We start from the raw sequence: 113,920 nt of genomic DNA, 5'->3' as shown, positions 1-113,920 counted from the left end.
ACTCGGATGCAGACGCGTGCAATGTGCATGGGTCCGAACTCCGAATCACGAAAGGTATGCATGATCTCAGTGGATCTAGGAATCCTGATTGCTCTGTTCCGTCGTTTCCCTGGACTCAGGATACTCAAGTTGTCCTCAGCCCGTAATGTATTCGAGCATAGTCCCCTGTACTGCGTTCTATATTAGTTTATGCTTCGTCTGTTTCGTGATTCCTTCTTGGAGCCGTGCAGTCTCTCGCCGCTTCTTGATCATCCCTGGGAGCCGGGATGGGTAGCGGGTACAGCTAATCCCTGACCACCTGTAGCGCCGTCGAGGTTCGGCGTGGGAAGGAGGGGAGAGGGCTGGATGGGACCGGTTCCCCTTCGCGAGGTGACGAGGAAGGGTGACGGCTCTGTCCCGTGGAGCGCTGACCCCGCAGCCGATGTGACACGTTATAGCTTGTAAGTTTGGACGCATTAGTTTCCAAGCTTTTGTCAGCCTTGGGGACCGTAAGTATGCCTCGAAGCAATATATCCATTGGTCACCGCAGGAATTGGAAGTCGTGGTAGCGGTGCGTTGACACTGACTCCGGACTACTTCTCCGGGTTCCTGTTCAATTTGAACTGAAAATAATTCTTTCCGGAGCTGACGAATTAAAGGGACCCTCCCATCTTTGAAAAAGCTAATGTATTGTCATAAAAGCGATGTCCTCGGGTTCAGAAAGATCAAAAATGAATATTTACCAATTTTCACCGAAAAGTATTCACTGGTTTTCAAGATAATATGTTTTTAATTTTGTTTACTTTTTGGGATCTCCGTTGTTCCTAGCGACTACATTTGGAAGCAATAATATGACATCCTTTTAGTGCGGCAGACGTTGCGCGGAAAGCAGCATATACCATCACGTGTTAACGATGGTAAAGTATAAGAGTTAAAATCGGTAGATCTCCGCTGACGTCACAAATTTAACCCTATTCCGGGCGGGCTCTGAAAGGTTCGATTCTGGGCGGGGGGGGCCTTTTCGGCCCACTTCAGATCTAAAAAACAACACATCGCAGCGACAAACGGCAAACGGCGTTTGATAGGTCGTTTAAAGATCTACAGCTTTTACATAAAACATTTTCAGGTCAGGTCAATATTGAGGTCACCAGAGGTCATCAACGATAAAATGTTTTGGAATTAGTTACCTATATAACTTTTAAACTAAGAAACAAAGAGACATAAAATCAATATATTTTTGTTGCTCTCATCGAGGCGATGCGAATTAAAGGAAGACTGCCACCTTCAAAAAGTTTTCTCAGATCGGCCTATGATTTATTCCCTGAACAAAACAAAATTTTAGAATTCACCTGACAAAGTATCATCACGTGAATCGCGAAAAAATGTCGATTATCATACAATTATCAATCGGTTAATGTCTAGCGACAATGTTTACACATCACTAGACTTCAAGGTCATAAGATTATTACATTTTATTTGAAAAAGTAAGGTATTTTATGATTTACTAATATATGATTTCATAAGAAATTGGCCATGTTTAATTTATTTTGCGTTTAAGTTCGTAAAACATTTAAAAATCATGGCTCATTTGGAATGGGTCTGGCCCATGTTAAACCTCATTTACCACATGCCGAGATATCCCTTTAACATTAGCACGTGCATTTGGGAAATGGCTTCGGCCCGCCTCGGCTAATGTTGAAGGTATTTGGGAAACGATTCGGCCCTAGGGCTTTTTGATTTTCCCAGACAAAATTTTACTGAATATTCTGAGCGGAAGAACCAATTTCAAAGAAGATAATTACGGATTGTGTGTTCACTAACAGCAACAGCAAAAGTAAGTGACTGCGTATTTACTTACTTTTGCTGTCAACGTAATTTAACTAAACAAGGTTATCGTTCCAATGCCGATGTATTTATTGCTGCAGAACATGGTCGGAATAATCATTATTTCTACATAATGCACGCAAAAAACGAACAATTTAACGTGAAGCATCTTAACGTGCCACATTGAAACATTTGATATTGTTCCAGCTGGGATCCAAGACGCGTTTGTTTCAGCGTTCACCCAATTTTCAGTTTTCCTCACGGTTTCCTCACTCCTGCTGGACTCCATATCTTTATTCTAACTTCTGGCGCTTCACCATCTTCATCCTCAGCTTTTTCAAACCCTAAATAAGAAGGAAGTAGGAATTTCATCTTTCATGCTCAACGCAGCCCAATAATGAAAAACACAAAAAAAAAATCACGGTGACTATAAATATGAACATAGTACTAATATAATACTAACACAATATTAAGATTAAAGTGCAAAATATCAAATGAATATGATATCAACTGTTGCGCCGGTACGGCATGTGGTAAATCTCTTCCCAACCTTGGGCTGTGAAAATGCAGTTTTTTGGTTTTTGCCTCGGTTTTTTGCTACGGACCTCGTGCCTACCGGCACTCGGTCCTCCGCACAAAAACCTCTGTGAATAAAACGCATTTTCCCAGCCCCGGTCGGGAATATATATTCCCACACTTTTTTGGAAAAAATGAACTACTGCATATATAAGTTTAACTTTTATTTTGACACTCCAAAATTCTTCTCTGATCTCGAAACAATCAAAGTTTTGACATATATTTACCAAAAGATAAGAAAATTAATGTTTCAAAGTTATCGATAATCAGTAGAGATGTCGGTTTTCTTGGACTAAAAAAATGGCATCAAACTGAACTTTGGTCTCCGATTTCTCGCAAACGGGTTCGAATTTCGGAAAACCGACTTCAGTCTGGGACATAGGTGGCTCAGCTCTAGTGAAAACCGTTTTGTGGAAAAAAGGTGGCAGTCTACCTTTAAGTATGCGATGACCTTCACAGGTCAATTTGAAATTTGATCCCAGGTCAAGGTCAGGTCAACATCAATGAGATTGTGGGGTATGGTCATGCTGCTACCAAACGACGCGCCTTGACCAGGCGAGCAGTTTGGTACAACTTACAAGTCTTAACCCGCGCCCTGCTGGGGGGGGGGGGTGTTTGAACACCCCCCCTTGTGGTTTTTCGCGAATATCTCAAAAACGGCGGCGCGGAGCGCCGCCGTTTTTGGTATACCTTATCATACATCAATTCTACACATGTTGTGAAAATTTCAGACCAAGGTCATTCAAGGTCAGGTCACCAGGTCACTTGAAGTGACCTCACCTCATAAAAAGTTTCAATGTCTGTCATAGCTACACCGAGTGACCGATCGCTTTGAAACTTTCAGCGTTTGATAAGAGTAACAGTATCTATAAAATGTATATCTAGGAATTTTGATATCGGTGACCTAAGGTCAGGTCAATTTTGCGACCTCCCCATTATAAGTCAATGGGAGAAAATTGAAATGCGCCTCTTTTGGACGAAAGACATTATAGACACTCCCAAACACTGAATTACAAATGGTTTAGACACACTGAACATGAAAATGGTGTCCGTGACCCTTGTTTATGCCCTGAGGTCATCTCAGGTCACGAATTGTATCTAACAGTTTTTCGCAAATAACTTTTAATAGAGGCATGCTAGAGCGATGAAAACGCCTTAGATGTGTTCAGCTCGACGATACGGATCGACTGATATGCAACATGACCCTTTCCGGTCAGGTCATGACCTTGACCTGAGGTCAAATTTTCAAGTTGACCTTTCAAGGTCAAGTTATAGTTCATTCGATGCGTCTTGACGAGAGGAACACGATGCCGGTAAAAGTAAGCTCGTACAAGGCTTGGGTCAAAAGTTATTGCCGAAAAACTGTTTCCGAAAAAATCGGCTATTTTTGCAGTTTTTGCCCCCTGCAGGCAAAACCGTTGACGTTAGGTCAAATCTGAGAGAATTACTCAGAAAGGGCGTTAATAGGGCTATCGAATGCGCTTTTCCGCGGCGCTGTAGCTCTATTGGTTCCCGAGTTATGCGTTGGCTTCTTGGAAATTTTCGATATTCGACCTGGAAATCGGCGAAATTTTGCCTTCAATGACCTCTGGTGACCTGACCTTTGACCTGACCAAAAAATTGACCGAAGTGATTTCGTCATTATTTTTGACGCTCTTTCGAACGCCGCCTTCCGCGTATCGCTACGTGGCCCAGGAGCCGAGTTACAAGGGGGGGGTGTTCAAACACCCCCCCCCCCCCAGCAGGGCGTGGAAATCCAGGACCCCCAGCCGGGCGCGGGTTAAGCACCATCATGTCGTGATTTATTGATAGAAAAACGATTTATGACGTCACATGACCTCAGATGAACTTTTCCGGTGCCCCTGTCAATTAGCGGCACCAGGATCATCACCGATGAGATAATTTTCCATAATATTGAAAGAATTGGGTGGTTTTGACTCGTTTACACGAAGCAGGAGGCGTTTCAATATTTTCCCATACATAGGTTTGCAATGTAAAAGTCACGAGTCTGGCCTGACCTCAGGTCACAGATATAAAAATTCTGAGATAAATAAATTGCACATACTGGTACCCTAACTAGAACCTGAAGAGAAGAAATTAATCCGTCAAAAACTCTAGCTCTGGCGTGATTGCAAACTTTTCTGAGGTGAGGTCACCAAACCGCCTGTGGTGACCTGACCTGACCTGACCCGGCAACTTTTTTTGTCAACATGTGCGCAATGAATGTTCAGAAAAAGTCACCGAGTATGAGCTTTCAGTCTTGCGGCGTTTGGCAATGGTAGAAGAAAAACCTGAAGGGCCCGCCCGGAATAGGGTTAACCCCTAGCCCTGGCAGGGCATTTTTCATAACACGGCCTGGCAGGGGGGGGGGGTTGATGCGACCCCCCTCGCGATTGGCTCCTATGGCACCTAGAATCACCAAATTTGGTAGGTAGGTGAGCCCCTAGAGTTCTCGCCCCTGTGCAAATTTGGTTGCTCTAGGTCAATATTTAGGGGGGTTTGGGGGGTATAAATGTAAAAATTTTGCTAAAAACAGGTCAAAAGTTTTTCGCTTAAACTTTTGAACCAATTAAGATAGAAAAAAAGAAAAGCACCAGTGGACTCAGCACGTCAAGGCGCGTCGAATGATATACTTTGTTGTTTGCTTAACCCGCGCCCCGTAGGGCTACCGGCGGACCCTACCACCCGTAGGGGGGGGGGGGCGTTTCGGCCCCCCCTAAGATCTCGGAAAGTTACCGGCCGAGTTTCAAAATTCAAACGGCGTTCGATAGCCCCACCCGGGAACTACCTTGTGACCAAATTTCATTGACCTAGGTCAAACCGATGACGTCACAGGTCAGGTCAAAGGTCAGATTTTCACCGTTCACAGGCATTTCAAGAAATGTGTTGTGAAATCGAGTTAATTGGTAATTTATTGAAAACCATCGATGGTACATTGTTCGTCAAACACATACTTTGCTATCTGAGGTCACTGATACCAGGTCAGGTCACAGCGAGGTCAGGTCACCGGGGTCACAATATGAAAGTGTCGTGTGATACATGTTTTATGGTCCATTTTACATGACAAATGCGATTATGTGGGTTAGGCAGCCTTTGGGACCAGCCTAGGTCACGTTTTGGTGAAGGTCAGGTCAAGGTCAGGTCAAATAAGGTCAAATTTCAAAGTTGATATTTTTGCATAAAATGGGTATCTATTCGATGCAGCTCGTCACGGGGAGTCTAATGGTGGTCTTTGTTTTGCTCTACGAGGTCTAAAACTGCCAAAAATTGAGCTTGAAAATTTGACGTCATCAATTTTGAACAGTTATTTCGCTATAACTTGGCAAAAAAACGAGGTATCGATCTGAAATTCGGTATGTAGATAGAAGACGGTAGGTACTATCACATATATTCCGGTTTTTTTGAAACTCAAAAAACTTTTTGGATTTTTTGGCTAATATATAAAAAATGTTTTTTTTAATTTTTGGGGTTCAAAACTCAAAAATTTCAAAAATCCGAGATAAAAGTATTGTAGCCCTGTCAATTCTACACCTTTTATGTCTTGATCATTTTTCTGTATCTTCAAAGCTGTAGGCCTGACAGGTCTTTTCGCGAAGGTCTTTATTCGGTCGAAAATGACAGAACATGACGTCATTCTGACGTCATTTGTGGCCAACCTATCATAGCCTCTGGAAAAAGTTTTGGTCACAATGTGTAAAATTGATGCCCAGAGGGGTCCTGAAAGTTTGGTGGCGATATCTGAAGCGGTTTAGGAGATATCGACCGAAAAGGACAGGGGGGGGGGCCGTTTCGGCCCCCCCTACGGGTCGCGGGGTACTTAAAGTTTTTCTTAATTTTTAAGTAAACTTTAATTAACTAATGAAGTTCAAGTTAACCAAATTGCATCATATCGCATATCTTATTATATCATCATATTATATCATCATATCGCATCATATTATAGTAGCGAATACTTCAGAAGATGGATAGTGGGCCAAATATCCTAAATTTGTCATGCTGCATGGAAAGTAGTGTTGCTGAGAAAAGGGGGTTTTGTTCCAGATTACTGTGGATGCAGAATACATTGTCTGCACCCACTGCAGAATTATTGTTGGTGCAACTGCGCCCACTGCACCCATGGTTCCTTTCCTACACTTATGGGCCCATCGATAGCGCTTCGGCGATACCTATCGCCTAGAGGCTGCAATGGGGCCCTTAGAGTACGGTGTCAGACCCCCCAGAGGCCGGCGTTGGACCCAAGGGTCAGCAAAGGGCCTCAAAGGCCCCAGGTAGGGCCCCAGAGGCTGATGTGGGCCTTCAGAGGCAAGTGCGTGACGCCCAAAGGTAAGGCTTGAGCCCCCCCCCCCCCCCCAGAAAACATAATAGGGCTATCAAAGGCCGGTGTGGGACCTTTAGAGGCTGGTTTGGGCCCTTAGGGGCCAGTTTAGGGCCCTCAGAGAGACCAGTACAGGGCCTGCAAAGGGCAGTTTGAGACCATCAGAGACTGAATTGGGCACCCAAAGGCTAATGTGGGTCCTTACAGGCCAGCATGGAGCCCTCAGAGGTTACCGTGGGGCTCTAAAAGACCGACATGGGCCGGCGTTGGACCCTAGAGGCCAGTAGAGGGCCGTCAAAGGCCAAGATGGGCCCTCAGAGACCGATGCGGGCCCTTAGAGGCCGACATCGGGTCTTCAGAATCCAGTGTGGGGGGCCCTCAGAGGCTAATGTGAGCCCTTACAGGCCAGCATGGGGCCCTCAAAGGTCAGAATAGGACCCTAAAAGACCGGCATGGGCCGGTGTTGGACCCCAGAGGCCAGCGGAGGGTCCTCAAAGGCCAAGATGGGCCCTCAGACGCCGATGCGGGCCCTGAGCGGCCGGCATCGGGTCTTCAGAAGCCCGTGCGGGGCCCTCAGAGACTAAGATGGGTCCTTACAGGCCAGCACGGGCTCTCAGAGGTCAGTGTGGGGCCCTAAAAGACCGGCATGGGCCGGCGTTAGACCCCAGAGACCAACAGAAGGCCCTCAAAGGCCAAGATGGGCCCTCATAAGCCGATGCTGACCCTTAGCGGCCGGCATCGGGTCTTATGAATCCAGTGGGGGGGGGGGGCCTCAGAGGCTAATGTGAGCCCTTACAGGCCAGCATGGGGCCCTCAATGGTCAGAATGGGACCCTAAAAGACTGGCATTGGCCTGCGTTGGACCCCAGAGGCCAGCAGACGGCCCTCAAAAGCCAAGATGGGCCCTCAGAGGATGATGCGGGCCCTTAGATGCCGGCATCGGGTCTTCAGAATACAGTGCGGGGCCCACAGAGGCTAATGTGTGTCCTTACAGACCAGCATGGGGCCCTCAGAGGTCAGTGTGGGGCCCTAAAAGACCGGCATGGGCCGGCGTTCGTTGAACCCCAGAGGCCAGCGAAGGGCCCTCAAAGGCCAAGATGGGCCCTCAGACGCTGATGCGGGCCCTGAGCGGCCGGCATTGGGTCTTCAGAATCCAGTGCGGGGCCCTCAGAGGCTAATGTGGGTCCTTACAGGCCAGCATGGGGCCCTCATAGGTCAGTGTGGGGCCCTAAAGGCTGAAACAGACTCTTTCCGCGTTCAGGAAATCGCATGCGAGAGCCTATTCAAATACATTATAATTCTTCCCGGCTCCCGCATCAATCGCATCCGGGAGGTGCGTGCGATTGATGCGAGCGTGCTTCCATGTATTTGAATAGGCTCTCGCATGCGATTTCCTGACTGCGGAAAGAGTCTGTTTCAGGCATAAAAGGCCGGCATGGGCCGGCGTTGGACACCAGAGACCAGCGGAGGGCCATCAAAGGCCAAGATGGGCCCCCAGAGGCCGATGCGGGCTCTTAGAGGCCGGCATCGGGTCTTCAGAATCCAGTGCGGGGGCCCTCAGAGGCTTACAGGCAAGCATGGGGCCCTCAGACGTCAGTGTGGGGCCCTAAAAGGCCGGCATGGGCCGGCGTTGGACACCAGAGACCAGCGGAGGGCCCTCAAAGGCCAAGATGGGCCCCCAGAGGCCGATGCGGACTCTTAGAGGCCGGCATCTGGTCTTCAAGAATCCAGTGTCTCAGAGACACTTAAAGTCTAGTCTTGGGACTCGAGAGACAGAAATGAGGCCACCAGAGGCCGGTGTGAGGCTCTCAGACGCCGGTTGGGCCCCTGAGGCCGGTTTAGGGGCCCTCAAAGGCCAGTGGAGGGCCCTCAGAGGTCAATGTGGGTCCTCAGCGGTCAATGTAGACGCTTGACCGCCACTGAAGGGCCCTCAGAGGTCAGTGTAGGACCCTCAAAGACTGGTATGGGAGCTGTTTATAGCTGGCGTGGGTTTCTCGAGCCTCGTGACAATCGAATACGGGCCAGGGCCCCATACGGCCATGGGGGCCCGTCGGTTGTTTGGGGGGGCCAAATGATATGATGGCCCCCCCTTATTTGGCTTTGGGGGGGCCATGGCCCTGATGCCCCCCCCCCCGTGCGACCGCCACTGCAACTGACTTGTGCACGGCACCCTACTAACCAGTCCCTAACTGTGTACCAAATTTGAGCGCAATCGGTCGAGCCGTTCTCGAGATCTGGAAACGACCCCTGCTCGTGCGCACGTGCAGCAGCACCCCAACTCCGGCACATGGATATGCATTGCCTAGTGGGTGCCTACCTACATGCCAACTTTCAGCGCAATCGGCCAAGTAGTTACCGAGATATTGCAACAATTACAAAACTGACACCTCTTCGTTTTGCACGTGGCACGTGCATAAGGGGTCACCCAAATGCATCGGGAATAGTCCAATACTTGGTAGAAGGAATGAAGCTACCCTACAAAAATTACCGCATGTAAATCGGTCAAGTGGTTGCTGAGATATAAGCCTCGCAAAAGCCTCCGCACGGCCGGCCGGCCGGCCGGCCGGCCACTCATACTCAGAAATTTCCGTTAATCTAAGGAAAGACTACGCTCGCTTCGCTCGCTCCGTAATTATCAGGTACCCTATACATATGCAATATACATACAGTCATTGCAGCCACGTCACAAACTCACAATAAACTCGAGAATAGAGGACAGACAAACACGCTCGCTCAGTCATGGGCGGACGTGGCAGTGCACTACAGCCACTCGTCTATGGCTGAGTAAAACAGTAGGGTTTAAACGTCATTTTCAGCGCTCCCCGCTTACGCAACCTAAATGTGAGATATTGGCAGCAAGGTACTGATTATAGTAAAATGATATAACTTTACATACCAATGTGTTTTGTCTTTTATCTGACATTGATCGTAGCTCAGATTTTGTGGTAAAAAGGTTATATTCTACATTTGAACAGTACCTACATAGTTATAACAGTATCCTGTGCCTGTATAACAGGAATATAAAGTCAACTTTTTCATGAACAGTGCCGTTCTATATACCTACTGCAATGGTAACGATTTAAGAAATAAAAAGAACAGATAGTTGTCATGCGTAAAGGACCTAACTATGTACATAGATAGGCATAAAAAATAATGCCTTTCCTTAGATATTGTATGTGTTTCATCTAGGGCTGTAGTTCTGAGCATTTTATGGTTTAAACAGCAGTCCGTGTACTTCAGTCAAGGACGTAATGGGAACTCAAAACTTCTTCGCCATTATACTATGCCATTACAACTTGAGAAAGCGAAAATAAAAGAGGGCATATATGTACATAGCGAAAACGAAAAAATCGACACCTTTTGAACACGTCGATCAGGGGTGCCAATGAATATTGAATAGTGTGCACCGTGTGTTTTCAGTGTCAGCGTCCAGCAATGTGTGCTTTGTGTTTTACATCTAGATGTTTCTTTGTAGAGAGGTTACTGCTCCATTATCTGGACGTGTATATTTTTGAAAGCTTCATAAAGTTGTGTGACAATTGTACATTTAATGTGGCGCACTGATGCCCTTATACAAGGGCCTATACGATTTTGACCACGAATCAAACGACATCTCGATGTTGTGTATTACTGTTTTTTAGTGTTTTTACGTGACTTGGCTGAAGAAGGGAGCCGAAGTGCTCTTGAAGGTTTCCATTCAAAAATAAAGCTGGTGTCAAAAGAACGTTTTATGCACAGCAGTGTTTCGAGCATGATTGGCCTTGTGCTTGTGCAAACTGTTATTAACCCTCGCCTTCCTAGAGAGTGGGGATGGAACACCTCCCCCCCCCCCGCTGCGGTTTGGTTTTTAGCTGAGCGCGCCGCTGCCGTTTCTGGCACACGTTATCATGCATCTTTTCTGCATATGTTGTGAAAATATCAGACCTATAGCCTGACAAACCTAAGAGAGAACGGAGCTAAAGCGCCTCGAAACACGCAACACGTGCACTGGACATTGAAGATAGCCTACGTGCAGGGTATATGCCTACGTGTGCTTAAATTTGAGAGAATTTTTCTCGGACGTACTGGAAGCTAGGTACTGTGGAATCCGCTTAATAAATCCAATAAATCCACGGATAATAAATCCAGCCGCTTATTGTGGCTGCTTGAGCTGTTCACGGATTTTCGCCATAGATACCCGTAGTAAATAAATCCGCTTAATAAATCCACGTACTCCGCTTAATAAAGCCACTTGGGAGTTTCGAAGTCCGCAGCGAAATCTCCCCATTCAAAATGTGGCATCCAACCCGCTCAAAAAGAACCCCACTGGAGCAGCGGTCTGCAGCAGTTGGACTTCCCACGACAGAAGGGAGTTCAGGGATATCAAGAGCGCCATCACCAAGCACCTCAGAGAAATGTTCCCGGCAAAGCAGGCACCCTCAACTGTTCGAGTCTGTTTCGTTGGCATAGCAGGCATGACGGGGATTGATCGCGGATGGACATGTCGACTTAATCGCTGTGACGGCTTTGCAGTGTGCGCGTCACTTTCAGGGGCTCCACTATGGTCGCAGCTTTGGGGGATGTCCATGTCCAACCCTAAAACGGTCGCCTTTATACATTAGACTGCACCCCACTGATGTGGTGGAGCCCGTGGCCACTTTTATTAGTATAAGTAAGACAATGAGGAATGTTAGCCTGTACGCTTGTATTGCAGGGGAACGGAACGTGCAGCTGCGATACATGCTTTTTGATAATAAAAAATAGCTGACTCCGGTAATAAGGCCACCGCTTAACAAATCCAAAACACCTTGTCACCAAGGTGGATTTATTTAGCGGATTCCACTGTATTTATACAGACACGTGCATCAATAACCGTTGCACTTTAAATTCGCTCTTTCTTAGCTTTGTCAGACTATAGGTCACTCAAGGTCACTGACTCGCTGTGAACCAGTACGATAGCTCCGAGCCAGACGGCATGGGTGTTGACTGTTGAGATGCTCGGGTCGGTTCCAACTTCTCGCTGGCATACCGTGTGCCTGGGTCCCGGCCGGCCAGTCGGCTCCCCTGTACCGGGCCGAAGGGAACAAAGAGACGCCGCCGCCGCCGCCGCGGACAGCCGTCGCAGAGGGTCGCCGGCTGACCGCGCTAAGCCATGCATCACCCGCTGTCACTCACCGCCGTTCACCGTCAGCTGGGGAGACCGCGTGGGGAGGCCAGTGGCGAGGGGTCGAGGAATTGCTCGTGTTTGGGCGACACGATAAGCTCCATCACGAGACACCGTACGTGTCACGGCATGGTGGCATTTCATTGAAAGATGAACATGCCTGATAGGTAGGTTTCAGTTATAAGCAACTTAGTTGCAATAAGAAATGTGAAACAATATTCCTGCACACTGGCGGATCCAGTCTTGCGTTTTTTTTTGGGGGGGGGGGGCAACTCATGCAAGGAACCAAGCCTAGGGTACCCCTAAATCCTGTTTTCCTCGTCGGATTTAGGCCACTTATTTTTCGTCACATCCCTAAAACGATAAAAAAATTCAACTAAAAGAAAAAATATAGAAATGGTAGCCCACCCGACCAGTAGCGGCGGAACACCTTCAATTAAAGGGGGAGGGGCTGCCGAATTTTGGTCCCATTCTTTCCATGCAACGCCCATAGGGCTAATGTTCAGATGCCAAAATCAAAGGGATGGCACGGTGCCCCGGTGCCCTCCCCGTTCCGCCGCCTATGTACCCGACCCGTGCCTTTACATATATTGCTTTGAAAACACTTCAAATTGATTTTGTCGACCAGTTATCCCGCTACAGGTCGGTGCTTGGCGCAGCCTTCGCGGGCTGGGAGGTGTCGGTTGGAACTTGGACCCCCTGCCGTTCGGCCCCTGATCTAGCTAGAGCCCACGGAAAAAAAACAAGAGCGTTGCCCGTGAGTGACGAGAAGAAGGCGATGATACCCGAGTTTAAGGTCCTTGGTCATTGGTTAACCTTCTAGGGCGGTGTTTCACGGTCGCGCTGCCAGCCGCTGCCAGCGCATTCCGCGAGCTAAGGTCAACCTTCGGTAGTGTTGTAAGTTAGGCTTGTTGATGTCTCCATGCAAACCAAAAGCGCTAACAGCGCTGGCAGTGGCTGGCAGCGTGCCGTGAAACGCCGCCCAGGTCAGGCCACAGACCCAAAAGACGGTAAAATCAGGACCTGTCAGATGAACCTCCTAAAGTAAGGCTGTAATAGTTTTTTTTGGGGGGTGCTGATCACGAATTTCAGGTTAGTTTGGATCATAGATGATGTCTTCATGCATTTAGGCCAGGTCGGGTCAAGTCAGGTCAGGTCAACCAGTAGGGGTACTTACGGGCGTCCGTATAGCAGGTGTCCACTACCACCGGCAGCTACGTAACATGATACGAAGGCAGCTACGTAACATGATAACACACAATGATACGAAGGCATCAAAGCTTCTTCGTAAATGTTTAAATTGTTGTAAAATAGGTACTAAATTTAAAATCAGCTAGACGAAACCATCCTAGAAACGCGTTAAACTCGAAAAAGCACCAAGGTCATCAAAAGGTCCATGACCTGACTTGACCCTAAGGTGACATTGACACCTACCACAATGGATAGGAGTGGGACCAACATCATTTCACATGTTTGAGCGTTTGAAACCACCAAAAAACTGCAAACGCAGTTAGCCCAGACTGACTTGACATGCGCCGTGAGCTCCTCGAGGCTGGAACAGCGCTTCGCTTCGACGAGCCTCGATTTAAATATTCCCAACACATTTTTATGAAATTTGGATCCGATGAGTTGCTTGGGATGTGATCTTGCCACAGACGCCTATCACAGTCTCCTGGCACTGCTTTTAAGCTTTGCTTGACCTGTGCACTGGTGCAATGTCTTGCTTGAAGATGGGCCTACGACCTCCCGGGTGCCATTTTCTCCTCCAAAAATGTGTTCATACTTGCGGTTCGAGTTAAGCTAGAAGGCTGAAACTCCTCTTAGATCTTCTTGGAGAAGCATTCTGCGTCCCAATACTGTTTCTGGAGTATCAATCGCAACCTGATCAGCGTCTGGTCGCATATTACCCCACATTTCCTTGACGCTGGCCTTCTGCATAGGAATAAGGCGGGATGACACGAAGGCCATTTCCGTCGCCCATATGGGACCGTTTTGGGGTTTGAACGGGTGTTTTATCTCGAACACGGACTAGGTAGCCCAGATGACCACATTGATGTCATCGGCCCTCCGGCCTCCAGTGTTTTTAGCCTCAGGCATAACGAATCACATGTTTGGCCATTTTAAGACATTTTCAACTGTTTTGCGTCCCCCATTAAGTTTAAGCCCAGGTGACCGTGAGTCATTTACCCCGAAATAATACTCTTAAACAGCTGGTAATCCATTCTGAAAAGCCTGCTTACCAACTTTCTAACGCTAAGACTTTTTTGACGGCCACTTTGGCCCCACACAGTTTTGACCACGTGGATCACTCCTGAGAGCTGACAAAAAAGAGCATAAACTTGCAGCGATTGACTGCCGACAAATCATCTGCGTCACTTGTTGACTGTGCGTTCAGTTAGCGACAGACATTGGCTACAGACTGGATGGCCTCAATCACCCTCAACCGTCGCGAATAGCCCACGTGCGGACTAAATACCGAGACGTACCCGTATCGGAAACCTCTATGTTCCGGCGTAAGCCGTCTCCACAGGAAGTGAACTCTCTAGCAAAAAAATAACAATATTTTGTCTAGACGAATTAGTTACCGTGGAGCGTATTCACAGTTGCCATGGCAACCCCAAAAGCTCAGTTACAAAATAAATTAAGCATGATTTTAAATACGAGAGTCTCTAAAGGAAAAAAAAAATAGGTGAGAAGGAACTTATGGGACACCTGTACGCCGAATCGCGATTCCGGCCAAACATGGTCTCGGAAAAGAGGTCACAGGTCAAAGGTCATTTGGGTCAGGGTCATGAAATTTTCAGGGTAGGTGTAAAATTGATCAATGCGAGGGTACTGAAAGTTTCGTCGCGATCGGCCGCTTTTTACGCGAGTTATTCGCTAAAAACCTTAGGGGGGGTTGCATCAACCCCCGCCTGTGCCGGCGAGGGTTAAGGTCCTAGGTCAACCGGTGACCTCTGAGGTCAGGTCAAGTGCCTCAAGTTACGGTTCAGTTTTTGGTGAATAACTTCGTTCAGGTCAGCGCCCCCAGGTCACGAAGTTGGTCGAAAGAGGTCATGTCGCATATTATTCGATTTTGCAGGTCTTCCTGAGTCGCTAGCTGGTGGCTTTCCCGACTCGCTAGCTCAATTTGATCGGGAGTTATTGACGAAAAACTAATATGACCTTGATGACGTCATAAAGACGTCACGCAAGGTCAACATTGCAAAAGTGACGCATCTAAACTTGCAAGGATTGCATCAAATCACGATTCTGTGTGCTTGAGATAGTTGGAGATCGTTCCCGGCGCCAGAATAGCAGTTTTTATTTTTCCCCATTGACTTTTAATGGTGAGGTCACGAAAATGACCTGACCTCATATGACCTTTGGGAAAAATCCGAGATACACAAGTTATGAGACTCGTAATGGATACTAGATCCTGCAAGTTTCATTCCCCTGTGACATCTCCTCTGGCAGTGAGGGCGTTGCGAAGTTGCGACATCTGGAGACCGTGCAGAGGTTCACTTATGACGTCATAGGTCAGTGACCTGACCTTACCCAAAAATGCGATTGGTGTTAAAGAATCCGGCTTGAATCAAAGATTAGGTATGCCAAGTTTCAGCTCTATATCTCTAGTGTGTTCGGAGCTATCGCGAAAAAAAACCTATGGGGAGGGGGCGGCACGGACAAAACTTTAGTTGGCACTTGTCAACCTTGTATAACTCCTGAGGTTCTGTTACTCACAGCTTTCGGCCGTCTCGCGGTAACCGCGCACGGGCAGCGCCGGTGACCTAAAATAAAAAATGGCCCTCATTTTCGCTGTGGCAGGCTGAGGCAGCTGAACTATACATTTTCTGAAAGGTAATTAATTAGTAAACACCATAAAGATAAAAGAAGAGCGGGACCTAGCGGGACTTTTTATATCGGCATTCCAGAATATCTATAACAACAAAATTAACTTTTGAAAAACATCTAAGGAAACTTAACATGTGAAGCGTATTTATATATTCCGTTATAAGTTTTTCTTTCCATCGTGAAACCCATGGTCTTAACTATCAGGCTAGACCCCGAAAATATTGATGAAGCCGTCTAATATATTTTTTCTTAAATTAGCTGCTACTTTTCTCCGTGCGAAAAGGGGTCTACGATGCTTGTCAAGGAACTTTGTGTTTGGGCTGATGTGGCGTGGACGCTGTACACCATGGACGAAAAATATTTGCAGATTCGTGGTCCATGGACATTTCTGAACTATGTGATACATTTTAACTAAATTTGGGAAAGGTCGGCAAATCCACCAATGTCGCGCCAATTCCGGCGGTGGTCCCATCGTGGCACTGGGGTGAAGGTTAACCCGGCAGGCGGTGGGCCTACCAGCCACCTTCCACGCGGTGGGGGGGGGGGGGCACTTTTTTGCCCCCCCCCCCCGTATCTCCGAAACTACTGGACGGATCCGAAAAATTCAAACGGCGTTCGATAGCCCTGTCAAATTTGTCGAAGGAAACCAAATTTCATTGACCTCGGGGTCACCGATGACGTCACAGGTCAGGTCAAAGATAAAATGTTTCACCGTTCACAGGGCTTCTAGGGAAAGCGCTTATAACACCGAGTAAAACGCATTTTGTCGAAAATCAGCGATAAGGCGTCAGTTGTCTAGTACATATGTTGCTATTAGAGGTCACTGGTCATACCAGGTCAGGTCACAGGTCAGGTCACCAAAGGTCACCAAGGGTCACCACATGAGCCCAACTTTACTAAGGTTATGTGATGCATGTTTTATGGCCAGTTTTTCATTTCCAACTCAATGGTGTTGGTTATAAGACCATCAGGTACGGTTTAGGTCACTTTCTGGTGGAGGTCAGGTCAAGGTCAGGTCAAAAAAGGTCAAATTTTAAAGTTGATATTTTTGCATAAAATAGGTATCGATTCGATGCAGCTCGTCACGGGGAGTCTAATGGTGGTCTTTGTTTTGCGCTACGAGGTCTAGAATTGCTAAAAATTGAGTTTGAAAATTTGACGTCATCAATTTTGAACAGTTTTTTTCGCTATAACTTGGCCAAAAAACAAGGTATCGATCTCAAATTTCGTATGTGGATAGAAAGCGGTAGGGACTATCACATATATTCCGTTTTTTTTCGAAATTCAAAAAACTTTTTGGATTTTTTGGCTATTATATTCAAAAAATCTATTTTTTAATTTTTGGGGGTCAAAATCCAAAAAATTCGAAAAACCGAAATAGCAGTTTTGTAGCCCTTTTAATTCCACACCTTTTATGTCTAAAACATTTTTCTGTATCTCTAAAGCTGTAGGCCTGACAGCTCTTCCCGCGAAACCTTTTTTTGGGTCGAAAATGGCGAAAATGACGTCACACTTACGTCATTAGCGGCCAACCTATCATAGCCTTTGGAAAAATTTTTGGTCAAAAAAATTTTGAAAAAATTTCGCCTCCCCCCATTGGTTGTTGCATATGGCTTCTTTTCTCGTGAACTTGCACGTGCGAAATTTCGAGGGGGTACCTCCAACTGACTTGTGCACGGCACCCTGCTAACCGGTCTCTAGCGATGTGCCAAATTTGAGCACAATCGGCCCAGCCGTTCTCGAGATCTGGAAGCGGCACCCTACACGTGCGCACGTGCAAAATGGGTCCCAACTGACTTGTGCACGGCACCCTACTAACTGGTCCCTAACCGTGTATCAAATTTCAGCGCAATCGGTCCAGCCGTTCTCGAGATCTGGAAACGACCCCTGCACGTGCGCACGTGCAGCAGCACCCCAACTCTGGCACATGGATATGCATTGCCTAGTGGGTGCCTACCTACATGCCAACTTGCAGCGCAATCGGCCCAGTAGTTACCGAGATATTGCAACAATTAAAAAAGTGACACCTCTTCGTTTTGCACGTGGCACGTGCATAAGGGGTCACCCACATGCATCGAGAATCGTCCAATACTTGGTAGAAGGAATGAAGCTACCCTACAAAAATTACCGCATGTAAATCGGTCATGTGGTTGCTGAGATATAAGCGTCGCAGAAGCGTGACCACGGCCGGCCGGCCGGCCGGCCGCTCATACTCAGAAATTTCCGTTATTCTACGTACCAGTATGTTCAATAAGTAACAAAAAGACGTATATTGAGGCACAGAGCAGCATATTTTAATAAATCCTGGATTTATTAAAATATGCTGCTCTGTGCCTCAATATACGTCTTTTTGTTAATCTTTACCAGAGCAATGAACAGTAATATCAATATTCAATAAGTAAGTTCCGTTTTGATATAACTCGTTTATTTTTGGGCACATCTCAACCAAACATGGCTCACGGCTCGACGAACTCGCCCTGCAGGCGAAAGCATCGCTCCCATCGCTTGGCCAGGTCCCGGATGGCCGCACGAAAGCTTTGAGTGAGGGTCTTTTCGCCATACTGGTAAACAGCAGACCCGAGTGCAGACCACGAACCGAGCCTCCGGCCCCGGAGATTTTTCTTCATGTCTGCGAACAGCCAATAGTCACTGCGTGCAACGTCTGGAGAGTAGGGATGGTGTTAGAGTACCTCGATGCCCTCTGCCTGCAGGGCATCCCTCACCACGAGGGCACGGTGAGGAGGCGCGCAATCCTGGTGGAGGATGAACCGACCACGGGCCTTCTCGGGGCGGCAACTGGCGATTACTGGCAGGAGAGGGTCTCTAATGATCCTGGCGTAGGCTTATGTATAGGCTTTCTGTTATGGCCTGGACAGTAATCTTTCTGTTGGCCATCACCATCTCCTCCACTTTGGCGACGTCAGTAGCTGTGACCATCGTCCTCAGCCTGCCTGCACGTGCCAGGTCGCGCACGCTCTCCCTCCCCTCCCCACACTTTTTCTTCCGCTTCCGAACTGCGGAATCACTAAGAGCATGGCTCCCGTACACATTCACGAAGTTGGCGTGGATGTTAGCCGCCGGCTAGCCCTGGACAGCTAGGAATCGTATCACTGAACGTTGATCCTCTCGGGGTGGCCGATGCCATTTCTAAAGCAGTCTAAAAAATGGTGTTATTTGATCTGCTCCATATCGTCACAGAAATAGAATAAGAAGCTGAAAATGCGGTCACTTCGACATAAAGGTCTGAATTCTAATCTCTGAAAAAATCACGTGCGTAGACCGCGTGAATTTTATATAATTGCTCTCCGGAACTTACTTATTGAACGCACCTAGTAAGACTCCGCTCGCTTCGCTCGCTCCGTAATCACTTTATATAACCTTTGTTATTTAACAGATTTAGGTATAATTAGAATGTATAGTATATCGCTTATGAGATATTTCCTTCTTTTTCATATATGTTAAATGTTTTATCATAGAATGTCACGTGCTATTTATCTATTTTACTATCTGTATTCTGTGACATGTCCTTGTCTGCCAAAGACGAATCGCCCTAAATGATGCGACCGATACCCCCGAACCCGATTACGATACGCTGACGAAGCTTTGTAATACAATTCGAAAGCTCCGACCCGAACGATTTCTTGTGGAGTAAATGTCCTCATTCAATTATTATATATCAGGATAGTATAAATCAAGTTATATGGCCGAATTATGTTGTATGGCGTAGGGATGTTACGCGTAATTTGATGGGCTTACCCGTTCTGCATATATATTCACAACTTTACGGGCCGCTGACGCCCCCTCCCCTCCTCCATCCTTGTCCCGGCGAGCGGTACGCCGGGAGAACTTACACGTGCATGGGGCCAGCCCGTTTTCCTCCCTCTTTAAACCTTACCTCATTTGCCTTCCGACCGAGCCACCGTCTGTCCCTTCACATTCCGATCCTAATTAGGGTCACCGCACCTGCCTGACGGACTGTCAACCACCCAGCGGGCGGTCGGTCCTGACGGGTCGGTGCTTACACGCAGAATATCGATATCATTGTACGAGAGAAATATTGATTCAAAATGTTTTTGATTCTTGTATATGTGCTGTAAATAAATGTTTCGATCTTAAAAAGCAACTACCCTCCGTAAATCACCCGGTCCTGTCAAGTCGGTGGGGTGTCATGGTCCTGACGAGTGAGCACTTACAAGTAGGTGTGTGTGTGTGTGTGTGTGTGTGTGTGTGTGTGTGTGTGTGTGTGTGTGTGTGTGTGTGTGTGTGTGTGTGTGTGTGTGTGTGTGTGTGTGTGTGTGTGTGTGTGTGTGTGTGTGTGTGTGTGTGTGTGTGTGTGTGTGTGTGTGTGTGTGTGGGTGGGTGGGTGTGTGTGTGTGTGTGTGTGTGTTTTTTTTTTTTTTGGCGAGTCGATAAAAGTGGTTTTGGACACTGGATGAGTTTTTAGGGGTGTGGTGAGGGGGGATGTAATTCCACAGACCTTCTGTCAGATTCACTAATGCAGTAGGTCTGTGCGGTGTTTAGTTATCGGAGCATTCTTTGAAAGTCGTGAATAGGGCCACCGAGTACCTAAAGCCGTGATATTCCCCCACAAAAACTTCTTTTAAATAACCGGGGATAGGTACATGAGCAGAGTAAATGCTATTACGAACGCCTATCACAATGCTGAGCGAATAGGAAAATCCATAGATGGAGAATTGTGCCGCGTTACGGGTGCTCGGGCGCAGCCAATCCACCGTTACCCCAGCGGTGACCTTGACCCGCATCGTCTGTCTCGGCTCCAAAGCCAAACCGGCGTGGAATTGGGAGCGTTCGAGCACTCATGGTCCAGCGCAATTCTCCACCTAAATCCATTCCTGATACACATTTGCTTGCTCATAGTCATGTAACCCCGGTAAATTCACCCAACTTTCATATTGGTCGCTCCATAGACAGATGGCCACAGAGATCAACTTAAAAGGCCACTGTTGCATTCATTTAGTGGAGATCATTAAAGAGCCGTGACAGGCCACAAGTCGCGTGACATCATACGTGTAACGACCAATGACGTCGGCCTGCAAAACCCAATGGAAGCGGCTAGCAGCGTGCAATAAAACAGGGCGCTGCTTTCTAAATGTCTGTCGTGCGCCATAAATGAATATATTCTTTGTAGCCTGGCAACTCAGTATCTTTTTTTAACTATTGTACTAGTATTTCATAATTTCATAATTTTATAATTGTGCTTACGCTTTATGTTGATATTAGTGATAAATCCTTAGATAAAGTAAATCGATGTGATATTTAATAGAAAAATAGCAAACTAACGCACCATTCATTCGAAAGCTGGGGAACCTACTAAAAAGAACTACTAAAATTCCTGAGGAACTTAAGGATCAAATGGGGATTAAATAGATGCCTGCTATTCCGTCGTGAAAACGGCCAATGGCCAATGGCCGTTTTCACGACGGAATAGCAGGCATCTATTTAATCCCCATTTAATCCTTTAGTTCCTCAGGAATTTTAGTAGTTCTTTTTAGTAGGTTCCCCAGCTTTCGAATGAATGGTGCGTTAGTTTGCTATTTTTCTATTAAATATCACATCGATTTACTTTATCTAAGGATTTATCACTAATATCAACATAAAGCGTAAGCACAATTATAAAATTATGAAATTATGAAATACTAGTACAATAGTTAAAAAAAGATACTGAGTTGCCAGGCTACAAAGAATATATTCATTTATGGCGCACGACAGACATTTAGAAAGCAGCGCCCTGTTTTATTGCACGCTGCTAGCCGCTTCCATTGGGTTTTGCAGGCCGACGTCATTGGTCGTTACACGTATGATGTCACGCGACTTGTGGCCTGTCACGGCTCTTTAATGATCTCCACTAAATGAATGCAACAGTGGCCTTTTAAGTTGATCTCTGTGGCCATCTGTCTATGGAGCGACCAATATGAAAGTTGGGTGAATTTACCGGGGTTACATGACTATGAGCAAGCAAATGTGTATCAGGAATGGATTTAGGTGGAGAATTGCGCTGGACCATGAGTGCTCGAACGCTCCCAATTCCACGCCGGTTTGGCTTTGGAGCCGAGACAGACGATGCGGGTCAAGGTCACCGCTGGGGTAACGGTGGATTGGCTGCGCCCGAGCACCCGTAACGCGGCACAATTCTCCATCTATGGATTTTCCTATTCGCTCAGCATTGTGATAGGCGTTCGTAATAGCATTTACTCTGCTCATGTACCTATCCCCGGTTATTTAAAAGAAGTTTTTGTGGGGGAATATCACGGCTTTAGGTACTCGGTGGCCCTATTCACGACTTTCAAAGAATGCTCCGATAACTAAACACCGCACAGACCTACTGCATTAGTGAATCTGACAGAAGGTCTGTGGAATTACATCCCCCCTCACCACACCCCTAAAAACTCATCCAGTGTCCAAAACCACTTTAATCGACTCGCAAAAAAAAAACACACACACATACACACACAAAGCATGGGGCATGTCAGCTCTCAGTTCATTTATCATTGTCTTTACCATGGTTCAATTGCATTGCGCGATTTAAAGCACGTGAGTGCCTATATAGTATATATGTAGAAAATAATATCTACAGCAAAACATCCAAAATTACAAAGGCTACAATGCTTAAAAAGTAGGTTCATCAAGGAAGCCCATTTTTACTTGCGTTGTGTTCCCAACCATGCGATTCCAACGCGGGCTATTCGCAACGTCTGTTAAGGCACGTTAACAACTGACAAGCCGCCACCGCTGCCACTTATTCATAGATGGTTGATATCGCAGCTTGGGCGTCAGCAGCGCGGCCCACAACGCGTCGGCGCCAGCGCACGCAGCTGTTGGCACTCGGCAGCCGGTGTTGCGACTTAACGGCCGGCCGGCCCCATGAAGGAGAAGCTCTTGGTGAAGCTTTGTGATCGCCTCATAGCCGCCTTGGATGTCATCTTTCTTGGCAGATCCATCCGTTCAGATGGTGCGGTGCAGTCTGGATAAAGGACGAAGTCCAACGCCGCTAACCCCGCGACCGCCACCCCACAACGTGGCCGCAGACCGAACGGGCGTGAGGGCCGTAAGGGCCACCCCGCCATCCGGTAGGTGGCTGAGCAGCCGGGCGCAGCGGCGCCTGGGCGGCGGCCGCGCTGAGATGAAGTCCCAAACCGCCATGTCGCCATCACCGCCATCACCATTGCTGCAGCTGTTCCCAACCGCCTCAATCGCCGCCGTTTTGCCAGCAGTCGCGCCGTGGAATGGCAGAAGCTCCAGAGAAGCCTCCAGCGCCCCTCTCCGCACGTGTGCAGGTGCACTGCGGCCGCCGCCGGGTCCGACGTCCAGGCAGAACATGATATTTCCATGCTGCTCCGACGGTGGGCTGGTCTTGTTTGGGCGTTCCTCCACTGTGACGTCGGTCACGCCTGCCCCGGCCGCGAGTTACCTAAGTGTGGAACTACCCAGCGCCGAGCCGGCCGGATGACGTCACACCACGACCAGTGCCGGCGCGGCGGCAGACTGGCCGAGATTGGCATGGTCTTAACTTGGCGGAGAGGCATCGGACGCCAAACTTCTGGTGTAGCTAGTTAATCACATTTAATTTTAGCGCATGGTGTTTCTTCCATGTGTATGAGCTATCACGTCCTTCAAATACCTGATGTGTAGGTGAGCGTACCTGCATTTAGTGTGTGCTATGCTATGTGGATTGAAAATTGGGGCACATCAGACACGCTGCGCAACGGATTCTGGTACCTATTGCCTGGCTGATTCTGGCTTTGTGTCTTCGCGCAAACTATTGAAAGGGAGGACAATTTTTAAAGGTTGTTACTCAAACGTTTAAAAATAATCAACTGCGTATTGAATTTCTGGCGAGTGGTGGTGGAACTTTCTGTTCACAAATGAGTACCTACCTAGTACCTACCTACCTGCAGTGGCAAATAACTGGGACCTGGGTCGCGGTCAATTAGCCATTAGGCATGGTTCACGAAGTTCTTAAACCTTTATTTGACTTAAGTATGCAACATTTGCGTCTTTTCGCGTTGTAGTATCGGTTAGCAAATGAGAAAATCTGCATCTTCTCGACAGCCCTCTACTCTAGGTATTCAAGAAACCTTTCCATATTGCATCATTCCAGAAAATAATTTTCAAACATTGGTATCCTCCCCACAAAAAAACTGACTCAGTTTCCTTCGGCTCCAATGCGCCGCTCGCCCAGGGAGGCGGGAATGTTATATTCTCGGCGGTCCAGTCTGCACTCTGCAGCACACTCAAACTTGGCGGACTCCCAGCGCATGACTGAACGATTCGTATTGTTGTGAGTGACTGTGACGACAGCAAATGAATTCACTGGTGGTTTCGGAATAATTAACAGGCGGCGCAGCCCAGTGCCTCTTGATTTTGAAATGAATTATACAGTGGCGAATGCACTATTGCAGAGAAGAAAATAGAAATGGACTGAGCAGATGCCCATTGCCCAACCACGCTGTATTATCAACTTACCATCACGCTTTACATTTTCATTAGGTAATCATGGAAACAAACGACTTGCGACCCTTCCGCCTTACATGACTCGGTAGAATACCCCTGAGTCGGCTAAACTACACTGCATCTCTTCAAAGCCTAAGCATTTTACAATTTACCACTCAGCTATGCACAAGCACAGGCGTATAATTTACTGCTCAACTCCTTTTCCTCATCATCTTTTTGGCACCGTCAATCCCCATCTGCGCTATCCACTGTCGAGCGAATAAAGCGGCCGTCTCCAGTTCTCCGGCAGGGGCTTCCAAACTCAAGCGAACTCGCCGAAGTTTCGCCATTCAATGCGCAGGATCTGTACATTTGAGTTTGAGAGCCTCTGGATGGGCTCGGCGCGCCTGGGCTACGCCGTTGGTCCGGCCAAGTACGTGAGTGACGTCATGCTATGAGCGTCATCCCTCGACCAAAGTCACCAATCAGAGCCCTATAATTCACGTACAGTTCCACACTTAGGTAACTCGCGCCCCGGCCAGGGCGCAGAGGCCGACGTGTCACCATCCGGTTGCAGTCCTCAGTCGGGTCGCAACGTGTACCTCTTCCGCAGCGTGGAGCGCGCTCCCGCTGGGCAGCGATACAGCCAAAAGTAGCATAGCATGCGGGCGGCCAGCGCTGCGCCGGACAGCGGACCCATGCCGGGGGTATGCCGGTCTCGGCCATTAGCGGGGTCGTCGGGGCCGAGGCTGTACATACAGCTGGTGACCGCGTGAGCCGCCAATCGAAGCTCACGGCTTATAAGCTCGACGCGGGCATCACAGGCCGTCCCGATGGGAGCTTCACGACGCCGCCGCGAACTCCAGCGCGGCTCGCAGCGCGAAGACCAGTACGGACGGCCGGGGCAAACGGCGTGCGAGAGTCGCAGGCGACGTTCTGCGGACAGAAAGGGTTGGGCATAAGCTGGTCGGCAGGACACTCTTGAGCCGAGCCTTTGATGTAATTACAGATGATCCAGAAGCATGCACAAAAATTCATGACACACTATTCTCATTTATGTATTTGCTACATATGATATGATATACCAGCTCATGATCAGTGACGCATTCTGGGCAATATGTTCTAAAGTGAAGTAACTGAAGTTACAGCTTAAAAGCTTAAAAAAACAGCTTAAAAAAACACACACACACACATTCGATAGCTTATGAGAATAACATGCCTTGTGTGCTTAATGCAGGAAAATATTTTTTCCACTTTTTTAGAAACAGCAAAAGAGTTGTCAACAAGCCATGTCAACTATCTAAACAATTTTTATGGAAACTGCTCTAGCTAGCTTAAAGTTCCACAACGTTTCCGGAGCACTGTACCCAAACTCAGTTCATGTTACAAGAAAAAACAGTAATAATGCCTCCTAATTTTGAATGAAATATAGGTATGAGTAATTTGATTTGGAAAGCAACAAATTTCCGCACATCATTTTAGCAAAATTACTATTTTCTTCAGCCATCAGGTTACACAAAACTATAGTAAACTTTATGATCTAGTTTACACAAAACCAAAGCCCCGATTTTAACAAATGTAGATAAAATTTAAACAATTTAAAAAAAAAAAATGTATCGTGGAGAAAATGAAAAGTGTAGATTTGTAAAGCCGGGATATTTCAATTTCACGGATTAGGCACTTAAAGAAATATCTTCACCTTTCTTTGAGCCACCAGCCTTCACCCAAGTTTTACACGAATGTAGTGAAGCAGACAATGTGGCAACTCAAAATTGTGATGGTTTGAGATAATTATGACGGTAAAAGAAAAAGCAACACAAGGTTCCTTACCCTTGTTTTTTTCACATGGGTTCAGATGAGGCTTCAACTGTTGCCGACCTGAGGAGCTATAGGGACTTGAGCTTTCCAAAACTCAATTTCTAAAGGCACTGAGCAGTGTTTGGCTTTCACACGAATGCGATAGTAAGTTATATGAAGTTGACAAAGCAAGCAAAGCAAAGCATGATGCCCCGCGCGTCCGCCCGCGACCACGCCCCGCGTCCGACTCCCGACCGCCGCGTGACCCGAGGCGCCCGGCGGTCACGTGACCTACCGGCCGGGACTGCAAACAGCCTTCACCACCATTCTTGTATGACGTCATATCCTACTGAGGTGCTGATTGGTCGGAATTAGATACCTGAAGGTAATTATCTGCCGTAGTTATTTTTGTTTCATTGTTTTGCGTGTTTTCTTATATGAAATGTAATTAAAAAATTTGTCATATTTTAATCACCATTAAAACATAACTGAATAGGTATAAAAGAGAACTCGATATATACTTCCCTTGTTTTTAAGAATTCCGGAATTAGATACCCGAGGGAGCAAAGAGGGAGCAAGTTGCCACGCTGATTTAATACCTCATAGTCGAAAGGTGGGCTACTAGAACCAAAAATTGCTGTGTTTGTAAATAAATAAGTGATTTGAGGGCAAAAAATGCCCGGATTTAAACTTCTAAAATTATTTTGAACATAAAATATTTCAGTTTGAGGGATGTTAAGGCCTCTAAGGGTAGGTACTTTTTAGGTATCAAATAAGTTCCTCTGCGAAAGTTCCGTCGTGAAAACGGCCAATATGAAGATATTTGCTGTAAAAGAAATTAGGTGCAGATTTGATCAAATCAGGTGCATTCGCCGGATAGCCCGTCGTGAAAACTGCTATTATGCTCTAAGGCAGTATTATTGGATAGTGCCTATGTAAGGTACTATTATCTAAATTAGGTAAGGCACTATTATTTAAAGATAATTGTACCTTTATTTCTAGCTGCCGCCCAACAGCTAGAATTTAACACCCGAAAGCGACTACCTAAACCCAGTCATTTGTGTTACACAAAGAGCCATAGACGGCCGCGGCATAAGCCATCATTAGCGCCTTTTGCTCGAATGCATCTGCATGCAATCAATGGGCGATCTATATATGGCGGTTCTGGAGCCAGCTCTCCGTTTCGAATCGGTCTCGGCCACACGCGACGGGGCCGTCTCACGCTAAACGCGGCGAGCGTTTCTCAATATCAGTCGGACGACCCACGCTCACTGGGTTGGTGAGAATGATCCCCATTCCGGGAAACTGCTCATCGCCAGCCGAGCCGGCGGGATGGGCTCAGTTCAGAGCGAGGGGAGACGGGATGAGTGATGTCCTCCCATCGGGCCGTCGGACGTAGAAAATGCTCGGCTCGCAATATTCAACCGTCACAGGTGAGCTTACTGCGCTTTCTGTACATTTTGCTTAGGCTTGAACACTGCAAAGTCATTGAAGTCTGCTTCCTTTATGTCATGTTGTTTCAGTTGCTTCCTTTCCCTTACACTTAACAATACCTTGTTCGGCGTTGAAGAAAGCGGTTTGTCGTTTCGCTGTCCTTATAGGTCCGTTCGACTGTCATGCGCACTACACGCAGTGAGCACCCCGGCGCCACACTGTAACGGAACTTGGACGCAGACGGATTGTGACTGCAGCCTGCTCGGTACTTGCACGCTCAGCACGACGTCCAGCCACAGTGCTGCAGCTGCAAAACAGACCTGCATTGTGCACAAATTCACAATGCATAGGCACCATACACTTTACCTGTTGCAGCGGAAAGTCACCTTGACCGTAGAGATATTGTATAATACAGGCATGGATATAAGACCTCTATAGCCGTGACAGGTCAAATCACTCTGATCAGCACTCGTATTTTGGCTTTCACGACATATGATAGCATTGTATGATACCTATAACTGCTGATTTGAAAAGTGTCCACGCCAATTACCACATTCCTGTCTGAATTGGCAAAGTTGACATGGTAAAAATGTTGTGAAAATATTTTGTATTTGCTGTCAGTTTGCAGCATAAAAAGTTCAGCTACCGATATGAGCTCACATTCACGGCAGTTTTGCCAGATTGCCTCTGCAGTTGGTGACTATTATATCCAGCATTGCCGGAGATGAGACATCCATTCAGTGCTGGCACTATGTAGTCACAAACCACTGATGCTGGTGACTGAAGCAGCTGAAATAAGCATAATCTTCTTATGTAAATACATATAATGTATATAACTGCAGATTCCTGGGTGCATCAACACGCCATTCGTTGGGAAAACGCGACCTCATGTTTGTGCTATAGAGTGGTTTGTAATGTTGCTGTAACATTATTTATAGACCTTAGCATAGATAACATGAACTACCTAACTACCGAACTAGATAACATGGTAGTTCATGTTATCTATGACCTTAGTTATATAAGGCTTTGCCATTTTTATTTAATGGTTACAAGCTTTACCTGTAATTTTTGACTATTATTTGTGTTAAAGTTATTTTTGGAGTAGGTGTTGTGATCAAGTCTAATAATTTTTTGACAACGTTGATGCAATATTCAGATAAATAAAGCTTAGGTCCTTTGGAACCATGAACAAATAGGTAGCCCCCAAGCAGCGAAAAGCGAACAAAGTGTACACGCGAGTACATAGGATAATAGCTCATCTGTAAGTGAGCCTGTGTTTTTTATGTTACTCTCACTTAAACCCGCGCCCCAGTGGCGGTCTCAGCCAGCTTCGCCCTAGTGGGGGGGGGGGCATATGTTACCACCCACCTCTAACTCAAAAACTAAGAGGGCTAGACAGACGCGGTAAAAAGCAGTCGATAGCTCTCAATGCGTACGTTCGAAAGTATTTCAATCATTTTTTACCTTAGAGCAATATTGGGGTCACCAGAGGTCATCAAAGGTCAAAATTTGCCAATTGTCATTATATTTTTCAGAAAACATGCCACTATCTCAGGAACTATGGTAGCTAGAAATGTATGTATGTATGTATGTATGTATGTATTTATTTGAACGCCCACAGGTATGACACCCATTTACAGACGCAGTCCGATACTAAAACCTATAAATACATGTGCTCATGGGTTGTCAAATATAGGTACGTATAGTCATGTCAGAGAGATTAAGAAGGCTCTAAGAGACTTCATAAAAGTTCCTCGACTGGCGAATAGGTCCACAGATGCCACATGTTCGTACATGCCGTTCACTTGTCTCGGTAAGCGACAAAACATTCCGGCCCTTATCGTTTCCACCCTTGCGGTGGGTTCGTGCAGTATCGCCCGTCCTCGAGTCCGCCTACATGGAACACACAATCCAAACATCCCAACAATATCGGTGGACCTAATGCGACCAGAGAACACCGAATGAAGAAAAGTGAGATCGCGCTGCACCAACCTTGCCCGAATACAACTCACACCAAAATGAGACAGAAGCTGATGGTAATCGAGAGACTGAGAGGGCCGTGTGGAATGAGTTGCCAGCCAGATGAGCATCTTATGCTGGATACGTTCCAGACGCTGTATATGTGTTTTTGAGGCCCCAGCCCATACTATGCTACCGAATTCTATCACAGAGCGAACGTGGGCATTAAAAGCAGTGATAAGAGGCTCAGGTCGAAACCGTCTCCCCCTCGCAGCACGAGAGGTCTGCAGCGAGCGCAAGTACACGCCAAGCGCCCGGTTCGCACTCCCGACGACGCCGTCGACGTGAGGCCCAAAAGTTAATTTTGAGTCCATGAGCACACCCAGATCGCGCATCACAGATACACGATCTAAGGTGATCCCATGGATGGAGTAGTCGAAATGGACTGGTTTAGTGCGGAGAGTGAATGTAATCTGTTTACATTTTGTGGGATTCAATTGCAGCTTCCAAGTAGTTGACCATGTACAGAATTTATGTATATCGTTTTGAAGGGCGACAGCGTCATCAAGCGTGCGAACCGGGCGGAGCAGTTTCATGTCATCAGCATACATGAGGCACGACGAGTTCAGGTAAGATGGTAAATCGTTGCAGAATAAAATAAACAAGATCGGCCCACATATGCTGCCTTCCGGCACGCCCGACCCAACACGGGCCCAGCCAGACGTCTTCCCGTTGACCACCACTCGCTGCTCTCTCCCACAGAGGTAAGACTCGAACCACCGCAGGGCAGAACCGGAAAGATGATAGGAGTGACGAAGTTTGTGCAGGAGAAGAGAATGGTTAACGCTGGTAAAGGCAGAGGAGTAATCGGTGTAAATAACATCAGTCTGATGGCCCGAGGCGATAGCGTCCCACAACTGCTTGACGAGGCAGGTCAGGTTGGTCTCACAGGAGCGTCCGGCCAGGAACCCGTGCTGAGCCGGAGACAACACAGGGGCCACGTGCACAAGTAACTGGTCACACACTACTCGCTCGAGAATTTTGGAGCAAATTGACAAAAGTGACACAGGGCGGTAATTGGCCGGGTCTTTCCTGTCACCTTTCTTAAAAATCGGCACCACATTAGCCCGTTTCCAGACCAAGGGGAACTTTCCCTGGGCAAAAGACAAAGTACAGAGCTTGGTTAATGGCACTGAAAATTCGTCTGCACACTCTGATAAAATTCGTGCACTAAGACCGTCCGGCCCGCATGCCTTGTGTACGTCTAATGATAAAAGAATACCGCGCACCGTCTCATGCATCACAGTAAAACGATCGAGATTGTCAATGTCATACGATACACAGTCGGGGAATACATGCACACGCGGGTCAGAAAATTTGGCAGCGAATGACCGGCTAAAACATTCGGCACGCTCAGTGTCGTCAGTCACGATGCGACCGTCACATTTCAAGGCCGGTACACCACGCCCCGCGGACTTGATGGACTTAAGAAGCGACCAAAAACGTTTCGAGTTACTTTTAAAATCGTCCACTAAGTGTAAAATATACTGCCTGTACTTCGACGAGACGATACTTTTGAAGCGCGCCCTGCGATCGGAAAAAAGTGCTAAATTGTCCGCTGTGGGCGCCCTTTTCTTCTGGCGGAAAAACGCATGGAAAAGCAATCGATAGCTTTTGAACTCTTCTTTTGAAAAGGTCAGGATCAATATTGACCTCAGGTCAACGGTTTAGCCTCCAGAGAGCAAAAACTCCCAAAATAGCTGTTTTTACGAAATGTGTTTTTCGACAATTACTTTCGACTACAAAAAGCCACGACATTTCTATTGCCAGAATCGTGTTCCCCTCGCCGAGACGCGTCGAATGAACTATAATTTGACCTTGAAAGGTCAACTTGAAAATTTGACCTCAGGTCAAGGTCATGACCTGACCGGAAAAGGTCAAGTTGCATATCAGTCGATGCGTCTCAACGAGACAAACACAATGAGACCATCCCCAGCGTTCTATCCCTTTCCAATCGCGAGTTATTGGCAAAAGACTGTGTGTAGCCTCAAATGACCTCGGATGACCTTTCTAGAGGCTATCAGCAAAAATGACACCTTGGTTATCACGAGTGGACTAAACCATTGGGATTCTGAAATAGTTGGACTGTTCCTATGCGTACACACGGATCTAGAGGCATTTTCATTTTTCTCCATTGACTTGTAATGGAAAGGTCGGGCCACTGCCCTGACCTTAGGTCACGGATATAAAAAATCCGAGATATACAAATTGTAGGCGCCCATAACAGCATGCAATCCACCAAGTTTAAAACCTTCCTGACAAACACTGCAGGCTGGACATTATTGCAAACTTTTTTTTAGGCTTGGTCAGTTAACTTGACCTGGTGACCTGACCTGACATGACCTGGGGTCAAAAATTTCACACATTGTCCAAAATTGATGTACCAAAAGCTACCCCAAGCGGCGCGGCGCTACGCTCCGCGTTTTTTTTATTCACACGCAAAAAACGCGACAGGGTGGTAACATATGCCCCCCCCCCCCCACTGGGGCGAAGGTTAAATGAACCCTTGCAGGCAGCAAATTAAACTTGTTAACCACCGTTAATCACCGATTTGGCGGACGCGTTAGGTGGTGCGTCGCTTTTCACTCAAGCCCTTCCATAGTTGCCTCACATTTTCCCCTGAAAACTTTCCAGTGCGTTTGCCACGGCCGACTCCTCTAACATAATTTACTGCAAAAAGGTTTTGGAGACGTTCTTCCGCGTCGTTCGGCGCGTGGTAAACACACTGCTGCCCCGGTCAGGGTGGGGAACTGGTGGAGGTGACCGTCCCGCCCCGCCCCGCCCCACCGAAAGAGTCTGGGGGAGAGGGAGAGGACGAGAGGGGCGCCTCGTCGGCTGCTGGCTGCCGGCGGCCAGCCCGACATGAATGAACCCTTCGCTCAATGGAGCCCGGGCGCCGACCAGCGGCCATTGGCTACCGACGGTCGGTGCGACTGCTGGGTCTTTATCACTCGCCCACGCCAGTAAATCAGACCTCCGCCGTTTGACATCAATTTAAGTTTCGACTGACCATTTCATAAGCGCAATCAAAGACCAGACCTTGCAATCCAAGCGTAGTGTAGTCCAGAACACAAGAGGACGTGGCATCATTATCAATTCTGTCTCACAACATTTTTATGGCGTCACTAAAACAACACCATTGTCTCCTATGTCTCGTCTGGCTAAATTTGCAACGAGGCCTCTTTCCCGGACAATGCTTTCAGAGTGGTGGGCGGGAGCGGTGTATGCGTCTCGGGGCGGGTCTGACAGGTCCGCCTAAACATCGGCTGGCGCGGCGCTGATAGCACGACAGCGGCGATGGACGGCCTTATAGAGCCTGCCGTAACTGGTTCACCCACCTCCGGTGCATAGCTGATGGAAACACCACTGCTACAGGCTCATTGCGCACACCCAGACACACAGACACACACGCACACAGACACACACAGCCTGCAGCGCACACATGTACGATAAACAGCTATTCACGACCTCCTTCCACTCATAATCCATGGACGATCTCATTCATCTCTTCTTCTCGACTTCACTTTGCTGTGTATCTCAAGCGGAACGTTCCAGCGCCGCATTTGGTCAGTCGTCCTCTCCAACACCTTATTCGGTCGGAGAGGGAGAGCACTGGCTGACACACCGGCTAATCTGGTGCACTCGCACGAGCTGCTATCTGTAATCTCCCTCTAGCCACGCTGTCCTGTTCCTCTTCATCCCGGCGCCGCGCCTGTCCCCGGGGGCTTTAGCATCACTTCCAACCGTCCACCGTGCGCCTCCGCGCCCCTCCGCGGCCCGCAGCGGGTGCTCTGTGGGGAGACGAGATCGAGACGGGCGTGGGCGGGTCAGCGGGTCTCGAGGCCGGCCGGCGGGGCGTGCACGGCTCCGATACCGGTCTCCAGTCGGAGTCAACAGGTCCAACTGTGCAGTGACGCCCCTCCCCGGCCGTGTCGGCAGGAACTGCAGCTGCAGAAGCGGCGCTGTGGCGGTTTCTCGCAACAAAGGACAGAGGCTGGGAGAGCTAGCCGTTCTGTGAACAACAGACGACGGAGAGGTGCCGGCAGCCCAGACCGGGAAACTGACCCAGGAGGCAGCTGAACAGTGGCCAGCCGTCGGCAGAGGACGCAGCCCAGCCATGGCTGACGTGGAACATCCCAGACGGATGAGCAAAGGTGAGCTGGGAGTGCTTTTAGACTGTCGACAGCTTTTGTTTGCTTAGACCGATGAGAAAGTAGCCCATTTATTTATATCTATCGCAGGAACAGATGAATAACCGCAATCATATCAAGTGCCCCGCAAATGCTGATGATTACCACTGTCTTGTATAAGAAAGATTAGATAAACATCCTCCTTTATCTGTTATTTTTAAAGATATGTTAGTGGTTTCCTTTGTTCAAAGGTTTGTTTAATGAGTATTCATCATGTTATCCAACCAATATGTAAAAATTATGCCCGACAATGCTGCCCACCTATGCATTCCCCGGACGGAAGGATCTTTTAACAGTTCTGGTTCGGCCCCTTCCGACAGAGCACATTCTGACCACGGACACGGACAGTTTCCAAGTGGGCGACCGTGTCTGGGTGGGCGGCACGGTTCCTGGCCGGATCGCCTACATCGGCCAGACCAAGCACGCCACGGAGGACGTGGCCGGCGTGGTGCTCGACAAGCCGGTCGGTGAGTGACGCCGCCCTGGGAGCTCAGAACCGGGCTCTCTGATCTCTGTCTCTGGCATGTGTCCGTTCACTCCGACAATACGTAGCCCGTGCATGCCATCTCGCGGCTCGCACATTTTTATTCTGACCTTCCTGAGAATTGAGATAACTCGCGCACGCGCCCTCAACTATTTGATCTTTTTCCACGTACCCTTTACTTTCTTGCTTCCTTGCTTTACCTCCTTTTTCTTGCTTCAAGTTATTGCTCACATCAATTATATGTCCGTTCGGTGCTAACTGCTAACACACAGCAATTGTGGTCCTGGACACTGGTATCACCTTCATTCATATATTTTTCTTCTGGGATCGCTGCCACATGTCCCCCCACCCCAGGGACCGGTGCCAAATGCCCCTCCCAACCCCAGGGACCGGCGTCATACGTCCCTCTCAACCCCAGGGACCGTGCCCCGGGTCTCATCTGCACCCTGACCGCCCGCAGGCATCTCCACTGCCCGTCATCTCGCCCCTCCTCGCTCCCATCTGTCTCCATGGCTCCGGTGGCCACACACTCCGGGAACAGAGCCACTAATTGCCGGTGCTGGTACTGGACATGCCATTACCGACCGACCGCCTGCAGCGAGAGACGCGCTCCGCACGCTGGCTCGTTTATTCAGAAGTTTCCTCACACGGCTGATCGAATGTTCTGACTTCTGCATTTTGTTGATGAGTTACGTGGAAGGTCAAAGGGTTTGCGAACATAATGCCACTGTATAGGTACATGAGGTTATGTAGTTTCATCAGAGATCACTTGTAATTTCTTTGATATTTGAGTCTCGATGAATGATCGAATTGACGCTCAAATATACTTGGCTAAGAAAAGGCTAAGAAAAACTGCTTTTCATTGAATTCGACGTCATCATCTATGATATTGATTACGTTTAAGATTTTACATTTATTTCTGCTTACCAGAATGAAAAACTTAATTTGCAGCAGTCTCCATTGTTTTGAAAAGTTTTATTAAGAGATGTTTTGCAATAAATGGGCTGCAATTTATTGCTTCACGGTTACACGGTTTATTACATTTTTGTTTACATGTGGTGGGCGGCTGGTTGGCCGGAAGATGATTGAAGGGGTTGGCGGCTAATATCGCCCCGAGCTATTTTTCTACCACCCCATCGCTTTGCCGAACACCCTGAATCGGTCACTGTCGTTGCCATGCATGGGTCGATTCGATCAGTGCTGGGGCCGACCTAGCAACAGAACACCAGGACTATAAGGCACCTCTGCAGGAGACGCAGTCCTCAATTTATGGGGAAACCTGCGCCCTGTGTCATTATTGAAAACAGGTACGATAGTGGGACGGTCATACGGTCATGCAGTGTTCTATGCAAAGTCGATTGCAAACCCGCACTGACTACTTTGGCTCGGTAGTCAAACCGTTACAACTAACTACGGTAACGCAATACAGTTAATAGTTGTGTAATCGAAATGTGAACTACAAGTAAATAAGACTGACACATGCTTAACCCTCGCCGACACAAGCCATTTTGAGTCCTTCGACGGCACAAGGGGGGAGGGGGTTGGTACGACCCCCTTCGCGTTTGGCCCCTGATAGAGCTAAAGCTTCGCGGAAAAAGAACGAGCGAGTTGCCCGTCACGAGAGGCAGCCAATGATACCCAATTTTAAGGTCCTAGGTCATCGGTTGACCTTCCAGGTCAGGTCAATGACCAAAAAATCGGGAATATCGGGAGCTGTTAGAAAGTCGTAAAGTGTGGCTGCTAAGGGGTTTCCGGGGTGCTGATCACGGATATCGTGTTAGTTTTGATCACAGATGATGTCGTGAAGCGTTTAGACCAGGTCGGGTCAGGTCAGGTCAGGTCAACCGGTAGGGGTCGTGACGGGTATTCGTAGTGCCTGTCATCCGCCTCTGACAGCTTCGTAACATGTTACGAAGGCACCAAAACTACTTCGTAAATGTTCAAATGGCTGCTAAATTCGAATTCAACTCCAAAAACTAGTCTTGAAACACGTAAAACTCGAAAAAGTGAACCGAGGTCACCAAAGGTCAATGGTCTGACATGACCTTCAGGTGACCTTGAAACCCACCCTAATGCATGGGAGCAACATCAAATCACATGTTTGAACGTTTGAAACCACGAAAAGCCGACATACGCGGTACGCCGAATCGCGATGCCGGCCAAACATGGTCTCGGAAAAGAGGTCACAGGTCAAAGGTCATTTAGGTCAGGGTCATGAAGTTTTTAGGGTAGTGTAAAATTGATCAATGTGAGGGTACTGAAAGTTTCGTCGCGATCGTTTCGTCGCGATCGCCCGCTTTTTACGCGAGTTATTCGCGGAAAACCTTAGGGGGGGTTGCATCAACTGTGCCGGCGAGGGTTAAGTTTACATAATTCAACTTCTAAGCAACCGAACCTATCCATGGCTTAGGCATAACTAAAGTATTTAGCTTTATCAGTAGTCAGTGGCCAGTGCATACACTGAAAACTTTTTTACCATTTCCTGAAGGGTAAACCCGCCATAGCATGGTAGCTTGACACACAGACGTTTTTTACCACCTTCCAGATGGTAAATTTTACTCTTTCATGAAGAGTAAACTCGCCAGGGAGGGGTAACATGACACACAGACGTTTTTTACCATCTTCTGAATGGTTACCTCTTTTGATTTACTCTTGTCTAGAGTGTAACATTTTTTGGGTTACACTCTTTGAAAGGGTAAATCTTAAACGGAGCCCTTTTCTAGGGAGTAACGCATCATCTAATCTGTGCTTTACCCTCCTACAGAGAGTATATTCTTCTGGCCTACCCTTTGTCACATGGTAATGTTTACTCTTTCCTTTAGTGTAAACCCCCCAGAGGATGGTAACAGACTCACAGACGCTTGCTTCAGAAGCTTCACGAAGCTTCTGAACGTCCGGATTTGCTCACCAACTAAAAAAAAACATGCTTCAAGAGCAACAATGTATATTTGGCTTCCGTACAAACAATACGAGGGGCACACCAGCAATGAACATTGTGAGACTCTCCACTTATGCATACGAATCTATACGAAGCCTTCAGCAATGCACAAGCGGTAAATAAACACCACGATACAACTTGAATGCACTTTGAATGTGAATACAAGACATTCAGCGCCCTCATATTGGATAAGGCACAGCGCACAATATTTGAAGAGAGCGACGGCGTTCCTGGGTGGTCGCCCGTCTGCGTGAGATAATGAGACTGGATCACTACAGTGCAAGGCTTTTTCAAAGTCACCAACAAAATGCATAAACTTGTAGCATCACAACAAAATTAATGTACGTACTCACAACCTAGGCCACGTGGCCGTGCACGGGGTCCTGTTAACCAGGTCAAATTAACACCACTCAACGGCATGCAATGCTCTAGCACATCGGTACTTACAATAAAATGTCCACAGAGGCTCTATAGGCGATGAACAACACGCAAGCACAATCACCAACGGCCACGCCGCGCGGCACCGACACTGCTCACATCCGCTCTCGGAGACCAACGGCCGAAAACTGACAGATGCGCGCGGCCTTCAAACCGCAAACGGCCGATCTCGTTTCTGATTGGCTGAGTGATTCCATTTCAAATATCATCTTCACGAGGGTAAACAAGATCCACGCATGAAACGACTATCTGTACACGAGTCACGATACCCAGAAGGAAAGAGTTTTCGTGATGTTCTGGATCGCGAGAGTAATATTGATATTTACATGGTAATAATACTCTTCGCTGGCGAATAAGTTCATATTAACTACGTACCGTTACTATGCACATAATGGTAGCAAAGAGTTACCCTTTCAAGATACTCTTATCTTGCTGGTTTGATGAAAATGAATCCTCCAGGAGGTAGTAAAAAAGTTTTGAGTGTATACATATTGCATATATCCAAGGCTCATTTCCCATGCCTAACATTTGGATGATTGGTTGCGTTCATTTCCAACTCGAATTGGTCAACAGCTTCTCTCCCTTGCACTGAAAAATGTCTCACGTTGAGCTTCATTATTATTTTCCGATCAACATGTGGCTTTATTTGACGTAAAGGGAAGGCCCAGTCCACACCGATTCATATGGAAAACGTTCTTCAAGAAACCCAATCTAAATGTTCGACCAAGTACGTAGGTTGGCCTATACTTGGTACCAGCTGTTACTTGAAAGAGCACAGTGCATGACAATGACTTCTATATTGATGTTTTGCTTGCAACCTCCTATTAAGATGTGTACTGCAGCATTCAGTCATGTCCGAAAAGTCATGCTATTCTCGTTTTCTTCTTAGTGATGTTTCTGATGCTAGACATCGGAAAACCCAACGGATCTATGCATGCAACTCTGCCTGCTTTAAACGTTGTCTAACCTCTCTTTCCCCAGCACCCTACACTCTCTATTCGTCTCTTTCTCTGCCTCCCAATTGTCTCTGCTCCTTCTCGCGTCGCCTGACCATTTATCTGTCCGGCCGTTTTCCAGGCTGACAGGATCATTCATTCTGGCATTGTATGGGTCCTTGACATTGTCTCTCTGGGAGCTGCGACCGCTCTTGACCGCGGTACCTTCTGGCGTGGTGGGCCATTGTGGGCGCCTCTCGGCCGGTTCCAATCAGGCGCTCGTCTGCCGGCCCTATCCCCGGGCGGCACTCCATTACTGGCGGACCGACTCCATTGTCGTGTGCCGCGGCCGGCCGGCAGCGCAGATAACCGGCCGCCCAGCCCCCACCCCCGGCCCCAGCCCCCGCCCCCGCCCGCGGCGCCGTATGGTGTTTGTCAACATCAGGCGGCCCTCGATCACAGCAGCGCGCTGCCGGGCGTGCGTCCGTCAGCGGCCGAGACCAGAACGGTTCGTCAGCGACCGGGACCAGAACGGTCCGTCAGCGGCCGGGACCAGGACGGTCCGTCAGCGGCGGCCGACGCTCTGTCATCAGCGACCGTCAGACACCGGTGGTGCCCTGACCGATCCGCCGCGCCGTCCGCCGACCGTGTAATCGCCGACTCTTGCGTTAGTGGTGTTTGCATGTGTTTTTATTTTGCTTGTGAGCTTTGCTTCTTTACTGTTCCTTCTTTCTCTTGTTCTCTTATTACTTGTTTCCACATTACGCATGTGTTAGCTGAATACTTGTGTGCTTGCGTGGTCCGCTGCGGCTTTGTAGAAGGTTGTGTAACGTTTGCTGGCAAAACAAGGGATTTTCTCCTCTTACTTAGCACCAATCTCTATTTCGTCAAGTCGGTGCCAACTGCCAACTGCCGAAACCGGTTAACTGCGCCGGTAAAGCCGACTGTAGTTTTTATGTGTGTATAATAGAGGCTGATGCATCGTTTAAATTGCGTTGACGTAAACATGTAAAATACTAGTTACTCCAACAACGATTGCAGCACTACGCAGCCATCGCTTCTGGAAGGATGATGGACTGCGTCATCATTTCAATTTCATTGTCGTCACACCGTCATTGGCAATTTTCAGGCAGCTGGCTAAAAATGGACAACAGCATCAGCCTCAGCTGGAGGCAGCATATGACAGCATTTGTTATTAAAATATCTTGTACAGCCGACTGACTGTCGGAGAGCTTTCACCATGTGAATACTGACTAAGGCATTCACATTCCGACTGTTCGCTACAGAAGTTCGTTAATCGTTAGCTCCTCCTCCATAGAACTAACAAGCCAGCTCATATGATGATCTCATCTCATCTACTGTTAGATGTACTGATACGGCTCAGCTGAAATCATTTTTCAAGCTTCTGGATTCAGGGACAGATAATGCAAGCTCCAATACCTATTTGTCTCAAAAAGCATGCTAGTGTCGCTGCAAATGGGAGATAGTCATGTTCTCGTGACGGAAGCATTGTTCCCTATGAGGGTAATATGGGCTATATCTCAAAATTGCAATGTGAGAGCCGTGGGACTGAGACCATCGGCAGTCGGCACCAATCAGTATTTTTACTGAAGCGTCCTGCCATTTTCCTCTGATTTTGTGCGATACATATTGGCGGATATACCGGCCGCTAGTAATGTAGCGGCCGGTGTTTCCACGCCGATTGACCTGTGACCTCTGTCATCCGCAGGGAAGAATGACGGCACGCTCGGCGGCCACCACTACTTCATGTGCGAGCCCAAGCACGGCGTGTTCTCCAAGCTGACCAACCTGACGCGCGAGTGCATTGGCACGCCGCCTCCCGACTACGAGGAGCCGCCGCCGCCGGCCGGCTCCGGCTCGCGGCGCAACTCGCGCAGCTCGCCGGCGCGCCACGTGCCGGCCGCCGGCCGCAGCTCCCCGGCGCGCCACGTGCCGACACACGGCGGCTCACCGGCCCGCCACGTGCCCTCCATACACGTGACCGGCGGCAGTCCCGCGCACAGGAGACGCTTCTCCGAGCAAATAGGTAAGTCGCTACCGGACACATGGGCCAACTCTTCGCGGCGGCGGATTTTTAACAAACGTTGGGGATTTACAAAGAAATATGGATATTTTAAGACGTTTATATCCTCCTTCCAAATAAGAGAAGCGGACGTTTATTAGGTGATCTTATTACCTTCCAATCATCGTCCCTGCTCAGCCAAGGATGTGAGCATGTTTATTGCTCTCCGATCGAGGTTGAGGCGTGCTCTACCGATTCCATCAAGGCACTGTGCAGTGCAGAGCACCGCTTTATTGACTCGGAAACCTGGTCGCTTGATTACGGTCCAATACGTAGCACGGCAGCCGAGCGCGCGACGGCAGGGCCTCAAGCACGGACAATGACACTCTCATCCACCGGCCATCGTCCGGCTGCTGCTGGCGAGCACGGCTGCTCCACGGCTCATACAGCGGCTCAGCGCGCTTTCCGCCGTCGAGAGGGGATGAGCTGTGATTAGCCAGGGAGATACCGGGCTGACCGAGCTGCCGTGGGCTCTCTCTGTGTCCGTCAGAGAAGTCACTCCGCTAAGGTCGGAGTTGAGAAACCAGCCAACTGAGAGGGGATAAGACGACGTAATATTAACCCTCGCATGTGTGCGGCATTTGCCAGCTTCTAATGTGTAGGGGGGGGGGTCGGTTGGACCCCTCTTGCCGTTTGGCCCCTGATTAAGCCCGTGACGAGAGGAAGCCGATGATACCCAATTTTAAGGTCCTAGGGGCTAGGTCATTGGTTGACCTTCCAGGTCAGATCAATGACCCAAAGTCGGGAAAATCGGGACATGTTAGAAAGTCGTAAAGTGTGGCTGCTAAGGGGTTTTTCGGGGTGCTGATCACGAATATGGTGTTAGTTTTGATATCACAGATGATGTCTTTAAGCATTTAGACCAGGTCGGGTCAGGTCAGGTCAGGTCAACCAGTAGGGGTCGTGACGGGTATTCGTAGCACGTGTCAACCGCCTCTGGCAGCTTCGTAACATGTTACGAAGGCACCAAAACTACTTCGTAAATGTTAAAATAGTTTCTATAAATTCGAATTCAGCTCCAAAAACTAGCCTAGAAACATGTATAGCACGAAGAAGTGAACCGAGGTCACCAAAGGTCAATGACCTGACCTGACCTTCAGGTGACCTTGACATCCACCCAAATGCATGGAAGTAATATCCAATCACATGTTTGAACGTTTGGAACCACGAGAAGCTTGCAAAGGCGCGACTTATGTAAGCCGACATACGCCGAATCGCGATTCCGGCCAAACATGGGTTTGAGAAATAGGTCACAGGTCAAAGGTCACTTGGGTCAGGGTCATGAAATTTTAAGAGTGCGTGTAAAATTGATCAACTCGAGGGTACTGAGAGTTTCGTTGCCATCGGCCGCTTTTTACGCGAGTTATTTGCGAAAAACCATGGGGTCCATCCGACCCCGCCACCCTACATATGCGAGGGTTAAGAAAGAGGTTGGAGAAGAGAGAGAGAGAGGGAGAGAGAGAGAGAGAGGGAGAGAGAGAGAGAGAGAGAGAGAGAGAGAGAGAGAGAGAGAGAGAGAGAGAGAGAGAGAGAGAGAGAGAGAGAGAGAGAGAGAGAGAGAGAGAGAGAGAGAGAGAGAGAGAGAGAGAGAGAGAGAGATGAAAAATCCGTTATGAAGAGGAGCAAATATGGCAAATAGCAAACAATCCAACTGAGTAAAATAAGGCAAGACAAGGACCAGGTCCAGGGAGCCGCATCTGCAGCCAGATGGAGAGTTAGGTTTTATGTTCAGATGCTGAAGCCAAGGACTCTGGTCTTAAGCCATTTTTTGCATACGTAAGCTACGTTTTAGAGATTCCAGTCTACGTTCTAGATACCGAAGCGTCCATACACGAAACATAATCTGTGAAGCTGATCGGTTCCGTGAATTTGGCGGCTTTGGGTTGGCGGTCCACGGTCCAGTGCTGCAGTGCTGCAGTGCCGGCGGTGACCGCGCCGGCACAGACTGCTCGACGCCCGCTCCTCCCGCTCCAATCGATGCCCGCTGATCGGCCCTGAAGCCGCTGGTAAGCCAGCCGACAGAGTGAAAAGAAAGGCCCTCCGGTCCGCTGATCCGGGCTGCAGCGACTCCTTCAAGATGAGATAAGGTACAGCTCGTGGTCCACAGCGAATAGTCCAGCACATAATCCACAGTCCCATACAGATCGCCCACACTCCACAGTTCCTCATAGATAGTTCACAACCCGGCACAGCCATCCATCAGTCTTCACCCTGCACTGACAGCCCTCGGCCCGACACACAGTCGCCAGCCCAACACTGTCCTCAGTGAGATATAAAGTCGTCAGCCCGGCACACGGGCGGCTCTAGACCCAATTTCTATCAGCATGTACATACAGTACAACCATTGGTGCACTAATTTTGCGTGGATTAATTCTATCTATTGGACCACATGCATCGAATGCATCGGATTACGTGTTTATTTTCGTCTGCCGTCATCTGCTGCAATAAGCCATTCCTGTCCATCTCATAGATGGCAAATCTACCCATTCCCCTACAGCACATTACCGCAGTCTCACCAAATACCGTCATTTCGGATAATGAGAGAGAACGGCAAACGGTACAGAACGGGACAGATGGACTCTGAATATCGAGATTGCCGTAAGAACAAGTTATTTGACCTAAACTACACCGAACATTTGTTTGTGTTCTGGGGATATTTTCAGGTCATTGACATTAGCTAGGGTGTGCCTAAATTTTGCCCTTTCCTCTTTTGGTTATTACATGAAATATAAGTAAATTAATTTCCAATTAAATATCTTTTTCGGATACTCATTTTTGATATTCATTTAATATAAACGTGTATTGTGCGTTTAAACTATTAATGCTTAATGCCTAAGTCTAACAAATTATAAAAAGCCATTCGATACACACGTTTTTTTGCCCGCAGCCTTATTCTATTTTAGTGTGGTGAGTTATGTGCCTGTTCCTATTTTATCCTGAATTTGAACTGCTGGCACTTAAAGGAAATAGTTCACTTTTAACATGGGGTTTTGAACTGGAATAGCAGTTCCGCAGCTTGGGCTAAGACAAGCACAAATCAGGAGCTTTTACGGCCCAACGATCACCCTAGGCAAAGATATTCCATTTCTCGTCCCGAAAAAAGTGCCTTGCTGAGGAATGTGTGCCTTGCAGGGGCCATTTCTCATCAGTTCATCAGTTCAATGTATTTCGAATCATTCCATTGCATGGTTTAGTATTTGATTCGATCACACACACAAAAGACATGGTACACCTAGCCCGTCCCCCCCCCCCCCACACACACACACGTACACGCACACATGCACAAACACTGCCGCAGTAGACTGATGAGTGCAGAGCGGCCAGCGCGTCACAATTTTCACGGATATGACAGAAGGCAAAAGCGCTAGGCAGCAAGGTGGCGAAGAAACTCAGCGTGTGTTCCAGAGCTAGTGGTGGTGGGTGGGAGGTGGTTCCAGGAGGTTGCCGCTCGGTAGGAAAAAGCTCGTCTCGACATTGATAAGCGATAATTTGGTAACTCTAATGCACCCGACAGCGTGGAGCGTGTGGCGCGCGCAGACACAGCCGCCCGTGTTGTGAACAAAGTGCGTAATGCCGCGGGAGCGAGCGGGTCCTTCAGCGCTCTGAAAACACGAATGTTGTCGCGATAGGTGACTAAATCCGTGATTTTGGGCCAGCCCAGTGCAGACAACACGGGGGAAATGTGATCACGGTGTTTCGCCCCAGATACGATTCTAGCTGCGAAATTAATGACTTTCTGCACCCGCTTGAGGTGACAACCTACAGCCCCGCCCCAGACTGAGAGGCAGTAAATGATGTGGGGGAAGACATGACATTGAATGAGAAGTTTCAAAACATCAGCTGAGAGGTGATGTCGAATTTTGTAGAGAGAAATAAGGACGGCATTGCATTTTTTGACGACACTGGAAATGTGCTTTTCCCAGGATAGGCTGGGATCAATGGTTACACCTAGCATCTTCACTTGAGAAGATGGCTTGAGTACATGTCCCGGTAGGTTTAAATGGAAAGCTGAGGCTTTCTTCAGGCTCTGGGGGGTGCTAGAAATGAGAAGGCTAGTCTTCGATGGGTTCATTTTCAAAGAGTTTGACGTGAAGTAGTTGAGAACAGCACTGAGGCTTTCCTCCTGTCTCGCTTTTAGGGTAGACAGAGATGCGGGGTCGGTGGAATCTAGTAACTGTGTGTCGTCGGCATAAGAAACCAAGCGTCCGTGGGGAACATATGCTGGAAGATCATTTGTGAAGATGCTGAAGAGGATGGGACCAACTAAGGAGCCCTGTGGAACACCGTGCGACAGAGGCAAAGATAGAGACCCGCCTCTCACTACCTGTTGCCGACCAGACAGGTAGCTTCGGAACCAATTCGGATCTATTCCATACCAGCAGAGTTTCGTAAGGAGGACGTCGTGATCAACGCTATCAAAAGCGCGGCTCAAGTCAATTGAAGTTACAGCTACGATGTCACCCTCGTCGATGCGCCGCGTCATCCACTCGACAGCATCGGTCAAAGCATCCTCCGTCGAGTGAGCAGCTCTATATGCATATTGCGAATTGACCAACAGGTGATTAGTAGCAAGAAAGGACGACAGCTGCATACAAACAACTTTTTCACATAACTTCGAGAGCACCGACAGGAGAGAGATGGGCCGGAAATTACTCGGGTTATCTATGTCGCCGGACTAATGAAGTGGTACGACGGTCGCGAGTTTCCATGATAATGGAAAATGACATGATATTATCGATGCATTCACGATATGCAGCAAGTGTGGACCAATCACAGGAAAACATGCTCTGATTGCGTGTAGTGGCACACCGTCATGCCCCACTGCTCTAGATGCAGACAGCTTTCGCAACGCCAAAGACAGTTCTGATAGTGTAGCCGGCTTCAGGCGCAGACCCGCTGACGTCACACGCGGCGGCCTTGGCGGGAGCCGAGAGGGACCGCTGACGGCCAGCTCCGCAGCAATTTTCGATCCGACGGTGGCAAAATGACGGTTGAACTCATCTGCCTGTTCTGTCGGCATCCCACATATGCCTTTTTTACCCCCACACGCAGGACGCACCGCAAATTCAGATATGTTGCGCCAAAAAGATCGTCGATCAGATAACAAGTGAGCTGACAAAAAGTCGCGTTTACTTTTTAATAGATGCCCTTTCACAAGGTTCCGCAATCTCCGGTACACATCTCTATCATCGACGGATCGAGAACGTTGCCATGTACGGAAAGCCGTATCTCTTTCACGCATGAGTTGTTTAAGCTCTTCATTATCCTCTATCCAGGGGCACCGTGGTCGACGAGGGGTTACAGTTTTTAGGGGGCAGTGAGTGTCCACAACCTTCCACCACAGATTTAGAAAAGCGGCTAATTTCTTGTCCACGCTATCCGCGCTGTACATTTCACCCCAGTCTGATAGTAGCAAAGATAGGCAAACGGCATCCCAATTCACTTTCCGCCAGGGACGTGCCTTGAACGGGGACGGCCGACGGCTCTGACGACGGAGCTGTGCTCGAACGATGATGGTGAGGTGATCGGCGATTTGGTCAGATGAAGTTAGGACTGAAGCGTTTTGATCCGGAACATTGCTGATGATGTGATCGATGAGTGAAGTAGAGGGTTCTAGATGTGTTGGCTCGGTGACTAGTTGAGTTAGACCCAGTTCGTTCAAGGCGGCTTTGTACTGACGTACTCCAGGAGCGTCATGTTGCAATAAATTTACATTTGTGTCGCCCAAGCAAAAAACTGGCTTTCCGTAGCCGAGCGCGTGTTTTAGCTGATCTTGGAGGTCGTCGACAGCGCTGGCCACCGATGTGGATGGTGCTCGGTACACCACGCCGACTGTGACCGAGCGAAGACCCCTGCCGCTGATGCTGAGCCAGAGAGTCTCGCAAGGCCCGGCTGCAGGGATTGGCAGAACACTAGTAGTCAGCTCCTCACGATGTATGATAGCCACACCACCTCCACGAGCAGTACCTCTCTGCCCCGTTTCGGGTTGGGATAGCCGATCTCTTCTTATGATCTGATATCCGGGGAAAGCTAAGATTCTGCTCTGAACGGGTTTTGAGAGCCATGTTTCCGTCACGCATAAAACGTCCAAATCTTGTTGCGTTAACAGTTGATTGATTTCATTAAGCTTCGGTACGATAGAGCGAACGTTTGAATGACCGATATTCAGAGTGTGCCGGGGTAGACGTCGGTTGGTTTCTCCCAGTGAAGGGTGGCGCTCTACACGGCGGGCCCCACTGGCCCCAACGCCTTCCTGCCGGCTGCTGTCCGCTGGCAGGCCCGGCCCAGCCCGGGGTTCAGCCGTCCGGTCTCGTCCTGCATGGACGAGTCCGGGGCTGCCTGTTAGGGGGATCAGGACACGGCCGCGGCTCGGGCGCCGCTCGTGCTCTATGGCACGTCTGCGGCGCGCCTGGACGTGGCGGCCGGCCCGTCTCCCCCTGCAGTGCCTCCTTACTCCGCCGCTGGGTGAGAGATTAATGGGTCTGTCCATGAGGGATTCTCCCCTGGTCCGAGTGTCCGACGACCGTCGGAGTCGACGGCGGTGGAACGTGCGGCGGTAGACGACGACCGAGCCGTGTGATTGGCTGGTGGAGCTCTTCTAAAACCGGTAGAATTTTGGTCGAACGAAACGAGGGCCATGGCATAGGCTTTCGATTGTCATGAAGAGTAAAACAAAACTTGAATATTATTCGCAAGCCCACAAGATGAGGGACGAGCGAAAAATCACCACGCATTGCCGAAGCTAGCACTGTTCGACATCGCTGATACTTGAAAGCACACTGGCACTATTTCCGCGGAAAAACTGGTAAAACGACAGAGCGCACGCAGGGGCGGCTGCCAGCGAGCGGCGCTCAATTTCTCTCTTTTAAAACTGAATAGTTCTTCCTATATTGAAATATAGAAAATAATATTTCCTTTAAAAGGCTTCATTTTGCTTGCTGATCATTTTGAGCATACAAAATCTTAAATCCATTGCAAAAAAACTAATTTCGTGAAAGTGGTCCACAGTGAATAGTGAATTTCCTTTAACCCGCGCCGGGCCGGGGGTGTTTGAACACCCCCCTGTGGTTTTTCGCAGATATCTCAAACACGGCGGCGAGGAGAGCCGCCGTTTTTGGCACACCTGTTTATGCATCATTTCCACACATGTTGTGAAAATTTCAGACCCCGGGCTCTCAAGGTCAGGTCACTAGGTCAGGTCAAGTGACCTCACCTCAGAAAAAGTTTCAATCCTCTTCATAACTACGCCGACTGAACGATCGCCTTGAAACTTTCAGCTAACAGTATGTACAAATGTGTATCTTGGAATTTTGATATCGGTGACCTAAGGTCGTGTCAATTTTGCGACCTCTCCATTATAAGTCAATGGGAGAAAATTGAAATGCGCCTCTTTTGGACGAATGATGTTCAAAGCCCTCTCAAACATCGGTTCAGAGGTAAACATGACACACTGAATAGGAAAAATGCACCTACGTCGACCCCTGAGGTCATCTCAGGTTATGAACGGTCACCAGTAGTTTTTTTTTTGCTATAACTCTTGATAAAGACGTGCTAGAGCGATGAAAACACGTCAGATGTATTCAGCTCGACGATACGGATCGACTGATATGCAACATGCCCCTTTCCGGTCAGGTCATGACCTTGACCTGAGGTCAAATTTTCAAGATGACCTTTCAAGGTCAACAAATAGTTCATTCGACGCGTCTCTACAAGAGGAACACAATGCTGCCAAAAGTAATGTCATGGCTCTCTTGAGTCAAAAGTTATTGACGAAAAATCATTTTCGTGAAAACTTCTATTTTTACAGTTTTTGCCCTCTGGAGGCTAAACCGTTGACCTGAGGTCAAATCTGAGAACAAAGCCCAGAAAGATCTGTAAAAGGGCTATCGAATGCGCTTTATCTGGGCCTTATTAACATAAAAAAATCCACAAACAAAATGCTCATGCTATGTGCTCTCAAAGCGAAGAAACATAGTTAAGAACTGTCTATTGTCTATTTTACCTGCACAAAGTGTCAGCGGCACTGCGGGCCAGACGGCCAGGCCAGGGCTGTTCGTTGTCCGGACCCGTTAGCAAATACAGTCTAATTGATTAATTCGTCAAGACACGCATCCGCCATTTCAGGATATCTGTGCGATCCAGCTAACATGCTTTGAGTTAACGTCTGAATCATTGTATCACAATGACAGAGATTAAGACGGTAGAATGTCATAATGCAATTACTGGCATGTTGGCTTAAAATCCAATTCATCAAAGAGACTCCACATTCCTTGTCGCCCTTGCATGTTAAGTTAACCATGCAGAGTCGCAGCAGTAAGCCCCTGCATGCCTAGATAGTGCACGGTGCTATCTCGGGAATTTCGTCCCAGATATCTATCAATTGGACGCCTTTTTTGTTCTCCTAATATCAAACGGATACAGATTTTTTTTAGAGTTCAAACCTAACTTTTTTATTTGGTGGGTATGTTGTTAATTTCTTGAATCCCGTTCAATGTTTCAAATATTTTGCAAGCTGGCTTTCTCTCCATTGGCCACCTTGGCTAGGTTTTTACCGTGATTTTGATTGACACTACAGTAGGTTTCGCTTTGGTATCCTATTTCTATGAAATTGACGTCATTGGCTTTTACGCAACGTGTAACGCGGCTCTTTGGGCTTACAATGAATCGCGGAGACATAAGAAGGAGCTTTATAAATTTAGCGAAAATATGGCGCAGATATGCAATGATATTTAAGACATTTTTTTGTGCATTCCCTATTTGATAAGCTTCAGCAGGACGGAAATATAAAATACAAGTTGCTTGATTAGAAAAAAAGGTATGTGGAGATAAATGATAAATGCAATGCCTAAGTAATAGGTATTTCACTCTTTTGCATATCCAGTGAACGCAGGCTGTTTGAAAAAGTCAAACACTCTTCTTTATAAGGTAGGCAGTAAGCATTCCAGTAAAGTATTTAAAATGCATTCACTGCCAAATAGGCACAGACGCGTTTCAACCTCGCGTTCAGCTTCTGCTAGGTTGTAACCTTGTGCGTGTGATTGCTGAAGCCCCCATCATGCTAATACCCCTATGCTCTTCGCCAGTAGGCCTCTCTGGGGGACATCTGCCGACCCATGTCGACCCGCACCTGTTCCGCGCTAGCATTGAGTGATGGTTGTCCAATGTTGTGACACACCTGTCCACTGCAGTGGCAGGACACATGGCCTGCCCTCCTCATGTTGTTTTGTTTTGTTTGCTCGATTTTATTGAATATTTTCGCATAAATAGACATAAGGCAGTCTGGGATCGGTGCAAAAGCTATTCAGCTTATTTCAAGGCACCTCTCCCTCACACACTCTAGCTCATTCACACGTCATTCATGACAAAAAAAAAACATCGGGTGCAACACAAATAATGATAAACCGAAGTTTTGATAATCGAATTAAAAGAAAAATACAATGAAAAATTAAGTACACTTAAAAGTATAAAATAATCGTTGGTATCAACTAAGTTACGCATAAACATAAGTAACTAAAGTAAAGCTGCCGCCTCTGAGGTAGTTCACTGGCGAGTGACGATGTCCGTAAGAAAGGGCCGCTGTCACCGCCGCGCGGCCACGCCGCCGCCAGCCGCCGCCGAAGTCCTGATGGTGAGGGATTTTTCAATGTAAATCTGGAAGCACTCGGCGACGCGCCGACCATCCTCTGCGCTGAGGGATTTGCCGTGGAAGAGGATGTCTAGTTTTTGTTCTGATGGAAGGTGTGTAAAGTTTTGAATTGTATCGGAGAGATCGGTGAATAAATTATCTCTCAACGACTGGTACAGTGGACAGTGTAGAACAAAGTGTTGGACATTTTCGGTTCGGAAGCCACATGTACAACAGCACGATTCTGATTTTTGAATTTGATATAGGTATGCATTTAGCGGTAAAGTTGCGGTTCTTATTCGTGTATGAAGGATATTTCTAAATTTACTGCCAAATGAGTAGTATGCAGGGGGAGAAGGGCAGTCCCACAGCTCGACGATGCCATTTACAAAGGTTGAAAGGCAAGGTTGTTGTCGGATTGAAGTTGGAAGTTGGTTCCATTTCCTGACGGTGCTTGGTATGAATGATCTTTGGAATGATGTTGTGTTATTTGCAGGGAGAGTTCGGGCGTTGGCGTTTCTTGTGTTTCGTTCTGTGTCTGTGATTCGTGTTTGAGGTATGATTGTTTTGATGTACTCGGGTTGTGTGTCTGGACGATGCATTATTTTGTGGAGTAGGATTAATTTGTGTTGTTCTCGTCTTGCTTTCAGTGTTCCCCATCCTGTTTCTAGTCTCAGTTTGGCGGTAGAAGTCCGGAAAGGTGTACCTGTCATCAATCTTGCAACTCTATTTTGAAATTTGTCAAGTCGAAATTGGTCGTGTGTTGTCAGTAGTCCGTCAAAAGCTACGTCCGCATAGTCGTGAAATGGACGAATGTAAGTGGTGTATAGACTGTTAATTGTTGATCGCGTCAAATATTTTGCTAGTGGACATATTGGACTTAGCGCCTTGTTCATTTTTTTTAGTACGGTGTTAGTGTGCTCGTGAAACCGAAGATCTTTAGAAAACGTTAGTCCCAGGTGCTTATGGCTTTCTGACACAGATATACGTTGACCGCCGAAAGTGAGGGTAGGAGGACTTATTCCGGTTTTACGGGTGAAAAATTGTTGAGTTGTTTTTGTTGGATTGAAGGAAATTGCCCATTGAGTTCCATAGTCGTAAATTGCGTCCAGGTCTCGTTGTAATGATTGTCGAACTAAATCAGCGTTTTGTTTACTTTGTGGTGCGTATAAAGATGTGTCGTCAGCGTACAAGAGAATGTCGTTAGTCACTTTCGTTGTCAGTCCGTTCAAGTACATTAAAGCAAGAAGAGGTCCGAGCACTGATCCTTGTGGGCAGCCGGATTCAATGTTTTTTGTCGAAGAAAAGTCATTGCCAATACGTACTCTTTGTCTTCTGTCTGAAAGATACGATTCTAGCCAGGAAAGGAGAACGCCAGATATGTGAAATTCGTGTTTGCATTTAAAGAGAAGTCCTTTGTGCCAAATTTTGTCAAAGTACTTTGAAATGTCAAGATAGATTGCTGTTACGTCGCGTCCCTCGTCTAAACTTTTATATATGTTGTGTGTCAGGTACGTTAACTGAATTTCGGCGCTGTGGTGCGGACGGTATCCGCTTTGTTTGTCCGAAAGAAGACTGTGTTCTGTGAGGTGAGAATAAATTGAAGAGAACACAATTTTTTCAAGAATTTTGGACAGACAAGGAAGGAGACTTATTGGCCGGTATTGTTTGATGTCAGATGGAGAGCCATTTTTCTTAAAGATAGGTGTAACTGTTGCTTCCTTCCACATGGTTGGAAATATTCCGGATCCTAAGGATTTGTTGAACAGTAAAGTGAGTGGTTTAACTATTAGTATGGCTGTCATTTTTATAATTTGTGTGGGAAGTTTGTCAGGACCAGTAGATTTGTTAACGTTGAGGGTGTTAAGAATTTTGAGTACTTGATTTTCTGTGACAGTTATTTGTTCTAAAGCTGGTGGCGTCTCAATGTTTTGGTTTCGGTCGTCGTTCTGTGTAGGAGGGAGGATCAGTCCGGTCGTGTCTGTTGTCGCTTGTGAAACAAAATAGTCGTTCATTAGGTTCGCCTTTTGCGTGTTGTCTGTGATAGCTTCATTGCGCTCGTTTTCTAAGGGTGGGATGGCGTCGTGCTGTTTGCGGCCAATTAGTGTTTTCAGCGTTTTGTGATATTTGTATGGGTCATACCTGTTTTCCAGTAATTTGTCGACGTGTCTTTGTAAATATGCTTCTTTAAGTCTTTTGTTGAGCGTCGTTGTCTTGTTTCTTTGGTCTCGCCATTTTGACCAGTCGTGTGTCGTCTGTTTTTGTTTTGCTATTTGGAATAGTCTATCGCGTTTGCGCACGTTCCTTTTCAACTCGGTCGTCATCCACGTCTTATCGTTTAGTCGTCTTTTAATTATTTTCTTCGGAATACAGTCCGCCGCTGCGTTCAAGATCGTCTGAGTGAACTTCTCTGTAGCGTCATTTATGTTTTCTTGGTCGATAAAATTCCAGTCGGTCTGCATTAGTATGTTTGTTAGTTTGTTAATATCTGTACGACTGTAGTCCCAGATAAGTGTTTCTTGAGTTTTTGGAAAAGACGTTTTTTCTATGTTGAGAGTGACAAAAATGGGAAAATGATCAATATGTGAAAATGAGGAGAGTGTACCCGTTTCTGTTATCGTTTGTATGTTGTTAGTTATAACCAAGTCACGTAGGTTGGAAGTCGTATCTGTCATTCTTGTCGGTGTATGGATTAGCTGTGTTAGGTTTAAGGTATCGATTGCGTCTTTCAGTCGTCTGTCAAAAAGTGTTACTCCGCTGTGAGGGTCGGCACTGTCAAGGTAAATGTTACCTGCGTTAAAATCGCCCGTTACAATTATTGTAGCGTTAGGGATTTGTTGTGCTGATGTTATGCTGTTTGTTAGATTGTTGATAAATGTCTCTATTCGGTCATTACTGGGGTTTGGAGGCAAGTAAAGAGCACATGTCAGTATTAGTTCTCCGTTAATTTTTGTCTTTGTCCAGACCCACTCCTCCTCTGGGCAGTCAAGTTCGAGGTACCTACATGTTGAAGTATGATTTCTTGCGTAAATTGCCACTCCTCCTCCGTGGCGAGTGCGGTGCTTTGTAAATGGTGAGTGGAAGTTAGGAATTTTAAAAAGGCTTTCGTGCACTGTTTCATCTAGTTTTGTCTCGGAAAGCGCCAAAATGTCTATGTTTTGTTCTTCGACAAATGCTATTAGCTCATCTAGTCGCCCGGCGGCTGTGATACTATTTATATTAACATGACAGATTTTAAAGTGATTTTGTGTGGGTCCTGGATTAGATTCGATGCCACTCATTAATAAAAGCGTTTCAATATCGTTGTGCATACTGGTAAAGCGAAATGATTTGTAGAATGTTCCTGCGTTAAACTTCTGTGATTGAGAACAGACTGACGGGTCGTGTGGCGCTGGTTCTTTTCTGTGTGCCACGGGATGTCGGTGTTGCGAACGGTCATAGAGGAATTTGGAGGGGCCGTGGTGCTGAGATGCTTGTTTGGATTTAAGTGTAGCTTGCCTGGAGGTAAAGGCTGGTGTAAGGATGGAAGGAAGTGGAGCACAAAAGGATGCAGTAATACCATCGCCGAGCAGCGGGACGCCCGCTCCCCCGCCGCCAATGAGTGTTGCCGGTGTAGTCGAGGTGAGGTGAGTAGCAGAGGACGGCCGGGGCGCCGACCGAGCGCCTCCAGGCTGGTTGTGGCCGTGAGAGACTCCGGCGGTTCGGCGGCGGCGGCCGGCCGGCGGCAGCGACGCAGCCTGAGGACGAGACAAGACCGCCAGCAGCAACGGTGATGAAACTAGGAGACAGCACCCCTCCCCCGCTGCAGGAACGTCTGGCCAGCCGCCGGCCGTGCACTGGGCGCCGCTGTGACCCCTTATTGTCACCCCTTACCGTCCTCTCACCCTCCCCCCTCCCCCGCCGCAGGAACGTCTGGCCAGCCGCCGGCCGTGCACTGGGTGCCGCTGCACCACACGGACGTACCGGGCGGACTGCGCTGCGGTGACCGGGTGGCCGTGGCCGGCTCCGGCGGCCGCCGCGTCGGCCTGCTCCGCTACATGGGACACACGGAGTTCGCCGAGGGCATGTGGGGCGGCGTGGAGCTGGACGAGCCGCGAGGCAGGAACGACGGCGCCGTGGCCGGCGTGCGGTGAGTGGCGGCCGCCGAGGTCGGGACCGCAGCTGACTGTGGGAGCGGCTGCCGCGGGTGGCCGCTGGGAGGGCCGCGTCTCCGCCGGGACCGCGCGCGGACCGGCCGGCCGGCCAGCTGGGGTCGCCCCCCCCCCCCCGCCGCTGCCCAGTCATCAGTTCCCCGCGGGTGTGGGCGTGACAGGGGATTGGGATCGCCTGTCCGGGATGAAAAGGGATCTGAATAATGCCGGCCAAGGCTGGTCCCGTGTGACGGCGCTGTACGGAACACGAGTAAGCACACAGCGCTCTTTATTCGCACAAATGCCTCAGGGCCTTTGTATGTTATTGTTTACGGAAGTTGGATAAGAAAGAGATGAATCAGATGAACATATTGACAAAACAATGCTATGTTAGCGAGGATATGTGGTTTTCGTAAATGCTTCCCCGAAACTTCCCTTGTTAAACATCCATCACATAGATGGAGCAGACTGAACGCATCTGTTAGTGGCGCTCTAAATGGTGCCCTGAAATCGACGCTTCCATCGAACCAACAACACCGTCTAATCGCTATTCTTGGGCAACTTTGAAAAAGAGACCGCTCTCGAACCCAAAACTAATATGGGCGGCCATCGAGTTAGATGGCACGAGGCCAGTCGTTGCATGATCGGTTGGAAGAGAAGATCAAAATAGATATTGAAACGCAATTAAAGCTCCTTTGGCGGATGCGAGGTCACATTCAAAACTGTTATCTATACCTTTTCTTTTGCGAGTAAACCAATACAGCGGCTTGTTACACGATTGGATGGCTGCTCTAGAAAATGTCTTAAACATCACTGCTTTTTGTGGAGTTTGATGATGGGTAGGTATCAACGTGACATCCGTGAACATGCAATTGCAAGCGTTATTGATATCATTTCGGTTCGTACAATACTGTGCATTTTCTATGAAAAAAGTTACCTGGCTTTAGGCAGAAATGATCTACGATTATAGTAAATCAACGAATATTTCGAAAAATATCCTGCTTTACGTGCACGCTACACATATCGCTGGAGTCATCACGATCTGCATACGACACATTGAGTAGCGAGGCAGACGTCGAAATCTAAACATGCAAAGCTGAATGTATCAGTATGCAGCATTCAACGCCATTCACTGGGCTTCTTTCAGAGACGGGAGTGTGTCATGTTTACGTCCTATTTTAGTTTTGCAATAGATGCTGTTCAGCGAGCTGAATATCTATCCCAGACGGCGAGCAGTCTCATACAGCTGTCAGTGCATGTTGGACGAGTTATGACCTGGCTCTCCACCAAAAATACACTCATATTTTCAGCATCTAAAATGTATCAATCACTTGATAGAGATATCCAGAGTAATATTTTCATATACATATGTGCTTACTGCTTATCTGTAATCATAGCGGGCCTGCGAAGCCATAGGGGAATAATGAAGGGAAGAGGCATGTTCATTGATTTGTGACCACCAACAATAACAAGGTAAAAGTAGGTAGTGGTACACATAATGTTAACCAATGTTTGTGATAGATGAACCAGGAGCCCACAGTCTGATTTACAATCATCCTTGCATGTGTGTCTAGTCTGAAGAACACATGCAAGTATGATTTTCCCTCTTTGTTCCCCTCTTTGACGCGATTCCTTCCGTCTGGTCGTCAGGTACTTCCACTGTCCGCCCAACTTTGGCCTGTTTGCGCCGCTGCACAAGATCACCCGGCTGGGGCCGACCATGGTGCACCAGTCGGGACGGCGCGGCTCCCACCCCGGCTTCGGCCGGTTCGCCTGTCCGGACGAGGACGGCTTCTTTTAGCCGGGCGCGACTGGGTGGACCCTGCCGGTGACCCGGAACTGGGCGGCCGCCGTCCGTGACGACCGGCGCCCGAGAGCGGCTCAGCGCCGCCTGAAGGGGATTCGTTCGAGTGGTGCTTCGATCCGGGATCGGCAGCGCCGCCGATGGATCTCCGCCGCACCGGCACGGAAGACGGAACCTGCGGCCGCTCACAGGATACATGGCGAGTCGTTGGACGAGCCGCAGCGACGGTCAGAGGGTGAGCGAACGCAGACAGCCGCGCTCAGTGAATCGGTCTGTGACTGATACAGAAATATCAGAGGCAGAGTTCACCTGGAACGCCCGTCCAGCCGGCAACGGGCCAAGCGAGTGATTATTTATACAATATCGGCGGACGTTTTCGCTTTAACCCCGCGACTGCTGAGTGCTGACTGCGCCGCCGTCGGCTCGGCGGGAGGCAAATCTTCTCAGCCGCCGTCGTCCGTCGTTTCACTAATCCCCAATCAGCGGAACATAAAACGGTAATGCTTACTGGCGAGCTGAAGAGAACGCGCGCCGTTGGCAGCTGCCGCCGAGTTCCCGGAACGAGACGCTGGTTGCGGCCGCCCGCCCGGTCGAGATTGAACCCGGCGGATGGCCCCAGGGAGGATCGATGGCTGTCGGAGGCTGGGCGTGAGAGCCGCCGAGTGTGAACTCAGCCAGGTGGATTTCCGCGGCCCTGAATGGGTATCAGACTAGTGACGGCAATGACAGTGGTGTTGGCCTACAAAGTCAACACTCCAGCGTGCTATTCCGGTGCTAAGTAGACGTAAGGTGTCGCTAATAAGAAGTTAGGTATAGGTATCGTCTATCGATGTCTTGTTATCGTATTGTTTTAACCAAATATTTATAATATTACTGCCGACAGACCGACGGCATCGTATATGAATTATTGACGGATTTTGATTACACGTCACAATTGAATCAGTGTGGGGATATTTCACCGCGCGGGAGAAGCTGACGAGGTTATCAGATATCCGAGACGTGCGCAGAAATCCCTGTTTCCTCTCTTTGTGCCAGGAATAACCTTGATTACTAAGCAATAATGTCATTCACCATCGCACATTTGCGTGTCTTCTCTTAGGATTGTCATTAGCTGTAAGAGGATGCATCTTTCTTCCCTATTCTGTCATATTTCCAGATGTATATTAGTTCTGTGCGTTATCGTAATTACATATTTGCAACAATTACGACCAATTGCATGTAGATCGCATACGGATGACAGATCTCATATGTCAATCACTGCGCCTGCTCCTGCGTGATTCGCCCGATGTAATATGTCCTTAATTTTGCAAAAATATCGACACTTTTTTTTAAACCCCACATCTGCTCTCCCGTGAATTTCCGGGAGGCACGAAAGATCTCCTTTTAAAACGGTGTCCAATCGTCCGATCCTGATCAAATATGTGTGTTCGTAGGCCTGTTCTGGTCCCAGTAAACATGCCGACGTCGGCCCGACGTCGGGCCGAGGCTCGGCCCGACGTCGGCCCAACGTCGGTTCAACCTCGGCCCGACATCGGCTGGACGTCGGATATGCCCGCATGTTCCGACGTCCAGCCGAAGTCCAGCCGACGTCGAGCCGACGTCGGGCCGAGATCGTTTGCCGAGGTTGACGAGATCGTTTGTCGTTGGACCGACGGGGCTGACGTCGGCATGTTTATTGGGACAACGCGCCAAAAATATCAACCGGCGGCGGGATTCGAGCCGCCAGTCGCCGACGCCGGCATGTTTACTGGGACAACACACCAAAAGCATCAGTCGGCGATGGGATTCGAACCCCGTGTCATTCGAATGCGAGGTTAGTGCGCTAACCACTACACCACGCAGCCAACTAACGAAGTTGGTTTGTTTTGTTGGCTTAACCCCTTTCGGTCTGACAAGACCATTTCAGAGCCGGAAGGATCATAGGATGGAGACATTGGTCTTCTTGGCGAACACCCTGGGTCCAGTTAATATAGAGTCCCTGGTCCCATTGCTGTTACGTGACACTTATTGGAAAGGGCGACCCCACAATGGATTCATATAGCCACTCTTACACACCTGCACACCAACGTTTCCCAAAGTGTCCCTTTGATAAGTGGCACTTTGGCAAAGTGACACTTGCCGACTGGCCTTTCTATATGAACTGGGCCCGGCCCTGGTGAGTTGCCGGGGCTGAGCCTGACCAAAGGATAGGCCGAGCAGCCCCCAAGCACTCACCGCACCCGGCTACGGGCGAGCTCGGCTTACGGGCAATCCCAAATGGGATAAAGTTTCCCGTCCAGTCCGGATCAGGGGGTGGTGGCATGGAGGAAGATTTGAGTTTCTTGAGGATATTCTTAATACAGAAGCTCTTTATGAAACATGAAACATGTATTTTATATTATTTTAACGGTCAAAACAGCGGCCGATGTCGGTCCGACGTCGCCCCGACGTCGGCCCGACGTCGGCTGGACTTCAGCAATTGATCTCGGTCCGACGTCGGCCCGACGTCGGCTGGACCTCGGCTGGACGTCGGGACATGCGGGCATATCCGACATCCAGCCGACGTCGTGCCGAGGTTGGACCGACGTCGGGCCGACGTCGGCATGCCGATGCCGAGTTGCCGACGTCACCCCGACGTCGGCCGACGTCGGGCCGACGTCGGCATGTTTACTGGGGTATTGCTTTACATATCTGCCAAGACAGACAAACTTGAGAAAAATCGAGTGATTGTACCTTTTTTGAAGGTCTCTAACCAACTTGTCTGAAATTCACCGGAGAACAAATGTGGGGTTTAAAAAAGGTGTCGATATAGGGTATATGAATGTCTAGGCATCTGCTGCAGTGACAAATCCACAAAACAATATCAGCGCTGGCTTATTTGTATGTTATGATTTGATTGCGACTTTCACAATATTTTCAGTAATGACTTTAACAACAATTTCACAATCACAAGGTGTCCAAAGTCATGTACGCTGAAAATAAAAAATACCTTTATAAAGTTGCCCAAGAGTTTGAGGCGCTCAGGGGAACGAAACCAACGGCCGCTGGGACCGAGTGCACCATTCTTCGGTCATATCAGCCATTTGCGTCCGATAAGTACGAGAGCGCATGCGCATGACGTCTATACGAGTCGAAATAAGCGGAAGCATAAATAACATGTCTATTATAATATCTATGCTATTATCACATAAATATATGGTCATTATAGACATTAACGGTTTCTATGGCAGAAGAGATCATCATACAGCTTTCATTTGGTTCTTCCTGCCAGGATGGATAAATGATCATCTAGTTGCCTTTACTGTTGTCAAATAAATAGGAACGTCTAAACCAAGGCCATGAATTTATATTCAATGTTCTTGTGCAGCGCCCATTGACCAGAAATCTAAAAAGTAGGTACTGTTGGCTTCCTCTGCAGGCGAGAGAAGAATGTTAGTTTTCATGAATCATTGGCGAACCGAGAGCCAATCGTGAGTGGGTTACATCAATCTTTCTTAATTACTTTCTGTCATTTCTTTGTCCGCACTCGTTACACAACGCCAACGCTGCGCAGATGTGCTTCAGATTAATTTCACAGAGACGCTTTCCTCAAAGCCATCAAGCCTCTCGACTTTTTAAAGTCATCCAATGGTCAGTTATCACTTAGTTCATCGTTTCAATTCTCTATCGGTAGGTAATAATGTAAGCAAGACCAATTTTTTTTAGCAAACTATTTGGCTGGTACCTACAAGCCAACTGCATTATTTGGGTGTTAGCCCTCGCCCGTATTGGTGTTTTGCCAGCCTCGAACGTATAAGGGGAGGGGGGGGGGGGGGTCCGTTGGACCCCTTGCCGTTTGGCCCCTGATCGAGCTAGAGCTTCGCAGAAAAAAACGCGCTTGCTGTCCATGACAAGAGGAAGCTGATGATACCCAACTTTTAGGTACTGGGTCATTGGTTGACCTTCCAGGTCAGGTCAATGACCCAAAATTTGGGAAAATCGGGACCTGTTTTTTTCACCATGTAGGATTTATTTAGCAGGACATCCCATTCCAGTACATCGGCGACCGGCCGGCGGCACCACGGCCGCGGCGCCCCAGATCCGCCCACAAAAGGACACTCTCACTCTCGGTACTCGCCCTCACACACTGTATGTATACCGTATAGTGGCCCGGCGCACCCGCTCCAACCGCGCCATGCTCACCCTGAGAGGCGCGAGCTCGCGCGCCTGCCAGAAAAAAACTAGCGAACACTACATACATATCACTTTCACATCACACTTCACACCAAACACTTCGTATCATAAAGTCGGGAAAGTCGGGAAAATCGAGACCTGTTAGAACGTCGTAAAGTGCCACTGCTATGAAGTTTTTAGGGGTGCTGATCACGAATATCATGTTCGTTTTGATCACAGATAATGTTTTCATGCATTTAGGCCAGGTCGGGTCAGGTCAGGTCAGGTCAATCAGTAGTGGTCCTGTCGATTATTCGTAGTAGGTGTCAATCGCCTCTGAAAGCTTCGTAACATATTACGAAGACACCAAAACTACTTTGTAAATGTTCAAATGGTTGCTAAATTCAAATTCAGCTCCAAAAATTAGCCTAGAAACATGTAAAACTCGAAGAAGTGAACCGAGGTCATCAAAGGTCAATGACCTGACCTGACCTTCAGGTGACCTTGAAACCCACCCTAATGCATGGGACCAACATCATAACACATATTTGAACGCTTGAAACCACGAAAAGACTGCAAACGCGCGGCTAATGCCAGCCGACGTACGCCGAATCTCGATTCCGGCCAAACATGGTCTTGAAAAGTAGGTAATAGGTCAAAGGTCATTTAGGTCAGGATCATGATACTTTCAGGATAGGTGTAAAATTGATAAACGCGAAAATATTGAAAGTTTCGTCGCGATCGGCCGCTTTTTACGCGAGTTATTCGCGAAAAACCTTAGGGGGATTGCATCACCCCCCCCCCCCCCCTGTGCCGGCGAGGGTTAATTCATTTATGTCACGTCATTGCTGCTCTTTCACGCTATTTCGCCTGGCCGATGACATGGCTGTAGTTCATGCAAAATACATCACTACCCTACCAAAAAAAAAAAAAAACTGCCGAGGCGGTTCGGTTGCATTCCCTTCAGTTGCGACGCAGCGTGAAGTTATTTGCTTCGATAATAGATGGCGTTAGTGGTTAGCGCTTAAAGTTATACTGTTCCGCATAACACAGAGACTGCGATGCGTACCATGAGAACATCGTAATTTGTGAACTCAGATCCTCGGGTTCAGAACACGCTAACTGGAGGCAATTTTATTAACTCAGATGGGTTCTTAGAGCGTATCATACGCCTACAAGTTTGCAAGTTTGTGACCTCATTCGGTTGATGTCTTATCGTAATGGCATAGCAATTTGATGTCAAGTCACCTGACTGCTGACGTAGGAAAGATCGCGGACGTTTTAGAGCTGCAGGGTTCGTGTAGGTTGCTGGCTTTTAGTCCATCTAGCGATAGTAACTTTGCCGCATTCGTTTGATTCAGATGCGTAGTTTTGATGACGTCATCCGGCATATGACTGAGCGGAGACGGAGGCGGGATCGTACGAGCCACGAGTGATGAAATGACGCCGCTCTGAAATTGGGGTAATTTAGAAAAGATTATTTCTGGTGACGTCGATTCATATTAAGGAATGTGACGTGGGAGGAAAATGAAAACGTCATGTTTTTAATGGCATAAATACACGAAGAACTGAGCGTCATCCGATAAATGACGTGTGAATGTAAACTTAGTGGATCGACCAAATAAAGTGCAGCAACATTCTTCCATGCTGCAAGGGCGGTAGTTGGGTTTTCCGGCCGGTGGCCGAACGGTATTTCAGTGACCTCAACGAGCCGTGATAGCAGCGCGCTGCTATTCCCATTTCGCGAGCTGACGTCACACTTGAGGTAGTGTTGGAGCAATGGGCTTGTTGACGTCTCCATGGAAACCCAATTTGACACGTGTAATAGCAGCGTGCTGTTATCATCGGTGAAACACCACCACAGGCCGGCGTACCCTCAGCGGTTCGTCAGTGACGTCACCGGTGCGCGGACCAATAGCGCGCCGCCAGTGACGTCACCAGACGGTGAGCCGGCCGGAGCCCCATTAGCGGGTGCCGACAGGGCGGTAACGTAGTCGGCAGCGCCGCCGCCGGGAGCCATTCCGCGGGGTAATGCACCCGTTCGAGTGGCGCCGCCGCCCGGGCCGCGGGCGCTCGGTCCGGTCCGCGGAGGGCCATCACGGGAGGGTGGAACTGGAAACTGCAGCCGGCTCGGCTGGTCCCGGTGGAGGCGGCGCCGGGGGCAGCCCGCCCACGCGCCGAACATCCAGCAGCCGCCGCCGCCGCCTGCTATTCTGGGAGCCGTGAACAATAACGTCATACGCGCCTTTAGGCTCTTTTTTGGCGGGTCACGAACTTTAGCTAGAGTTCCTGGGCTACGAGAAAAAGTTCCCAAATTAGCAGCCTTTGTCAAACTTCGACAAAAAGTTTGTTACCATCTCGAATATCTTCGCGTGCCTTTAACACGTCCCTTTTTACATTAGAGTGGCGGATGGTGCAATTCTGCGAATTGCAGCCATACTTCTTACTAGAAACGTTTGAATCAAAGCACAAGCTTGTCTCGCCTTCAGTTACTTTGCACGAGCGAACGATGGCGCTAACACAAGGAAACTCTGTGGTTCCACTGGTTTGCTTCTTGTTGAGCTGACCACCAGACTGCCGTTGCCATTTCAGTACCGCTGCCTCACAGCCACCGGCAGGCAGACGCGGGCCATTCCGTAACATGTGTATTTGTTTGCGTGTGATATCACCCGTCGGCGCTGACGACGGCCGCAGCGGGATACCCGCCGGCCGGCCGGCCCGGGCCACGGCACCGACACACGAGCCGCGAAGAACCCAAGCACCACAGAGAAGCCATCCAGGACAGACGGGCGCCGCCGGCCGCCGGCGCCCACGGCGCCCCGGCTCGGAATGTGTGTACGGCGCCCCGCGGCCCACCGAAACCATCACACACGCACACTCGCTCGCTGGCGTCGGAGGGAGACGCTGCCACATGGCGACCACAGCTAATGATCATTTAAAACACCCAACAGCGCCGCGCCCGGCGGCGCCGCGCCCGAGGGACGCGGAGACAGCAGCTACCCAGCAGGAGGCCCGGTGGTAGCGCGACGGGGCGGTAATACGACTCTGATTTCATTTACCCTACATTGAGCTCTTTTAACTGCACAGGTCCTGACTTGGAGACATAAACCAGCACATCGATAGGTTTCACCATTCGATCCAGAGCGTCTAGTTTCGGACCACACCATGTAGGGGAGAGTGGGGCAAAGCGGCCACCCTAACGCTTCTCACGATGCCAACGCTTGATTTTTAAACTTGGAAAGATTTTTTCTATACCAATGTGATCCCCATTAAGTTGCCTTTTATTTCAACTGCGTTTTATTTCCAAAGGCGTTCACATATGAAAGATATTGACAAAACTTTAAACCTATGCATATTGGCCACTTTGCCTCATACCCTGGGGCAAAGCGGCCACCGGCGTCTTCTCAAGTCCCGATATGAGAAACAAAATAGTTGCCTCGTGTACGACATAGGGTATTTGATGGTGACAAGGTTAAGCGAGGATGGATGTTTACTTTACCATCTTCCACCTGTAGGTAAACAAAGAAAGGATTTTTATGAAAAAAATAATTAATTGCATTATTTGGTAAGTTATGCAACTGAAAAGTGGCCAAGATGAATGCATGACGACACATTTGAATATAAATAGTGTTTTCTATCCAGATGGAAACAACTTATGGCAAATTGGGGGTGGCCACTTTGCCCCGGCCACTTTGCCCCGCGCATACAGTCCGAGACAAAAATATTCCAGCTTAGCTATTAGTGGGGTAAAAAACATTAAAATTGGTAGAATACATGTATGATAACCATGCAATGCATGGACAAGAACGCTTATAAAAATTCCAAACGGTTATGGAATAGCATAACATTTAAAAATTGTAAACATAGTTGGTAACCTGGCAAGAAATGCTTTTCTGTGTTTCACAGAATAATGGTGATGGGCCTGAAACCCCGGTCTGGCTCATTCGAACGACCGTGAAGAGAAGTATAATTGGCAACCATAAATTGGAACCGACGTCAGCTATGAAGGGCTAAAACGATGGGTGGCCGCTTTGCCCCGGGTGGCCGCTTTGCCCCACTCTCCCCTATCCAGTAGCCTTTTCTCCAGCAGTTCACGCGCTCGTAGCGCTATTCCACAGACATCATACGATCGGGCGGTCCAATCTCGGCGGCGCGGGCGCGTCTCTCTGAGAGCGGCGGTACGCGGCTCGCCCGTCCGCCGGGCGCGGCACGCTGCCGCTCTATTGCAGACCTGACCGCGGTGGCGGGCCGATGGCACTGGGCGGCTCGGCGGCGACAGCCATCGGTCGCCGTCGCCAGGCCGCCAACAAATAGCACACGCCGCCCACGGCGCTCCGCGGGCGTGACCGGACAGATTGAACCCCGCCGGCCGCCGACACGACACCGGCGAGCGCGCACGACGCGCGGGATTGTTTGCACTAGACGAGAGAATCTCCACCAAATTTGTTCACTAGAATACTCACCATAAGCTGCACAATTGATTGACGGAGCACACTGCGCGCGCAGCAAATACACACGCGCTCTCTCGGATACACACACGCATTCTCAGTCAGCGGATTGGCGGCTGGCGCACCGACTCGCAGTCGGCCGAGCCCGGTCGGCGCCGGGCGCTGCCGCACTCGGGTCGGGCGACCGCACCGCAGTGGCATGGCCACTCGGACGCCCAGGTCAGGACGGTGGCCCAGCCGGACTGATGACATCCGCCGCTCCGGTCACCCTAATACCTGCAACGGACGGAGAAGGAAGCCGTCAGAGACGACGCGGCGTCAAAGTCACAGCCGTTCCCCTTCGTCGGCTGCTCTCACTGGCCAGAATCGACACTGGTGCCCGGCCCGGGCCGCCCACACAGGTCGGCTCTCATACCAGCCGCCCACGCAGTCTGCTTCATTTAATCGACGTCAGTCAATGCCTGGCTTATATTGGCCGTCCGTGCGTCGCTTCAGCGATGCAATTATTGCGGGGTGTGTGCGAGAGCCCGCCGACCTACCGGTGCTGGGTAGGGGGAGGGACGGTTTCTGCGTCACCGTCCCGCTAATGCGGAGGGCTGCACTGATACGCAGCCGTTAGCAGGAGATGCTGTGATAGACCGGGGGTGAATATCCACATATTGCTGTTAAGTGCCCTCTGTTTAATGACGTCACTGGCTATCGTACGAACCAATAAGAACAGATGACCGGGATGACGTCACGCGAGGGCGTGAAAGCGCGTGAGAGCTTAAAAAAGATACTAAATGTGGAAGCAATAACAGCACATAATCTCGATATTGCGTCAAAAAGAAATAAGGAGGGTTTTGAGAACCTGATATCAGGCTACCAAAAATATCCAACAATACTACGCGGCGCATATTTTCTGATGCAACATATCAGACAGGCAGCGACCATCGCGCGGCAGACGGCTGCTGGTAATAGGTCCTTGTCGCGCATTGAGCGGCATTGTTGATATGCGGCCGGGGCGGGTATTGTTTTGGCGTACGCCCATCACTGCCAGCCGGTGCCAGTTCAGGCCGGCCGGCCGGCGGCCCAGGGCGGGGGCCGACATCAATAAGGCCCACCCCCGTAAATAAATCGGCCGCGCCGGCTCCGGAGACGGCAGCCACCCTCACCGTCCCGGCGCCGGCTAATGAGAAATTCCACGGCGCATATGCCGGTCACCGGAGCGTCCGGCGGCGCGCGCGGTCCGTCAGCCCGCCCCGCTCCTCCGGCAGCCGCCGGCTCTTTGTGCCGCGGCGACTGCGGAACCCGGCTCAGCCCAGCGCCGCTCAGACTCAAACGCGTCGTCTCCGAAATTGGCCCGCTCAGACGGCACTTAAAACGCTTCAGGCTCCGCAAAGAATGCCTCGCCATGCAAAAATGGCTCAATTTGATTGGGGAACTAATTTCCAGTTTCAATAAGCCTTTGTCTGGGACCTTTTGATGCAAATTGCCACGTGCTTGTCACCAAAGAGTGGGCACAATTAGGCCGAACCGAGTAGGCGGGCGACTTAAATTAATGTCGCGGACGGCATCTTGATGAAGTTTCATAAAGTTGGTCGGCCGGGCAGATACAAGGAACGACCGCGAGTACGACCCCCCCCGACCCTTCCGTTGTTTGGGAGTTTGTAGCGGGGCCGCCGTCGGCCGTCCGAGGCGCCCGGCCCGCCGGATCAGAGCAGATAACCCGTCCGAGCACCGACAGCGGCCGGCCGGACCAGAGCAGATAACCCCGTCCGAGCACCGACAGCGGCCGGCCGCTCTAGAAGATACCAACTTGTGAGGCTCCGCACCGGACCCCCTATCGGGAGACCATGGCAAAACTTCGCGCAACAAGTAAATAACTATGATCTCTTAGCAACACACTTTCAAACAATCACCTATCACGGATACAAATTGTGCACAGAAGTTCACTTGACCCGAGGCATATATGATGTAAACCATTGTTGACCAGAATTAAACTACAGAAAGATGCTTCTTTTATTAATTTATCTAGCTTGGCCATCCCCACCTTCTGAGAATAACGCATGCATCTCAATTAACCTCAGTTTCCAACAACAGCCTGATTTCGGAAAGCCAGGAATTGTTTTGTTCCTAAAGAAACTTGCTTCTTTTGGCTTAGGTTTAGTCCCGAAAAGCAAGCAACGCTCCGCCATGGAAGCTTCGCTAATGCGTTCCACGAAAGATGCAAGCCAAACGCCGGCTTAACACAAAACCAGCATCGCCTTTGTTTATGCCTAGCCTAAGGAGACTTCTTGAGGCTACGAGTCTGACAGTGTCCTGCAAATTTGCGATAAAATGAGCTTAAACAAGCATAAAAATAAATATTTGCTCGAAATAAATGCATTTAATTTTACACTCCCGAAATGTGATTATTCTGTATTACAACCTACCGGGAGTTTTGTCCCGCTCATAGACTTTCCTTATCAGTCAAATGATTGCCTTAGCAATTTGAAGCTTAGAAGCTCTAAACAGACCAAGTCTATCGCACTATCGCCCCTAACAACAACAACAAAAATTATGGAGAACGAAAAACTGAAGGGATAATGCTGTATGACAGAAAAAAACACATCAGGCCGCCATCTCGCCCTCCGCCAGGACCACAGCACGTTGGCAATACGAGCAATGCGAGCAGCGCCGGGCCGTGAGCCGTGGAGCGCCGCACTCACCTGTAGTAGTTGGGCTTGAACGGACCGGCCTTGTTGAGGCCCATGTACTTGGCCTGCTCCTCAGTGAGCTCAGTGAGATGGGCGTCGAACGAGGGCAGGTGCAGGCTGGCCACGTACTCATCTGCGGCGCACAGAGAGACGCAGGCTACATACACAGACAGACAGACACAAAGACAGACAGGCATCTCTTGATCGCTGTAGTGGTGGACACATATTTATCGAAGGCGATGACAATATGACGACGGATTAGCCCAGACGTGTTCACTTCGTTTTGCCCAGAAATACGCTTAATTTGATATTTGACTTGAAAAGAGCAAATGAAAAATTGCAGCACAACAGTAACTCAAAACTAATGGAAACGAATCGCTTGTGACGTCAGACGACTTCAACGGAACAAACACGTGCTCAAATATCGCGCGACACCATTTCTTTTCTACATCGGTAAACATCTTCAATAGGTTCATAACGCAGTGCCGAGACGCAGACGCCTTTTTGCTTCTTTATTGAAATAGACGGAGGGTCGGCGCTCACATCGCGCTCATACCGGTGTCTATATTGAAGACGCGGCGGGCAACTCGGAGCCGGCGCTGGGTGCCGCCGGCGGCGGAGGGCGGGGACGGGGGCTGAGACAGGCAGGCGCCTCCGTCCGTCAGTGGCTGGGCGGACGGGAGGAGCGGGAGGTCCGACGGGGCTCAGTTGAGGACACTGGCTGCCACCGCCGCCTTGGGCATGGACGAGAGACGTATTGGGGACTGCGGACAGGAGACCGGATAACGGACATAATAAGACTGGCCACTAATGAGTCTAGTACAGAAGAGCGTCAGAGAGGGTCCTGCCATCTTGCTACCACTGGTGGACTTACCCATCTTCTTGGGCAGCAAGTACACGTCGGCCTTGTAGCGTCCAGCTGGGGCGTTGAACAGCTCGATCAGCGCCAGGGCCTGCGGCACATACCACAAAACGGTCGTCAAATGGTGGCGGAAGACTCGGGACCCGGCGGACACAGGGACCCGGTGGACACAGGGACCCGGTGGACACAGGGACCCGGTAGACACAGGGACCCGGTGGACACAGGGACCCGGCCAACTGAACAGCACACGGAACAGCGCACAGCTGTCAGAAGCGGCAGAAGGGGACACCCCAAACACGCAGAACATACCCCGACACGGCGGGTCGGGTGGAACAGAGGGACAGCGCACCGTTAGTTCGACCCCGCTCAAGGTCCCGCCGTGGACGGACTGAGGTCGACCCCGAGGCCGGACCGTTTAATGCAGCTGCACGCGCCAGCTGCCGCCATTAGCAAATAGCACTTAACTGGCGAGATATTTAAAACGGCCAGCTCTGCGAGTGAAATATTACTCTGAGAGCCGTCCCAGCTGCAGGCTCCGCAGCAATACATTTATGAGATTAATTCGAGCGCTAGATTGCCTGAGCTGTTCAGATGGATAGACTTGGCGAACCATTTAATTGTTTTAAACATCCTCAAAAAGGATGTCACATAAAAAGCGGCCAGCACGGCGGAACCAAGGAGATCCCATTTCTCAGATATAATCAGCCACTGCTGTAACACCAGACTGCTAAACTTGGCAAATCCCATAGTGACGTCAATGGGCTGCCAAAGCCCGCAGTGACGGCATCCATCCGGTACGCTTCATTTCCACCCAACTAACGCATCCTTCATTCAGTTTAATAGTCATTAGCGGCGCTGTTACAGCCATCGGGAAGGCGTTCCAGAGACTGACTGGGTCATTTGGTGGCGCCCGGCGCCGGCGGCGGCCGCTCCCGAATTAGCCGCTCCGATAAGAGGCGCACAGTGGGCGACAACTGATCGCCGGCGGCCATTAATAACCAGCTGCGCACTGCCGCTGCAGAAGGCGGAGCAGTGCGCGCCGAGCAGAGTCCGGGACCCGGCTCCGGGCCGTCGCACACTCGCACCGGCACCCGCACAGAGCCGCCGCGCAGCCCGTGCCGCACGGACGCCGCCCGACCGACCGGCGGTGACGTCAGCGTGACGTCACACCCGGGGCCGGGCCGACTGCCGGCGTCCGGGCATGAAATCAGCCGGCCAACTTTGATCATATATCATGGCGGGCGGCGGACGGCCCGACCGGTTCGACGGTACGGGGGTGGCGTCGGCAGTGGCTCCGGCTCCACACGCCCGGCTGAAACCGTACCGTGGCGCGACCGGAGCCGCCCGAGCGGCGAGCGATGGTCACCAATCGAACCCAGGCGACGGGCAGCGGTGCCTTCTCCGAAATATCAAGACGAATTCGCCGCAATACCATTTGCATTCAGCGTCGGTTGGCCACTTCCGTCGAGTGTTCACCGAAGCGGCGCGGTCGCGGCGCGCGAGCCGTTCGGCGGAACCGGATAATGTTCCTCTATATGGCCCGCCGTCCGTCTGCCCCTCATTTATATCCGTGCCCGGCCGGCGCGGCGGAGGGGTGGCGCGAGGCGGCATCAGCTGACCGACGGACGGCGGCCGTCGGAAGCCGTCCCGGAGCGTCCCAGCACGCGCCCGATGATGATTATTTGGGTGTGGGAGAGCCGGGCGTCTGCAGTGGTCCCGCAATACATAAGGAAGATATTTAAGTAAAACAAGTTTTGACACTGCTACAGTCATGGGAGCGACAAACGCGAAATACTCGTCACATGAAGGCGACGATTACCGCAGCCGCGATCCCACACAATGGACATCAATATCCGCTCATGTTCCACCAAAAATCGATTGATCGAATTTACGGCAGACCACTGCATCAGTGGTCGCTCCATTGATCACTCATCACCTGTCACTTAGCATATTAGCGGAGTGACTTGCGTCCATCACTCAGACAAATAACACGCGAGACAATATATCCGCCCGCCGCCAATCACCGGGCGGGAGAGAGTACCGGATACGGGAGAGAGAGGGTCGGGTCGGGTCGGGTCGGGTCACTGACCTGAGTGGCCGCCGAGATAGAGACGACGAACGAGGGCACGCTGGAGCAGGTCAGGTTGACCAGCCGGCCCTCCGCCAGCAGCACGATCCGCTTGCCGTCCGGCCAGATGACGTGGTCCACAGAGGAGCGCACCTTCTCCCAGGTCAGCTCGGGCGTGCGGAGCGAGTTCTGTGGGCAGGACAGGTCAGCGGTCAGACGGGAGTGTACTGGGCGTGATACCTCTGATAGGTCCTAAACTGCTGCCGCTGGGTGGAGTAACATCGCAACTGGAGTTTAGCGTCACAAGACCACGAAGCGTCCAAGTATTTCATGCATCTATGTCAGGGAGGATACATGGCCTTTGTTTAATGTGTTGAAGTGATACAATATCCATGAGGACCAATTCTGTTTCCTCGCTTGATTAGGATTTGACACACGGCTCTCTCATCAGGACTGAGACAAGATTTGAATCGCTATTTACAGGCTGAAAATAGCAAAACAATTGGTTCTCTCATAGAGTGGAGCTTAATTCTGGATTAAGCTTTCACAAGCTCAGTAAACAAAGTATTTACATGAAGCGGCACTTCATTACTCGACTTTGAATAGGAGTTCAGAATAAATACGCCCATCACCGTGGCATCTATTGAACTTCCCAGCGATCCAGCCACTCGGTTGCACACCAGCGCCCCTGGCGGCAGCCCTCCGAACCACAGCTTCCCCGTCCGCTCACCACGTCGATCTCGGTGTTGGAGTGGCCCATGTTACAGAGCAGGGCGCCGTTCTTCATGCGGTCCATGTGCTCGCGCGTCACCACGTTCTTGTTGCCCGTGGCCGTGATGATGATGTCCACGTTCCGGATCACCTCGTTCAGCTTTACCACGCGCAGGCCGTCCATACTGCCGGGGAGGATGACGGTCAGACCGTGACAGGACGCGCATAGGCGGAGATGACGGGAAAACGCTTTTATAGCTCAAATATGTCTTGGTGATGGGCAGAACAGATTCACCACATCACCACAGCCCAACAATGCTCAACTTGACACATCCAGACGCACTAGAAGTTGACGGAAACAGTAAGTCTTGCTGTTTTTGAAAAACAGCCGGTAGATGGCAGCAGTGGTCAGCGCCTGAAGGTAGGCTGTACCGGAATACTTTCTGCCGGCTGAACGAAGATTGAGGGCTGAGGAGCCGAAAGGAAATTAAAATACCGGAAAGATCAGAATTCAACTGTAAGAAATAGAGACAAATCATGGAAACATGAATGCTTATTGCTTATGCCATATGCAATATACGTATGAATAAATGGATCGGGAATGGAAGGGTGTGATCCTGTAGCACGCAGCACACACACCCGGGCGCAGAGTATGCCCCCACCTACCTGGCCTGCAGAGCGCAGATGGGGTCGATCTCGGCCACATAGAGCACACAGCCGAGCCCCTTGAGGGACTGGCAGCAGCCCTTGCCGACCTCGCCGTAACCGCAGACGATGGCCTGCTTGCCGCCGAACATGATATCGGTGGCCCTCTTCAGACTGCCGGAGGGGAGAAACAGGTCAGCCAGGACTCGCACAAGACGACCTCACCACTTCCTAGAGCAGCTTTACAAATGTAACTGCACAGAGAAGGTGTAGTTAGTCAAGACTGCATACATATGAGACATTTGTCGGTTTTCAGATGTCGCTTCAGTTGCGAAAGCTATTTCGTTGCAAGACATCCGAGTTGATAAATGGCAAGGCCTCTGGGCTTCTCAGGATAACAAATGGACCTCGCGAAATAAAACAAGTGAAATGATACTCAAAAGTCCCTAATTTTACATCATTACGTTGTTGGTCAACCCAATCCCATTCAAAATTTTACGGCAACTAATCTTCGTTGATGCCCACGAAATTTTAAAGAGTCTTAGCTGCAGTGTTTGAACTACGACATTTCCACGCCAGAGCTATCTAGGACAGGATGAAGTAGCTTATTACGAGCGAGCGAGCGCAGCGAGCGAAGCGAGTCTTTTCAATATAACGGAAAAATCTCAGTATGAGCGGCCCGGCCCGGCCCGGCCCGGCCTGTAACGCTTTTGAGAGGCTCATATCTCAGCAACCGCTGGACCGATTGGCCTGCGGTCTTTTTTGCTGGGTAGCCCCACCCCTTCTACCCCGTAATTGACTACTTTTGATACACCTCAGTGACCGTCGTGGCACGTGCCACGTGAAAAGTCAAGGGTGTTCAAGCTGTTTTGCAAAAGTAGTGATTTTGAGAGGCTCATATCACAGCAGCCGCTTAGGCGATTGACTTGCGGTAATTTTTGTAGGGTAACAGCATCCCTTCTACCAAAAATAGGATACCCTCGATCTCGATGCATGTGGGTCACCCCCAGTGCTCGTGCAAAATACAACAATAAGAGGTGTCAAATTTGTTCCCATTTTAACAACTCTGTAATTACTGGGGCGATTTCGCTGAAACTTGGCATACAGGTAGGCACCCTCCAGGCAATGCATTCCCATGTGTTGCGGTTAAGGTGCTACTGCACGTGCGCACGTGCAGGGGGCGCTTCCAGATCTCGAGAACGGCTGGGCCGATTGCGCTCAAATTTGGTACACGGTTGGGGACCAGTTAGTAGGGTGCCGTGCAAAAGTCAGTTTGGACCCGTTTGCACGTGCAGAATGCCGCTTCCAGATCTCAGGAATGACTGGGCCGATTGCGTTCAAATTTGGCACACGGCTATCGACCGGTTAGAAGGGTGTTTTGCGCAAGTCCGTTGGAAGTACCCTCTCGCCCTTCCGCACGTGCAGGGCTCACTGTCTCGCTCGCTCGTTCTTCGCCCAAAAGGCGTTTTACTGGTTTAATTACTACAAACGAGCTGGAACAATACACATTTATAAAAACGTCCCGCATGGTCTGTTATTAAGCCAGCACACTGTCAGGTGTGTCGGTGGCAGGGCCCATTGTTTACGACAACGCGACCGTACTGCAAAACAAACAGCTCGACAAAATATTTCCGGAAACTGATTGTGAACATGTGTCGCATTTCAATTACAGCACCAACAACACAAAAACAAAGAAGCGAGAATACGAATAAACACAGACAACTGAGCCCGTGTCTGTGTGCCCAGTCACGTTCAGTAATGGAACCTGAGATTACGAGAGCAGCCAATACCGCGCCGCACCTGTCAATGATGCTCTCGCGGCAGCTGTAGAGGTTGTCGAACTTGGTCTTGGTCACAGAGTCGTTGACGTTCATCGCCGGCACGGACAGCTTCTGCTGCTTGCTCAGCTGGTACAGACGGTGCACGCCCGTCACCGACTCTTCCACAATACCTGCACATGGTCATGATGTTAGAGACACGGAGCGGTGAGCACGGCAGGCACAGTGACAGTCGGGTTGGCACACTTCACTGCGACAAGACATTTCAATTAAAAAAATCATGCAGTGGCTGATTGAGATGCAGTTGCTGATTGAGATTTAAGGCCCTGTAAAAATAATTCTAAACAGAACACAGACGATTTTTTTGGCAAAATCTTCAATCATTTAACCAGATTTAGAGCTTCCCATCAAGTGCGCATATGTATTTGCACGGGTTCTGACTAAAACTATTTAATTTCTAAGACGTGCTCGAGAACAACTTGGTAGGATCAAACTTCAGGCTGATTATTCACATCTGCATTGACGGAAAACCTCCCAACGCCATAGCACATCGCTTCCTCGCAGAGCCGTCAGATGGCCGGAGGGACAGCAGAACCATCGGTGTAGGTGGCGCTGACTCACCGCGAATCAGTTTGAACATGGCCGGGTACTTTTTCAGCATGAGATGCGTGGCATCACCGCCGTCATCCAGGATCATGTTGGGCTGCCAGTTCTCGGCGTTGATGCACTTGTCGATGCACCACCAGAAGTCTTCCTCGGTCTCGCCGCGCCAGGCGAACACCGGTATGCCTGGCAGGACGAGGGAACACGCGTCAGCGCCCGTTCGGTGTCAGCGGCCCGCCCGGCGTCAGCGCCCGTCCGCGTCAGTTTACAGTCCCCGGGTTACGACGGGACGTAAAATAAGAACGGAATTAAAGCTGGAAGCAATTAGAGCGCAGCTGCTGGAAGGCAGGCTGCTGGCGCCGAGTTGTCGCGGCTGTTGTCGAGATTCGGCGTATCGCTTGGGTCGGGTCGTAGCTGTTTGTCATCTGGGGAATCTCGGGGGTACTCGAGGAGCGGAGGGGGGGGGGAGGGAGAAGAGGCACCCGGAGACGGCGTCAGCTTGTAGCCGCTGCCACAAAATGGGTGACAAAACAGAACGGACCATGAAACAGACGGAAGGGGATTGAGTGCGAGATTTACTCAGAGGGCATCAGGAAAATAAGGCTAAAATAATCATTTCGGCCACGTCATTTCATGGTAATAAGCTGGACACGAGAGCACAACGATATGAAGGGACCAGGTGCGCAACCAACGTAAATAATCATGTTCGACAGGCACTTCAGACATCGAAAACTTAACACAAAAGTTGGGATGAGTATCGAGGGTGCGGTAACTTCTTTGAAGCAAGTGAGGCAGTAATGGCTTTTCCGGAGTTGCAAACAAAACAAAAACACATTATTAACCCTCGCCCCGTTGGGGGGGGGGCATTTTGGCCCCCCCCTGTGGTTTTTCCTGAATAGCAAGAAAACGGCGGCGCGCAGCGCCGCCAAATTTTCAGTACCTTCCCGGGCATCAATTTGACACCTTCACACCAAATTTCAAGTCTTAGGTCACCTTATGTCAGGAGTTATTGAGGTCAAACTGAGGTCATGTTCGAGCAAAAATGAGCAAAAAACATGCAATCTTGAAACGCTCACCAAATCTACAGTTATCAAGCAATTTCAAAGTTCTTTATATGGTCTAGTAGACAAAAAGCGGCGCTACAAAACTGCTATCTCGGATTTTCAAAATTTTTGGTTTTAAATTCAAAAAATTGATTTTTTTAGAAAAACTTTGAAAAAATCCAAAATTTTTACGAATTTCGAAAAAACCGGAATATATGTGATAGTCCCAGCGCTCTTCTATATACATACCAAATTTCAGATCGATATCTCGATTTTTGGCCAAGTTATAGCGAAAAAACTGTTCAAAAATGATGACGTCAAATTTTTGAACTCAATTTTTAGCAATTCTAGACCACGTACGGCAAAACAAAGACCACCATTGAACTCCCCGTGACGAGCTGCATCGATTCGATACCCATTTTATGCAAAAATATTAACTTTGAAATTTGACCTAATTTGACCTGACCTTGACCTGACCTTGACCTGACCTTGACCAAAACGTGATCTAAGCTGGCCCCAAAGGCTGCCTGACCCATATAATCGCATTTGTCATGTAAAATGGACCATAAAACATGTATCACACGACACTTTCATATTGTGACCCCCCCGTGACCTGACCTCTGTGACCTGACCTGGTATCAGTGACCTCAAATAGCAAAATATGTGTTTGAAGAACATTTCCCCATCGATGATTTTCAATGAAATGCATTTTACTCGATTTTACAACGCATTTCTTGAAGTGCCTGTAAACGGTGAAAATTGGACCTTTGACCTGACCTGTGACGTCATCGGTTTGACCTAGGTCAATAAAATTGGGTCACAAGGTAGTTCCCCGTTGGGGCTATCCAACGCCGTTTACCGCTTGTCGCTATGTTGCGTGGTTCTCGAGATCTTAGGGGGGGGGGGGGCCAAAATGCCCCCCCCCCCAACCGGGCGCGTTGCTCGGCAGAGCCCAACGGGGCGCGGGTTAATGCACCATAAGATAAAATGAAATCGGACTTACTCCACAAGAGTTCGTTGGGTCGGAGCTTTCGAATTGTATTACAATTCTTCGTCAGCGAGAGTCGTATCGGATGTTAAGATCGAATCGAAGGTACAGTGCGGATCGAACAAAATATGGGTGACTGTACCTGTACCTGACCGCACTGTACCTTCGATTCGATCTTAACATCCGATACGACTCTCGCTGACGAAGAATTGTAATACAATTCGAAAGCTCCGACCCAACGAACTCTTGTGGAGTAAGTCCGATTTCATTTTAATTCACAATTCATCTCCACATCATGTCTTTAAATGCACCATAAGATAGGTACGATTAATGTTAGACAAAATTAGACGCTCGCTGCAAACATCACATGCACCGCATAAAATATCCAATAAAAGCTAGATGTTTTAATTAGGTCCACCCAAATGCAGCTTCATAATAGCTGATATTAATTTCACGTTTAATAACATTCATTATAATTAAAATATTGCAATGATACTCTGACTAACCTAGTCGCTCAGCGTTCATAAGGACGCATAAAACACACGACATAACCTCAGCACTTGAACTTTATACCAGCTACCGTATGAATTCCAGAACCACCTGTATAGCAATTCCATCTGCACTTTCTTTCATGCAGGTGTTGCTGCATGGAAGTGCTAACGTGTTGCTATGGGCACTATAGAATATAGATACAACCTAAATGCTGTTCTTGTGAGCGTCCGATGAGATAGTGGGCTCTTACTTTTCTCGGCGAGGGCGGCGGCCACCTCGTTCTGAGTGGAGTAGATGTTGCAGGCGGCCCATCGTACGCTGGCTCCCAGGGAGATCAGCGTCTCAATCAGCACCTGAAACAGACGCGGAGGAGGGGGAGTCAGCAAATCGGCAGACAGCAATAGAGGGGACGGACGGCCAGCAAAGTGGGGACGAAAGGTAGAAATGCAGGAACAACGGGACGTACAGTCCTGAAAACAGTCTAGGAACCAAAAGTCAGAAGACGGTAAGAGTGGTGACCAACGGTCAGCAGAGTCTGTGTGAGGGGGCAGAAGGGAGCCAGTGTGACAGCAAACGATCAGTGGAAAACGTACGGGGAGGGGAACTAAAATGTCCAGAAGAGAAAGATAATGGCCGACCGACAGCTAGCCAGACATCAAAATAGGACAACCGGCAGGTGGGTCAAGAGAAACAACGACGAGATAATAGTGTGCTAAAAACGAGCGGACACAATTAAGCAGTATGGGCTCCGTTAGATGCGCTTAGAGACAGAAGACGCAAAACGAAAAATGCTTAGTCCATCCATTCAACATTTGAGCGATTAGACAACCTTGGAAACTCGAAAACAGTATCATTGGCAAAATTCATTCCAATTTCAATGGCACCATCGTAAACAAAAGCAAAGGATCTATGGTAACAATATATCACACCCAACTTTCACACCCAACTCAGATCTAATCAACACCTAACTTTGCACACCAACACCAAACGATCCCTTCGATACCCTATCACGGCAGGGTTATCACTGAAATTACAGGGCCACACGTTAGGCCCGCGGCGCAATAAAGGGGTTTTACCAGCTCAGCAGAATCGAGTCGGGTCCAGCCGGCCGCAGTGGATAGGATCGGGGATAGAGCGCCAGGGTTCACTCTGCAGAGAGCGGGCAGAGTCGCCAATACCGGCCGTATTGAACGACGGCACGACACGATCTAGCCCGCTCCGAAGTGTCATATTTAAAATAGGAAGGAATACGGCCCGCCAAAGGATCGGCTCCATAATATCGCGATGTGCCAATACAATCGATAGACTATTATCAGCTCCACTGTCAGGTGGCTGTTGCAGAAGACATTTCATTTTGGACTTGGACAGGAGGGATTTACGTGCCTTTCCACCTGCACTGCATGAACTACCGGCTCGATAAAAAATGCCACCGACATTATGTACAGGACGAGACTGCATTCGGTCGATGCTTCCACTATTCCCCGGAATGCTGCACTGATGAAGTACCAGAGATTGAGCCAGGCACAGCCGGACCCAATACCAACGATACTTAAAGTGACCATCCCACCTTAACATTAGTTTTGAGTTGAGATAGCCAAATTGGTGGCCAAGGCCTGAAAATACCGATTCGGGCACTCACAACATCGAAAAATGCTCGGAGATATGGAATTTCAAACTTGCAGTTTTAGGATTCTAGGGGGCTAATGCATTGGGATGCCCCCTTAGAATTTGTGACGTCAGTGGTGATCTAACGATTTTAAAACCTTATACTAACATCTTTGTGAAGCAGTGGTGGTATATGCTATTTGCGCGCAACATCTGCCGCAAACGCCGCACTTCCAAAATGAAGTCGTTAGAAACAGCGGAGATCCCAAAAAAGTAAACAAAAGTAAAAGTCTAATAACTTGCAAACCGGTGAATACTTTTTTTTTCGGTGAAATTTGGTATATATTCGTTTTTGCTCTTTCTGAGCCGAGCGACATCACTTTAATGCCAATTCATTAACTTTTTGGAAGGTGGGAGGGTCCCTTTAAAGGTAGTGTGCCACCTTTGAAAGATTTCCCATTTTATTTTTCCTAGGATAAGAAGCTTCTGTTTTTACCTAATATCGCAAAAAAAATCAAAAATGGGCCTGGAATAGTGCCTTTTTCGCCTAAAAGTTTTTCGGTTTTTAGATATGTATAACAACTGTAGTGGGCTCACCTGCAAACAGGCGTCGGGCAACAATCGCGAATGCGGCGCACTTGTGACAATAAGCAAAGGTCATTATAGTGTTACGACCATACGACGTACGGGAATGAGTTATCAGCTGTCTAATCGTAGACAACACAATGTCGAGCCTTAAACTGTAAGCCCGTATTGGTATTGTTTCTTTTATTTGGCTGTCGAACATTATTTATGGTTTGAAATATGATTTTATGTAAAATAATTGATATGAAAAAGCCGTCTTATAAGTTATGTTATAAGTTAAGTTATTTCACCACACGCAAGTGGCAGAAATGACAATGATCAGCTGACGCATTTTTCTTGGCCGAAGTCAGAGCGCGCGGCCCGACGCACCACGCGTATTTGGAAATTCCGACCTCGACGAGCATCAGAAGCCACCTAACAGGCGTGTTCGAAACCGCAGGAGATGATGATGAACGGGTTTATCGAAACTTGATTGGATGAGCATATCGGTAATAGCGATTTCAGTGTGTGCATTTATTGTTCATAGTGGTGTGAAATGTGGTTGGGGTACGACCGACAACCCGTCGGGGCGAATTTCGCACTGGGGTACTCAAAATTTGAAGAATTTAAGACGTTTCCATGAGTTTTGAAGGTATGGATAAGTTCTAAAAATCCGGTTCTCCTTATCTGGGCCATTAACTCCAGGGGCGTTCCACGACAAATCGACAAGTGCCCTGCACCCTCATATTTTATTTTTTGCTTAAAATTGGTCTAATGGGTTGTGATGGGCGGGGAAGCCAGCTGTGGCAAGGATTTTTTTCTTCGAACAACGGTTTCCGAGATATAGCCTCGGGCAATTCTTGGAGTTTGCGCTGCAGCCCTATGTTTGGCGGCCTATAACTCAGAAACTATTAGTTTGTTCACGATAAAACTTCATATGGCTCAACTCACAATCAACCAACAAACATTTTGGCTATCTCGGATTTTCAATTTTTGAAAATTTTGATCACGTGACCTTTTGTCCTATTTTTCAAAGAGTGACCTTGATATTTTCCCCACTGAAAGTTGCAATTTTGTCTGATGACGATTAAAGCCTTATCAATTGTCATTCATATGCGATAATAAAATAAGTGGTTATCACCCTGCGTTGAGCTCAGGTCAGGTCATTTTTATGACCTGTCCATTATTACGAGCGGGAGCGACAGCGAGATCTCGAGAATAAAGCAAGATAGCGACAAGCGGTAAACGGTAAAGGGTACACACGGATAAGGTCTATAATTTTTACTGAGGTCATTTTCAGGTCAGGTCAAAGATGACGTCACAGGAGGTATAAGGAAGTCAAAATAGCGGCACTATACATATATATGAAGTTTTTCTCGAATAACTTTCAAGGTATCCCAGCTAGGAACAAACTAATAGCACCATCGTGATCCTCTCGTCGATCCGCATCGAAACATATGTATGTTGACCTCGAAAGGTCGAAAGGTCAAAAGTTGACCCTAGGTCACGTGATCTAAGGTCAACTTTTGACCTTTCGACCTTTCGAGGTCAACATACATATGTTTCGATGCGGATCGACGAGAGGATCACGATGGTGCTATTAGTTTGTTCCTAGCTGGGATACCTTGAAAGTTATTCGAGAAAAACTTCATATATATGTATAGTGCCGCTATTTTGACTTCTTTTTAGCTCCTGTGACGTCATCTTTGACCTGACCTGAAAATGACCTCAGTAAAAATTATAGACCTTATCCGTGTGTACCCTTTACCGTTTACCGCTTGTCGCTATCTTGCTTTATTCTCGAGATCTCGCTGTCGCTCCCGCTCGTAATAATGGACAGGTCATAAAAATGACCTGACCTGAGGTCAATGCAGGGCGATAACCACTTTTTTTATTATCGCATATGAATGGCAATCCATAAGGCTTTAATCGTCATCAGACAAAATTGCAACATTCAGTGGGGAAAATATCAAGGTCACTCTTCGAAAAATAGGACAAAAGGTCACGTGATCAAAATTTTCAAAAATTGAAAATCCGTGATAGCCAAAATGTTTGTTGGTTGATTGTGAGTTGAACCATGTAAAGTTTTTACCGTAAAAAACCAATAGTTTCTGAGTTATAGGCCGCCAAACATAGGGCTGCAGCGCGAACTCCAGGAATTGCCCGAGGCTATATCTCGGAAACCGTTGTTCGAAGAAAAAAATCCTTGCCACAGCTGGCTTCCCCGCCCATCACAACCCCTTACACCAGTTTTCAACGAATAATAAAATATGAGGGTGCAAATTTAATTTTTTATTTGTCGATTTGTCGTGGAACGCCCCTCCATACGGTCCAAGAAAGCTGGCACACTACCTTTAAACTTTTCTTCTAGTCGGGATAAGAATGGCGATGGAAGCGAGAGAACTGACGTCGCATAGAACTACATAGGTCTAACGTCAAGATACATGGGCTGGGAGTGCGAGTGGCGTAATTGGTTCACAAGAAACAAAAACTGCCCTCAGTCAAAAACAACTCCCTGGGATAAACGAAACAGGGAGATAAAATGGAATATAAATCATATGCCACAAGCAGAAAATGTAGTGCAGCTGTTACGATGACGCAATACACTCTTGCCACATACTATACTTTATAACGTAACTACACACTTCCACACCGCTCCCCTAGATACAACACTCTGGAATAAGACCACGATCAAACTGATGCCAAACTTATATAAGCCATTAAGACGCCCATACATCTATTATCATCCAAAGTTAGAGCCTTATCCCCAACGGACCATTATACCACAGGAGGAGCTTTTCTCTGCTGCTGGCTGCGGTGAGGGAGCCGCCAGCCCAGCTCAGGCTGGTTGTAGTGAAGGAGCCAGCTAAGCTCAGACTCGCAGCGGTAAGGGAGCTAACTCAGCTCAGACTCGCAGCGGTAAGGGAGCCAGCTCAGCTCAGACTCGCAGCGGTAAGGGAGCCAACTCGCCAACTCAGCTCAGGCTAGTTGAGGCGATGGAGCCAGCTCAGCTGAGGCTCGCAGTCTTGAGGTAGCCAGCTCAGCTCAGGCTCGCTGCAATGAGGGGCCACTCAGCTCAGGAGTTCCGTCAGTGCCGGCACCTAGCTCCATGTATTATGTATGCGCACCACCGCACGCGCTGGGCCCGTCACGCCACTCATGCCAATGTCAACACGCCACTGTAGCTGGTTTACCGGGTTCGGCCGCTGCCGACTGGGTCCCGTGGGGTCCGCCGCACTGGAGGGACCGCGGCCATTGCAGCACGTCTGGCCCGCCGAGCTGTCCATTGTAGTATAGCAGATACCTGCCGCTCTGCCAACAGTAATAACACCTGACGGCTGTGGGTGCTATGGAAGGGAGATCGTCTCCTTCCCGGAAAAAATCAAATTCAGCTGTCAGACGTCACGGCAAGGTTGTGTTACCGGTGTTCAGATCTCGGACAGGATAAGAATACAGATCTAAACCACCGCCTGAGGGTCGATACTTCGGAGGCCATCAGAGCTGAGAGGCTGAGAGCGACCGGATGAACTTCCAGCCGCCGCCGCCGCCGCCACTTTTAGCACGCCATAGCCTATAAATTACCACAGAGTCGCACAGATATGAGACGTGCCCGGCAGCCAGAGTGAGCATGACGCCACAGACGGCCCACAGTCGGGACATAAAGACCAATAGTGACGTAAGGGAGGCGACGGTTTCGACAGACGTCTGAGGCGTCAGATCCACTCGGCTAGACGACGACATTGTGGCACACATTCGCCGCTTGGGACGAGGTAAAAACGACACAACCATGTGGCGGCGAATGCCTCCATCGGAACACGCTATGTCAAACTATGAAAAATGAACGTGACGTCAACTGAGACAGAAATAGACGAGCAGACTGGGACAAAACCACGGCTTTCCAGAAGGAAAAACCGTCCATAGCGTTTTATTGCCTATTCAATCATGACGCACACGACACTCATTACCTGCATACTTATAGCTGTTTGGACTCCTTGATCCGTGGAAGCGCACTTCCCTACGAGGATAACACTATCGTTAGATCATCGCGGCTTGGTCTGATGCCATTGATCAATGTGTATCGTCGATATTCAGCTCCCCCCCCCCCCAAGCTAGTACCACTCCATATGTTGACCGGGCAATAGCAAACGCGCCGATCGAATATTGGATCACACCGACCACCGTGCTCATTGATGCCAGTGCAGTATTGAGGCAAGCGTAGCCAAGCCGATACATGGATGCGACCGATATGGGGCTTTTCAGTGCCCACCCGTGCCCCAATTCGCTATGTAAAATTACCTTCCATAAAAACATCATTCAAGGTCCTGCCTTGGTCAGTACTGCTCCTAGTTCGTGGTTCAAAACTGGTTAATATTCATCCGTTCCAACTGACTTCTGATAAACAGACCACAGATCACACCCGGACATCCTAGTCCCGAGTTGGACGGCGTGGGCTGGCCAATTGGCGTCTTCCCAGCGTAGTTTAGACATGCCTGACTCAGTCCGGCTCCCGTTTAACTTCCCTGCACACGCACGGCGCAGCGGTCGGTGCCAGCCAGCGTTAAATTCGGCCACCGCAGCGTTCGCCGCGGGCAGTTAGGCAGCTTCCGGCCGACTGGTGGAGCAGAGACCGGCCGAACCGAGCCACACCCGGCTGTTGGCGGAGGACACACCAATATCGGGCCTGTCCAAACAGCACCTGCCGCCCCTCCTGGAAGACGTCGCACCCGCGCGAGTGAAACAAGCATCATTACCACCCGACAGCAAATGGAATTTCCAGAAACAAAACGTTACCTCTAACACATTGAATCTATCCAAATCGACACGCAAAACTAGCCCAATCGACACATATTAATGAAAATAGAGCTCCGGCATCTCCTTATGCAAACAGTGGCATGTGAAAAATAAATTTGATAAAGCCAAAGACGACAATTTATGGCACCAAGTATAGGGCGCATATATCCGTTTGTGCTGCCATTAACATGCGCAGTACCGACTGGCCTTGGTCGCCAGCCATTGAGCGTGTCACGCGAGCTCTAGCAATAGCGAGCGGTGCCTGGCTCAGCGGCCGGCCCCGGCGGTTTGCTCGTCAACAAATCGACCAACAGGACATTCACTCTTCCAGCGGCCCGGTGGGAGGGTGGACAAAAAGAATAGCGAGCGGACGACAAAACCGAATGACGAGTGGACGTACGAATAGATGGATGGATGGACGGAAAGACAAGTGGACGAGCGAATGGATGGATGGATGGATGGATGGATGGATGGATGGATGGATGGATGGATGGATGGACGGAAAGACAAGTGGACGAGCGAATGGATGGATGGATGGATGGGTGGGTGAATGGATGATGGATGGATAGATGGATGGATGGATGTATGGATGGATGGATGGATGGATGGATGGATGGATGGATGGATAGATGGATAGATGGATAGATGGATGGATGGACGGATGGATGGAGGATGGATGTATGAACGAACGGTTGATGGCGTGACACGATCCCCAACGAGAGGGACAGCGGAGGGGCGGGATTCGCCGGGGCAGGTCAGACTGACACGGTAATGGAGCCGATGACGACAGAGATCGGCAGCGGTCACATCTGTCACTCTCCCCGGAACGAACAGACACTAGTATCGTCGGAAAGCGTCATAATATGTTATGACTGGTCACAATCATAACAGATTTGCGGTGCGATGAGTTTGGAGTGCCTCCGAAAACAGGGACGATGGCAAATATTTACACTCAGCGGTGGGTGATACGCACCAGCCACTGCATGTTGTTCTTGCCGGCCTTGATATCACAAGTCACTTCCACGAAGAAAAGGACATTAGCCACATGAAACAAAAGTCGCAGCCTAGCGTCTGAAGTAAACAATGACGAACATTCTTACCGCAACACGAAGCAGTAACATCCGGCAAAACCACATACGCTAGAGCCGGAAGTTTAGAGTACGGCTGCGGTCAGCGCGATGACACACCGTCCATCTAAAAAAGAAGCATTGGTCGGACGGATCGTTCATTCGTGGAGAGTCGAGGCGGAAAATGAGGTTGCCCGCCCTGTCTCATTACGGCCACCCACCAGGTTATCTGACCAGACAGGAGCGCCGGGGCAGGAGGCGCCGGCAGTGAGCTGAATGTCCAGAGCGGCCGCCACATCCCCTCCGCACGGCTCAGTGCCAGCTATCTGTCACCGCTGACCACCCTCTGGGTCGGGCCCACCACCGCGCCGACCACACCGCGCCCGCGATACCCGCGATAGGCGGCCTCCCGGCACCCGACGATGGCCGTCCCAGATACCAGGACTGGCGGCGGGGGTCCCTTCCACATCGATCATCGGGGACTAATGAGGCTGGCCGAGCCGCCCCTGCCGCGCAGAGCACCGTCCGGAGCCTGGATCACCGCACAGGATCGTCAGCAGTCCGGATCACCGCTCAGAGGATCGTCCGACCAGTCCGGATCACCGCAGAGGATCTTCCGGAGTCCGGATCACCGCAGAGGATCGTCCGGCCAGCCCGGATCACCGCTCAGAGGATCGTCCGGAGTCCGGATCGCTGAATCGCACCGCACCCGAGCGGCGACAGCGAGGGACGATCCCAGCCACCCTGCATCCGTCTCCCGCAGGCTCCATAGACAGGACAGGACCCCGGCGCTTTAGCAGTGTATTTATTTCAGTAGGGTGTGGTAAATGCTCTGAGGCCCGTCCCGGTACGTACCGCAGTCTGGGCGTTGATGTGTGTGCAGCCGACGATTTTGGCACCTCGGAGAGGCTTGTCCTCCGCGGCCCGCTTCCTCAGGGCGACAATGCCGGGCATCTCTGGAGGAGTGTCAATGGGAGACATTGGTCAGTCGTGAGGCAGGGACGGCGTGCATGGACTGCCACACTTGAACACAGCGATAGATAGTCCATAGAGTCGTTTACGTGACCGAGGCACCCAGTTTCCTTGGATCTGTGATTGAATTACAGCGCCTGAACTTTCACTTATAATGACATGCTGTCCAAACCATCGACCCACAGGACTCAATGACGTCATACTCATAGCTCTGTACTGATATTATTCAGAGGTGAAAGCTGCCCGCAACCAATCAATCTCACGCCATGCCCAATACGTTGGTAAAGTGGGATATCACAAAACAGACAGAGTACCACACCAGCCCAGAAGCTAGTCCTCTCCCCTGCTCTCCCTCTCCCTCTCTCCCCTCTCCGCTAGCTCACCCTGCTCGGCGATCTCGATCTCGCGCCGGCCGAACGCAGCTTGCGCCACGTTCTTGATGCAGAAGTCGGTGAAGCCATCGCCGGCCGTCTGGGACTTTTCGCGCGGAGAGATGTCATCCTCGTCTGAGCTGCTGCCCGTGTAGGACGCTGTAACGACCGCACGGTTCACGGTCAAAACCGGCGGGGCTGTTACGGAAAATTTAGGACGTTGGATGATAACGGCAGAGAGGTTACGGTTAGCACAAGTAGGGACACTTTCGGATAATGTAGGACGCTGCGACGGCCACAATAAATCATAGTTAGAGCCAGTAGGGTCATTTCAGAAAAAGGTTTGAACATATAAGACCGAAGAGTAAGATATTAATGGTAGCTGTCCGTTGAAACTGTCAGAGTGATCCACTCGTAAAAATTGTTCAGATGGCTTCAATAACATATCGCCCTTCAATAACGATGTTTTCAAACGAATGACGATCGGATAATCTCAAACGTAAATGACACAGCTCATTTTCTTTCTCATTTGGATTTTTCAAACAGTTGTTTTCTGTTTAAATTAATACCTAATAAAACGCAATACATCAGTTACGAATGGTGTCAATTAGCAGCAAGTGGAATTCCTAATAAACATTGATGCGATATATCTGCAAACGAAATTTCAGATTTGCCTGGGAACAATGGCCAGAAATGAAAAGATTTTGTGCTTACAGCTTCGAGCAGAACTGGCTCATATGTTAAAAAAGAGAGAGAGAGAGAGAGAAAAAAATGGCGCATGAGAGACACCTAAAAGCATACACACAGAGAGACACATGCGTAATGCACTATGCAAAAACATTCAGCTAGCGCACCTTTCACTAAATGAATCACAAACAAGTCATTTCCATATATAAAAATCAAAATGTCTGTACGTATGTATGTAACGCGTCCGTCACGCTTGGCGGGCTATTGCTCCGGAACGGTGCGAGCTACGGGGGTGAAATTTTGAACGTAAGTCGGACGCGTGCATCTGTTTGTTGTATTAAATTTTGGAGGGGGTGCGTGCAGCGGTGTGCACGTGGCGGGCGCATCTTTGCAGCATTTTGGGCCGCGGCCGGCGCCGAGCAGAGAGCACGTGCTCTAGGCTCAGATTGTTCGCTGCGAAAACTGAGCGAAATCAGAGCCGGCAGGTCTGATTTGGCAATGAATACCGGAACAGGGCACCGCCGGCCAAGAGGAGACGCAAAATTTATTCTGGCAATAACTCGCCCGCTACTGGGCCGATTTTAATGAAAATTGATTCATTACGCTGCGCGTAATGCTGTCCCTCTAGTTACATATATAAAAATCAAAATGTCTGTATGTATGAAACGCGTCAGTCACGCTTTAAGGGCTATTGCTGTGGAACGATGCGGGCTACGGGGGTGAAATTTTGGACTTAAGTCGGACGCGTGCATCTGTTTGTCGTATTAAATTTTGGAGGGGGTGGGTTCAGCGGTGTGCACGTGGCGGGCGCATCTTTGCAGAATTTTGGGCCGCGGCCGGTTTCGAGCAGACGGCACGTGCCATAGGCTCAGTTTCTTCGCTTTCAAAACTGAGGGAAATCAGAGCCGGAAGGTCACTGACCTTTGGCAATGAATACCGGAACAGAGCACCGCCGGCCAGGAGGAGACGCCAAATTTGGGGGACCATCAAAGCGTCCAAAACCGCAGCATCCAAAGTACGCAACATCCAAAACCGCAGCGTCCAAAGTACGCAACGTCCAAAATACGTCCAAAATCGGGTATATAGGGAGCATTCACAACGTCCAAAACCGAAACATCCAAAACCGCAACATCCAAAACGTATCATCCAAAAACGCAACATCCAAGGACGCATCATCCAAAGTACGCAACATCCAAAGTACGCAACATCCAAAACCGTTAGGTTAGGTTAGGTTAGGCTAGGTTAGGTTAGGTTAGGTTTCCTTATCCCCGGTAGGCATAAATCAGTAGGTTAGGTTAGGTTAGGTTAGGTTAGGTTAGGTTGGGTTTCCTTATCCCCAGTAGGCAAAAATCAGTAGGTTAGGTTAGGTTAGGTTTGGTTGGGTTAGGGATAGGCAAAAATCAGTAGGTTAGGTTAGGTTAGGTTAGGTTAGGTTAGGTTAGGTTGGTTTTGGATGTTGCGTGCCTTGGATGTCGTGGTCTTGGACGTTGTGGTTTTGGAGGTTACGTACTTTGGATGTTGCGTCTTTGGATGTTGCGTTTTTGGATGATACGTTTTTGGACGTTGCGGTTTTGGATGTTTCGGTTTTGGACTTTGTGAATGCCCCCTATAAACCCGATTTTGGACGTATTTTGGACGTTGCGTACTTTGGACGCTGCGGTTTTGGATGTTGCGTACTTTGGTTGCTGCGGTTTTGGACGCTTTGATACGGACCCGCCAAATTTATTCTGGCCATAACTCGGCAGCTACTGGGCCGATTTCAATGAAACTTGGTTTATTACGCTGCGCGTAATGCTGTCCCTCTAGTTTACATATATAAAAATCAAAATGTCTGTACGTATGTAACGCGTCCGTCACGCTTGGCGGGCTATTGCTCCGGAACGGTGCGGGCTACGGGGGTGAAATTTTGAAGTCAGACGCGTGCATCTGTTTGTTGTATTAAATTTTGGTGGGGGTGCGCTCGCCGGTTTGCACGTGGCGGGCGCATCTTTGCGGGATTTTGGGCCGCGGCCGGCGCCGAGCAGACGGCACGCGCATTATCCTCAGTTTCTTCGCTGCAAAACTGAGGGAAATCAGAGCCGGCAGGTCACTGACCTTTGGCAATGAATACTGGAACAGGGCACCGCCGGCCAGGAGGAGACGCTAAATTTATTCTGGCCATAACTCGGCCACTAATGGGCCGATTTTATTGAAACTTGGTTTATTACGCTGCGCGTAATGCTGTCCCTCTAGTTTACATATATAAAAATCAAAATGTCTGTACGTATGTAACGCGTCCGTCACGCTTGGCGGGCTATTGCTCCGGAACGGTGCGGGCTACGGGGGTGAAATTTTGGACTTAAGTCAGACGCGTGCATCTGTTTGTTGTATTAAATTTTGGTGGGGGTGCGCTCGCCGGTTTGCACGTGGCGGGCGCATCTTTGCGGGATTTTGGGCCGCGGCCGGCGCCGAGCAGACGGCACGCGCATTATCCTCAGTTTCTTCGCTGCAAAACTGAGGGAAATCAGAGCCGGCAGGTCACTGACCTTTGGCAATGAATACTGGAACAGGGCACCGCCGGCCAGGAGGAGACGCTAAATTTATTCTGGCCATAACTCGGCCACTAATGGGCCGATTTTATTGAAACTTGGTTTATTACGCTGCGCGTAATGCTGTCCCTCTAGTCACTCTTATAAAAATCAAAATGTCTGTACGTGTGTATGTATGTATGTAACGCGTCAGTCACGCTTGGCGGGCTATTGCTCCGGAACGGTGCGGGCTACGGGGGTGAAATTTTCGACGCAAGTCGGACGCGTGCATCTGTTTGTTGTATTAAATTTTGGTGGGGTTGGGTTCGGTGGTTTGCACGTGGCGGGCGCATCTTTGCGGGATTTTGGGCCGCGGCCGGCGCCGAGCAGACGGCACGCGCCTTAGGCTCAGTTTCTTCGCTGCAAAACTGGGTGAAATCAGAGCCGGAAGGTCACTGACCTTTGGCAATGAATACCGGAACAGAGCACCGCCGGCCAGGAGCAGACGCCAAATTTATTCTGGCATTAACTCGGCCGTTACTGGGCCGATTTTAATGAAAATTGATTTATTACGCTGCGCGTAATGCTGTCCCTCTAGTGATACTAATAAAAAACAACAACAACAACAACAACAACAAACACCAACACAAAGCGAATACCAAGGGCAGTGCACATGAATTAACCTTATGACAAAATAGTGATTCAATGTCCTACTGAGCATCACGCTCGTTCCTGTGTCTCTGTGTCCTGGTCCGCCCGCATTATCCCCTGTGCCTCGTATGGGGACGTCTCTAACAGGTGTCCGTGGCTGTGTGTGACTGAGATGGGTGTCTGTTGGGGGGGGGGGGGGGGGGGGGGGGCTGGCGCCCGCTCTGCTGCTGTTGGCAGGAACAGCCGGCGTGGCGGCTGGTGGACGATGACAGGACCCGCCGTGATAACGGAGCCTCCGCTCCTGGCTGCGTTAGGTGAGAGCGCCGACAGGCTCTAGGTGAGAGCTTAGACAGGCGGAGGTGAGAGCCCGACAGGCGGAGGTGGGAGCACGACAGGCAGGGGTGAGCTGAGGTGGGGTGTTATCAGACCGGCAATGTAACACCACCGACCGATCAATGTAACACCTCGGCTTGTAACGTGATCCTTACATGGCACGCCACTCAGCCCACGCGGCGGACGCAGATCGCCGAGCACGGACAGAACCACCGCTACACAGAACGCCCGCCATATCTGGAGGATAACGATCAGCGTGCGTCATTCCGGGACAGGGGCGTGCCAATGGGTCGGTGACCGCAGTGACCGGCCGGCGGTCCGTCTGCAGCGAGCCGTAATTGTCACCCGACCCCGATTACAGTTGACATCCCGCTACGCCGAGCACGTGCAGACAACTAACAAACGGCTCAGTCAGTGCGAAATCCGATGGCTTTCTCTGTGAAAGGCAGGCTGGATTCCTGGTGCACCCTCATGACATACCATTTTCCGATCCACTGTCAGGAGGAAATTATCTTCAATGCTGAAAGGTTCATTTAGGGCAACTTCCGCTTTACCTACCCGATGACTACTCTTTAGCTTCATGCAAAAGGAAGCACTACTACTCCACCCTACATTCCCGACGCCCGGCGCGTGTGCCGGAAGTCGGCCATGATCGACCGCTGATGTCCTGTCCTGGCCACGCCGGCACCGGCAGCGGCAGCGGCAGCGGTGGCGGCGGCCCGACCTCGGGGGTCGGTCGATCAGTCGACACTTCACCGAGCCGACCGGTCAATTCGCCAGCCGGGCACGGCGGCGGCAGCAGGGAGGAAAGAGAGCTGATCGACGGAAAACCCTCTGCCTCGCAACACAGTGGGCGGATGAGCCATACAGGCTGAGCCTACAGGAGCATACACCCCCGGCAGAGGGTTAAACCACCCGAGTCTCACCAGAGGACACCACCACCCGGCGCGCGGACAGAAGCACAGGACGGCGACACCCGGCGTCGTTCCCGTCAGCCGCTGATGGTCTGAGCGGTGGACGCCCGCAGAGGGTCCATTCGCAGAGCGAGAGTGGCGTGCCACCGATGATCGGGCCGGCCCCGCCTCTCTCCCTGGTCGTACACTCTGCAGGAGACGTCGGAGACAGTTCCCGGAGCCTGCATGGGAACCCGGCTTTAGGCGATTCTCAGAGACGATGGGAGACAGACTTTAGGAGCAGACCAGGAACGGCGCTCAGAGCCGGTCCGAGACGATACTCAGGGACAGGCGAGCCGGACACTGCACTCACAGGCTGACAGCGATGGCCAGTCACCAGAGGAATCATGGAGCACAGACGGAGACGGAGGGGAGGCAGACTGACTGGGTATCAGAGCATACGGTCTCCCAAGGGGCAATGGCGGCGTCAGAGACACAATACAGGAGAAAATCCTAGAGCTACTCACAGAACGGCAGGCACTTTCTGCTCCATTCTAACGATTATGTTCAAAAATGGGTCTATGACATTCCAATGACGTCTCATAAAACTCGGGAAACGTGCTCGTCATGTGCCATAAATCGAGTTCCGACGGCAGTCTGGTGCGTCCCGTGTCGACAGTCGCCCGTCGGGTAACCGACTAGGGCGCTGAGCGAATACCAATGACTGCAGTCTGAGTGCCGCAGACAGCCGCGCAGGTGCCCAGCGGGCGGCACGTACCCGTTCGTTCACAGCTTATTTATATACCGGACACCACGAGCTGGGCGAGCGCAACAGGTGTAACCCACCCCGCTCTGGTATCGACTCTGCCCATGGACCAACGTAGGGCAGAGCAGGATCATCCATCGATCTCTAACAGCTTGCGAGGGATCGACACAGGGCTCAACATCTATCGGGGCCGAAGTGAATGTCTGCTGAGACGAGCTGCACAGCAGAGAGAGAGGGAGGGAGGGGAGGGAGCGGGACCACAATCCTAGCTGTATCACACTGAGTGTACCAGGCTTATTTGAAAACATCGCATTAACTGATGGGATTCATTCAGCGTCAGTAACTAGACGGGTGACATTCTAAAATATTCGAACCATCTGCTGAGGCCATTCAAAGCGTGCAACTGAAGGATGAACTGGTGGGAAATGAGCGGCAATGAAAGCAACAGGTGAGGTGGATCATTTCAGGAAGCTCATCTCGAAAGCTATCTTCAAGCAGATATTCAGATCCCGGAATAGAATAGAACTAGTCCGAGCTTAAGTGTTCAATGGTATTACCAGGATTCGATCAAGCAACAGTTTCACAAGTGGGAACCCTCAGCAGCATGTAGTCAATGGATATTCAGTTCATTAATCAACTTCCCACTCATGTTGAATAGCGTTCATTGCCGGGTACTGAGTACAGACCTCCTCAGCAGATCCGCATTCTACCACCATCACAGGTAGCGGCCGCTGCGTGGGCACGGTGGTAACACGGACTAGAAATCAATATTTTGGCGAGTGGCAACCGGACCGGGCATGCGACAGTGGAGCGGTCAACCAAAGCGTTCGATGGAGGGCGGAGACAGTCAGTAGGTCAGGGACGGAAATTTCCGGTGCATTGCGCGAAAGGAGGCAGCAACAGAACGAAACCGACTTAGCAACGAGAACAAATGATCGCCAGTGACAAGCACTCTCAGAAACTCCCTTGCGACGCACCGTCCGACAGCCGTCCGGGGCCGTTTGGAAAAGGTCAGAGCGCTGGCAGCCGCCGGTCGACGGAGCACAGTGGGTCAGGTGGCCTGCTCAGTGGCGCCGTGACTCAAATCGCGCGTGCTTGGCAGACGCCGAGGTCGGCCGCTGCCGCTCCATGTCCGCGATGGAAGGGGGGTGGGGGGACGCGGCACAGAGAAGTCGAGAGTCCCACAGCCGATGGGCGAGACGGAGATCCAGTATACCACGACGTATTCACTGGCGGTCCAGCAAAGCGCCTGGACACTGGACAGGTGACAGTGGCACCACCAATTACTGCCCCTATCACACCAATAAACAGACTGTTTTTTTCCGCTACCGGCTTAGGCGAAGACACGTCGCAGGTAAAACAAACACGCCGTGGCAGGCTGCGGGCCGGTCACCGAAAGAGGGACACCGGAGACTAAAAAAAAAAAAAAACACACACACACACAAGACGGTTTTTAACGCCATCACGGCGGTTGGGGATGATCGATCGTGTAGTCTTGGAGACACCGCTAATCGCGAATTAGCGGTGTTTCCAACACACTACTACAAACACACAAGGGACCAGGAATCACAGACAGGGTCCACTGCACAAAGACAAACACACGTGCGCAAACAGGGCAGCAGCGAGCGGCGGGTCACCTACCGCGCTCCTCGTCCACGTGTGGATAGTACGGCGGCGGGGACAGCATGCCGGCTCACGGACACGGGGACACTGGACACGCGGACACACGGACAGGGCCCCATCGGCCGGCCGGCCTGCCCAGTGCACCGATACCATCGGACCGCCACATGCAACCGGTCCTAAATGGCGTGGACAACACAAGCCGATGCGATTTTTTCAGCATAAAATTCCTGAAGCCTTCGTTCGGGTTACGAATGAGCGAGCTCACGTAAGCAGAACGTAGACTACTTTATAGCATGTCCATGGGGTACGCCGAGACGGGACCAAAACCGTCAAATATTTTTATAAATGACCGATCCAATTTGGTATAAGCAATAAATGCAAGTGTTTTCATTACACTGATAATAGGCAGACATAAAAATATAATTGAGAACATAATCGAATGGTACCATTCGCAAAGGCCATACTAGTGGACAGGTAATAAAGACAGTCGGCTTGAAGTAAAGCGCCCACATACAATTACTGACAAAGAGAGGTTCCCGATGCCGAGCCATCGCAAACTGAACGACATCTGACAAAACTAGCCTTTTCAACCGGCCCCCAGCCGCCGGGTACCGGCGAGTCGAGAACCGTGTAATGCGGCACAGTATAGCATCAGGCGGGACTGCTAACGCCATCTATCGGCAGGCCACTAAGTGGTCCGAGCCATGCGGCACAGCATACCATCAGGCGAGACTGCTAGCGCCATCTAGTGGCACACAGTCACAGACGCCGCTTCAAGAGTGGATGTAAGCTTTATCTTTACGGCCAGGGATGAGCGAGTGATGCTACATGCAACAAGCAACTGAAAATCCCGACATTCTTACGTGTCATAGTATACATAAAAAACAAATATGACAATCTGAAAGAACTAACGTCAGCAACCAACACCACCAACCAGCATTTTCGCAATCCAGAAGAAAACTACACAAAAGCGGCAAATCTGGGAGACAATCCCATGCTTCAACGATGCGAAGACAAGTAACCGATCGCCAATCGAGGCTGACAAACGAGAGGCCCCCGCAGAACCATCCATTCGGGAAAACACGTCTGTTTCTTCAGCCAACAGCGGCGGTGACGGTCAGATAGCGCACGGACCGGTAAATCACCGCTCAGAGCGTGCCGCGGAGCCCAGCAATGCTCCCAACTACGTCACTGGGTAAACAATAGCAGACACCTGCTGGACACGTGGACGGCATCAGGCACGTATACACACGGCGGCAGACACATACCTGGCCGTCAGAATACAATGAGGAACGACAAAGGCGGCTGCGAGTGCTCCTTCAAGCGCTGTCTCACAAGCCTTTACATCCCACCTGGTATCACGTAACGTCAGGGCATCACGCCACCTAACGTCACGCCACCACGTCACATTTCCCGTCACGCTGTCCGGTCACGTCACCATCCTCCCCGCGGCGTTCTGATGGCCGAGCGGCGGGAGCCAGCCGCGGCCTCGGCCACCTCCGTGCCCGGTGCCCCAGGTAATTCAATCTGAGCCGGCTGGCCCGGTGGGCGGCTGGCACGGCTGAGCAGACAGAGGGTGGAACGGCGCCACACCGTGAAAAGTCCAGCCGGAGATCGAAACGGGAGATTCAGCTGACGGGCAGGCGGAGATGGCAAAATGGCAAACGGGGCGCAATGGGAAAACGAAATAGCATGTGATGAATTGGGGTTTTTGGGAGCCCGGACTACAGGTCATCGGCGGAAATCTCATGCCATTTGGTGTAGTGGAAAGCGTTTGCGATATTTGTATGCATGCAATTGTGTGCTACGTGCGCTCGATAGTTCAATTAAATGCACGCTCAAGAGATTCGCCTCCATCTTTTGCGCTCAGATGAGCCATTACAGAACAATTTTATTCCATTTTTACCTAATTGACAGAATACCTTCAAACGGCAGACTTCCTGCCTTCCTGGTATCTAGTCAACCATTTAAAGGAAGGGTGCCACCTTCCGAAATTTTTGTTCTATGAATCTATTTTACTTATTTGAATTTTTAGACGTGGTTAGCGCGTCCACAATATACAAAAAACCGAAACATTGCATTTAATACATTGGCCAAAAAAAAAAGATCGTTGTTTATATCACCACTACAACTCAAGGTCGTTTGATGTGGCAGCTAGGACGGCTGGCATATCCTGTTGTCATGGCAACATATCATTCTGCCATTTGCATTGATGGCGCAACTGAGACAAAAAGATGAACAAATAAAAAGAAAGAAGATAACATGATTTGAACTAAAGGTTTCATCAAAAGAACATCAGAAAGAACATCAGAAAAGAACATCAAATAAGTCGAGTAAAGGTTTTTCCTTTACAATGCTTAAGAGATCTATGGAACCCTTCACCCTTCATGCAACTTACTAGAAAAACTACCCAATTAAAATTTTAAAACTTAAGTGTATACCATAAAGAAAAAATATACCCTTTCAAAATGATAAAACATGCTTTAAAAGTATAACTTTTATACATACCTTTGCTGATTTCATGTTTTATAAAATACCCTTAACACGACGAGGAAATAGTGCTGAAGATTTTTGCCTGCCCAAATGCTGGCAGCAAAACTGGCAAATGATAACTTCACGTGCGGATTCAATGCTGACCGTCTCGAGCATAGGTAAGTGAAGCCGGTTTTTAGGTTCATGTGAGGCTAATCTTGTAAAAACTGCGTTGTGTCCAAAAGGTGGCACCCTTCCTTTAACACAATAAAACGGCAGCGGGATATTAATTAAACTCCTTGATGGTCTCAGGTATTTCCGAGCCAACGTCGGACGCCATTTAGGCACGAAATTAGGCGCTTCCCAAGCTTGGCTTCATAATGTCGAGCCACAAACTCCAATTACTTAACTATATGCATATGTACAACTTGCAGGACAGTATGGGCGACCAAAGGCAAACTGTGACTATCCCTCCCCAACCAGTCCCCATGGTAGTAAAAAAGGCCACGAAACATCAAATAAACACAAAACCAACGGAAACGGACTAGGCATAAGCCACAACTCGTCTGCGACCAGCCGGCCGAGCGAGACGTGCAGCTTCAAAGCCAAAGGCACACTTGAAAACCAAGCCAGACGCACAAGGCATTCAGCCGGGACGGGACGGGACGGTGCGGTCTGCGGGCGGCCAAGGCGGATCCGAGGTGAGGTGAGCGGTGAGAGCGGTGAGCGCGCGCCCGCCGGGCCGGTTCTTACAGGTAGAGGAGGCTATAGAGACGATGGAGGAGCGGCGCGACTCGCGGCGCGCCGGAGTGATGGGCAGAGAGAAGCGCCGCACGCCCGAGCGACGGTTGAACTTGGAGGCGAATTGGATCTGCGGAAAGACGGCGGCGGGCGTCACACCGGCAGAGGTCAGCCCGGGTCACCCTCCCACACCCTCCCGCCCCCTGCACCGTCCGCCGCACTCAATAAAAACAGAGCCTGCCCCGCGCGATGACCACGATTGATCCTACTCAGCACAAATCTACTCTTGATTACGCTTAACGATGGCACGTTTGCCGTCCAATTTCCCAGAAAGAGCGACCGACGGTGTTTTTGAGGCCAATGACGTCGCGTTTGTAGTCGCCGTGACCGAAATTCGTGACCTCGCCGCGACCTTGCCGACTGGTCATTACTGTAACAGGGGCGCTGGTATACAGTCAAGAACGAGCGCGGACGGCCGCCTAAGAAGCCCGCAGCGTGCCGGACTGCAGCTAATGAACGTCCGATTTCATAGGAAATGAACCCAAGGCCCGAGGCGGCGTTGATTTGCCGCTTCGGCGCCGATGCAGGCTGCGGCCACAGCAGTCATGGTCCGGCCTACAGAGCGACCCGATCGGCTGCAGCAAGGATGGGGACGCCGGACGGTCCGATTCTCGGTATAAAAGTGACAAAGGCATTTTGAAATCACGATGGGAGAGGCCAAATGATATCCCATGGATGCTAAAAATGATAACATTGGGTTTCAGTGGTGACTGAAATACCAGAACGGGCCCCGCGTGATTGACATGTGATATGGGGAAGAAAAGTGAGCCATAAGGACGTGATGTTGTGTCGGGGTGGAAAATATGTGTTGCGTCCAATAACGCTGGAAGGTGTAAGACCAGGGATCAGGACTGACTGATGGGACACAGACCGGACCAGCGTCGCGGGATGGCGACGCGTGGCCAGGACCGGAGCCGCTAATAGATCGGTCGAGGTCCTCCCGACAAACGGAGCGTGCGAACTAATGAGCTGAGCTAACATGATCGCGGCGGGGGCCCTGCATGGGGGCGGGCTGATGCGGCGATCGGCGCCGCGACGGCGCAGCACGCGGTAGGACGGTGCGTTACGAAACAGCGCGATCCTTCTAATAAAAAACACGTTTTCAATTCAGGATGGGAATCGTGACACACTTGTGACAAAAACAATTTACTTTAAGCCTAGCATCATCCTACTCAGCAATTTTTAACATTTTTTATCGTTTAAGAAACGCCACAAAAGTATTTTACTACAAATTTGTTTTCGATTTCGCAAAAAGAAAGCTTAAAGAATATTAATACATACTTTACGGTGCGTTCACTGGAGATTAACCGTGCGTTAATTCGAAGGTAGCCGTGCACCAATTTAAATTGGTGCACGCGCGTGCAGTGATGACTTTCTCGACTGAAGTTTTTTCGGAAGGGTCATTGACTTTATTCTTAGAATTCCCATAAAAGGCCCTTTTAGTGGCATGGGCTAGGTTTAATTTAGATTTAATTTCGCACCGTTAAGCATGTATTAATTAGTTTAACACATGGTTTCCGTGCATAAATGGTTTTAACGCACTCGTGGATGGAATGGAGCACTCGTGCGTTAATGCACTCGTTTCACTCGTGCATTAACACACTCGTGCTCCAATCCATCCACGTCGTGCGTTAAAACCATTTACACACGGGAAACCATGTGTTAATATATATTATTTTGAAAACTGCACGTGCAGTTAACCCCTTTTTAAAAAGCACCTTACGTTAATACATCGCCTTCGCCTTCGCGACCCGGTGGGAGCAAATTGGTGAGTTATGATCCTCCCACCTCTCCCGTTATAGCTCGCGCAGTGAAATTCGTCGGTCCAACTGCGCAGCGACGCCTACAGGGCCGGTCGTAAGGGGATCCGGCGCCGGAAACAGCCAAACGGGAAGCACGGCCGAAACGCGCTTCGAATGCCCGGTAAATGCTCCCTTGCAGATTTGACTGGCCGGCAGAACTAGACAAACGCAGCAAACGCACACATGCCAGTCATGGCTACATCTGGCCTGGCGCGTTCAGACGCTGTCGTCATTGAATCGCTCTCGGTCTGATTCTGAGCGGCCATTAGAGCCGAGCTGTCAGCGCATAACCGGGATCTCGCCACGCCGCGACACCCACGGCATCCAAGACAAACACCGCGCTAACCACACCCAGGACACCGCGAAACAGCCGGCGACGCTGCTCCGCTCTCGTCCCCGGCCGAGCGGCTTGTTTTCCACTCGGAGCCGGCTCAGCACTGCCAGGACGCCTCGGTTCGACTCGTCCTCGAGAACCGCGGTGCGCTCAGCGCCACTCGACTGGCGCCGACCTCGCTCGTAAAGACCGCCGTCCCTAGACGCAACGACAGCGGTGCGGCGGCAGCAGCGGGGCGGGGCAGAGGGGGGACCCAAACACCTGCACTGCGGCAAGGGCTGGCTCGCAGCGATCGTTCGCTGACAGTTTATGATACGAACGAGGGGAAGGTCAAAGAGGTCTCCCCAGCGAGAGCAATATACAGAGGACTTGTACGATAAAACTGCATAAAGTTAGCGTTAGCCGGAATTCCCCTTACAATCAAGCGGAGCGGCAGCTAAATTTACTGTTTCGACTAACTCCCGGCACAAGTGTTTTTGATGGCAGCGCTGCCAAGCTGAAGCTCGTTCGAGCTATACAGCGTTGCAGGCCAGCCTGCAGACAGGACAGCCTTTCAGTTGCATCAGGCTTCCACTGAGTCTCACCTGTCCGATCTAACGTCGGGCTGACATCCAACAGACGGATCGGTTCAGATCCCCGTCCGACCGACCGCCTGTCCCCAATCATACATGTACCTCCACTCTCTCGTTCACCAGCCTGTTCACCTTCCCAACGCATTTCCCAGCGGCCCGCTGGACGCTACCCCTTCCCTTCTCCAAACCCCTCACCGTTCAGTTATCCCTTTCCTCCTTCCACCACGTTCCCCATCGTCCCGTTCACTAACCTTTCCTCCTTCCTCTCCTTCGTCGCTGTTCTGACCATTCTCGAAACTATCCTCATCAGACATCCTGCTCATCTGCAGGCTACTGGCCGTCGGCTAACACTGACAACACTGGAGATCGCTAAGGAACTGACGGCCTCACGTCGGCCGACAGCTAGGCGCCCATCAATTATTGGGCCTGGCCGGAGGCTACTGGCAGCTCCTGCAGTCAGCTGGCGGCCAGTTGGCGGCCTGCCCGAGTCAGCTGGTGACCTGGCTGGACCAGCTGGTGACCTAGCCGGGTCAGTTGAGTGACGGCCTCACTCCGACCGATCACAGACGTGACCTCACACACCGCAGTCTGAGGCGAGCGGAGGAAGTCGCCGGCGCCACGGACACCGTGTCACTGACGGCCGGAGCGGCTGCCGGCGGCGGCGGCGTGGGTATCAGCCGGTCGTCGGTCAGTGTCGCCAGTCTGTCGGCAGCCCCCACCTCCCCTCACGAGCAGCACGGACAGTCGATGGGACCACCCACCGCGCCTTGTCAGCGGCCGTCAGCGGACAGGGTCAGTCGTCAGGCCACCCGACAGCAGACAGGGGGCAGTCAGCAGGTCACCAGTCAGCAGGCAGGGGGCAGTCGCCAGGTCAACCGTCACAGGCGCTCCTGGCAGGCTGGCACACCTCGTACGATCCGGTCCGTCCCTCAGTCAGTCTCAGTCACCGGTTACACCGTAAGACTTGACTTAGTCTCAGCGAATGAGCCAGGTCTCAGCTACCTCTAAATCGGGGCCGTCGAAACAGTAGCATCTCCACACGAAAGTTACCGTTGTTGCGTAGTTTTTAGACGGTTTGAAAGTCACCTGTGTCGGCCGCCCAACGAAAATTAACTTTCCCCACCCACTAGCAGACTTGCTTAAAAATAAATGTCTTACTTTTATTTACTTGATATTTAAAACAATGAAGGAGAAACAGCAAGAAAACAGAGCATCGTAACGTTCATTGATGGAAGCACCAAAAACATCCAAATGGTCAAGTGTTTTCGGCATGGAAAGACAGGTAGAAAATGGAAGTTGTTCATATTAGATACCAAAATCTATAATTTCCACACGCAGGTGAACATAAAAAACAGCGGAATGGTTCGTAAAATGATCCGCACCAGCGCCCATCGTTAGGTCAGGTCAGGTTTGGTCATGTCACAGCCAGGTAGCAGTCAGGTCGCCGCCAGCAGCCGTCCCTGCGAACGCCACACCAAGCCGTCGATCAAGACGCACCACTCGCCGTCGGCTCCGTCGCCACACTGGGGCGCGCCACCACCGGCGGCGCCGCCGCCGCGGGGCGCCCGCGCACCGGTGGCGGACGGCGATTTGGGCCGAAGGCGGGGGCGGGGGCGAGGGCGGGGGCGGGCGGGCGCCGTGCCCACCGGCCAGCTCGGCCACAAGGATGCCGCCTGTCAGGAGCACCGCCTCCGCCAGCCGACATCCGGTGTGCGATTAGTATAAATGCTCGAAGAAACGCACAACTCGCAACTACGCCGCTGACTTCCGAACGGAAACATGACTCTGCGAAGACAAGTCGGATATCCAGGGCAGACTTCCTACATCTCGATAGTATCAAACTAAGTCCACAAACCAGAAGAGTTCCCTAAATCCCCGGCCCCACCAGGCACGACCAGCACTGCCTGAGACACGCCACTACGTGCGGCTGTCGATACCAGGCGCTGCCGGAACAGACCGCGGACCCGGACATGCATAATAAACAGCGGAACCAGCGAGCAGGCGCGCCAGTTCCGGCTCACACAGCTGCCTGGGACTGTCGCTGACGGGTCGCGCGGCGTGCAGTGTGGGAAGGTGGTGCCAGGGGGTGGGGGCTGTGGCAGGATGTCAACAAGAGGCTCCTAGTGCAGCCCGAGGAAAAGGGGGAAGGAATGCCGTTTTTAACACGTTGACCGGGCATGTCGTAGAACCGTTGAATGTAAGCAGCTGAGGGAGAACAGCCATAGTTCACAGCAGGCGATAACAAATTGAGTTATTCATCAAAAATAGTTGAGTGAACTCCATCATGCCAGAAACAAAATGCATGCAGTACATCAGTGAGGACAGGAAATAATTTGATTGTGACGCTTCAGAAAGAAACACACGAGGTACGTTCCATGCAAGCGGCAACTAAATACCAGAAAACAAGGTGGCTGACAGCATTGCCATTCCTCTATCCGTACAGACGGAAGGAACATAACTGCAAAAACGTGAATATAGCTTATGTAGTGTGTGATCAGTCCCAAAGCATTATCCAGCGCATGGTTACGGCAGGCCGCTTCTCACCACGGTACGATGTAAGAAACCCTACACCACCACGGCTACCACCAGCGGACGGTCACCGGGGACCTGCGACTGCCCCAACAGCGCCACAGCCGCCAGCCCCATTACGGCCAGGGAGAGAGTGCCGCTGTGGTGTCTGCCGGGCACCCGAGGGCCGACAGCGCGGCCAGCAGCCCAGCCAGCCAGCCCTCCTCTGGGCACAGACCCAGCTAACGCTGTCTCAGCGGCCGCGCTCGGTCATAGTGTCATGTAAATGGCTGCTGAACGGAAGACAAGAAGCAATAACAGCATGACGAGAAAATCCAGGGCGTAGAGTTAGGCGATTAAATGAAAAGTAAACCATTGGGACGGCACCTAAACACAAACAGGTAATAGAGCGTAGCACAATGTGTTTATCACAAAATAATTCAACAGTTGTAGGAAGGAAATAAAGCACAGGATTCACTGGCATACCTACATTTGCTAAAACATAAGCAAATACCGAATACATACAATAAAATATAAAAATTGCTTGAAAGGATACTTCACCAAAGCAAAGTATTGCATCACACAAGCACATACATGTTTATTTTGGCTGAAGCTTGAAAACCAGGCCTCAAGTCACAAACTCAGAGGCATAATACAAGTGCAACTTTGTGTAGGCAGAAATTCCCCTCAACATACTTTCAAAGCCCAAGAGCTGAGCCACTTCATAACCACAGGCAGCTTTGCTCGGGACAAATCCCCGAGCCAGCAATCCGCTTTTTCTCGCAGAAAACATCCTTTCTCTCCCACTGAAGCCTCCTCCGCATCTGTGGAACATAATACCATTCGACACTGCTCCACACGCGTCGCACGCCGCGCCGAACAATGTCGCTCGTTTCTGCCCAGCATCCCCGCGCGCCGGGGCCCCTACCAGGGCTCGAGAGGCTGCGCGCTGCAGAGGACCGAAGCAGCACGTTTGTATGCAGATGACGTCGACACGCATCGCCTCAGGCAGAGTGCCGGAGAGAGAGGGGAGAGGAGAGGAGCCAGCCCGGCGACCGACGCGTTCCATCATCACCCATACGCGCCTCAATAACTTAACGGGCTTGCACTGAATACGAAGAACGCATATAGACGATAAGCCTGAATGTGTGTTAGGAAATTGCAAAATCAAATTAAAGCCGGACTCATTCAGCTCGAAAAGCCAACTCAGCTGGAAATTTCAGTCGAAGTGGACAATTCCATTAGTGCGTGCGTCATCTGGTTAAGTGCCTGGACATGAAATATTATTATTCAGATAGAAGTTAAGCTCGGTAAGGGAATGACTGTCATTTGTGTGTATCGTATCAAAAGTCAAAACTTTATGTGTGATAGAATCAAGGCCTTCATCCATAAGTGGTCGGTCTACTGCAGAACGGGTGTCATCGGGCCAGTGGGAGAGAGGATAGGGTAGCGTGATCGCAGTCCTCTCAGCCACGCATCGTCCACTGTTCTCGTATGTCCAGTATCCGAGCACTCAGCGTCATGCGGCACAGCAGGACTCCAGGCGCACACTGCTGCTGCCATCTAGCGACAAGGGTTAGAAGCAGACCAGTAAAACTGGCCAGCGACTCAGCTACGTGTAGCTTAAGCCCAGAAACAAAACTATCCGGTGGAACAAACGTCCCCAAATCGAGCCAAATTAACCGTGGCACAACGGACTTCCGCGGCAACACCGGGGCGTGACAGCGTCACGCGCGCATGTAGCGGGGCGTGGTGTCGTGACGGACAGCCGTCACGAGCGAGCTAGGTGGGGTGGGGGAGACCCCAGCGGCCGCAGACCGGGTCGAGCCGGACGCTGCAACTGAATGGACAATGCACTAACGGCAAACTATGGAAAACCTACGGCCATGTTTCGTCACTATAAAAACGGTAAACTGCACACTGCTTCCATTTTACAACTGTCAGGAGTAATCAGATGGTGGTGCTGGCTGCAATACCGCTATTCAGCTCCCTATCTCTTGTTGAATGAGCATAGTTTCCTCTATTTGCTTTATCAGCGATATTTCCGTCATATCAGCTAGTAAAGCCGCGGAGTCGTAAATGAAATCAAAGTGACATCAGCGCCGTCTCATCAAACATGTTGTGCATCGTATCAGCAATAAACGTTGGCACAGATTGGGGGATGAAGTAGGGGAAGGTGGGGTAAGACGGACCAGCTAAGGTTTGAGGCCGCATATCTTGCTACACTGCTCTCGTAATTCATATTATTTATAGTCTTCGCAATGCTCAATCCTTCCTCTGTTGATATGTGTAAAGACTAAATTTCAAATTAAAGACATCTAGGTGGTGGATGCTCTTAAAGAGGGACATGTCAAAAACTCAGACAAGAAAAAACGTGGGGTAAGACGGACCACCCAGCAGTGCCTGCTATCCGTTCATGTGTGTTACACTTCTGCTCTGTACTCTTGTAAGAAAAAGTAACCAGAATGGTAAAATAACAAAATGAGCCTTTATTCTTTACTCATGTGTGATGGAAGTGCAGCTAAAAGCTGAGAACATGTGTGTTGATTGTCGTTTGGCATGAATGCATGCTAACTGAGCACTTGCATGCATGGCTCACATGCAACAAAGACTCCTTCCTGAAAAATTAGCTTACTTAAACTTGTGTCAATGTTTTGGAAAAGAACTTTCCATATGCAGGGTACAATGGACCACCACAGGGTAAGATGGACCACAGTGGTCCGTCTTGCCCCAAATCTAAATTCTGTCATTATCATGACGTATATGTCAAATAGCACAACATTGCAAAACCTTGCCTTTCCTAAAGTGTGACTATAACTAAGTTTATAACTTTGTTCTTCACAGTTAAGTGCAAAATAGAAACTAATCATGCAAGAAAGACGCCGTAATTGAATCACCCGTAGACCTCTTATATTAGATCGGTTTGACGAAAAACAACATTTTTCTCAATAACTCAAAAGCTATGCATCCTAGCAGCATGAGCTCAAGGTGGCCATTGTTACGAAGGAAAACAAACGTAGTGAGTGCATAAAGCAGTAGATACCAGCAGCGGTTCAGCCGGGAGGGCTGGTGGTCCGTCTTGCCCCGCTGGGCCGTCTTACCCCACCTTCCCCTACGAGCACAAACGACCGACGCTCACGGAAAATCCGGCCGGCAGACGCCGAACAGGCCTCTATAGAGCAAGTTCAGTGAGACGGAACATGACTTCACAAAGCCGCTCAGCACCGTCATTTAGCAGCCCAACAACCCTAAGGGCACACCGACGACCCCAGACATCAGAGGCACTCCTCTGCCCATTGGGTCACTGTAGTCAGCTGACCGGGTCAGCGTGGGTCATTGCCGGTCAACAGGCGAGCACCTATAGCGGGGAGTGCAAAGATTATGGCGAGAGATACAGTGCCGTATACCGTGCGACCCTGTTATCCCGAGGTGAGATTCCAGACACGGCGGGTGGGGCGGCCGTGCGGCGCATTCCCGGCAGAGCGTGCAGCAGCCTCGCACGTCCGGCGGTGCCCGAGGCGACGCGGGCAAACATCACGTGACGCAGCAGCGCCACTAATGTGCAGCGGCAGGCGGGCGAACTACGCACCTGAGCGGGCGGCAGCGCGTCAGCTGAAGGCCTCTCCAAACGAGCTGTCCAGATATTAGTTCACGGTTCAATGACCATTTGTGAACGCCCCATGCCCACATTACACGTAATAAAAGGTCAACAGCTCAACTAACAGATAAGTTGCCGAGTTTTAGCCGAACAGAAGACTCAAGCCACACAGACAAACCCATTCGGCCGTGACCGGAGACCCAATTACGGCAGTCATTATCAGCTCGGGGCACCTTGGGTCGCGCAACAGCAGCCTTGTGAGCTGTCCGCTTCACCCGTTGAGGGCCGAGCTCCCGTGACTCTGCGGGCTCCGGCAGTGCGCTCGGCCGCACCGTCAGGGCCGTCGGACACGGACGAGGTGCCTGGGTTCGGCACGCAGCCAGCCGCCGCCCCGGGGTACAACCCGCACTACAGCGCTGCAGGGGCGGGTAGAACACGGAAAACAGCGCTGCAGGGACAGGTAGAACACGGAACAAACTGCAGGGACGGGTAGAACACGGAACCAACTGCAAGGACGTGTGCGGCGTGCAAACACTGCACGCAGGCCGAATAAGCTCGCTGTATTGGTGCGAATATGCATGTGAGCGGCAAAGCAGCAGAGCGATGTGCGAGGGCCCTCTGTGGCGGAGCAGCACAGCATAGGGCGGTTGTTCGGTCGTTTGTGGAGGAGTTGTTTATGTGATTGAGTTTGTATTGCAACATGCTGGCTGTCCGTCAGTGTCTGTGCTGAATTGCACCAGTCCTTTGAGCTTATGTATGTACTGTGCAAGCTTCCAGAGGCGAACACTCAGTCGAAATGTGTTGCCTGGTGTTTAAGGTAACAGTCTGCAGCATCAGTCAAATCTGAATCATTTGCTGGCGAACAGCGGCCAGAGCTGAGCCAGCCACTCAGGGTTACTATAGCCCGGTCAGGCCGCCGAACGCTATCCTACCCGAGGTGCGGGGCGGACGCCGGCGCAGCGGCCGGGACTGACCTGAACTGAAGCTGTCCTGGGACGAGGCGGACAGAGAGCGGCTCCTCAGACGGTGATGGTGGTGTCCGCCGCCCCGCGAGTCCTGCAGACAGACAGAACGGCCAACGTCACACACAAGGATCTAGCGCTACATAAACACCTAACACTAACATAGACAGCACCACACAAACAATCAACGGCACACAGACACAAACAGACATCACACGCAAACAGTGGGGAAACATTTCAAACGGCTGCAGAGTGGACAATAGAGTCACGTCCAGTCCGTGAACATGATACCCAATCAGTCAGAACACTCGGCGAACAGGTTCGATAGAGGCCATCGTCCCCGCCGACACCAGATGCGGCGCATTTGCTGAGTACTTTTCCAGGTGTCAGAGGGCGTGCAGGCATCCCTGCACGCCGAAATCAATTGGCACGGCTGCGCAAACTGAATATCTAGCAGGGCAGCAGCAGGGGACCGGGCCCAGAGGCGCTCTAACCGTCAGCAGCGCGGCAGTGTCCCCGGGCGGGCCACCGCGCGCTCAGCCACATATTCAGAACGCTGACAGAGCTGAGCCGGGTGTCACAGCCACAAAACAGATCCCGAACGAGCAGCTTTACAAGCCCTGTCGCCGGCACGGCTCGTAAAGTGCTGTGATTATGGTATCATGGCGGAATGATTTATTGCTGACAATTCTCGGGGTAACTACATGATCACAGGCGCCTCGGAATTTACAGCGCAGAGAATAGCGGGCTCAATGTTGCAAACATGCTATCTGATAACATTGTCGGCACGCTGACACAGCATGTCAATGAATTAATCAAGAAAAATCATCCACTGAATGAACAATTTTCCGTCAAGTCAGTGTGCAAAAACAGCCCTGATGAAAAAGTTGATGCATCACCCCACCAATGTCACCCCCATTATCTGGCTGCCAAGGCCGGCACACAGACACACAGACACACAGACACACAGACGGGGAAAGTGAGGCGGTCGGCGGCGCGCGGCGCACCACTGCGTATCAGCTGGACCCGATGCGGTCTCTGAGCCGTTCACAATGGGCCCTGGGTGGTGACAGGGCCCGTAGCCGACCGCTCGCGCTGGGAGTGCCCGCAACCGCAGCGTGTCCACACACACGTCCGCCGGAGCATGGGGTCTGATTCCGGTATTACAGCTGATAGTGGAGTTGTGCCACATTGTCCCACGAGTCCAGATAATAACACAAAGAGTCTCAGTCATATTCCAAAATGTTCATGCACGGAGTGAGGAAACGGGAAGTTTCCATCGAGAAACAAGCGTCAATGTTTTGCCTGTATTCTTTGCAGCATCCTAATGTTGTATGAGGGTAATTTGCGCATGTTTATACAATAGTACCTACGAAACCGGAGCTACCGATTTACCAATGCTTTCCGTTGTTCTATGATAACATCATCAATCAACTCTGTCGGACAGAATTAAACTAACATACGCAGGTTGATGCAGATGATGATGAAGCTGATGATAAATGGCCGTAAGACCACATAAAATAATGATTGTGAGAGAGCAGGAACAGTATTGTGAAACACAAATGACAAAAGCACATGTAGGTAACTTAAAAGTCGCTCGAGCGAGTGGAGCGCTCTTCTAGTCTACGAAACCACCGGCGAAGTCCTTATGAACATTGGACAAGAAGTTCAGCCCTTTGTATGTCAAGGTGTAAGGAAATCGACTCCTCATAGTTCCCGATACCACAGAGGACAGACATGGCTGCTAAACTTGTGGATATACGACGTTTACTGACCGATCAGTGACCGCCAGAGATCAAATGCCAAAACAAGATGGACCAGCAGTGTTCAGAAATGAATAGTCAGCGACTGACAAACTTCTCAAAGTGCCTTCTCCATACAGAGAAACGAGAGGAGCAACGTGTGCCGGACGGCGGAGGAAACGGATTGTATCTAAACTTAGCCGCGTCCTTCTATCGCGAGTAACTTTAGAGCGAACTGCATATCTGGCAACTAGTTATAAACAAGAAACAAACAAACAACCAGAAGAAAGTAGCTTAGTTGTCTCGTTAGCTATCCCAAACATTTCTGACATTCCCCACAACAGGAGCGTGACTAACGGTGGTCGGAGCAAAACGTCCGTGGCACCAGCCAAACGCGGCTCACGGCCGGGAGGCCAATCAAAACAAAGCACCGGACCATTCCGTCGGTGTAGGGCTGGCCGTGCTGATACTGGATACACGCCGATGACGGCGAAACGATGGAGAGGAATGACCTGATGACTGGGGCTTCTCTGTACCAGATACCGTACTTGGTAGTGAAGAACAATCCAGCGTGTAGAAAGGGAGGCAGTGAGGTGAAGAGTCCCAAATCAACAACGCGGGAGTGGGGGACCCGGTGCAGTGGACACCCACCACAGAGCAGGACCGTGCAGTGTGTGATTCAGACAGACCTCGAGGTGGTGGCCGGCGGCGTCATCGGCGGTCCGCTGGCCGGCGCCGTCCGCGGACTCCGATCCTGCGGGGGACGCCGGGGAGGTCTGCGGCCACCGCTGCGGCTCGGCAGTCGGCAGCCAGATGCGGCGGCCGCGCAGGCCCAGCGAGGACGCCCACGGCTGTGCTGTACCGGCGGTGGTCCACGGCTCCGTCAGGCGCGGCTCCATGGTCCAGGCGCGCAGCTCCTTCTCAGGCGGCGCCGAGGAGAGCCGCGCCGCCCAGTCGGCCGGCAGCGACTCCTTGCCCGGCGGCAGATCCAGGGCGGTGGCGGAGGCGGGGGCTGGAGCTGGAGCGGGGCGCGGCCGGGGACAGCACGTCCAGCGCAGGTACCAGCCGATCACAGAGCTCATAGGTCCGGCGCGCGACTGGCGGCCCGCCGGCACCGTCACCGGGCCGCCGCCGCGCCGGAGTCGGGTGCGGCCTTGGTCATGGTCGGCCGCGCCCGCGGGCTGCCGGCGCCGACCTCGGCTGTATGTACTGCAGGCGGCGGCAGTTACCTGATCAGCGGCTCCCGTGAGACACCGTCCCCGCCCCTATACCCGACTCGGCGTTCAGCAAGGCGAGAAAGGCCGCCCCCGTCCCCGCCACCCAACCGGACAGTCAGCCAAACACAGCCGCGGACGGTGTTTGGGGTCGCTCGTGACGTGCGAGCCACTATCGGGGATCTGGGACCACTGGGCTGCGATCTTCACTGGACTGAGCCGACCCAGTTTCTCGGAGTTCTCAGTGACAACCAGCGAGACAAATGCAGCCCACATGAGAAGCCCCACCGCGACCTCAGTTCCATTTATCAAAGGGTGCGTACCATTTGTCAAGATTTTTCACAACGGCCCCTGGAATCATCACCCTGATGTTGGCGAAGAAAAGTCAAATGGCGACAGCGAACTCGTCTGTACGATATCAGTACTAGGAAACCGCAGACGGCTAGTCCGATGGGTGCTTGAAGTCGAATGGTTTCCAGATAAGCTGTGATGTGACGCAAGACAGATCGAGATAGCCACCACTTCAAGTTAGATTGCCCAACAAGCCATCGACACCACTGGGTGATTCGTGTAACGACGGAAATATCAAATGAATCGAAATGTAAGGATCGAAATGCTACTTCGTTTTTGTATCTCATTTCGACAAAGTTGATAAGAAAGAATAGCAAAGAATGTAATAAAATAATCCAAATAGTTAAGACTCCGCACATTATTAGATTAAAAATTCCGCGAGTTTCCCAATAAGAGGACAGTAAACCCGCTGGAAATTCATTACACTACGAGATGAGACCGGCTTTCCGCCAGCCTACTAACTGAGGTTAGTCATCAAGGTCACAAACCAAGACAAACGACAGACGAAATTGTAGTGTTTCAGACCAATCTTACTTTGTAAACATGCAAGCAATAGCTAGTTACTCAAACTAAGGAACACATATAATATTCAAACTAGTTACTCGCGCCCGCGTAGTTACTCAAACTAAGGAACACATATAATATTCAAACTAGCTCTCTGCAATTGCGGTGGCTAGTATCAATGCATGTGTCAAAAGACGTCCAAAAACACATTTACCACAGCGCAGCCGGCACTGTGGGGTGGCGTTCAAAACCTGCTTGCTGTGTGGCAGTTGAATGGACAATGGACGTGTAGGACAGATCTGATCTGTATCTAGCGGCTGGAACACCTCGCCTGTGTGTCGAGCACGCGCCGAAGGCCGGTTGGGGTGACCGGTCCCACGCCGAGGTGCCACTGAACGTCAAAGCTGGTACGGCAGACCGGAACCCAAAGATCGCGCCCGCCTTCAGTTTGCTACACCCCCACTAGGATTACGCAAGGCGTCACTGATACAATGCCGGAACCGGCACCCGGCCCGCCCGCCCGCCGGCGGTCTGATGCAACACGGCACGCCGCAGGCTGGGGTGCCCCCCCCCCCCCCCCAAGACGGACAGGACAGCTCACCCGGCCCCCAACACACCGAAACACGGGGCTCGCTGACACACCCAGCGGCTCCCGACGGCCTAAACGGCGCTGAGCTCATTCACGGTGGTAAGTCAAATTTATTATTTAGACTCCAATTCAGTTCACCTGTTATATTTACAAAGGCTACTTTTGCAATCAAAGGGGCAAATCATGAAGAGTTTCATGATTTCTATTATTATAGGACAAATAATCCAGTGAACTGCTTTTTATCGACGCCTCGTAATGGATACTGTTAGAGAGAAGCAAAGAAAAACGCTTAAAAAATTACACCAACGCCCAACCATCACTCGAAAACAAGTGGCTCTATTAACCCCGAGACCTGCACACCAAAGTGATTTGTCCTTGTCCGTTCCCCTCTCTCACGTCACACCGCGACAGAACAGTCACGACACATCCTCCCTCGGCCAGCCTCCCCTACCACGTTTACGGCTGCACGAAATAGCACAGGAAGCCAGGGACGCTTATATAAACTGACAAGACTTACGTAACGGAAAGCTGTGTGGCACAAACGATGGCGGATATGGTTAGATACTAGGTACAGTCACCAGCAGTTGCTACCCATCACCCCCGGACGGCGGGGGAGCAAGCTACCACCGCCCTTGCGAGACTAGCGCCGCCATGCGCCAAGAAGTGGAAACACCACGTGACTGAGGCCACGTGAGGGCAGGGTCACGTGATGGAGGGGCGGAGCATAGTAGCTTTTGCGCCCGACACTAACTGAAATGCGGCGCTGTGATTGGGCGCCTTAGCATGAATGAAGCCCCGGCGCCAGAATCAGCCGTTCGCCTTATATGGAAAGTGAGCCTTTGCGTTTCACTGTTCTGTATTGGTTTGAGAGCCACGGCACCATACGAATTGTGAGCCCCTTTGAACGGGTCACCGCCCGAGGCACTGAGACGACGGCTGTGCCGGGCAAAGTCTCGCCTGGTGGGAGAGGTGGGCCAGGGAAAGTGCGATCGAGCAGCCACTGGGACGTGGGTTGGTATTATCCAACCGCGACAAACGATGTCAGCAGCCTCTTCTCGTTTCATAGACAGTGTCTATGACACGAAAAGCTAGACAGACAACGTGGGCAGTGCCCAATTAAAAGCTACTAAACGATCCAGTTAAGAAGTTGGAGAGGTAGCCAGACCAAATAAAAAGTTTTTAATTCGATTTTGGTTGACAAGTGGCATACAAGCCCGCTGTGATGGACCAAAAAAAAGGAGCTGAACAGTCCATACAACTTGTAAAAAGCTCAACGATTTAAAAATTCAAAAATTAAATGTTGAAATTCAGCCTGCATGTTTAAACTCTGGTCCGGCGCTGGCAGGAAGCTTATGTTGCCACTTGCGATTCCACTACGTTGTAATATAACCAAGAGTTCTGTGAGAGCAGCAACTGAAAGCCCCGTTGAGGGGGAGGGCGGCGCGAAACGGCCCCCTCTCCTTTTCAGTCGATGTCTCCTAAAGTATAGCAAATGTCGCCAACAAACTTTCAAGACCCCTCCGGGCATCATTTTTACACTTTGTGACCAAATTTTTCCAGAGCTCTTATGAAAGGTTAGTCACAAATGACGTCAGAGGGATGCCATGTTCTGTCATTTTCGACCCAATAAAAGGTTTAGGGGGAAGAGCTGTCACGCTTACAGTTTTGAAGATAACGAAAAATATTCATGGTCAAAAAGATGTAAAATAAACAGCGCTACCAAACGGCTAACTCTTATTTCCAAACAAAAATTGATTTTGACTATCAAAACAAAACTATAGAAGCATAACACCCCGAAAATACCAACAACTTTCAAAATTAAAACTGAAATATATGTTATAAAACTATCTGCTCTAGATATGCCAAACATGAACTCGATAGCTCCATCTCTAGCAAAGTTATGGCAAAAAAAAAACTACTCAAAATTTATTACGTAAAATTTTCAAATTCAATTTTTAGCCGTCACAGAACACACAAAGCAAGCCAAAGGCCACCATTGGATTTCCTGTGATGAGCTGCATCGAATAGATCGAACCTACCCCTTTTATGCAAAATATCAACTTTGAAATTTGACCTTCTTTGACCTGACGTTGACCTGACCTCCACCAGAATGTAATCTAAACTGGCCCCAATGCCCAATGGCCGTCTAGCTCACACCATTGAATTTTAAATGTAAAATTGGCCATAAAACATGTATCACACGACCCTAGCATAGTTGGGTTCATATTGTGACCCTTAGTGACCTGACCTCTGTGAACTGAACTGGCATCAATGACTTCTTTAGGCAACATATGTATTAGACAACCAACGCTCCATCGATGTTTTTCGATAACATGCCTTTTATTTGATGTGTTAACTGACTGTAACGCATTCCTTAGACTAAATCGGTGAAAAATGCGACCTTTGACCTGACTTGTGACGTCATGGGTTGCACCTAGGTCAACGAAACCTGGTAACAAGGTAGTTACCTGGTGGGGCTATCGAACGCTCTTTGAATGTTTAATATCGGTCGGTAACTTTCCGAGATCTCAGGTGGAGGGCGAAACGGCTGCAACACCCGATCAGGTGGTAGGGTCCGCCAATAGCCCAAGAGGGCGCGGAATATTTATTCACTCATACAGTGTCATTTATATTGAGAACACCTTTCTCACGCCATGACATGATCCTCTCGTAATAGAACGAGATGAGGAGTGTTTTCACGCCTCCTTATGCACGGCTCTAAGTGTCATTGAGCTATCAACTGTCAGCAGTTTTCGGACAATGAAGTTCTTAGTTCTTACTGAATCCAATTTTATTTCAAACGATTGTCATTGTGCTAGTTTTTCTTCTTATACGTTAAAAAAAACGCTGAAGAAGTCTTTGATAGACGAAACCAGTCCGCTTATTTCTTTTTCTAATTGTTTTTTGAGTATATTCGTAGACTACTGGCTCTTTACTACAAAATTTGAGAATGTTTGGTATTACTTTGACCCGAACGATGTGCAGCTGAATTTTCCCTCTTGAATGATTATAGACGCCTCGCGCTCAACCTAAACTACCGACACAGCAAAGAAAATCCGATATAAGCCTACCCCAATCCTCTCACCTTATTCAACCGTTGAAACGTTAAAGGTATTTGTTCAGTCCGAGTCGCTATGTCGACCACCCGCACCGTGCTGGGGGGGGGGGGCTTTTTACATACAACCCTTCCGCCCGT

The 113,920-nt window shown here is 49.9% G+C and overlaps 2 protein-coding genes across 4 annotated transcripts; one reads left to right on the top strand and one right to left on the bottom strand.

Annotated features, from left to right (window-relative positions):
* Nucleotides 1–33,246: 33,246 nt before the first annotated feature.
* LOC122374844 (CAP-Gly domain-containing linker protein 3-like) lies at nt 33,247–57,203 on the top strand. Its single transcript, XM_043353851.1, has 5 exons — nt 33,247–33,525; nt 33,882–34,028; nt 40,086–40,403; nt 53,971–54,193; nt 55,845–57,203. Exons 1-5 carry the CDS (start codon nt 33,489–33,491, stop codon nt 55,993–55,995), a joined length of 876 nt encoding a protein of 291 aa, XP_043209786.1. The 5' UTR covers nt 33,247–33,488; the 3' UTR covers nt 55,996–57,203.
* Nucleotides 57,204–62,759: 5,556 nt separating this feature from the next.
* LOC122374842 (adenosylhomocysteinase-like 1) lies at nt 62,760–100,781 on the bottom strand. 3 transcript variants are annotated; one of them, XM_043353849.1, is made up of 14 exons: nt 100,754–100,781; nt 99,508–99,905; nt 96,501–96,618; nt 85,828–85,974; nt 85,328–85,428; nt 76,696–76,798; nt 73,941–74,108; nt 73,342–73,492; nt 71,563–71,715; nt 70,916–71,081; nt 70,207–70,374; nt 68,130–68,208; nt 67,268–67,388; nt 62,760–64,853 (listed from the first exon to the last, which is right to left on the bottom strand). In XM_043353849.1, exons 2-14 carry the CDS (start codon nt 99,577–99,579, stop codon nt 64,847–64,849), a joined length of 1,554 nt encoding a protein of 517 aa, XP_043209784.1. In that variant the 5' UTR covers nt 99,580–99,905; nt 100,754–100,781; the 3' UTR covers nt 62,760–64,846. The 3 variants fall into 3 exon arrangements, with proteins under 3 accessions (XP_043209784.1, XP_043209783.1, XP_043209785.1); XM_043353848.1 differs by having other exon boundaries at nt 99,508–99,844; XM_043353850.1 differs by having other exon boundaries at nt 99,508–100,778.
* Nucleotides 100,782–113,920: the final 13,139 nt, after the last annotated feature.

The sequence above is a fragment of the Amphibalanus amphitrite genome, unplaced genomic scaffold, assembly GCF_019059575.1.
Source record: "Amphibalanus amphitrite isolate SeventyFive unplaced genomic scaffold, NRLGWU_Aamphi_draft 001725F_arrow, whole genome shotgun sequence".
Taxonomy (NCBI): domain Eukaryota; kingdom Metazoa; phylum Arthropoda; class Thecostraca; order Balanomorpha; family Balanidae; genus Amphibalanus; species Amphibalanus amphitrite.
The sequence above is the reverse complement of the archived record's forward strand: the minus strand, read 5'-3'. Positions and strand labels throughout refer to the sequence as shown.

Coding starts and splice junctions, on each gene's coding strand:
- LOC122374842 (XM_043353849.1), bottom strand. CDS start 99,579: ATGAGCAGGATGTCTGATGAGGATAGTTTCGAGAATGGTCAGAACAGC. Junction 73,493..73,940: donor CATGTTCAAACTGATTCGCG/GTGAGTCAGCGC, acceptor GACCATGTGCAG/GTATTGTGGAAGAGTCGGTG. Junction 67,389..68,129: donor CTTGCTGCCCAAGAAGATGG/GTAAGTCCACCA, acceptor TGTGCGCCGCAG/ATGAGTACGTGGCCAGCCTG.
- LOC122374844 (XM_043353851.1), top strand. CDS start 33,489: ATGGCTGACGTGGAACATCCCAGACGGATGAGCAAAG. Junction 33,526..33,881: donor TCCCAGACGGATGAGCAAAG/GTGAGCTGGGAG, acceptor CCCTTCCGACAG/AGCACATTCTGACCACGGAC. Junction 34,029..40,085: donor GGTGCTCGACAAGCCGGTCG/GTGAGTGACGCC, acceptor TGTCATCCGCAG/GGAAGAATGACGGCACGCTC.